This window comes from Brachionichthys hirsutus, chromosome 8, assembly GCF_040956055.1.
Source record: "Brachionichthys hirsutus isolate HB-005 chromosome 8, CSIRO-AGI_Bhir_v1, whole genome shotgun sequence".
NCBI classification, from domain to species: domain Eukaryota; kingdom Metazoa; phylum Chordata; class Actinopteri; order Lophiiformes; family Brachionichthyidae; genus Brachionichthys; species Brachionichthys hirsutus.
In genome coordinates, this window is record NC_090904.1 from 11247127 (window position 1) to 11390358 (window position 143232).

A 143232-nucleotide genomic window follows, 5' to 3' on the forward strand; every position below is an offset into this window, starting at 1 on the left:
CACAAAAACGGGAAGGCTTCATCTTTTGATGGAATGCTGCATTCAAACCGAATACAACATGACTTTTTGTAAAAAAAAAAAAAAAATCCCACACAGTGCAATTACATGCACCGGCTTCCAGATAAATTATCAAATCCAGACTTCGTATTTTCGTTTCGTATTTCTTCTACAAGAAATACGAAACCACAATTGTATTTGCTCCAATCGTAGTCGGTGAGAGGGCCTTCCTGGTGTGACATTCAAGTCAAGTGGGTAAAATAAAGTGGGTGGCGGCCAGTGAAAACTCTACAAAAAAAGATTATTTCACCTTGCCAGATTAGAATTTGTAATACATTTGGCCTACTTTTGTCCTCTCTGGAGGCAAAGTAGTCAGCTGTGTGAAATGTGATCTGGCACTCGAAGCATCTGTGTTTCTTTTCTTCTTCCTGATTTTAAAAATGGCTCTATTTTTAGTCCTCAAAATTAGTATCATTTTGAAAGTGTCATTCGATGCACTTGATGTTTCTCCATGATAGCACAGGCGTTTCTGCAACGGAGGGTTCCAGGCAGTTGATTGGCTTTTCAATTTTCTAACAAAATCACTGCTGTTTAACGAAACCCGTTTTGTGCACCTGCCAAACACTTGACAATGTGCGCACGCAATACACACATCATCTATGCAACGGACCAGCTGAATTGTTTCCTGTACTTCTATGGCTCCATTATTACCTCCATTGAGGCGGGGGTTATGTAATCACCGCCGTTTGTGTGTTTGCCTCTCTGTTAGCATGATAAGTCAAAAAGTTACAGACGGATCTTGATAACATTTTCAGAAAATGTTTGGAATGTCACCAGGAACAGATGATTTTGGTGATGATACAGAAGAGATTCTGGATCGATTTGGGATTTTCGCTAACATTGCAGTCAATGCAGCTTCAATATCTCGGTTGATTGTTGTTTATGGAATTTGACAGACATGTAGGGTGGGGGCCTCTATCTCATAACTGAATTCCATCTGGATCGGATCCAGAATGAGGTCAGGAAACAAATATACAATCTTAACATTGAAAACCCCATTTATGGATTCAGAAATCTGTTAAGTAAAAGTGAATCGGAGTTGATGTGTATTTTTTTTTTTTTTTCACAGTTGGTGTATAAAGATATACCAAGAACTATTTCTAACCTTTTGGTGATGATCCAGATCAGCATGTGGATGGTGTAAATCTAATTAGGAAGGGAATGAGCTGCTCGGTGGAGGTCTGCTCTCTGAGTGCTGTTCTCGTGTTGCTATTACTACAGCTGGATTATTTCCTTATACCCTTGTCTCAGTTAATTTACATACAAAAGGAGCGCTCCCTGGAGAAACGGCAGCAACAAGATGCTATTATTGTACTGGAGCGGCCGTAACATTAATTACTCTCTGTACCGCCGAAGCCTTTTGTTTTGCTCGTTCTGTATTATATCAGCCTCTGCATGTCGTATCACACAAACTCAAATTCATATGTATGTAACACAGTTTTAATATCTTCACCAGCCGCCCTAATTTTCACTGACAGCGGGTCACGGGAAGGCCCGGGGAGAAAGAGCCCAAGGAGAGACGAGGGCAGCGTCCCGTGTTTGTGTTCCTACTCCAGCGACGCGTGACCTCTCTGTCACACCCTGCTGATTGTTTACTGGGCTTACATGCTCGAACCTGAACAGTGATGATCCTCCCTGCCACACACAGTACTTTCACTGCCCTCCAGTGGCTCTCTAATAATGGTACGACACTGTGTCACCCACCCACACACAGCTCCCACAGAGACAGACGCCGACTCCGGCATGCCAACGCCCTAAACCGATTCCATCAGAGCTCGCTTGCACAAATGTTCCTGCAGCTGGAACGTCGGGAGCCACGGAAGAAGAACCAATGGATGCTGACTCTGGTTTATCTCGTTTGGCATCCCCAAGGCAGCACATTGAATGACTCTGAATGCAATTATGGAAGTAACCAATTACAACCCTGGTAATTTCATTATGCAATGTACAAATAAGCAGTACAACCATCCATTTATTACATGAAACCAATTTTTTTAAACTCAATTGAATGTGGGGAGAGATCTCAGCAAAGCAAAGCCAGATGTGGTTTGGAGGCTTTCCTGCAAGCCAAGCCGTGAGGAATGCACGGCTTGGTTTTCCTTCTTTTCTTTTTGTGAGCGTCTTTGTGGTGAGGAGAAGGCTCGATGGGTTGAGGAGTTCATGATTGTGATGGGTCCACATGGAGACCGGGCCGGAGGTCGCGCCCCACGCCAGGCGAGAATCTCTGCAGGCAGGCTGGAGGAGTGGAGCAGTTGTGGAAGTGATGGCGTGTAGATGTGTGTGTGGGTGGGGGGGGTTGTTGGATGGGGGGGGGGTGTCACTTTGACAGCAGGGGGCGTTATTGTGTTGCTAGACTCAACGAGAGAACACAGGAGTCCTCTATCATCTCGGGCCTCGAGGCACCACAGCCCATCAGACCTGGACGGAACTGGAAATAACTCTACATAGCAACAGAGAATTCTACCACTCTTATTTTTTTTGGAACTTGGCATGTGATTTACTCTGAGATCTTCAATTTGCCTCCAAGGTTAACCAGATTGACTGTCTCTGGACGTAAAACACACAATCCTAACTCAGATCCTCTACGTTCAACCTAATGACATCCTCTATGAATAGAAATAAATAATTTCAGGCATTGACTACATACGGCATTTTGTTTAATGAATGCCGTTGCACACACACACATTTCACCACCTTCGCCAAAGCAACATTGTCTGGTGAGACGCTCAAATCGCCAACGTAGCAATGAAAAGAGTCCCTTCCAAAGTTTCCGTCAGAGGCTGCAGCCACAGATTAAAACAATCAACATGATTTCTCCTTCCTCCTTTCCAACTTTCCCTTTCAAACGGATGAATGTGCGAGTTTTCATTGCTTCAAATGGGAAGGTTTCGTATTCTGCTTGTGCGCTTTCTTTGTTTCAGCCGCCCCCCCCCGCCCCTTGTTTCAAATGTTGCTGATTTTCTTATCATAGACTTGTTGTACGGCACTTTCTGGAAAATGTCACGGCCCTCCCCTTCTCTGATGTAAGGATTACCAGGTGTTGACCCAGAATCCATTATGTCCTCTTAGAACGTGCTTCTCTTTTCTCTACTGTGAGTGTGAATGTGTGAGTGGGTGGGTGGTGGTGGGGGGGTGGGGGGGGTTGCGCGTGGTATCACGAGGGCATCATCGGCCTCTCAAAGTCAGGAAAGGAAATGTAAACGGAAAGATAACTATTAGTAATAGTAATGCACAGCTGTTTTTTCAATGAACTAAGCTTCAGGCATCTGGTTGGCGTTGCTATGGCAACGGTTGACTGACATCTGAGAGCTGCCATTGTTGGAGGTGTTGCACTACACTGGTTGAAGCAGATCATATTCGCAGATGGCAGCACAGATAAGCGTTGCAGCTCCTTTTCAACAAGCCCACGCAGCGTTAGCTTTGGTGACGCAAAGGTGGGAAGGTTTGAATGCCGTTCGCTTGGCATTGTGTCCTAACTAGGCCCATTCTCACAATTTCAAAAGCGATCACTGGCGGCTCCCTTAAGCCAGAGCCGTGTTTGTGCTCGATTGAAAGAAGAGACCCGTCTCGCTGTCTCTCTTTATGACCAGACTTTCAAGCCTCTCAGAGAACGACTAGATCGAGCCTTCAATGCTCCCTGAACTCCGCATTCAGCATCGTCTTTATGTGGTTTGCAACGCCGCGGCGACTCTTTTGCTCCAGACAGTCTTTGGCTTTCTTTTGCTTTGTGCAAGACTCAATACTTGACAAGGCAGCATTCTGTGTTATTATAAAGTTATTAATAACTTTAATACGTTATTCAATAATACAAATCCCCTCCCTCCTTCTGCGGGTTGCTGAGGGCAGGAAACGAGAACGAATCTGACACTCTTGTATATCCTTGTTATCGTCCTCAGTCCTGACAATTTTGCAAATACTGTATAAAGAAAACCCAAATAATTGCCGGGCCGGGTCAGGTACCGGTGGCTCGGTTTGGATTGCCTCACACATAATGCCGGGGTGGTGTGAGTGTTAGAAATACCTGACCTGCACATCTTAAGATCCAAAACCCGTTCTCTAATGGAAGCGATCTTAAGTGCAAAAAAGTATTCAAAGCGTTGTGAAAAGGAAAGCACAGAGACATATGGTGGGAATAAAAAGGGGAATCGTGTAAACCCGTCTCTTGTCTGACGTGGATGTGTTGAAAGCAATCAGATTGATCTGTGTCATCAATGCATACCACATTATAACACTCTCTTAATGAAACCAACATATAAATGATCCCAGTTCACATGGAATTATCACACACACACACACAACCAATCCCAGACTCGTTAAATATCTTGAATATTTAGATTATGGTGATAGAGTTTAGCGACAGAGTGAGAGTTCCCTGTATTAAGAAGCGTTTTGGGTGTCGGCGGCGGTAGGGCTCTCTGATGTCCCGCTAGCTTCACGGCAGGCTCCCGCTGCACCGTGTGCTGTATACCGACATCTGTAAATATTAGCTGCAAGCCCTATTTGAACGTTGGCTGCTCCACTGGAAAGTGCATTAGAATGATTCGATTGTTCACGGACACATCCGTGAAGCGGCGCAAAGCTTCTAGTACGACATGAGGGAAAGGAGAAAGGAAAAGTTAGCACGAGAAAAGCCACGCGTTTCTAACTTCTTATTGGCTGCCAAGATCAGTGTGGATTGTGTGAGTTTAAGTTCACGATGTGAGAGTTGGCAGCCGTGGAATTTGATGTCGGCTCGTCTTCATGAAACAAAACATGTTATTAAATTCTATCTTTAATGTGAAACCCATCTTGGAGCCTTTAAAATTTTCCCGGGAGACTTTTCTTTTTCTTTCTGCACCTGGTGTCTGTCAAGCGGAGCCGATACAAAAGGCCAGCCGAGGCGTATCCTTTAAGAGGGTCTTGCGTTCAGATTTCCTTTCACTCTTTCTGCTCTTATAGAAAAGAGGGCCGAGGAAAGAAAACCTGCCTCACCGTCTTCCCGTTCCAGCGGTTTAGAGCGGAACTAAGGAAAGATGGACTTATTCTGTGTTGGTCGTTGTTTGCTCGGAATTGGACCGTTTGGAACTATCTCCTTGGATGAGAAAGAGATGGCGAGGAATGGAATTTGCTTTGAACAGTCACATTGATCAAAGGCAGCAGCATTGACAGGTGAAATGTTCCCCAAGTACACATTGAAAATTAACTTGTGAAAGATTCATTCTTTATTTTGGCAAAAAAAAAAAGATTTCTGAAAAGAGAAACCAGCCAAGGTCTTTCTGTATGTGGCAATAACCCAGAGTTCTTATAAAGTGAAATAAATTGCGAACAGATCTTTTCTTGTTCTGCCAATCATGTCCGTGTTCATGATATATTCAAGACCGTTCAATAATTATAATATTAATAAGCGCAATGTAGAAAACTAATAATTAGAGATGATGGCAGACTCTATGTAGATTTGAAAGTGCTACTGCCACCTGCTGTACTGGAGGTGCAATTACACTTTATTCTAGTACTGCAATGAAAAGGCAAACCGCTGTGCCTCCCAGGCATTTCAGAATCACTCCCTCAATCCAAACCTCCCCAAGACTTGAATGTGAGGTCATAACAAAGCTGATCTCTCTCTTTGACATTTCAGCTAATTGTTACGAAGATGCTATTATCGTTACCATCCTCATTAGACCACCATCATCATCACGGCCTTCGTCACCGCTCTGTTTGTCAACATAACTGACCGTTATTAGAATCGTTTTTAATTTGGTAGAAATGTAAAAGAGAATTCAAGCGATTACGTAAAATCGACATATTCAAAATATTTAAATTGCATTGATGCTCCTTGAATTCAGGTGTAGGATTTAGTATTCTGACGAGCAAAAAAGGAAACGGTAGACGATGTTCCTTCATTTCCGTCGCTGACTGGGAAGGTTCAGAGGTGATTTTAGGAAACAACAAAAAAGCTGGTTTGATGTCGTTGAGTTCTGTTTTGGGGTTTTTTGTTTTTTCCTCATCGTCCGGGATGATTTGACTGAGAGCATCATACTTCACTCTAATTTGACTTCCTAAGCGGATGTTCCCTTTCATAAAACATTACATCCTCTCTGGATATTTGTTGTGAATTATAAGTTGTTGCTTTTACAGCAGCCCTGCAGCTCTGCCATTACGGTCTTTGGGCACATTTCGTATTCCACCAACTGTTGTTCAGACATGTTGCTATTTTCTGCCTTCAACCTGGATGTGTGCATGAAGAGATTCCAGCATTCCTCACAATCCTCCCCTATTTCCCTTCCCCACTTTTTTTATGGATTCCACATTCCTGTTCCAAAACCTGGGTCGGAGAGATGGATGTTATGTAATGAGTGTAATTGTGCTAATCCTTCCGTTTTCACAGCGCTTTAATTTGCTCATGCTGTTACCTAATCTTTATTGGGCCATAATTTGTATTTTGTATATGATTACATTTCCTCTTCCAGTGGGTTGGCAATTATGGGGCTTCCACTTCCATGCTGGCTTGTGCAATACTTGTTGTTACCTTGACACGAACTTGTAAATAGCAACATGAAGGCAAGGCCTCTAATGAGAAACCATGTTAACAAGGAAAAGGGGGTTCAGATGTTCCAGATGTTTCTCCTTTTACGTTCAGTTTGCTGCTCAGCTCCGCCAACATCCACTAACATAACTTAGACGTTTAATCGACTTGTGACGTTCAATTATTTGGTGCCTGCTCGTCTAAGACTCTCAACGTCTTGCTGATTTTTCACTTACAACTCGGTGACATTCAACAGTCCTACAAATGGAATATTAGGTATGTAATTTAGTGGTTTGCGGGCTGGGTTGAGCCTCGTGACGTCTGAGGAGGCAGGCAATGCTTTTAGGTCAATACTTGTTTATTTTGAAAGCCTTCCAGGAGGGGAGGGAAGGATCTTTGTCACGATCCCAACGCATGCTTGCTGATAAGCCACTTTACATTTCTCCTTTCACCCTCCTCCATCTGATAGGAGTTTCGCAGATGGGTCTGGTCGATGTCGGCCTTACGCCGGGGGGGGGGGGGTACACAAAGATGTCTTTGAGCTTGAGACAACATGACTCCTGTAGCATATAGTTATGGTCGCTGACTGCCTCAGTAAGTACCTTTGCTGCAACATTGTGAGGGAGCAGAGCAGAGATGAGGGTGTAGTGGATGCCCTGTTAGACTCATTATCATCAGAAGCACATTTTCCCCCAGCCACGCTGGCTTCTGGACTGCTAATCTACTCCATCTGATTCTCTGACTCCTCATTTCCCTGCTGATTCTGAGAGGAAAGTCCCTCCGCCATTATCTGCAGGGTCTAATTTAGCTGTCTCTCCTCCGTTCAGTCTCTGTTCACATGCAAGCTTCTCAGGGGAGGTGGCTGAAGATTGATTCAAACACCGACATGACCCGGATGCCCGTGTACGAGCTTCAGTGAAGTCGCAGCAGCAAAATCATCTTCGATTAAGCCTCCCTCTGTCAAAAAAACAAACAATAAATGCGGCTACTTGAAATCCATCTAAGAATGCTGTTTCCTTGTTTGCTAAAAACAGAAGTCTCACAAAGTCAGCGAAAAAGCGAGGCAGGTGAGTCTCTGAGAGACACTCATCCCGCGGTGATTTACATCATAAGAGCAGTTAGCGTGACACAGTGAAACGACAGTCCCACAGTTAAGGACAGCGGAATCCAACGTCCCTCAGGCTCTCTCCAGCTCCTGCTGCCTTCGACTCATCAGCATCATGACCTGCGATGAAGTGTGTCGGGTCACAATAACCCAAAGAGACATTTCTGGGCCACAGTCAGTGCTTCGGTGTAGTCTCTCAGGTCAGCTCAGTTGCCGCAGTCCCTGTGAGTAAATAGTCTGAAGTGCAGCACAATGCAAGACATTGAAATGTCTGCACACAAGGGCAAAATAACAAGAGAGCGGTCGACGTCAGTGTTTTTACCAGGTTGATCGCTGATGGGGCAAAATGTGTTTGACTTTAAAGCTTTAGCATTGAGAAGAGCGTAGGAGCGTTCTATCCTGGGGTGATCAGGATAGCTTCAATGATCCTCAGAATTCAGAATTTGCAACGTCAGTTGACACCTCACGTCATGCTTTCACTAGAATTAAGAAATTGATAAAGACGGTGAGTCTTGAAGTCTTATGGTAGCCAACGGGCCCGATGGAAGTCCGATGGAAGTCTGGAAGCGATGATCCTAAACAGGAACAGATGCTGCTCCACGAGGTCTGAGGAGCTCACAGAGAAAGCATACCATTGTTAGACCCCTGGGGATCGAATCGCCTCATCATCACAAATAAACCTGCCTGGGCAGTGTCAAAACCCTCAGCGCCTGGAAAAACAAAGGCAAATGCAAAAACCAGCCTAAAGTAAAACCCACCTCTTGTCCAGACCAACGGAAATGTTGATGTCACGCACTCATCAGCGCACACACCTGCAGGGTGAAATAAGTTCACCTTTTAGAAAACAAAATATGCATCATAAAGGAAATATATGGATTCCAATTTTAACATTTACAATTTGCTGTCTTCGTGTAGCCGATCATTGCCTAACACCAGGTAGGGAATGTTTTTTGCGTTGCGTTTATCTGTCTGTGTGTCTGACTGTTGGCAACGTGACTCAAAACGAATTATGAAATACGATTTATAATCTGAAACTGAAACCCCTAGATATTTTTCACAATCATATATTTGCTCCAAACACTCAATTTTGCAAGAAAATGGGATTTAATATGGAAATAAATGATTTCACCTGGCAGAGTGGAAAGGGGGGATTGTTTTCCGAACAAAGGGAAGCACTTTTGAAAGTCTTTCCCATAGATATGTGGCAACTTTGGGTCCATCCTTGGCACTGGAAGCGAGGATGGACTTAAAGTTGTCAGTTTACTTCAATGTCCTATTTTTGTTGTGTAAAAATGCGCATTGAAACACTTTTGCACATCGCATTAGAGAACATCTGCTAAAAATTACCGTACTCCTTCGGGGTGTTTATCCTGAGCAGCATTCTTCAAATCGGACTGTGATCGAAAGCAAACATGATAGCACGCCTGTATAATGAACAGATGATGCATTACGGATTGTATTGTCCTTTGTTTGAGATACATGGACTCTGTTTTTAGACCTTTCTATTACTCCTTACAACATAATGCATGATACCAGCAAGAGCCAGGGTTGGATTTTGTGATTGCACACATATGAACATTATAATGTGACTGTGTCTCCTTCACAGATAAAATGCAGTCGTGTAAGAGCAATAGAATAAGACATTATGATTACCATATTTCCTTATTTTACTATTTATTACCACAATAAATGAGCCACAGTCTAAGTGCAGCGCTATCGTCGACTGATAACCAAAGCCGCCGTTGCTCTGGAGCTACATCTGTTTCTCATCGTCCTCACTTCCTCCCTCCTGACACAGGAGAGTGTTGGCATTCATGATGTAAGCTACATACTGTCTGTGTTATGGACGTTAAGGGAAAGTCTCGGATAGAAAACTGGCGAAAGGTACAAAAACTGATGGTCCGATAGATGATTTATGTGTTATCGTTATTCTTCATAGACCTTTGTGTTGCATGGATTACGGCTCCTCGTTTTGGTGAGGCTGTTATAACGTCACCATTTACTTTTTTGAACATTCCCGTCAGCCTTTGTGGGATTTATTTTTTGAAACAGATTTGTAAATATTAGCATGCTAACATACAGTGGCCAGGATGTGCAAAGCACATTTACAAAATTAGGATGCCAGCAAGGTCAATTTAGCTTAAGCATAGCCTAAAAGAGCCTTTAGCATGACTCTTAACTCTTACCCAGACAATATGGTGCAAGGGTCTGCTTGGATCCACTTGACTTCACTTTCGTCATCAGCGGTTCGGGGCTGTAGATCTGTTTTGATGTTGCTTTTATTTTATTTTTTTGACCATGTGCTATGCAAGACGCAGCATGCACATCTGTGCATGTGTGGAAAGCATAGCAGAGATGATTAATCCATGTGCAATGTATTAGCGATTTCTGTGGATCCTTGCACCGTTAGAAGATTGTAACCACCTGAACACGCCCCCCTCTGTTGGAATTACAGAAACTGGGGAGGGCCCTCTCCAGAGCCAGCGTTTGATTCGCCCATTCTAGCCAAAGTAATTGTCCCAGAAAGCAAACAAATCATGTTCCATAACTGTTATCACAGCAAGAAAGCAAAGCTGGATTGAAGTTCAAACTCATCCCAGATGTATTTTTTATTGTGTTTTTTTTTTTTGCTGTGAGTGGAACAGCTCCAGGTTTTGTGTCACAGATAACACATTCAGTTGTTGCTTGTTCTTTTTTATATTGACTGAAACACTGGAAAAGTGTGAGTTCTGCTTCAGAGTGTTTTTCTTCTACATAATAGTACTGCTGTTACATTAAATAGGGAATGCAATCAGCAGGAAACACATTTCTACAACCTCTGATGCATACAGTGAATTCCACACGACATCCTTCCAGTGCGAATCTGAATCTCGTCCTGCACATGTTTTACATTTCATGTCGAGGCTGACTAAATAGACCAGGACACTCTGACTATTTCTTATTCATACCAGTGTCACTTATCTGGAGCTCGAGTCTCATTAGACGGGTCGGGGCCTGACCGTTGGCCTCTTGTTTCCTCCATCTTTTGCACCTGACAAGCCGTTTCCAGGCTTCGGTATCGTATAATCCGCAACTGTCTGGCATACGTCTCTGCACATCTGTGTGGACAGTCGGCACACAGACACTCCATTTGATATCCAAGCAGATGTTAATGTTTCTCAAAAACCCTGATGTGATAATCAGAGGAAACACCCACATTAAGTTCTGCAATGCATTCCTAATCAGCGATCCATTTCCACCCACTCTTGGTGTTTAAATATGTCTTCCAGAGAGTTTGATTTTACGTAACCGTATGAATCCATCTGGGGGGAGATTACCGGCAGCTTTTGAATTGAGACCTCGTATTTAGCACAGGTAAACAGCTCCACAAACCCCGGGATATAAATATGTATCCACTTCCACTCAGGGACTAATGTGAGGCCGCTTGGTTGCAAATTCAGTCGCAGATTTAAAGTGGAAAAATGGTTCTAAGAAGTATTAAGAAGAATTAGCAGAATACTGCAGCCTAGTTTTCACAAACTAAATTAATTAAATCCACTGGCTCCGATTCCCTCAACGCATACAGTTCAAAGTCCTCCTCATCACATTCAATCTGCCCCCCCATACCTCACAGATCTGCTCCGCCATCACACCCCGTCTCGTTCCCGCCGCTCCTCCGACGCCAACCTCCTGTCCCTCCCCTGTAGGACCAAGCGGCGTACCTGGGGAGACGGGTCCATCTCCATCACTGCCCCCCCCACGCTCAGGAACTCACTACCCACCAACCACTCCGAGCCTGCTCTGACCTCCCCACCTTCAAGAAAGAACTCGAAACCCACCTGTTTAAAATCACTTTAATGTCCAATTTGATCTAATCTATCGTCATGTTCGTATTTTTTTGTATGTTTTGTAATTGGTTAGTCTCTTTGAAGCCACACGGCTATTTCATAGCACGACAACAACACTTGAATCATCCATTTGTCATTGCATGTCCCCATCCATCAGTTACAATTTGGCAAGGGGTTTAAATGCTTTTCCATTATTCCATCTGCTATTTAACTGGAGTCCCCAGGCTGTTACACCCTTGGCATGGATAAGTGGGTAAAGCTTTGAAATAGACTTTGCGGCGGTGGGAAAGCTTTGTTTGAACATCACTTGTGCCTCCATCTAGAAAGTCAGCGGCGTGTGAGGCGATAGGTCAGAGCGCCGGGCAAGAAAACACAGAGAGGAAGTCTCTGATGTGACTTTCATACACTGCAAAGAGCTCAGCACGAGCAGAGGAATGCTCTCCCTGGAGCAGAGATCCCATTTCCACGTTCTTGACCAAACTTCCTCGGGACAACAAGGAGCTTTGCGGAAACCCTCCGTCGGTGGTGTTTACATTCCGTCTTGTAAACTCGGCTAACTCCGTCTCAAGCTGCCCCACTCTCCTTTGAATTCCCCGTGATGATGGCACCCAACCCTAACTCCCGCTGTAGCTTTATTTATGTATGGCATAGTCGTTCCAGATGTTGGATATGATTGAGCGATGGCGCGCTGAGACATCGCTTACGACTCGGTCATGTGAGCTTTCGTCAACGACGCAGATCATTACGCTTTCGGTTTAGCTACTGTTTCGCCAGATGTCGACCTAAATCCGGCGAAAAATTGTTAATTAGAAGACGATGACTGATGCGGATAAATCGCTCCCACTCTTCCCAGCCTGCGTAGCTTACTGTCACTTTTGTGGGTAATTCAGTAAAGGGGCGATAGCTCATTTTGACTACGTACGTCTGAGCAGCCCAAAGAGGATCTAAAGGACATGCTGTGCACTCGGTAATGCATCTTTAATGCAGATAATTGAGACCAAAGAGGCGGCAGTGCTACTCAAAGGCCAAGACAGCCGAGATCTGTTCTCTTGTTACTTCAGAGGCCGTAGGGAACTCAACATAGTTCAACACAAATGTTACACAGGGTGGAAATTGGAGGAAGAATGGAACGGGGAAAGGCTTTTGAAGAGAGCAGCCTGTCTTTACCTCAATTCAATACATGAGTTTTAAGGCGAGGTTAGAAGGAGAGGCGATTTTATTCTCCTGCCATGGACTCCAGTAACACTTCAGCTAACGTCGCCGAGGACGGTTTGTATTCCTGTTTTGTTTTTGATCAGCCACACGGGTACTCCGACAACACACACAAGACCTCTGCCGAGTTTCTCCCCTTACTAAGAATCAATATTGTCAGTGAGGAGCCCACATCTAAGTGGCGGCACGAACGACATCAATAACATAACACCCAGTTCATCAATGTCACCGAAGCTATTTCTAGCAAGCCACTGTTTCTGTTGCTTTCATCAATCAGGAGCATTCGAGAGAGCATACCTGCGATATTTCTAATGGACTGCAGTGCTTCAGTCTCACGCCGGATTAAAACGTGTCCACCGCATGAAAATTATGAAACGCCACCTGAAATTCCACATTTTAATTACCCCCGAAGTCAAAAATTAGCATAAAGAAATGGATGTTTTACACATATAAAGAAGCTAGGGGCTATAAGGCACTCATCTGTTAGCCAAGAGAAATGTGCGACAGAATTAGAGAATGCTGCTTTTCTTTAATGCAGAAAATGATTGATAATTTTAGTGATAATTCATATGCAGGATTTCACCTTTTAAATGATTACTCACATTGAATTGCCAGTTGCCTTTTTGGTGATACCCCAAGCTGAAAGATGGACTTGCAACACGCAAGTCTGAGGATAGGGTACAACATTTTATTATTATTGACAAGAAGGTTGCTTCGATTTGAATCTTGTACAATCCTAGTGAAATGACGTTCTCGCGACCAGCGGGTGATGAAGCCTTCCAGCTGTGCACCTGTGACACAGAAACACACTCTGCAGACAGGAAGACACAAACAGGATACGGAGGGGGGATGAGGAAACACAGGAAACAGCTTTCTTGCGTTCCTGCAGCCGCACAGAATGAACAAACCCCACAATTTATGACAAGAAAGGAACATAATGAACAGGGGTGCACATAAAATTTGTCTGGCCCTTGGATTAGCCCCTGGAGATGGTGCTTGGTGCTCACTTTTTTTGCACCTCTTGAAGGCAACATGATTTAGGTCACTGTCAGCAACTTTTTGAATGGACTCCATGTTTTCAACATATCTCCTTGCAGACCATCTTAAATTGTTTAGCAAAAGCAAATGCTGTCCTCACCACAAAGATTCTTTAAAAATGTATATATATTTTTGGGTTCTTTTTTTTTTTTTTACCCAGTCAGATCATATTCTAGCTTCACCTCAGGATACTTTGTATTAAATTGAACAACCTCTAAATTAAACTTACACGCAGATTAATGTTTCGTGACCTTTATACCATATGGCATGTTCACAAGAATTAAAACCGAATTCCGTTCTCGTTAGCTCAAAGATGAATTGGGCTTTCCATATTGTGAGAAACCAGAGGAATATTTCACATTCGCCGTTAAGGGGGGAGTTATTTTAGGCAGTCCATTTTTGAGCACTGCATAAGCCTAATGTCTAACTTGAGACAACTTAGCACATTTATTACTGCTTGGGCTCTAATTAATCCTGCAGCCACCAAGCGCGGTAGTATTAGTGGTTGAAATATGACCTATTTTCTGCCTTCCAGTCCAGCCTCTGGGGCATTCCTTAGATAAATAGCTTTTTATAAAAAATAAAAAAAATTAAAGCTCCCTTTTTTGTGGGTGCATCTAGCCCCCCCTCCTCTCTGTGACAACCTTGATGGTCAATTATATTTAATAAACAGTTAGGGTGCAGAAATAAATCAATTTCAGGAGGGCCTAATCCTCCTTCTCAAAAAGACTGCAAAGCCACAAGTCCTGAAAAAATGTTTGAAATGGAGCTGTAATAGAAGACATATGTCACACAGCCGAGGTTCCAGGGAACCTCGGCTGTGTGACCCCCCCCCCCCCCCCCCCCCCCCCCCACCCCCCGGAGCCCGCGTATCTGCACACTGCCTACTCCTTCACCAAGAAGCTAAATGTCAGCAGAGGCAAAAAAAAAAAAAAAACACGCTGCTCTTCATCTATTCTGTATGTTTTTCTAGTGGATTTGTAGGTGATATCGTGAACCAATGTCATGACTTCATCCGGGCACTTCATCCCCCCCCCCCTTCCCCCCCCGGGGATTAGCATGTGACAGGGCAAGCATTTCAGCAGCAGATGCCCAGCTCCACACAGCTCCCGTGGTCGGGACGGTTTACAAACTCTTGGCGTGGAGGTTTTGCTGCTTTCACCAGTCTGGTAGCTCTGATCAGAGAAGCACATACACATATGTGTGTGTGTGTGTGTGTGTGTGTGTGTGTGTGTGTGTATAACACAAATTATAAAGCATCTGAAAATACCTCGTTTTACCAATCACTTCTGGGTAAACTCTAACAGCCTCTTGTCTCACCCATCCTCCACTAAAATTGCTACAAAGGCTTTCCCTTCTCAGCTCTTGCACCCGGCATTATGATTTATGTATTCGGCAGATATTTAACGAGCTCTATCCGGAGAAAAACGTCTTGGTTACGAACTGTCTCTAATCTAGGAAACCGGCATTATTTATACGTGCATCTGTTATGTGTAGTTGACTGTCCATCGCTAAGCAACAGTGGACAGCGGAGGCGGCCTTCAGTTGATGCTGGTGCCGTTCCAGCGGGTTAATGATGAGGCTCCGGCCGTTGGGACTCCACATCTTTAGTGCACATCCTCTGCGGCTTGATGCTGAAGTGGTTTTTAGCGTGCTCAGGGAGATGGATGAAGGAAATGTGTGTGTGTGTGTGTGTGTGGGGGGGGGGGTACTCGGTAGGAATCATGGGGTCATACTTTTCCTCTTCTCTTCACCGCTTGCTTCCAGAATGGATGTGACTGGATAACCGTGCTAGCATGTAATGGTCTGACATGGTGATATTTAGATTTGAGACTGCTAGTTTCCTGATAGTAACGTATTTTACGCTCTAACATTTTATGACCTATTTGTTGTCTAATTTACATCTTTTTTTTTTTTGTCCAGACACGCTTTACACATTTACTATAAATAAAGTATGACGTATCCCTGGGCGCGTGTAAATATTCCTAATGACCTTATTAAGATTCAGTCTAGTAAATCATCCAAAAAAAACCACCCTGTTTTGCATCCTACAGGTATATTTAGGGCCGTTGGGGGGGAAGAAAATGTCTTCAAATCAGGCTTTACTTGAACTAATACCATATAATGAGATCCTTTAATGTGTTTTGTGAATGATATATTTATGTCCTGAAGCTCAAGTCTTCCAGCAGTGAATCAATAAAAACTGAAATCCCAGGGTTCTTTTCTTTTCTTTTTTTTTTTCTTCATTCTGGCATCAATAACAAAGAGATCATTTGATATCTTATTTTGTTTGACTCTATCATATACAGATGTGTCCTCTATATTTTGGTCAGCTCATCTGTTATTATTAACACACACACAGGGAAAGCATTTTATTTAAACCATTTGACGATGATGATCGTGGCGAGAAAGTTTATCTGAACAGCATCAACACTGGAGGAGCTGTGGTGGAACACTCAAACCCGCGGTACATAATGTGTAATATTAGATTTGCTTTGGTGGGTTCTGTCGGGGTTTTTTTATTTTTTTTAACGAGTGCTCGATTTGATCAGATCTTTCATCAAGAATAAGAGTTTTCTCTTATTTCACGGTAAATAAACATGCTGAGTGTTGCTGAATGTTTGTCTTTTGTTTGTGCAACTTATATAATATATTCAGCATTACTGCATTCGGCAAACTAACTTTTGTTGCATATTTAATTGATTTGTGTACTTCCTGTAACCCCCAGTAATATGTGAACTCAGTGAAAGGAGCAGCTGAGTTTAAATCCACAGGACCTTTGATTTTTCCTTGTGGAGTGTGCATGTGTGTTCTTCCCGTGTTCCTCCTGGTTCTCCACCTTCCTCCCACCACCAACGTAGTGAAATAAAGGTGAATTGGTGACTCTAAATTGACCATAGGTTTGAGGGCGAGCAAAAATGGTCGTCTGTCTTTCTTTAAGGTCCTGGGATGAACTGAAGACCCCGTCTCTGGCCCCAAATCAACCAACCCTCCTGACACCCAACACAGGAAAAGACATTGGGGCGATGGTGGCGCAGTGGTTGAGAGGGTCGTCCTATGATAGAGTGGTTGGCGGTTTGATTCCCAGCTCAGGCACATGTGTGCACTGTCGTTGTGTCCTTAGGCAAGACACTGCCTCTGGGCGCATGCGCGCACGGCGACCAGCAGCGGACTACAGTTAGACTGTAGCTGCTGTAAACCAAATTGCCCTCCGAGGGACAAAATCAATAAATAGTATTTAGTATTATAGAAAATTAATGAATAGATGATGTTTCTAGAAGAAACACTCACACATCATCGCCACAATCGTTTGGTCTCGACCAGAGGTCGGAAACCTTTCTCATAACGCGTGCCACTCTAAAATATACTCAAGCCCAAAGAGCCAACACTTACTAAGTATGATAGAATACAATAGTTTTTCGCCTCTTAATATTCTCTGCGTGCCAACATAAATGCCCTCGCGTGCCAGCCATGACACGCGTGCCTTAGGTTGCCGACTCCTGTTCCAGTTCCAGTTGTGTCCATTCCTCCATCATATGCAGCCGCAGACCTTATTTATACCAGACGCATAATGATTACAGCACAAAGTGTATTTAATCTTCCTTAAAGGTGAAAGATTTGACACTAATGTTTTTTATTATCTATGTATGAGAGTTTCATTTTCTCTGTGGGTTTTAATTTTTCTAAAAGTCTTTTACTTGTTATTTACTCCACACAGCACATTTATTTTATATCATATCATTGCAGCAGCCAAACAAGATGCAACATTTGTAAACCAAGACAGCTTTAAGGTTATTTCTCAGATTCTTCTGCAAAATAAACACGTTTTTTTTTATCAGCCTTGCTCATTTGTGTGTAACAAGTAGGTCAGCGAATGGAATGCTAAATGGGATACGCTTGTTTGTACAAAGAATTAACATATTTTTGCACAAAATATTTTTAAACCAAAGCTGCAGTATGTTATTCTGAGCCCAGCCCACTCACTGTTCCTTTGTGGAGCTTTATTTTGCACCAGGATACACTTTTTTTTATTATTATTATGTGCGTGTGTGCGTTTCTGTGTGTTTGTTTTCGCACCCCTCCAAAGAATATAAGCAAAGACGCTATCTCCACCTCCATCTGACCCAGCCAGGTACAGCAAAGGCCGCTTTGGCCCAAATGGAGCCGAGGTATTTGCCTCTCAGGCATCTGAAGCAGGGTGGTGAGAGATCTACGATTAGCCTTGCAATCACGTGATGTTGATTACGTCTTCTTTGCAACAGAAAATAATAATTTAATGCAATAAGTCATTGTCATTTATCACATATATTATATTATATTATGGCTAACATGGCCTCTATGGAGAGAAATAATATAAATGCAATTGACATCAAATCCCCCGCCCGTCCTTTTATCTGTTTAAATCACATGGCAGTAAATAAAATTGGTGAAAATAACATCACTTCATTAAGTGGGCGTCTTTTCAAATGGAGGTTGCCTTTAAAACTCAGTGTCTAAAAATACTTCATTTCTGCTGCCACTTATATTGACTCAAACCCAGCCCGGCGTTCCCTTTGAGGCGAAGCAATAACTATGACCTCAGTCTGTTATTTTGGTAATGGCTAATTAGAAGGGGCTTGTTTCCGATTAGCTCCTAATGTTACTTACACAGACCAGTGCCTTGTTTCCGTGTATATCGAGTTATCCCTCAGCGAACCCCTCTCGCCGTGATGTGCTGCCGGCATAACTGGAATGACTGCTCCAATCAGTGCTTGTTTGCTTTTGTCCTTGATGACATGCACAGTAAGGACATTGTTAATTCATTAGCCTTCCTTTTAATCCCAGTATTTCTCACCTAATGTATGGTTTTGATTTCGACTAGTCACTCCCTGAAAGAGGTCTTCAGAAATAATGAAATACTATTTGAATGGATGGGTTTAATTATTCCATGAATGAGTGACTGTGGGATCACTTTATCTCATTAATTTTGAATTGAGTAAATGTGTAGTCAAATTTATTAAAACAGACAAGTAGGTTCTAGTCCCTAATTAAGACTCATCAATTGTCATTGTTTTCCCACATTAGCCTATAGGACGAGTTTATTCTATCCACTTTCTGGATTGAGAGCCATATTTGTGTTTGCCAACAACAAAATCAGAAACAACATGTTTGTGCATTACAATTATGATATTCTAATATAATTTAACTTGCTGGCATTTGTTAGAAAAGCAAAGAAATGCAGACAGTGCTCAGTAACTATAAAAATAAATTGGCCGTTTGTTGGTGATGTGTTCGAATTGCATGCCAGAGGTCGCCTCGTTACATAAATGAGACTTTACCTCACACACCCCCCAGCAAAAATATCACACTTTTCATTTTATCCCACGTATTTATTTTTTTCCTGGCTGCACCCTAAACAAGGCAAAAAGGATTCGTGCTCCGTCATGCTCATCCGCCGTGCATGAGCATCCGGGAGGAGGGAAGTGTGAACTACGCCGGTTGGTTGAGCTGTCAACACTTTTAGTCGAAGCTTTTTGGTTCTCATTATCAACAAGCTTTCAGCGTAGCGGCTTTTATCTGCGGCGTCGGTTCTGCCGTTGCCTCACTTCAGGTGTGAAGAACAGCTTCTCCAACAGGGCAGAGATTGTTCGCTGTGAAAACACAAAGCAGCACGAACACACACTGGTCGCCAGTAGTAACACATTTTGGTGGGTGGTTCTGGTGCTACATGTTCCCCCTGGCTAGTTTGTCGGCTAGCTGCTTACTCGGCTGATTTGGTTCTGAAGTTGTTGCGGAGGATGGATTTTAACGAGTGAAAACTCTCTGCTGTGACAGAAAACGCTGCTTTGAGAGCGGAGAAACGTGACCTGGAAACATTGTGATGCAACCTAATGCTGGTTCTAAAGTCATGCTTAGGGTTAAAAACATTTCTATAATACAATAGAAACCCAGGAACCATGAAAATCCATTTGCTGCTAAATATGTGTTGCTGTGGAACAAAGAGTTGGACAGATACCATCTTACATCATAGTTTAAATGAAAAAATCTTTACTGATCTGGAACCGTAACCTTTCAACTTGACGTGGTTTGTCTCATTAGTGAACTTTGTTTTCCTCCTCAATTGGCCAATATAAGAAGAATACTTGGAATGCTATTTATGGAGCCTTTTGGCAGGAGAGGTTCCTGAAAAGGAGCTGGGCTTCACAGGATTTGGAAAGAAACTTTTTCCCACAGAGGAGTCATCTGTTCCTAATATAACACGTGTCTTGGAAACCTCTGCAACTAATGCATTACGCTAGTCCATCGGAGAAAGCCTTGACACGAGATACGAGAATATCAGGCTCGATACTTTCCCAGAAAACACATCATTAAACATTATCCTCCCCTTCAAGATACGAAATGTGATGCAGTCGATCAGGTCGAGTAATTAGTTCCAGCTTTTCCACCGTTGTTTATTACCGGGCTGACCTGTAGAAGTACATTTGGAATTCATGTTCAGCTTATTTGTTGCATTTAATTCTTTTAAGACTAGATAAATAAATGTTTGAATTGTGTCTGGGGCCAGATACTATTTTATCTTATTACTAAGTAAGGGTTAACATAATTAGAGCCAATTATGGCAACATTCGCACCACAAGAAACCAACTTAATTTATGGGAGAATTAAAGCACAGTCACAAATAGCTGGCGGTCCGACAGCTGCAGATGCTGATAAATCTTGAGCGCAAAGTTGTTACAATTAAATTTGGATTTATTCATTTGTTCATTTGCTCATCTGGCGAGTTAATTAGACTTCATGTCAGCGTCTGATGCAGAGCAAACTGCGTTACCCTTGCTGTGCATTGGAAGCAGTATAGATTGTGTCCTGAGGTCATATTAATAAGGATTTACATAATGTTGTTGTTATATGCTGTAGATTTATGAAAGAATTGTGTGAAATCTTTCATTGCAACTATTAAATTAAAAGCAGGGCAGGTTTTCTTTTACCTCTGCAGGGCCGGATTTTACTTTCACATCCATTTAAATAGCAAACAAACGGAATATTCATCCTCCTGATACACTGACGGTGTTTGTCAATGGTTAATCCTCTTGAAAATGTACATCACTCAATACTATCTCAACATAGCCTGCCGGTATGGAGCCTTATCTTGTCTTATTTATGCTAAAAATGCATATAATATGAAAAATATGCTCGAATGCAGGCTTTGGTTTGCAGCTTTGAGCTAAAGAAGCAAAGAAGATAAAAAAAAATATCTTCAAATTCATGAGAAATGGTAGTACAACACGACATTGATAAATCAGACTTCCTTCAGGCTTTCCCAGTCGACAATTAGCTTTAGCTCTAACTTTAGCATCAAGCTGCTATGAAGTAATGTAGGAGATAATGCTCTGGTGCAAGAGAACTTGAAGTAAGTGTTCACATTATAATACAAATTGTATAAATAAAATGGTATATATAATTTTTGCATTACAAACACAACCTCTTAAACTAGCACTCTTCTATTTGGTGTGATTCCTTTTTTTTTTTAAACCGCTCTTTATTTCCTTTTGGATTTGTCAGTGCTTTCTTCCACATCTAGAAAAGGAGAGGAACATAATCTTACTAATGCCAACTAAGCGCTGTATTGATCGCTTGTAAATTACACTCCAGCCGGACGTGACCGCCCGCCCACTTGCGGACCATAACTACTGGCTGAACAGCACCTATGTAATAATAAAGAACGCGCATGTTCATTCTTGCAATGGTTATCATAAAAATAGCAGCGGCAGCCGTCATGGAAAAGCCAATAAAACTGGTAATAATTATAATGATTGTTTTTCTTGGGTCCAGAAAGGGAGTTCAGCCAAATGATTAAGATTTTAATTAGCTACTGGCTGTGAAAGCAAATAATAATAGTAGGTCCATCAGTCGCCTGCATGCATTGTCCATTTCTTGTGCCTGTCTGATTTGTGCAAGTTTGCTTTCTGTAGCTGCAAAATCTCATTCTCAGACAGTCCCACGTCTTCTTCCAGCGGCTTAGTCCTGTGTCTGGATGGTGTCTCTGCTATTATTAAAGTTCTTTCCTGGCATGTGCTCAATTGACCTTTTTCCGTGAAACACGCCCGCATGACTTAGTCGACCAATCATGACGCTGCACGTCAACTCTGGGCTACACGTGCATGTGTACATGTTCGCTTCCTCAGACACACAAGCCTCACGGCGCTTCGGTTCGCGTATTATACAAAGGCAAAGAAGCAATCGAGCAAAACATTGCCATCACGCAGGAGCTGACGCAGCACTGCCTGTTTCTCCCTTGAGCCGGTCCAAGCCCGGATAAATGCAGAGGGTTGCGGCAGGAACGGCATCCTGACCCCTGATGGGACGAGTCCAAAGAGGAAGACTTGTATGTGGATCGCCAGTTGCATTTACTGAGACTGCCACAATGTGCTGCTCGCAAGCCAGCCATGCTATAGCTGTGCACAATTAAGGGCCGTGTTTCAGCCAGCGCTGATGCCCACACCTGGCTTGCGCAATCATTCCCAATTGTGCGTTCGCATGTTTACGCCTGCAAGGATGTTGTGACAGTCGAACTGCTGTTCTCTGTCATAACAGACCGACAAGGCCGGAGCAGTTATTTGGTTCATGCCATCTGTTGTAACGCGGCAGACTACAGTTATTGTAGCCCCGTCGGCTCTCAGCCACAAGCCCAGCGTGTCCGTAGGGTCACCCAAGGACCTTTCAGCCTTTAAAGTTACTTGTTCAGCCGCAAAACTGCAATTCCCCTTGTGAGAGACACAATAAGTCACTGATGTTTGCACAAAAAACAAACCATGCTGTCCGTACATAAATCACTGGGGAAAGGAGACTCGGTTTTTGACAACGCTACAGAGTCCCAGAAGAATTTCAGGCGCATTGGGAAACACAGTGAGATGGATGGTGTATTCCTTTTGTACGTGCATCATGTTTTAGTGCAACGTGAAAAGGCATCGTGAAGAGCAATAACTCGTCTTTTAAACGGCATAAAAGACGAGGCTTTTTCAGATTCTTGAAAGGGATATGGGTTTCAGGTTTGCAGGCCTGCCTTTCTCAAATTTCCATGTGTGACGTGTCAGTCGGCTGTTTGCTCAGCTTAGCATAAGTACTGGATGTAAGGCAGAACATGCTAAGTAAAACTAATACTATAGCAGCTCTACAAGGCACTAATGAAGACCATCATTTTCTTTGAAAGTTGTGCATGAAAGCCATCTAAGAAGACTCTTCGAGGCCACGGAGCCTGGGCAGGGAACAGTTCGGCACATAAATGCCATAAATCTCCCGAGTACAATAAAATGGGAGGAAATGCGGGATCATAACGATCTGACAATTCTGTCATTCCACCCCATAAAAATCCAAACGCGCCGGATTTACACTTATGCCTGAGTTTAAACAATTAGAGGCCGATAATGGGTAACTGTTGTTGAACTGACAAACTTATGTGGGCTGTTTTCTCCTGTGTTTCGACTTTCAGGTAAAATGATTCAAAAGCAATGGGCTGCAGTTTTAAAATGTATTGTTTGTTTTGCGGAATAAAATTGAACCATGAACTGTTCCTGGAATCGTGGATTAACTCTTATCTTCACTAGGATGCTGCCTGCCAAGACCCAACATGGACTTGTCTAAACCGCCCCTGTTCCCACTTCACCCGGCAACACTGAAAACATTCCTAAACAGACCAGTCGAGTAGGTAGCATATGAGCTCCTTTACTGCGCCATGAAAATCCAGAATCTCCAGTCTCTCACAGCTTCATGCTTCCTCTGGCTATAACAAAGTCCATAAAAAGACAACTGCTTTTTTATCTTCGCTCCAGCGGAGGCCAACCCCCCCCCCCCCAAAACAACAACAACAACCGGCTCTCACAGCAAACAACCTTGCACACAGGTTTATTCCTCAACTAAAATAATAAATCACGGGTGGCCCAGAGGTCAGAGGCTGGTTGTCGCCGGTAAGTTGTTGCTTTTACTCTGCAGCCCTGAACACAACACTCGAGGACAAAGTGTCCTACCCTCATCCGGAGTGTGAGATTCGAGAGCAACCTTAATCTCTGGACTGTGAAATTATATATAGCCGTATGAGGCTGACGCACAACACTTATTACTTTGAGAACACTGACCAACGAAGCAGGTGTTAATCTGCCGTGTGTCAACATTTTTCCTCTCTATAAACTCCATGACTTAAACTCGCTAAGGAAAACATGTAATCACACAGTGAGCATGAAACGGGCTGAGCACATACACGGTGCAAAAAGCCCTTTGGCGTGACTGCTCAAGGAGTTTCTCCTTCCATCCCTTCTAAGGCGGCCTATAGCATCGGTGTTGGATTAGCCGCGAGCTCAGAACCTCTCACACTTTGAACCAGTAAGTCTTTCATAAGCCTTTGTTTTTAGTTCTGGATCTTTCATAAGCCTTTGTTTTTAGTTCTGGATAATGCACATGTGGAACGGTTTTATTGAGCATGGCATTGCATAAAACTGGATTTCCGACCGACGAGGCAACTCGTAGGAAAGGGAATCGAATCAAGGCAGGGTCAGAGCCGACAAAGGATGTGCCTCAGAAGAGGAGGGTTTCTTCTTCTTTCTTTCCCTCGGCACATCCGGCGTGCCGCCGCATGATGTTTAATTCACAGCTCAGGTACACTCAGTTCCATAGAACCTCCTGCTGGGAACGAAAATGCACTTTACACCTGTAACGTGGTGAGAAAGAAGCAGGTTGTCATTTTTGTCCAGATTGATTTAGCAACTTTCACCGAATCACAGGGCCCACACACACACACACACACACACACACACACAGCGAGTACAGTGGGAAAACAACAGACGGAAGAATGTTCTATTTGTTAAAAATACAAATAAAAACGTGTGACAACTATTTCTTGTTGTACACGTGCGCAGTTATTACAGGTGTTACGGTACAGAGTTCCATCACAATTTCGTTCCAAGAAATGCTGCCTTCAGGGCCTTCAGGATATTTGCCTTTCATGTATTTTCCCATTGAGAGCCCTACGCGAGACTCTGTTTAATATTTTTGTAAAAACAAAATACTTAGTGGTTAATTATATTTTTGGAATCTTATCTTCCATATAAACATCGCAGTATCGTAATAAAGATCAGCTCAAGCGTTTTCAAAACCTTTAATATCAGGCGATTTCATTTAAACGTAGACTCTTTCGTTTTTCAATTCCACAAAAAAGTTTTTCATACCCAAAAACGTCACTTGCATAAAAATGTTTCGCTGACACGAACTTAAAAAAAAAAAAACTTTTACAACTTTCGTTTACGAGACGCACCTGAACGCACCGAAAGTCTCGGTCAATTAGTCGAGTTTGGACAGCGGAGGCTCTCGTAGTGAGTTTGTGAGCGCTCCACCGATGACCAGCTAAAAACGCCCCGCTGCTCCGACTCAGATCTGCGGGGGTGGGGAGAGTCGACAAATTCGGATTTGGACTTTGGACTTTAAAAAACAATGGGATTCGAGCTGGATCGCTTCAAGGGCACCGTGGACCCGGATTTCAAATGCAACTTGTGCAACAAAGTCCTGGAGGACCCGCTGACGACTCCGTGCGGTCACGTCTTCTGCTCCGGCTGCGTGTTGCCCTGGGTCGTCCAGCGGAGCAGCTGCCCCGTCAAGTGTCAGCGGATCTCCGCCAAAGAGCTGAACCACGTCCTGCCGCTCAAGAACCTCATCCTGAAGCTGGACATCAAATGTGACAACCACGCGAGGGGCTGCGACGCGGTGGTGAAGCTGCAGCATCTGGCCGCGCACGCGGAGACGTGCGTCCACTCCCCGGCGCAGTGCCGTAATAAAGGATGCGGCCAAGTGCTCAGCGCGAAGGACGTGGACGCGCACATGCAGGAGACGTGCGACTTCAGAGCCGCGGGGACGTGCGAGAGCGGCTGCGGGTTGACGCTCACCCGCAAAGAGCAGACGTCCCAGAGCCACTGCTGCGTAAGAGCCCTGAAGGCGCACAACGGCGCGCTGCGCTGCCAGCTGATCGGCCTGGACAGAGAGTTCAAGAAGCAGAGCATCAAAGCCAACAGGAGGGAGAAGTCGCTGCTGGGGCAGCTCAGCGCCGTGCACGGAGAGCTGCAGAGCACGGCGCTGAAGTATCAGAAGAAATTCACCGAGTACAGCGAGAGGATCGAGTCCCTCACCAAGAGCGTGGCGTTCTCCTGCAAGGTAAACAAACAACAACAACAACAACAACGACCAATGTTTGCTGTGCAGTAAACACAAAGTGTGAGAAAGCATCACATGACCTTCAATAAATGTTTCTGGTTGAATGTTTCAGGATATCTTTGTCCTCCTCTGATAGCCTGCTGTCCAAAATGTCCTCCGACTCATTTATGTCTTCGTATCTTTACATTTTTACAAACATGCATGTTGCCTGTTTTCAACCCCCCCCCCCCACACGAAAATGGAAGTCAAACTTTCAAACGACTCCACACGAGCTTTCAGAAGTTTCTTCCATGCCTGCTTTGAGGCATCGATGTCAGCTGTGCCTCTGGCCAGTTGGTAGTCCATTGGAGGGGGGGGGGGTCAAATATTTACTGCAGTTCCGTACACAAGGGCCCAGGTTCCAGTTAAATTGCCTCCTTGCATGCCTGTTTGAGTCTCTCTGTCATCGGATGTCCGCCCTTTGCCTGAGAGAATCATAACAAATCAGAATCGGGGATGGGGGGGGGGGTCGAGTTACAGACATCAAAGTCGTATGAGTGTTAGTCGGTGGGTATCAGCATCCTGACGTCCGAGTGGAAGGCCTTTAAGTTCCGTTCGTTTTGTGAATACCGCACACGGTTAATAATGGTGTTTAAATTTGTGGGCGTTCACATGTCCTCACTGACGACCCCCCCCCCCTAAAAAGTGAAGAGATCCCTTTAAGGTGCCAATTCAAATTAATTACCCATAATCAATTAAGCTCATGAGGGATGTTCATAAGTCTGTTAATGGACTCTTCTTATTGCTCTTTGGGGCTTGTCCCATCAGGCGGTCGCCATAGCAACCTTCTAGTCGATTGCATGCTTGGTGCCGTTCCTGCCGAAACCCTCTGCGTTGATCCGGGCTTGGGGCCGGCTCAAGGAAAAGACGCTACCCGTGCTACCGCTGAGGCTGCATTAAGTGGCTTAACGGATTGACTTGTAGCTTATTGGTTGCGCTGCTTCCTGGATCCGCACAGAGGGGGCGTGGTCAGATTGTCATCAGGATTTGTTAAAAAACAGGAGCTTCTGACTCAGCTGAAATGTGAAAACTTTAAGCCCCGAGCTGCGTCCTGTCACAACTCTTCTTTTGATGACATCCCTCAAAGACTTCCGCCCCTCCGCTCATTCTGTTGGTCGCTCAATGGTTTCGCTCGGTTTGTCGGCGGGTTCTACTCCCAGCAAATGGCGTTCCGCTCGGCTGGGAGATTGCGCGACGGATCCGCCTATACAAGGAAACGACGAAATTGCTGGTATACGGGAGCTCGGTTGGTCTTCGGCACGGCTGGTTCTCGTAGGTCACGGGGCAGTGGGATTTCTGTCCCGAGACGAGCTACCCGCTCGGTTATTTCCGGTTTCATCGGGGTAGTAAAGTCCTTTCAACATTTGTAAAAGGTGTAAAAAAGAGCAGGTCGAAGGGGAAAGACCTACATTCTGAGGTGGGAAGCTTTTATTATTTATTTTTCCTTTCATCGGGTCCTTTTTCTCGGGGGACTGGATTATTTGGAGGGAAAACCTCAACGCAAACATGGCAACTTGAAACATGGCATCAAAAAGACAGATTTGATGTGAAACTCTGAGCTGAACTGCCTTTCTTTTATTCCATTGGTGCATTTCCTTCAGATTTAGTGTGACGTCTTGCCTTTTGAGCCTGTCTCACAGTTCAGGGCTTAAAGAAGTCCATCTAATGACATTCACGATGGCTCTGCTGAGTTGGCGCCATGCAAGACAGCCGGGAAGTCAGACCCGGAACTAAATGAGGGGGGGGTGTCCATTAATCACCGTATTTCACAATTCAGAATCTCTTTGGTGAGACGCATTTTTCATCCTGGAGTAACAAAGAGGGAATATATTCCCACAAAGACAAATAACCCGCTCAGGTTTATTTTTGAGTCTCTGTTACTCCTCGTCTGAGGCTCCCCCTCAGCCAGATGGAGGATTTTAATTTCATCTTTTAATAACCGGGCAGCGATGGGAGGGAGATCAGAGCGACCTTGCGTGGTGGAATAACTGACTGGACTTCCAATAATAGTCCTAACACTATTTAAACGTCTTCAGTGAGCCAGCAAGAGCAATAAAACAAAGCGAAAGCTCACGAGCTCGGCCTGGTTGACTTCAGGGCTGCTTGAATTACCGTCACACTTTCCACTCCGAGTTCTTCCGTTGGGTAGAAGATGACAGTGGTTTATTTTTTTTGCCCCACTTGACTGCGATGAAGAGCATCTACGAAAATCACCAGTCAGTCGTCAAACAGATTGACCCTCCTTGAATTCGATCGGAGCAATTGCGGGCGTGGCCTGTTTTTGAAGATCTCGAACCTCGAGGCTTGTCCTGGCTGAATAAAAGTGGAATAAAGACAAATGATTCCGGGGCGCCGGGTTCCTGCCTCTCGGGCGGAACTCTTTTTTTTTTTTTTTTGTGCGTTACGAGTGGATGCAGCGCACTGCGAGGCAGATGGAAGGGGAAGCGGCTTGATTGAGGACAGACTCGGAAAGTGTGACTGGCGCTGAGGTGAAGGCTCGCTGAGCGTTTGCCAAGTCGCCGGCCTGGCTTCCTGTTTGCTCTCTCTTTTTCTCCTCTGAGGAACTCTTCACTCCTTCTTCCACTAAGGTTAAACTTGTTTATGCGACAGCGCTCCTCCGTGTGTTCCTCCAAGGTGATGTCAGAGCAATTGTGTGTTTGGAGTTTTACTCGTGAGGCATTGCTCACCAAGCCCCAGGCTCACGTCGTGATTTAGAATGCACCGGTGCCCCTGCCTCCTGAAGAGATTCGTTTTAAGATTCTGTGGAACGCCAGCGTTGCTAGAGCGTTAGCAGATGTAGGATGAATTCCGCTTAATTGCTGTGAGTTCATCCAATTTGTTTCAGAGCCTCTGGCGGAGTATTGTAACCTGGGCTGATGGAACAGTGTGTATACTTTGCTCCTATTGGTCAAATTCAGCTGGGCTTTCTTCGGCCAGCCATGGGCACTTTAAGTCGGACGCGTCTGAAGCCAGAGTGACGCGGCGCATTCCTGAAGGGTCTTTTTTTTTAGCCTATATGGCAATCAGGACACTGGACACGCCAATCATTGCTGCTTTATATTTAGTCTCCGTGTGTCGCAGGAAGGCCGGAGTGGCAGCTCGAATTATGTTACCTCGTAACTCTCCTTTAAGTCCTGCTTAAAAAAACATTTTAAGAGCTGACTCGGCGAGTTTCCCGGAGGATTTCATGTCATGTTGCCGCCAAGCAGGGGGTCCTCTGGTGTATTAATTTACTTCGGACAACAGTTTTACGGGAGGGCAGGGCTCTGGGCGCCTCGGGTCTTTTGGACCGCTGGTTTCGGGATGAGAAGATTGAATGAAAATGTTAATTTGCATTCAATTTTATTTTTTTTAAACAATTTAAATTCTAGGCCATTTGTAGACAGTTTCATCCCGAAGTCTAAAAACAACCTTGTCTTGTTCTTTATTTAGTTTAATGAGACAAAATAATTTGGTTCCCACCAACCACTTTGACTATAAACTACTGGAAGGCAGCAGCTGACCTGCCGCTAATGAGATTCATAGCTATTTTGTTTGATAAGATCAAAAATATACGCCTTAAAAGTGTAATCATGAGTTTCCTGACGGGGCTATCCACCACCTATCTGTCATTTGCTACGGCTGGTGCGCTAACGCTATCCATCTGATGATTTAGGGCGCTTATTTAAAGGAGCCTGCCAACCTTTTAGACCTCTCGTAGAATCGAGGGACTGAGACAAACATGGCAGCAAAGCTGTCAGACCTTTGTTAGCTATGAATTCTAATTCTGTGTGTCGAGTGTGAATTGACTTGAAATCAATTAACGGTTCAGCAACAGGACATTTCTGAATGCGTGCCGATTGTGCGTGTTTGAGCTTCTAATGAGGCAGATTGTTTGTAGACAGTTTCTTTTTCTGCCTAGAGCAGCAAGCTTAATCCCTCTGTCGCTCACCTGGAGTTAGCGTTGGATTACTGTGAGTAACACCCTCCCCATCTCTTTGTTCGCCTGTCTCTCCTCTGTCTGTCTTTAGGAAGGCGAGACTAAAAGCGTGACCGTCGTCCTTCTTCGTGAGGGCGGATCTCTTGGTTTTAACATCGTAGGAGGAAAGCCATACGCGGTAGGTTTAAAGTCCGGAGGAGGTTTCACCGCCCCCCACCCCCATCCCTTCCCCGGTGGTCATCCAAGTGTCATATGGCGGCCCAGGAATGAATAGCGCATAGCTTTTGGCAGCATGTGCCGTCTATGCGGCGATTGACGCAACTTGGAGTTGTGCTTCCTGCGGGTAGATGGACCGCATCTATCGGCGAGTTTTATTGTGTTTGTTTATTGGTCTGGTTTCGCGGATTTGGCATTACAGGTTAAGACAAAAGACTATCATTACTTTTATGGGAGTTAAATCTGGGATTATGGCTTCGCCCGCAGTTGTTTTGCCTCTAATTGAGGGAGTTTGGCGGTGAGGTAAACACAGAGAAGAGGGAAAGGGTCTCTTATCCCAGCCTGAACTTTTCACAGCTACCATGTTTTGCGCCTTAATGCTCTGATGTGAGAATCATTAATGATGCAATGCAACACACTCCAGCTTAAGTGAAGGGTGGGAAATATCCCGACGCTGGTCAGACCTCCACCTTTCAGTGCATGGAGTTTATTTCCTGCAGCAAATGTCCCATTGAAATGCGGCTCCCTGGATAACGTGTCTTCAGCTCTGTAGCCGACGCTTTTATTTTTACCCGCCCATGGTGACATGGCTCGCTTTCATTGCAAAATGCAATACAATGCATTAAAATGAAAATAGCTTGTTTGTAATGCTACCCCCCCCCCCCCCATAGCCCTTTGGCACGTGTCTTTCATGTGACTGTTGTTCTGGCATAGCTTACACAATGCAATCAGCCGTCTCCAGAAGCCCTAGTTTGTCTACAAATCTCAAGATGGGGTCAGATGTAAAGCAGCGATGCCCCCGAAAGAGGAAGCGGACCAGAAAGTATTAATTAGATGGTGATGTCTGAGGTTCCCTTAAGCATCTCATTAAAGTCTAGTTGTGTCGCAGGGATCAGCAGGCCTGTGGAACATGTTTCTTGTGGTTTTAAAGATGGCGCTAACAGAGATGCTTTTACACTTTCAAAGCCGGCTTTGGCTGCGGGCGGGGGGTCACGGCGAGGAGTTGTAGCTCCATCCTGCCTCGCGTCCGCAAACGTGTCAACATTTTAAGGCCTTTCGTAAGCCGGCGTCGACCCTCCAGGCCAGGGAAGCGTCCGACGGTGCAGCTGACCCCTAAAGTCCACACTCAGGCAAGGGTGAAAGGGGGCTTCGCCAAATGTTGCATATATTTCACACACGCCCCCTGTCTTCACGGGTAGCTGATCTTTTGGATCATTTTGGTTTCATGCTAATGAGCTCAATGTAGAAAGACCTGCTCGGCCTTTCTCTCAAATGTTTGATGTTTTGACCAAACGGGATTCAGTCAACCTCCGTTTTATTAGGGTGGCAGTTGATGTTTCATAGGAGGGATAGTCCAAAGAACAATGGCGTTCCTAGCCGGGGGGAAAAAACTGAATTGGGTGGTGCGGGTAAACGATGAGTGTCTGCACAGTGTTTCCAGGGCTTTAAGCAGTTCTCCAAGTTTTATTGAGCGATTTATTGAACGTTTCCAACTCTGCTTTTGTTTAGATGTCAGCAATAAATTTTACAAGGTTTGAAAGATTTTTGTCAGAAATCTCGACGCGGCCCTTTCTCCTTGACAATCTGAACAATGTGGGTTTTCTTTTGTGTGTGTGTGTGTGTGTGTGTGTGTGTGTTAATCTCCAGACAATAACTGGAATTTATCCCACAGGACGACATCGACAGCTCCTCAAACGAAGGGATCTTTGTGTCCAAGATTGTGGAGAAAGGTCCTGCAGACAATGAAGGAGGCCTTCAAATTCATGACAGAATAACAGAGGTATGTGGGGTTTTAATGCAGAGGAGATGGGGGGGGGGGGGGGCATACTGTAGACGGAGGAAACTGATTATGCAACAGCTGCAGTCTGCCCCATAAAAATCACTACAGCAAGATGGCGTCAAACAATCACTCAGGGTTGCAAATTGAGCTCTGGGTGGAAGCAGAAATTGTGACGCGCGGAACGAGCATTTATGTTTTGGCTCTTTATTTCATTTCGTGGAAGTAAATCCTTCAGGCAGCTGAGGATTCAACGTGTATTTATTTATCAAACACTCGGGCGAAGGCTTTAAGTTGAGCATCACTGCAGGCTTTTTGCTTCCCAGATGACAAATCCCAAATGACGGAGCGGGGGCCGCACGGCATCCTCTTCTCGCCTTTTAAACGGAATCTTGTGTGGAAAGCGCAGCTCACCCTGAGGTCAACGTGAGGGATGCGTTGAAGTTGGCACGACAAAGGTTGCCTTCATAGGCGAGTTGTCGACCAGAGTCTCGCACAAAGGCCGCATTGAACGGGGAAACTTGCGCGGAGTACGAGTGTGTGTGGCCGCATGCCGCAAAATGACAAATATGGCTTGTCGGAGTTGCATTGGCGCATTTTGACCAGAACATTTCTCACGTTGATCACTCTATCCTGTTCAGTCACTGTTCAAGTCCTCTGGGACAGACCTTTTAAAAAGATTTTAGTGCTAAACCCCTTTAAATAGTGCAGCTGATTTAGAGAAAGCGCAGAGCAACTTGAGATTTGTATTGAGATCCCCCCCCCCCCTGGGAAAAAGGCAGGTAGACTCAGGGATGCACTCGGATGATGCATCATTAACCCGTATGAGCGAGGTTCGGCTTTCGTGTGTCTGTGCACGCATCTGCCGTGTCTGTTTTTACGAGGTTTTGTTGTGCGTGCGTTTGTCTGGGCGCGTGAGAAGGCGAGGGAATCGTGTTAATGGGCCAGATGTTGCTGTATTCGGTTACTTGAGAAAGTGTCTTTTGTGTGTAAAGATATGTTTTGCTTCAGGATAATGCGGCATGTGTGTGTGTGTTTGACTTGCTTTTGAGGCTGTTGTGGGTGAAGTCAAGCAAAGCTCTTCGGCGAGGAGCCGAAGGAGGTGGTGGCGTAAAGATCCCCGTTTAAGTGACCTTTTCTTTTCAACGGGCGAGGGGATGACGGGACGAAAAGCAACCGAATAAACCATTCAGCCGTCACGAAATGAGTTCAGAGCCGCTCTTCCAGATTGGTGCTTTTCATCGAATGGGGAAACCTGATAGCGGAGGTGGTTCGAATTTCAAACGTTCCCTCTTTGTTAGCTGGTTAAAGCAAAAAATAAAAAAGTTGCATGATTTTTTTTTTTCAATCCACAGTATAAATAAAATAAAATAAAGCAATGTCATATTGTTCGGAGCGTGATGTGATTTGTTTCTACTTTGAATCCAGTGGTGAATCAAAGGAATTTAAGCCCTCTGTGCCCGTAGGCAGTTTCATGCTGTTGTTTTGAACTGGGAGAGTTGGGAAAACAACATTTCGTAACTCTGTCCCACTTAGCAACCCGCCGTGCAGGATGCAATGCATTAGGAAAGCAGTAGTCTCTTCTCACATCGCACAAAAACTCATTGTCCGTGATCTTTGTAGAGAAAGTGCAATTTTAAGTTGCCCATATAAAGAAATGTTGAGGGCTTGCAGACTGACCTCCAGCTGTCTGCTGGGATTACTTTAATCATTCATTCAATATTTTTATTGAATTCAGATTCCACCTCATCTCACAGCCTTCCCACGTCCTTCGAGCTGAAGACATGTTCTTCCTTTTAAAAACAAATCTGCGAACTCTTTGGCAAGTTGGAGGATTAAATGCTGGCGTTTTTACTTTAACTTTCTTTACTTTGATAAACCAGTTTTCTCTTGAATTTGTTTATTCGGTGGCGTTTAGTGGTTTATCTGCAGTAGAAAAGCCAAGGAGGCAAGGCCTTGTGGTACAAATCAACCAAAACAAGAGGCTTAAAGAGACTAATGGTTCCACTGAGGCTGATGGGTTGGTTGTTTTTTTCCAATATTTCACTTTTACATATATATCAGACTAATATGACACCTCTTTAATGTGAAAATATTAAGCAGAGCTTTAAAGATTAAACTCGTAAACCACTTTGATTTACTGGTAGCATTGGCACCCTTATTTTCAATTACAGAGGAAAATGTTAGCCTTTTCTTCCCTTTTTTTGGTCTAACACGTGTAACGAGCCTTCGGTGGTCATTCTCTGTCGTTCTCGCTGCATAGCGTACAGCCGCTGCGGAGATTAATTGTTCTGTCGAGTAGTGAAAAGCAAGTCCACCGGAGGCGAAGCCCACGGCCACGGAGCTGTTTTCTCTTCCCGTGTTTGAGGTGCTACATGGCAGTAGCATGTACATGACGATCCACGGCTCGTCCTTCTATAACAGGCTCTTAGCGGGGGAGTGTGATAGCAGATGGCTGTCTTCTAACTGAGCTACAGGCTGGTAGGAATCGGTACATGAATGCCTCCTTGTTCAGGCAGACATTTCTTCTCATAAAAAAGCTCGAGATGTGTTTGCTTTCGCCAGCGCCGGTCAGGATGTGCCTGTTTTTGCTGCCAGGGTTTCATAAATAAGTGGTGAGTCGGTGACGCGGTGGATCAGCGCGATATGAAAGGCTCTGCTCTGTCGGGTTTTCATTTGTTTGTGTACTTGGCGTGTTATTTTGAAGGTGTTTTACAAGTTTGCGTTAAAAAAAAAAAGCACTCCCAGCATCTCCGTCTGCACGGCCAAATGTCCCTTCCGCTTACCAGCAGCGTCCTTGCTCGTGTAATACGACGATGGCAATGTCACGATCCCAGAATGGCCGAGCCCGAGCACGCGGAGCAGCCACGAGTGTTTTCTGTGTGGGCCAGCCAGAGTGTGAAAATGGGAAGAGAATTTAGACTCCCGGGTCGCTGTTGTAAACATTCTCAGGTCGCAGAGGGCGAAAACAAAGTGACTTAAAATAAGATGGCATTTGGGACAAGCCAGACCCGATGTGGCGAGCAAGGCAAGGAGGTTGGGGAGGCTGTGGATGTCATGGATTTAATATAGTCTATCGCAGCTTGTCATGGGCAAGAGGCGGGGTACACCCCGAATGTGTCGCCAGTGTATCGCCGGGCCACATAGACAGACAACCATTCATGCACACACTCACACACACACACGGCCTACTACTACGGACTATTTGGAGTAATCGCATCACCTAAATTGCATGTTTTGGGAGGAACCCGGAGAAAACTCACGCAGACACGGGGAGGACGCACAAGCTCTGCAAACTCTTTCAACCCGGTACCTTCTTACTGTGAGGCGACAGCGCTAACCACTACGCCACCATGCCGCCCTGCAGGGAGTTTCATTTTGTCAAAATGAGCCCACCCACATCAGCTGCACAGTCTTTTCTGCAACCTCTTGGCCTTGACCATGTAGCGAAAAAAAAAAAAAAAAAAAATAAGCAATCAATGAAGGACAGATTTTTCCCTCTCAAATTTCCCATCTATATTTTAGATATGGAACCGCGGCACACCCTCAGGCGGTACATCTGCAGCCGGTTACTTGTCACTGGCTGAATGAGTTGCGAGGTTACCCACAGTGAGCCACTAAACACCTCCAGCCTCCCCACAGTCACTTGAGTTTCACGTCACAAGGCCAGAGACGACTTGAAACCCTGCCAGATAGCGCTAAGCAGTGGCCGACAGATGTGTGACGTGAGCCGTGTTTGAGGCCGTTCTGACGCACGCATGTCAATGAGCCTTGACTCCTTTTCGGCATGTTGGGCGTCCATCCAAGGCAAAGAGGGAGCGTCGTATCTGAATAATTCTGGGAGAAACTGGAAGCAAAATTCTGCCTGTAGCAAATACGCTGCATAAGGGTTTTTTTAATCTTTTTCCTTTTTTTGTCGTCGGGTTTTATAAAACCCTGAAAGACTATAATCACATCAAGCTTGTGATGTACAAAGCTGCTCCACTGTAATTTGAACTGAGCTCTCAATGAAATTGAATAATTGATTATTCCATTGATGCTTTTTGGAGAGTGTGTAATATAATCCTCTCCAGCCAAATCTGACAGCAGGTTTCATGTCTGAAGGTGAAGCGTGGCATCACTGTGTGTGTGTGTGTGTGTGGGGGGGGGCAGGTTACACTAAATAATGTGATCGGCTAGACTCCACTGTCACTAATATGTTGTTGCAGCATATGGAATCCTCAGAATTTCCCAGAGACATTATTTCTGACCTAGAGGGGTATGAGGGACAGACATGGAGGCTATTTCCCTAAGGGGATCACATGTTGGTTGGCATTCTGCGCCAAGAAGCAGGCCTTTGTCAAGCTTCTTATTGGATTTGGCCCTTGTGTAGGCAGTGTAGATAGGAAAGATGAATGTGGCCCCGCTATGCTTGTCCTGTTTGGCCCTAAACAGAAGGAATCCACCCCAGGCTAAGCAGGCCAATCCCAGCAGTGAGCCACATTCCTGTGCCCCGCGGTCCAGGAACAGGACATTAAATCAAATCTAACTTTAAAGAGTCCATAATCAGCTTCTGGTGTTAGCCGCAACCCTACGCAGAGCTGGGCTTTAAGAAGTCAGGACAAGCATACCTTTGTTTTCCACTGCTCTGTATGGCTGAAAGAAAGGGGAAAAAAAGCTTATTTAAAATCGTCTCTGTGTAGAAACGGTGTGAGGTGAGCTTAGGCCTGGCTGCAGCTCGAAAGCTGCTTTTATCTCTGTCCCTCCCCAAACACAGAATATTGCACTTTCCACTCGGTTTATACGGCCGGAGTCCTCAAAGGCAGGCCGGCGCCTGATGATTTCTGTGGAGACACACAGTCTGGGCCTACTGTAAATGTGTTTGCTCTCCTCCAACGTGGTCTCGCCCGGCTCCTCGTTCACTTGAGTCAGTGGGTTAATTTATGGCTCCTTAAAAGGTTTAAAGGCGGGCACGAATAGACAGGTGTAATTGCGGCTAATTTTTATGCCAATCAATCACAGGCCTTGTATAAATGAATCCGTGACAGTCAGATCAAGTTGCCCTTCCAGGTCCTTCTTAAGTCAGCCCCCTGACCTTCTAACACAGATTGCCCATGACTCCTAATTAACTACCCTCATTTAAACCCTAATAGGCTGATTAACAGACCCTTATTTGTGCTGTAATGGCCCATCGTTTCCTCTCAGGGCCGCTCGGAAATGCATCCCAAATGCAGCATCTTAATCCTCGCTTTTTTTTTCTCTCTCTCTCCCACTCGTCCTTCCATGTGATTGGGTTCCTGAAGTCTATTTCTGAACGAGGTGCTTTTGCTTTCCCAAACAAGCATGTGGCAAGATAACACCGCTCATGACATATAAGACAGTGTCGTCTGCGTCTAGCATGATGTTTTAAATATACTGTATGTTGAGCAACATTATAACCACAGCCAAGCACCTCAGTCCCCCTATATTGTGATTTTGCAATACAGTATACCATTTTGCTGTATGTGCATTAAAAAAAACCCAATATATTTCTTATATTTCTGCCATTATGCCCACATGCCAAGAATAAAGTGAGGCTGAGAGCCTTAACTGCGTTTCAATATGGGCATCAATGCTCTCAATACTTAACGTGATCACCGGCAGAATATCCCAACCGACCCAGCCATGAAATCATCAGCTTCATGAAAGTGTTGACCAGATCTATGCTCCATTGTATTAATCACGGATTAACACTGCTATATTTCAGACGTAGTAAAACTTTCAGCGAGGACCTTTCTTCCAACTTTGTCCCTCAAGGAAGAAGAAAGAGAGTCTGTAGAAATGACTCAAGAGAGTAAAGTATTTCTCCACTGTAATATTGCCAAATAAAATATGTCTTCTTAATACATAATGGTACCTAGAGCTGATAGATAGATAAATGCACAATAGCAAACATAAAATCCAAAGAGCGAATGGTGATTGCGCGATTGCTCCACGCAGGAAAATCAATTAAGTGGTGGCCAAGCCACGTCATTGGACTGTAACATAAATCCAAACGTGATGACGTGAAAGCAGCTTTTGATTGTAGATTTTTTTCTCGTTATTCTTAGAAATTAAGTTGGACAGCGACCGCAGTCTTTTGGCATGGCGACTGGATTCTGGTGAATCTGTTTTATGACCAGTTTTCTTTCCAGTTTTATTACACAGATTCAATCTGTCACATTTTGCCGATAAACATTACGACAATCGTGTTTGTTTCTGCCGAAAGAGCCTCAGGCTGACAGTGATTCAGACGAGGTTTGCGCCGTGTTGAACGATCCGACATTGGTCCCTCAGCATATTATGAGCCATAGAGATTTTCATCATCAATCAAAATGCCAGAGTATTCCTCTCACACGGCGCCATTACAGTCGCTCCCAGTGACATGATGGAGTGGACTTCATTTTATTTCCCACAGGGCTGCATTACTTTACTCTGAATTTGTTGTTAATCATATAGAACAAATATACTTTTTTTTTTTTTTGCACGATTAGAAGGGAAACAAAAAATGTCAACAAAACTAAGACATTATAATGATTTTATTTTATATTCTGATCTGAACTTCTAAATTGTTAATTAATCGTTAATCATTATTGACTAAATCCTTATTGCTAGCATTAGCGATTATAGTTTTATATAGCAGCTCTTTCGTCCGCTTATGTTGTGAATCACTGGAAGTAGTGTAAATACTGTGGTTTTGTCTGCACCTGTTCTCTCTGTCTCTCTATCACTCTCTCTCCCTCTCTCTGTTCTTGACTCTCCTCCTACCTGTCCTTGTCTCTCTCTCTCCCTCTCTGTCATTGTCTCTGTCTTTCTACATCTGTCTCTGTCTCATCCTCAATCCAACCACACAGATGGCCGTCCACCATGAATCTTAGGTTCTGTTCAAGGTTTCTGCCTGTTAAAGGGAAAATTTTCCTTGACTCCGTCGCCGAAGTGCTTTCTCTTGTGGGACAAGTTGGGTTCAATCTTTCCCTGCAACACTGCAATGCTTCCGTGCATCGAGGTGATTTACATTCTAACATAAGGGGGGGGTACTTCAGGTTGATGCTGTCGCTGTACAGCAGGGGATGACGGCCACGTGGCGCATGATGAATGTGGCATGTTGAGCTATGCAGTGCTTTCAGCAGCACATTACATTCAGTCTCAATTTAATGCAAATTAGTCCAGCTCAGATAGTCTGGGCCACAAAGTTCAGAAATAAATTGCCCATGCAAAAGTAAATAAAGATTTAGCCACGGGCTGCTATTTCCTTGACTTTTCAGATTTGAGAGGGACTGTGACGGCTATGAGAGCCACATAATTAACAATCCTGAGTAAGCAGCATTTTATAATTTAATTATATAATTTTTTTATTATTTCTATAATATCTTCTTTTTTTTGTATAGAGTGGATCGATGCTTCTTCTGGTCCGAGGATAATTTCAATCTATATTTTAAAAATGTGCAATCCATCGTATTCTCATTAATGGAACATCGGAGAGTTTTGGCATTCGTTTCAGTCTACAAAAGGAAAAAGCAACGTCACTTTTCCGAACAGGCAGCGTTCCTTTATATCTGAAATGCCAGAGTGTCTGACCTTCAGAGCAGAGTCTGGATATCTTCTGAAGGGAGTCTAATTAGTCTGTATACGTACAATGCGGCGCTGCAGCTACGGCTCAAACTGCTGCCAGCAGATGTTGGGTGTCATTTTGTTATGCTCCATTAGCACATAACAGATGCAAAACACACAGGGTTGACATCACCTTATATAATTGTCCCTGCTGTACATGACAGCTGTTCAGAAATGTCTAAGCAAATTGAAATTCATCAGCATAAATTTCCCTAAAAGACATATTGCACATATGGCTTAACAACATATTATAGTAGTCCTGCAGTGCCCAAAAAAATAAAAATCATGTAGTTACCTGCTGTTTCAAAAGTTTCTAAGTTTGGCGTGAATGTGCAGTGAAGGCTGTTCACTCCTATCAGTGTGCACCAGTCCTTGGGTTGACGCCACAGATTGCGGTTCCTCTGGGAGAAACTGGTCATGGATAAAAAGAGGACGCTCGGCATCCCTTACGGATATATTTTCTTCACCCTGCCGACTAATCCCGAAGACATCCCATTTTAGACTCCCTTGCGCTTCGATTCTCTCCCAAGCCTCCCATGAGCAGGCGTTGAGCTCCATTCACTAGCCAACTAGCGGAACCGGTGGCCGCTGTTGTGCCTTTTCTCATGCAAATGTGTGCAAATAGAAAAAAAAGAAAAAATACTTTGTGGTTCTCCATCTCGGTTTCATTGCTTTGCTCTGGCCTTTCTCATTTCCCCCTGAGAGAGATGTTCCCTTTCAAGTACTACCTCTCCATCTCATCCAAGACTTCCTCTTCTCTTTTGACAAACAGCCCGATGGGTTGTCCAGATCCAGCTCATTGGCCAAACTCTTCAGCTATCAGGCATAAGGAGTAAAATACAAGATGTTCAGCAGGCACCTCCCTCAGACATCCCTTGCTCATTCCTCTTTTTTTTGGTCTTCACTCAGAGGATGATTTATTCTGTGGTGGGGAGTAAAACATGCTCTCTACGAGTACTCCCTTTTTTTTGACAATATACAGGTGCTCTCCGTTTAAAATATGTACTACTGTCTTCTCATTCCGACTGCATATATATGATGATATATGTCCTATATCACTGAGTATGCCTCAACATATCACTCGACAAGAATTTGATATGCTGTACACACGAACTTGCGCGTCCATTGAATAGCTTCATCAGAAGCATGAGCTTCAAGGAACTTGCCTCTCCCATTTGTCATCTAGTAAAAAGGTGCATCTTGCACCTGGGGTTGAATATGCCCACGAATTCTGACATGCGATTGTAATTAGGTAGAGAAAAGAACCAGCAGAATAAGAAGTCCAGTATCTTTAGCGTTGATCCCTATGCGAAGGTCAAACCCATGCAAGAACTGGTATCAAGTACTTCTCTGGAGGTGACCTGTTGTACTTTCTTGCTCTGGATCTTTTTTTTTTTTTAACTCATTGCAGGTGAGGGCCAAAAAAGTGGGTGCAGTGATCCTCCTACTTTGCGGCTTTGTTTAAATGTGTTCTAAAGTGTAAAATTTAGAGCTTACACCCGGAAAATTTTTATAAATCCAGTTTCTACGTCGAGGAAATGCCTATTTCACAGGTGGGTATGGAACGTAACGCCCCTGTGAAGTAGGAGGGATCACTGATCCAGGTATCAGGTCATTTTACCCAGTGGAAGACCTCAACACGAGTAAAGAAGAGCAGGTACCACATCGTACAAAAGCTGATTAAGATACCTTTAACTCGAAGCCCATCAAGAATATGTTGAACTCAAACAGAAAGGCACTCTTGCAGACGCGTATTGGAGGTCATTTTGTCTGCTTCGCATTTCTCTCTACGTCCCTTTCATTCCAGCAGAGCCCGTGGCGTGATTGATACGTGCAGGTGGTAAAAGATATCTCCAAAGTAAGAGCTCCTAGCTAACTTGAAAGAGAATATTTTCCCACCTTCCCATCTTATGAAAACAGGAGTCTCAAAGCCGAGAGTCAGAGTAGGCCAGGAAAAGAAAAGAAGTGTAATTTAACATCTAATGTCTCCAACGTCATGCCTATCCCGACTGGACAAAAGGCCTTTGTAAGTCCATTTTAGACTTTCTTTCTTTTTTTAACACTCCATGCACCATAATCCCAGTTGCCTTGGGCTTTAAATACAAGGAAATTAAGCCTTTTGTCACTGCAGTTTCCACACTGCCTTCTCCTGTGACAGTCTATCCTGAAAATAAATGGAAGTAGTCTGCCAATTCCAAGAAGCAAGATGGAAAATAATCGAAGTGAGCCCAGTTTGGTAGAGTTGAGTTTAGAGGTGCTCTGGTGCATCGGAGCAGAGTCCACAAAGGCTGAAAAGAATTCTGACAGGGTCTTCAGGAATATTGAAAAAGCCCGAGCCCGAGCCTTCAATTTAATATAATCTGTTGAATGTTTTTTATGGTTACTGTTGACTTCTGTCCCGTCTACTTTTGCAAAAGACAAGGTCACCAACATCTTTTCCTATAACCTAGATTTAAATCGGATATCTTTTTCTCTTTTGCTTTCATATCTTCTTAGCCCTATTCTCTGCCAGGACATGCTCTCTTGGTGATAAAAGAACAAAAACAACAACATGGAAAATAGGAGCGCTCAAGAACACATCCACCTGAAATGGGATTCGTGCAGTCGAATGTGTCCCTTTGGCTTTGAAATCCTTTTGAAACGAAGTCCTTTATATTTTCCCCATCAGTAGCAAGACATAAGATAAGAATTTCCTTATTTCCTTCCCGGCATCGTCGAAGGAGATTACCTGCAGTCTTTCTTAGAGAGAAAAAGATGCTGCAAACACACAAGGCCGCTTTGGACGGCGTGGCTCCTCTGCTCACCGTGCTATATCAGGCCAACAGCTGCTGTCTCTCAGCCAAAGGTATGCTGAGTGCCGAGGCTTGGCGTCCACTCGCACCAGATCTTACACAAGGCCCTTTATTTTTGGGCTTATTACTCCGAGATGTGCGTGTTTTTCGTTTCTATCTTGTGTTTTATTAGTTGAAGAAATCCAAGCGTTTATTCATGTCTGGCGAGAAACCTCGAATAGCTGGAGGAAGCTAGGCTGTTTGCTTTGCTGCGTGGCTCCTCTCTTATCCTGGAGTCTAAGCTTTAAACAAGGCATCGCAGGTAAAAGGGTGCAGGTTTTGACTTCCATGATTCAAATTCCTTGAACTGGTGCCAACAACATGTCCTCCTATCTTTTCCATGGCGCATCAACAAGGCTTTTATCTGATCTGAATGCTACAGCTGCAGCTCACTTGCTCCAGCTACTTGCTGAGTACGATGAATTCTCTTATTATTTTTATTGTTGGTGTACAATGCCGGGTAATTGTGCAATCTCGGAGAAGTCAGGGCCCTATAAAAAGAGTCCGCAGATTCCTGCTTCAGACCAGCCTTAAAATTATTTGTCTTCCTCCTCTGCTCCTCGAGCTGAGCCTCATGGGAAACATCGGATCTCTCATCTCATCCAGCTGGAATGTCAAAATGCTTTCCTTCCCCTCTGACTCCTTCTCCTTTCTCAGCTGTCTTTTTGAGAGCGTCTGTCTCCTGAAGGAGAGGCGTCTTCTCTTAAATGGTGGCATTAATTAAAGCTATTCGTCTCCTCCTTCTGCTCCTCTTTCTTCTCCATAATGAATGTCTTCGTTTTCTCCTTCCACACCGCTGCTCATTTTCTAGAAGACTCTTTTTCAGGCCCTTATTCTCCAAGAGGGGAAAACCTGTCCTGTCCATTGATCCGTTAGCTGTCCAACTTCAGAGCAGCCTTAAAGGTGCTCAATTCCTTCTTCTGCATTTCAATCTCTTCAAGCAGGGAGCTTCTCTCCTGCTTGAGTTGGAGGGACATGATCCAGGCAGCTTTTCTTTTTCTTTTGCAAAATGACTTCAGCAATCTGCTACAGATTCCTCTCCAGATGTTCATTGGCTTCATATATACTCTCCAGATGGACTTCAAGAATAGAGCAGTAGGAGGTCTGCTGCTCAAGGTTAGTCTGAACATTGCACGGCATCTCACTTTGGGTTGCCGGCTATTATATCCTTGACTTCCTCTGAGAACACTTCCTGAGCCTGAAGTCTGAGGCAGCTTTCCGATCAAATTCTCCACCAGCTCCTTTTCGCAGTTTCACGTGGTTCTGTTTCACCGTTGTTGAACCGTGTGGTTCGCTACTACTGGTACTACCTAAAAAAGTAGCAGAAACATTGGCATCAATGGTGGCAAAGGCCCGCGAGGACCACCAGCAAGGATTTGAAACTCTTCTCCTTTTTGTTTGACTAGATATATGACCAGAGTTTCTGTCAACATTGTTTTGGATGTTAGCACTTTCTAATGCTATTAGATTTAACGTTGGCAATAATATTTTAGAGCACTGAGAGGCAGTGAAAATGGGAACCACATGTCTGTCCACTTTCTGTAGGCCCAGGTATAGGTTTTAAGAAAAATGAAAGGTTCCCTGTCTCATCTGGACCTCCTCTCATTCCCTTGCCTCCAAATAGTCAAGTTACGCCTGCAGACAGACCGCAGCACTTAATAGACACACTATCCTATCCCGGGAAAAGCTTTTGCCTACTGCAAGAAACACTTTCACTTCCAGAACTTGCAGAATTCAAACGATGATTTAGGAAATGTTTATGACGCTGACTAGCCCCAAATGTTACATTTTAGGTCGAGGTTAGATCGGGGGAAGTGGTTCCAGACTGTTGATGCGTGTCACAGCGGAGTCGGAGCCTTGTGATTATTTGGGTGTAAAGGTCCAAATAAACCCTGTTTGGGTCATGACCTTACTGATCTGAACCAAATGTGATGTGCTTTGAAACCTTTTTTTGAAACACTTGATTGAAGAGTGGCTAAATGTGAGTGACAGCAAGATGTTGTTGTTGTTTTTTTACCCACCGGGACTATCTTCCCTACCATTTCTCCATAGAAATCTGCAACACTAACATTAGTCCTCACTGGTCTACCTTACTAATAGTTATTAGCATTTGTCAGGGAGTCTTCAAGCTAACATAAAAATCCTTATTTGAACAAAATAATTTTTACGACTAGAAAAATGTGTCTACTGGACATATGCTTTTCTCATACACCACTTTCCATTTGTGAGTGTTAAATAAGTGGAATTGGTTTTCATCGCACCCGCTGTCGTGTAAAAGCTGTGGACATCAGCCTGTGCGTTACACGTCTATTCCAGTGGGCAAACATTGTTTCATTGTCTTGGGACTTCATTGAAGGGTGAGCGGTTCATCAAGTGGGGAAAGTCAACACTTCCAAACATGTTTAAACCGAAAGGACTCCATCAAGCGTGCTCCAGCTATCTCCCTGGTTTTCTATTTCTGAACGATTTAGATGGCCCTTGAAATGTAGTCAATATTTATGTAAGCATATACACGAGAGGTAGTTCAGCGGACCTGTGATCAAACGTGCCTTTCATCTATGACCTTCCTCTGACGCGACTCGCTGAAATGTCAAACCAGGCTCGGGTACTCGGATGTCAGGCTGGGTGTTTGTCTTTGAATTGAGCGCAAAGCTTCATACAAGGGGGTCCACCCTTTTTCTTTTACATCCCCACCGGTGGCTTACGTAGCCGATTGCCCCCAACGATTCGCTTTTGCTCAGACACATTGTGACAGAAGCTGACAGAAGCTCAGTACAGCACAGCTATCGTCAGCATCAAGCTCTTCTATAGTTTCTTAAAAGGTTAGTGTTCACAAATCAATTATTTCCTTTTTAATACATACGTTTTTTTTCTACAGATCTGTTTTGTGTTTTATTCTTTGAAAGTGTATAAAAATATAAAAATCATCATTTATGTGCTGTGTATATATATATGAGTACAGTACTTTCTAATAATTTTAAAAGGTTAAAAAACAGTTTACAATTGTTAAAATTAGAGTTTATACCCAGAGATTTTCATTTTTCGGCGAACAGCACGGTGTGACTAACTGTCAGATCTTACAAAAAAAATTCGCATTCCTGTTTAAACTGTTTCTCCATTAGAACTGGAACTTGTCTCTCTGATATTTTTACGCTTGCGTGTCTTGAAGAAAAACACAAAATTAACGTCATTCATAAATGGATACTGCGGTCATCAGCTTCATCCTGTTTGAGCCTCACTTGGCTGTGTTGCGTGTTCCATGAATAAAATTGCATGATGCAGAAACTCTAGGAGGTCAGACTGGAGACTCCAACAGCAGTGAGAGGTGGTGAAATAACTCAACTGGTTTACCTTGTCCAAGAGGAATTCTGTGCCATCGTGCTGAAACGACAAGGAGCAGCCCCCCCCCCCCCACAAACTTTTAAAACCCTCACGCTCACTCTTTCTCTCTCTCTCTGTATTCAATGTCTCTTTCAATGTTTTCACAGATGGTTCTCTCATCTTGTGCTCACATTTGTCCTCTCTTTCCCCAAACCTCTGATTAATCGAGTATGACTCTCCGGGCGGGGGGAAATGCAACTCTGTGGTTTTGATGCTTCATTTCTTCGTCAGTGTGTCTAAATATGGAATGTTTTGAGCTAAATATTAAGTCTGGACTTGGGAGGAAAGTGAATGTCATCTCTGTAATGTCCGTGATGAACAGCATTAACTGGGATTTTACATTCAGTCTTGCAAAGTGTCCCTATCTTTGCCCTATTATGCAAATAGGATTGCAACGTTGAAGTTAAAAAGTAGACCTTGGTAATGGAGTGCAGCGTAGTGTGGATGTGTCTGTGGGCAAACGCCGCACGAGCTCTCCATAAAGCCCACCGCCTCACATATTGTGGGAAAAGAAAGTCAACTAGCTTGTGAGAGGCTCCAGTGCTGAAGAGAGAGGCTCATTTGGGGAGAAATAACACTCGGCTGCATATCATTTCCATCACTTAAGCAGGGCTTGGGGTAATCTTCAACTCGAACCACCTGGTTGTGGTGTCACCATAGTTTCCTTGTTGTCACATCTCCCGAGGAAGCCTTTCACAGCCGACTGAGCTGTTTGTGCAGAGAGTAAAAGTTAACTCGGAAAGTATAACTGCACTTCCCTCGACTCAAGAACCATCCACTCGGAGCCAAAGGACACTTGCACCCACAGCCACGTGATTCCCTTGAGTCAATTATCCTGTTCACTCAACAGACCTGTTTGTACTTCCGCAGAAATGTCTTGAATTTGTGCCTTTCATTCCAGAAGCTAATGTTTAAATTGTAAACAAGCAGGTCTTGAGGACACAAAAAAAACTCGGGATTGGATAGAATATCGAGTATCTGGAGTGATCGAGCGTTCAAGACAAAAGTCAGGCCCTCCTCGGATAAATTCTAAATTGTGGCAATTTGCTCATGAAAACACAATCTCTCTCTCTCTCTCTCTCTCTCCACTCTGACACGTTCCATATTTAACTTGCACCGTTTAGCTGTAAACCGTGAACCCGTCGTAAAAGCTCAAGATGCTTCAGCGCCGAGTAGAAAGCCTTTCCCTGTCAACGTTAATTACTGCCATTGTCCATATCGTAACCCAAAGGAAATATGGAAATAGTGTGGCCTGGCGCAATTGCAAAATGTATCATTTTAAATATTTGTTTATATAAAAATATAAAGAATCATGGGTATTTGTCAGTAACAAACTCAACAGGGGTTGGATTGCAGATCGGACAGGAAATGGAGAAAAGGGGCTTGTCAAAAATGGCGCTTCTTTCCATCCAAACATTGCAGAGTCTTGGGAAACTTACCAACAATGTTGTGCAGGAAGATTAAGTGAGATACCTTACTGTAAATGGGTTCCACTGCAGACCCGAGATCCCATATGGACCATATAAAAAAGAAGGCTACAGAACCTTATTGGGCAAAGAAAAGAGGGGAGTTGGATAAAAACAGGATCTCCCTTTTCCTGCTGATCAACTCTAAAGCTGTGGTGTCCAAAGGCTGGCTTGCAGGACCCCCCCCCACCTCCCCCGTCTGCTGTGTTGCTGTAAGGGGCTGGTCCCTCGAGTTCTGCCTATCTAAGCATATCCAGTCTGGTCTAGTTTTTGACCCACTACTCTCTTTCAGCTCGGAGGTTTTCTCCTTTGAGCTGGATGTGTGGTCCGATGTCCTCATGGTAGCAGACTGACAGCACAGGGACCACCAAAGTGAAGGGAATGTCTACTGGCCTCGCTTAGCAGGGCCATGTCCATTAATAAGATCTATATCCTGAATATTTAAAGCCATCTACTGAGGTTTTCTTTTTCCAGTCACCTAAATGTACTTACTCCGTTTACACTTGGATTTATTCATGTGGCCTGGGCAGACCTCCGCCGATCAGCTCGTTCCCCTCCCAATTGGATTTACAACGTCCACACGGTGATCTGGATAAACATCAAAAGGTTCTAAATTGTTCTTGTTATCTTTATCCACCAACCATGAAAGGTAAAAGTGAATCAGATTTGCTGTGTAATTTTTAACAGATTTTAGAATCCGTGAATGGGGTTTTCAATGTTAAATTAAATATTGTCTCCTGATCTCGTTCTGGATCCGATCCAGAAGACATTTCTCATGATGGTGCATACCAGACCCCTTTATGACTGATTTTTGGTGAGTGAATTAAATGCATATTTTAGAATATATGTTTATTTTATTTGTCTTTTTTTAAGCCTCCATTATAAGTCAATCCGGATGAACATCCGGATTTCTTTTGTACCTAGACAGGGATTTGGATCGCTCTCGAAATGTGATGGGATGTAAGTTAGACCAAGACCCAGCTTCAGATTCTTTTTTTCTTCAAGATTCATCCATTCATTTTCGAGAAATCGCGACAGTAATCCGAAAGCTGGACGAAATTTGGTGGTGAGATTACAGGTCCCCACCCTACCAATACCCAGTACCGCTATTGATACCCGACTAGCAACTAATGAAACTTTTCCAGCTGAGGTAAACAATATTTTTGTGCACAAAAGTAATTCTTGAGTCAAGCTGTTGCTAAGAAATATGCAAAAATGTGTTCCTGTCAGCCAATCAGAGACATTCTTTCTGTATTGCCCACCCAATGGCAATGCGGTTTGTCATCACAAGTACTGATGATACATGTTGTGTCTTGACAAGACTCCAGGTAATCATATCTTGCTCAGTGTTATGACTTGCATGGTGTACAGTCTATAGGTGATAGGAGCCATCTTGGCACCAGTGGGAAGGAATTCTCTGTGCATTCGGCTTTGTTGGGCGGGTTTCCACAAAACGAAGAGACAAAGCAGGACTGCTTCTCGTCTGGAAGGTACCAGCTTGGATGTTGCACCAGATGAAGTTCGGTTTCTCGCATCAGATGTCTCAAAGAATAACGCCCTGAGTTAAACATGTAAATTGACACACCTGAAACCCAATTTGAATCAGTTCTGGTCATTATTGAGCCACGGTTCACACAAGAAGACTTAATCTGGATTCCTGCATCTCCATAAATGGAAGAAGTGCCTAAGTAATGGAATATCATGTGTAACCCTGAACCTGTGGACTTCTGGACTTTACTTCCATGATGCCCACGGTTGTACTTATTCCTGATTATTAGCTCTTCATGTTAGCGGTGAGCTTGGATGCGTTACTTTCATGCTGTATGACAGATTTGGATCCATGTTCATTTTCCTACAGGTCACAGACTGAATCATTCAACCCCCCCACAGCTCTGGACAGAACCAGATTGGGAGGCGTGCATGTCACAAAACACATCATTAATCTGCATGCGTGGAGCAAGACTAACGCTACCAGCGGAGAGTCCTGTTCCCACTTTGTCTATTCCTTGATGTGTCCGTTGCTTCTCTTTATAGTTTTGAGTAATGAGCCAGAGACTAATGCTTTGTTCTGTTGCCTGTCCAAAGTAGATACAGCTATAAATGCTCTTATTTTCAATGCAAGGTCAGTAGATTTTAAGTTCATGCGAACAGGGTATGATATTCTGCTTTCTAGAACAAAGAAACACCTTGGCATGATAAAAAAAAAAAGGAATTTCACTTTAAGAGAGATCCCTTTTCAGAACTGCATCCCATTTTTAACATCAAATGTTCTTTACTGTTGTTTTTCCTTACCACCTCTTGGAGCATATCAGCGTCTCAAGGGCTGCACCCAAGACGACGTTGTTGGAATAATTTCACTTTTTAGATTGATGGTTTGCCGGCCTAACAATTTAATCAAATTCAATTTGATATCAACTCTTTTTCTTTACAATTGTTCACGTTACAGAAGAGAATAATTATAGATAATTGGGACTGTGCTGAGCCACTGACTGTCTCACCGTCTACGCGTCTCCAAATCGAGCCGTCATTTCCGAGCTCGTATTAATCACAGCGATGACACAGGCTTGCTTACATGACACCATATCGGTCTCTGATTTTTTTAATCCTTTTTTTTGTCTACAGAAGAAGATAATGCTATTCCGCACATTCCTGTGCAAAGCCTCTATTCTCTCAGGATGACCTTGGAATTATCTCTCCATCAGAGCGTTGAGCGTTGAGCGTTGGAGGGAGTGTTTTGGTGGGACAGGCAGGGGGTTGGGGTTGCATTCTCATGCACACACTTAGATAACTGGTCTAGCTTGTTGGCATGGCTAGGAAACCCCACAGGTTTCTCTGTATTGTTCTGCCAGAGATTATTCTATAGATGTGAGGCATGGAATCATCTTTTTGTTCATATGTCCACATGTGATCTTGGGTTTTTCATCTTTAGTGAGGGCTAGCTTTGACTTTCAACCTTGTGCATTCAGGAAGTATTTTTTTTTAAGTGAAGTCATCTTGGCTTGTTCCCACGACCAGGATTCTCTATTTCTTTTTCTTTTTTTTTCCCGACCCAAGCCTTGGATTTAAAGCGTAATTTACATGCAGCTTCACCGTGTAATCGGGAATTAATTTGATTGTTATTAAAGCAAACATTTCATCTTTCTCGAGGTTTTATAAGCAGTCTCCTATCATGGTGCAACATCGATTTTAAAAACGGGGACTCCTGTGGAGGACTATCTCTCTTTCATGTTGCTCCGGGCTTCCCAGGAAGCTTGAGAAACATGGTAGCGGTTGCCAAGGTTGTTTCCGCAGTAATCAGCGCTCGGCTCCGACCCTCTAGGACAGAGGTCTGACGGCTACTGCGTGTACTACTGCAGTTTGGTTCTGCTGGTTGCTGCGGCTCTGTGCATTCGCGCACATGCTTGACTGGATAGGGAGCAGTCTTGGCATCCCTGCTCCGGCCTCTCGACTTCAGGCATCCACTTTCATACTCAAAATGTCAGCTTCACTTTATTAAGTCGTTTCGGGCCCCGTAGGATCCAAGAATCCAAGAACAGCACTAAATCTGTTTGCTCGTCCGCGATACCGGCCAAGAAAGCATTGAGCGCCGTTGCTGGAATAATGGTTCTTGTCACAATAATAGAGTCATTTTTGTCGGTCAAAGTTGGGAAGACTGGCTTTGGGTTCGACTTGAGCTGGAATTTGTTTTCTATCTATTTCCTCTTTTGCAGCGATGCCTCTTAACCACCCAACATTATTGGCAGGTCAACATTTCTCCCAGATTGTGTTTAATATGAATGCTGGAACAGTGAAAACATTAGCTCTGCAATTAATTGTTGTTGCTATAAATAAATAAATAAATTTTTCCATCTCCGCAGAAATGAGATCTGTTTGTTTATTTGTCCGACTATTTGCAGGATTGCACCAAAACTAAAAGAGTTTCGGCAAAATTTGGGCATGTGGAAGAACTCAATCATTTCAGGAGTGGATCTGAATTAAGGAATTTACTCACTTTATGATCATTACAAGATGATGCTTTTTCTACATTGTCCGTCACACTCCTCAACAAATTACATGAATATATAAAAAAATATTTAGTAGATCAGCTTAAAGGAGTTGTTCCATGATTTTATTCCATCTATTGGACTCAAAAAGTTAGAGAATCACATTAAAATTTTCTTTATTTTTTCTAGAGATGAGCAACAAGTCAAGTCTTTAGATTTTGTTAAGAATCTGCCCAGTGGGAAAGGAAATTCTTCTGGAACAGCTGTTCTCTCTACAACAAAGGTTCTGTCTGGATCTGAGTTCAAGATGTATGTTTTCACTGTGAAAGAATGTGTTGCATATGGATCGGAATGCATCTCGTTGCAAAGTCCCCCTTTTGGGGGGGTGAGGGGGGGGGGGGGGTTCTCAGCCTTGGCAAAGCTTTCCAGTCTCCTAATGCTCTTCTCTTTTTTCTTTTCTTTTAATTATTTAAAATGTATGTTATATATACTATGAAAGACAGACCTCGACATTGTGCTGGGGACAATTTGCTGTATGTGTCTAACTTTCCAGACATGGGTTGGAGGGAAATTCTCGAAAATTGAAAAAATATATATATATTTTTTGCAAATCCTCATTTCCTAATCGGTAAGATTCACCACTTTTCTGTTTGAGGCTCACCGGGAACGGTTTCAGGCACTATTCTGTTGTTGTTTCGCTCCACAGCTGCAGCTCAATGACTCAATTACTTTACACGACCACCAATAGTATGTCATCTAAAAAATGCTCTTATCGTTATGTTATTTTGGGGCTAGCAGTAGCCTAATGTGAACCTAATGGGGGGGAAGAGAGCATATTGCACATGTCCTTTGCTGCCTGCATGGATTAGTCCGGTAGCTGGTCAGATTTACTCTTGGAGGTTGGCGTCCAACTGAAGCGCCCGTAGACTTTTCACATAACTCTCTCTTATTGCCCGTAAAGCCTGGTCGCCAAACGCTACCGGGCTAATTGCAGCATGTGCTTGTCTACAGCGGAGGTCACAGGGTGTTATAACCCAGCTAATCAACCTCAACTGCTCTCTAATTACCAACACATGCTGCCGCGTTAGCGAAGGTTGGTGTGCCGGACTGGTGAAGGTTCTCCGCCGTTGGTTGGTTTGTGTTTCTCTGCGTGAACTTAACTCAAAAAACTTATGGAGGATCTTGATGACATTTTCTGGAAATGTTGGGAATCTTACTTGGAACAGTTGATACGATTTTGGCAGAACAGATCCTGGATTCTGGATCACTTTGACATTTTTGTTAACATTGCAGTCAATGGAGCTACAACATTTGCTCCTCAATATCTCGGTTGATTATTGACTGATGTTTATGGAATTTTAAACAATCATGTAGGGTGGGGGTCTATCTCACCACTGAATTTAATCTGGATCAGATCAAAATATTTAATTTTAACATTGAAAACCCCATTTACAGATTAAAAAATCAGTTAAAAACTCTGATTTACTTTTACTTTTCATGGTTGCCGTATAAAGAACCTCTTGGTGCTGATCCAGATCACCATGTGGACAGTGTAAATCCAATTGCGAGGGGAGCGAGCTGCTTGGTGGAGGTCTGCGCTGTCTTGTGCTTTTCTAGTATAGTTTAAATCCTGCGAGATCTGCCTTAGGCGAGACTCGTTTTCCGCTCCGCTCCGTGGAACAGCGGAGCTAAGAAGAGGCTGGCTGCCATTCAGAATTATGCAGCGACGGGACTCTCACTATCCTGGGACTACTGCACGTTTGTCCAAACCAAGAACGTCTCAGCAGTTGGGAGCTCTCTGGGGTAGGGATCTGCCAGGTTGCTGCTTCGCTACCAGCAGAAAGTCTTAGGAGTTGGAGTTAACCCAGCTCTCACTTTCCAAACAAAACTCAAGAGAGGATTTACACTGCTGCTAATGCAAGAGGGCTTTAGCACAAACTCTGTGTTGGTCGACCTTCCGTAAACCGCGGAGTCCCCAGACTCCTGCTCGACTGCTCCAGTAAAGCAGCTCCTAATAGTTTCAGGAATGGATCAGATGTGGACCCAAGAAATCCCCCTGTTCCGCCGCAGGAGGCTGTAAATCTGCATAAAGCCGGCCCAGTCAGAACCCGGGACGCTCGCTAAGGTCCAGGCGCTGTCGTGGCATTCCAGTCCACACAAGATTGAGCCGCTCTTACTTCATTAGCGTAGCGGATGCAGCCGCCGCAGCCCTATCTGAGGCCGTCTGTCTTCTCAGGAGTGTTTGATTCGGACCAGGTCGGATTTAGCTGACGCAGCAGGCGGCCATGTTGAACTTTGGCGGTGCAAGCTGGGGGGGGGGGGGGGGGGGCTGGGAGGCTGGGAGGCTGGGAGGCTGGGAGGCTGAAGGAGTTTAAAGCTTGCCTCAGCATCCAGCTGAAGCTGAACTCATCACCTCGGTGCGACTCAGGATTGAGCGAAGGAACAGATGATGATGATGATGATGAGGATGTGGGTGTGGGGGTGTACGTGTGGGATTGGACTCAGGAGCGGTGTATTTACAGTCATTAATATCGCCGCTCTGGGCTGTGCGGTCACATTGTTGAAGTTTAAAAAAACTCAGCGTCATAGTTTAAGGGGAGCCCAGTTTAGTGGCTCTGGTAATGACCGAAACCACTTTTAATGTTTTAAAAAAGTGTCCCCTCAAATTATCCTCATAAAGACCAACCAGATTTAAGGGGTTTTAAAGCTGCTGCTGTTTCCTCGATTGACTCCGTTCGTCTCCTGCCAAAAGTGAAGATCGCTTTAAGTCCCCGAAGTGATGTTTCAGACATTAAAACACACAGACACACACAAAAAAAACAACCTTTGAATCAACATTTTTGGCTTCTCTTTACAGATTGTAGTATTTCTTTATTTTTTTTTCTGAGTGCCTCTTGCTGATTTAAAGTTGGCAGGCCTCACTTGACCGGGTGGTTTGCTTGCCAGGGAAATGCCACCAACAATCACAGCTGATCAAGCTGCACCCACACATTCCTGAAAATCAGACTAGCACGGTGTTACAGCAACACGAGTGCAGACGAGTCGGTGAACCGGGCATCGGTTACAGAAAGGTTGCAACACTGCTACTCGTCCTGTCACTGGTTTTATCAGTTACCTCTTTCTAATCCCCCACGTCACAAAGTCTCCGGCTGATTTGCATGCTCGCGGGGCCCGGAATTGATACGCGCCCCCACCTAGGAAGGGGGAGCTGTACTTTAATTTGCCGTGAGAAAACCAATCTGTTTCATTGCCACGCTCGGATGGTACCAAGTGTCAAAAGCAATCAGCGTTGGTGGAATCTAACGGTGGCGACGAGCGCATCGCCGTGCAACTTCATCTCCAGCCTTCAGGCATGCCCTCGCGTGAATTCGTGCACACAACCACTTGCGTAAACTTGCTCTGAGTGCATAAAGACATGAGTATATAACCGATATATCCACGATGCAGTGTGACGGCTCGTAAACAGTCGATATTAATAGCCGGCGTCTTCAGATGGGCTCGTTCGCATGGAGAGCAAGCAGGAGGCATTGTGGGTAGTTTGCCTCCTGAAACACTTGGCATGCTGTCTCTACCGCCCAGCTATATGTATCCTTCCACCTTGGAGGCGGAGGGTGAGAGAGGCTCTGTCTGAACGTTTCAACGACTTTTTTAAATTGTTGCGTGCAGAAAAAAGACGGCGCCGATCGCAGCTCAGGTTCTACCCGTCTTGTTTATGTGGTAGTTGTGAGTGGCGCTGCTGCTGGCAAACTGCACGTGACACGGGAATTAATTATGAAAAGTCGGCCCTTTTTTTTGGCATTTTTTATAGGCATGCTGTTTTCCAACTTCGTGTGCACCTCTTAGCCCAACTTAAATCCTGCGTGTGCATGTGTGTGTGTGTGAGTGTGTGTGTGTGCGGTTTACTCTTAAAGGTCCACATTCATCCAGTGAGGCCCGGTGGCGGCCCGCAGCTCGCCAAACGTACAACAGGGCGCCTGTTGTGTGATCGGTCTGGAGCTGCGTCAGCTGCTTCGCAAGAGATGTACCAAAATAAAAGTCCATCAAGAATCCAGTTTCTGTGCGCAACGTTTAGTCCCTTCTGAGCTTGGATTCTCGCGGTACTGAGTCGGGCATTGGCGATTTTGAATGGCTCGTATAAAAACTGAATTGCGGAGCTCGTATTGAAGGGCTTTTTTCCAGCCGTTAAGATGCTTTGCTACTGCTGCACTTTCAGCTTGTCCCGTCGGGGGGGTCGCCACAGCAAATCGACCTTCTCCGCTTCACCCTGTCCTTCGCATCCTCCTCCCCAACACCAGCACCTTTCTTACTCCTCTTCTTCGTCTCACAACTCGTCCCTGCTACTAAGCCTCGGGACAAATGAGAAGCGGCCATGATTGCTTAGATTAAGACGGCATCTCATTTAAAATGGTTTGTGCATGTTTTGAAGTCTACAAAATTCTCTTGATATTTTCAAAAAGCTTTCTTGCCTCTCCCTTTTATTAACTTCGACAAGACACCCACCCCCACCCCCGGTTTGTTGTCACCGCTTGCCATGTTGTCGGAACAAAAACCAGCGGTAATCTGAATAAATCTATTTACACGCCTGGGGAACATCAAAGATCTGGTGGAAACTGGAAAGTGAGATATTTTTAATCGGGTTGCGTTAACACTGACCCAACTCAGATTTAAGCGCCGGTGTGACAATCCCTGCAGCTGCCTTGAAGATGCACGGCATAATTGTGCTTTTTTAGGACACTGGGACACTTAAAACCTCACACTGTGATGAACACCTTCATAAAATGTGCGCTATTAATGAGCGGAAAGTAAATCAAAAGTTGAGCGAGTACCGACAGGATTATCCATCCTGATAGATTCAATTTGGAATCTCCCAGCCGGGACATAAGTTTCAAGTAACGCGGGACATTATTCATCATCAGTTTTGCTCTGCCTCACAAAACTGGAAAATACACGCCGCCGTGTCAGTCTGCTGAAGCTCCATCTTATTTTGGTCAGACTGGGACATAAAAGGACTGAAGTCTGAGGCGAGGAAAAGAAAACAGAAGCGGGGGGGTTCTCATGGACAAAGGAGAGGGGGAAATAAATCTAAGCACGGTCGCACTCCTGTCCATCTTTAAGTACGAGAAAGCCCTGCACCGTTTTATTGACTCAAAACAACAGAAGAATTCATCCTCTGGCTGCAAACACAGTTCCCTGTGCAAACTTATTTTAAGAACTTTCTTTGAGTCAAGCGAGTCTTCTTCCTTATACTAGCGGAGTCATCCGACTTCCTCTCTTTATGTGACTCTGCATTGTGCATGAGGGAATTATCTGTCCCCTCTCGCAAAAAAAAAAAAAAAAAGACATTCAAAGCAGCATTCCGTGGGAAGGGACTGAAGAAAAGCAACTCGAGGAGACGCCGTTGCATCGCACAGCACATCACATGTTCCGCAAACGTATGCATTATTCCAAAATAATAATAATAATAATGTAGCCTCAGCCTTTAATCAGATTTAGATCAGATGATACGAATCCGGTCGGCTCGTCGTGCACAGCGCCCTTTGAATTTACGGCTCCTCCAGTTTTCCGTTGTTGTTGCTGTTTTTGCCCCCCCCAGGTCCCACTAGGGATGGATCTGTATTATATCTCCCCACATCCGCAGCTCGCTGCTGTAGCACAGCTCTTAATAATGTCAGAATGGGATATCGTGTTGATGCGTTGAGCAGGCCCTGTCAGAGAGAGAGAGAGAGAGAGAGAGACGGCACTGGGAAAAGAGGAGGAGAGGGAAAGATAAAAGGGATGAGAAGTAGAAAATGAACATTTAGTAAAGACAGTGATCCAGACTTGACTGGGTTTGATGTGGCAGGAATATGGAAGATGGATGTTTTGGGAATGTCGACACTTTTGTACAAGTAGATTATTTTAAGAGTGTGTGGTGTTACTTCTGCCTCCTCCTCACTCTTTTCTTTCTCCTCCTCTTTCTCTCTCTCTCTCTCTCTCTCTCTCTCTGAGCCAGATAACTGGCCTGACAACATGTGCACAGCTGCACCCACAGCTGTGTGTCGGCCCACAGCAGTCCACGCGTTTTATCAGCCTGATTGGTCTCGTCTGGCCTCATTACTTCATTCCATCCCTGTCCAGCACAGAGATGGGATGTGGGAGGGAGGGTGCATGGTATCCATGGACAGGGGTGGCTCATCGTTGGAAATGGGCTCCTCCCGGGGGGCCGACTACTCCTGGATTGTAAGGCTTTTAGCTAAAAGCAAGCATGGTTCTATTTGTGTTTGCTGGCTGGGCCCCACTGGTGGGTGTCTTTGGCGTCGGTGCAGTCGAGGCCTTCCAGAAGGCGGGGCTTGAAAGTTGTTCAACGCAACCATTTCTTTACTTGGAGGTCTCTTCTGTTCGGCCCAGACTAGACTATATTTCCGATTTGATTTAGATTTGCCAAGTAGTGAGAAGCTGAAACGGTTGTTGGTAGATGCAAAAGACTCTGAAGAGGGGAGGGTGGGATCGTGAAAAGTTTCCTCGAAGTAAGTTATCCGACAATTAGCTTTGGTCGTGGTTCTAAAGCTCGGTTTTAATGGTTCCTGACCCAGCGAAGCAAATGAATGCATCACGATACCGGGACAAATTAGAGCTCGTAGCAGCTCCACGAGGACAAGGAGAGGGAGCGGTGAACGGCCGAGAAACGGTGCGAGAGTCGCACAAACGGGAAACGACTTCACTTTGGCTCCTGAGATTCTGTCGCAGGTTTCTCTTATCCTCCGTCACACGAGGCTTTCATCCTTTCTGCAGCAGTCTAAGCGTACCTTACGCCCACTGAGTTTTTTTATTTTCCATTTCATTTTTCTCGCACCACTTGTAGTCAAGCTCAGGCCCCCCCGCAGTGAAGTGCCAGCAGCTTGTAAGCTGGCGCGCCGGAATTCGCTGTCATTCCGAAGTTGCCTCGGAGCGAGGAAAACGAAAGCGGTGGCAAATGAGATCAAGACTCGATCTCGCACGCACGCTCGGTAGCGTGTCACGACGATGGCTGAGTGACAAGCGGTGTTTTAAGCCTCGCTGCGTCGTATAGCCGGTGTTAATTCTCCGCACATGTCCCAAGCGGTGTCCCTCAGGGAGCCGCAGCTGCGGAATTGCGATCCAGATGCGGATAATGGGCTCTGAACTGAGGTGACCCTCGTGTGGCACAAAGATCCGCATCGGGATCGCGTGCCCAATCCTGTGTTTCCTGTGAAAGCTGGCAGGAGCAGCAACGATGACGCGCCACCCGGGTCAACGTGCGTGCATCAAACCGCCGTAACCGATTGGGTGTTGAAGGGCAATTGCTCTTGCTCTAAATCTCTCATCCTAGGGAAGGACATTAAAGTGCAACCCCCACCCCCACCCCCCCCCCCCCCCCCCACCTCAGAGGAACCGGTTTCCTGCCATGCATCCACGCTGAAATCAGATCCCATCGTCGCTCAGGCCTTGTTGTTTTTGGCATGAAGCAAACACAGACAGTCACACAGAACCGAGGCTCCCGACCATTTCCACTCACTCACTCCTTCTGCTTTTGTGCTTTTGTACATTTTTTACAAGATGGCGAGCCTTTCATCGAGTTTTCCAGAGTTCATACGATTTAGTGCAACGACACACGACGAGAGAGTCGCTGCGACCGTTTCCATAAACCCGCGATAAGGACAGGCGTGCGTTTCCCTGCAGTCGTTCCAGGGCTGTAATTTGAGCCCGTTCAGCCAGCACATATTTTAATGACATTTAAACATCTCCAGATGTTAATTTGGAAAAAAAAAAAACGGTTAAAACAAATGCCTCATGAGGCTTTTTTTTTAAAATATATATATATTTTTCTCTCCCCCAAAAAGACCAATGCATCGTGTTTTTTCGGATAAGTATTACCGTAAAAAAAATCTCACTCTTCCTCTTTTCTCTTTTTTTTGGCACTTTAAAAAAAAACTCTCAACAGGCTCATCTTTGCCAAACGTGGCCACATTCCTCTTTGACTTCCTCCGGTGTTCCAGCTTTATCGCCGCTTCGGTTTTCCTGCGGTTTGCGGGAACTGCGTTATAGCGTGCGTTTGAACGGCGGCCGTGCGCGCGCTGGTCGGTCCGTTCATTGTCGTCTGCGGTTCGCTTGCCTTCGGCCGCTGCCGTGGCCTGCTGGAGTTTAACTGCGAGCCCTTGAGTTAGTGCAGTCTGTTGAAAAGGTGCTCTGTTTCGGGGGGGGGGGGGACTACGTCTGCTTTTCACAGATGGGTACACAATGTCTCGCATTGACGTATTCTGCCTGTCTGCTTGTGTTTGTGCGGTTGTGTGTGAGCACATATTCGGTGTTGCAGGGCAGGCTTTGGGTGGGGGGGGGGGGGGGGGTGTTGCAACAACAACAAACTGGGCTCATCAGTGCCATTAAACAGTCCCATGTTTTAGGAAGAGAACAAACCGAGCTGGCTCCACATGCAAGTCAGCCAAGGAGGCGCCGCTTCCCGCAAGAACGTTCAATCCAGGATCGAAGCCATTGATTGAAGCTTAGTTATCTCACGCCGACAACTCCCCCCCCCCCCCCCCTTCTTGCTGCCCCTCTTACCTACAGCAGAGCTCAGATGGAACCCATGTGCCAGTCAGGCGGGCATGTCGAGTCAGTGAATCGAAAAATGGCCCTCATGCTTGGATTTCCATCTATGCAATGTTTTTCCACGGAGGTGCTGATGTGCTCCGGAGAGACGGGAGGGGGTGCAGGAAGGGAGGAGTGGAGCCCCCCCCCCCAGCCAGCTGATGGAGTTATCAAACAATTACAGCTGTTGGAATATGTTCCACGTAGACGTACCTCGCAATGCTCTTTTAGCCCCGCCCCCTCCCGTCACGTGTCCGCTCCCCCTTCTCATTTAGGCAAAGATCTCTCTCCCTCTTTTTTTTCTTTCTCTCATTCCCCCTCTCTGCATTTTTTAGATGTGTGTCCGCTCTAATTTGATTCCGGGCCCAGTGGACTTTACAACTTGATCTTAGCGCATCACAATTTGTTGTCGTCGTAAAATGTTGTCGTTAACCTGCCTTTCCTCTCAATTATAAAGGTGTGACACGTGGAGGGAGGAGGGGTTAAATTAGGTGAGTCAAGATGTGATGGTGGGAATGAGGCAGGTCTGTCTCTCACACACACACACACACACACACACACACACCAGGCCAAATTAAAAGCCTTTGTAGCTGCTTTCACATTCAACTAAGAGCTTCCTTTCTCAGCCACGGAGAAACAGCTGTGGAGACTCCGCGCTGTCTGTTCTCCTCGGTTGTTGTCAAGTAGGTTTGTGGCTTGTCTCCCATTGGAGCCCCCCCCCCCCCCCCCCCTCACACACACACACCCCCACTCCCACTTCCAGCACACACACACACACACACACCCGTCCCACACAAACAGGCATTCGATTAGAGACTGAGAGAGAGAACGGCTCAGATAACACAAGCCACAATCACATCCAAATGTTTACACAGGAAGCGGCATCCCTTTTTCATCGTTCCCTTATCAATCCTGCATAATAAGATGCAATTAAAGGGAAGAAGAAAAAGAAACGTGGCACAGTGTGGACAAAAAAAAAAAACTTTCAAGAATAGGAAGTGAATAATGGCTTGTAAACAGATCCTCCCCAGCCCCTTTGCTTTGATGGTAAAAAGATGATGCCTACTACCTTAAAAAAAAAAGAACCAGCACGAGCCCGTCCACAATTATGCTGTGTTTGCTCATTTGAATGCCGGTCAGCGTTTCCACATCAGAATATCTGATAAGACATCTCGCTGTCATCATTACCGTCGCCTGCACACCGCACAATCACATCGCAGAGTCCTTGGTCGTAATCCGTTCATGACTTCTCTTTCCTCTCCAAGTTTTTTTTGTTTAGTTTAGTTTTGTGCCATGAACACAAAGAAAAATTGGCGAGCCAACCGCCGTCTGTTTATATATGCAGTGGAAATGTAGCTGGTGGTCTAGGAGAGTTATGATGTATACAGCAATGTGCTCAGATTTTGATTTGTGTGTGTGTGTGTGTGGGGGGGGGGGGGGGGTGCGCTCTCAAACAGCCTCAAACCACAGTTACTCACGGCAAGACGCGAGAGTTAAACATCACTAATGTCCGAAAACACAAATTAAGGGATCGCCTTATACAGTAAAGCACTTTCACTTGAACTCATCACCTGAAAAGACATCCTTTAGTCTCAACATTTTTACAAGCATCTAAGCCAGTTTATAACTGGGTGGGCCAGCAGCCCCCCCCCCCCCCCCCCCCCCCCCCTCCGTGAGAGGTTAGAAGGAATGATAATGCGGTCAGCGATGGCTTCCTCAAGTTGCTCGATGACTGGCTGCGAAGGCGAGGGCCGAGGCGTCGCGTCTGCCTCCGGCCTAAATTTAAACCTGTGGACAGACGAGTCTAGCCAGCGGGCCAGGCTCATTCCAGCTGCTGATTGTCCACGGCGTGGAAAGAGAGAGGGAGGCGGGGGGGGGGGGGCTTGGGCCTTTTAAGTCTGTCCTCCTACTCCTCTAGCACCCTCGTCTGTTTTCACCCTCACTCCTGCTTTGAGATTATATTTTATAAATTGTACTCTGCGGCCTCCAGACTCCCCAGAAGTGTGTGTGTGTGTGGGGGGGGGGGCTATATATATTAGAGTACTTGAGAGCATTGTTGAGGTGATTTGTATGATGCATCCATAGCGTCCACTTAGCATCTAATCCTCGCGAGACGGTCTTTGGCTCCGTTTTAACCAGTTATCCGCATCGTTTTCCGACAGATTCATCAGGCTTCTTTCAGCATGACACAATGGTGATTCAAAAACAGTTTGCGTTCCCTTTTATGAACACCTGGGAGGTTGTTTCCTGGAAGAAGAAGAAGAAAAAACCTCCTTCCGGCACAATGGGAGGGATGCATTTTATGGTGTCAGCTGCAGTGCAATCGGTTTGCTTGGAATTCCAGTGTATGAAATATGAGACGGCAGGGAATGTTGAAAGGAATTACCGGGAACAGACAAAGGACGTGTCAGGAAAAAAAGCAGACTGGATGTTGCACATTAACATTTTGATCCCAACATTGCTCAGTCGTGAGCGAATATTTATTTGGCAGCTCTGTTTTGTATTGTGGCTCTAATTCTCTCAAACGCAGGCAATGTTGTACTTGTTTGAGGTGGTGATGATGATGATGATGATAGTGCTGTCTTGTTCATGGAAAATGTTGGATGAGCTCATCCTTTCCTTATCTCTCGTCGGAATGCTCTGGCGCCTCAAATCGTCTTAATAGATGGGAGACGTTGGATCGTCTCGGTCCCGGATTGGACGGAGTTCAAATGCGTCTGCAGACGTTCACAGAACGACACTTAAGATGTTTGCATTTATCTCCTTTATTGCTGCACGGAGGGCTATGAATGTTCCCACACTCTCAAAAGCAGCAGATGGGGCAGCGTCACATGGTTTGCGCCTCCCAGGGAGGAGCTCAGACAACGAAGTGGCATCAACCGGGGAGCTCAATGGACCTCACGCACCGGGACAGCTGAGACGGACAAGATGGGTTTCAATTCTGGCCGTATCCACCCTTCTTTTCCTCTTCTTTCTATTCCATGCTTTCATCCCTCTGTCTTTCCATCCTTTTCTCTTCTCCTTCCTGTAATCACGGCCCTTTGAAGTGGTCCAATGAGGCGGATTAGAGTGGGGTCTTTGACCTGGGGTAAAAAAAGGGACGAGCAATTAGACCGGGAATTAAGAGGAAGCCCCGCCCCTCTCTGTCTCATCCATGAGGCGTCGGCCTGTTGCACTGAAATCATGTACAATAATACCTCGAAATACATACGAGCATTCCAAGAAACAAGCTAAAGTTTGAGAACATGCCGCGAAAACTCCACGATACGAGGCCTCCCTCCAAATGCTATCGCTAGGTGGCAGGGGCCTCACGACCGCAGCTTCCGCTAATTTACTCGCTCAGTTCACGTGTTCGGCGCGTTCCCAAAGCATTTCCCATGTTTTGTTTTCACCTTAACTTGTGCTTTTATTTGTATATCTTCATCTTGGGGAAGAAGAGAGCAAGTGATAAGGGTAGTAGTGAAAATAATAAAGCGTATTATGTCGATAGAAATCGAGCAAAAAGTCATTGGAAAAACACGCGCGTGGCGTTGGAGCGAGCGATCTAGCTCGTCGGTATGATGGTGGTACCTCCACCATTTTCCACATTAAAAGAGATAACTGTTATCTCAAAGTTAAGGTGTTCTCTTCATGATGAGATGAAGAAGTCGCTGCTTTTGTGGGTAATAGGAAAACGGATGGCTGGAGATTCCATAAGCGAGTCTATCATTTGTGAGGAAGCCGTTGCTATCTATCTGGGATTTGAAACGAGAGGCAGCAAGTCGTCTGTCTCTCGTTTGTGTCATAATAAAACCCCATTTTCACTTACTTTCATTATTTATGATGTTTTGTTTTTATTTACTAATGCATTGTTGGTTTTCATCATTTATTTACATTCCTTTGTGTTTCTGTGCGGGGTGGAACCAATCAAAGGGTTTTATGTTAATTCTTATGGGGATAATTGCAGCGTCAGATGAGCATTTTTAACATACGAGCTAGTTTAAGGGACGAATTAGACTCGTATGTTGAGGTATTACTGTACGGCAATATGAATTAGGTCCTTAGCAGTGGTGGTATTAGTAGAAGTGAATTAATATCTTGTTATTAGTTCTAGCAGTAGCATTAGCAATGCAGGATAAGTAGATGTTTGTGCATTCTAACTGGTTGAAAGACTTCTACATATCAGCCCAACCAGCTGAGACCAAGCCAGACCTGGTTATTAATCAGAGGGAGCGCCCACGTAGCCAAATAATGGCCGTCCGGTCGGCCTGTGAGGAAGATGAGTGAACCCGATCCCACAGGCTGACAACTGACAAGAACGCCCTGCTGAAGAAATCCGCTTTACATTCTCCATCTCTGTTTCCTCTTTTGTCTCTGCAGGTAAGAGAGATTTCCTGTGCCTTAAAAGCCTTTGTGATCTACCTTGTAAAGTTAAGCGTCACGCTTTCAGGTTCCCTCCTCCTTCCTGACATCTTTTCGGTATGCGTGCGTTTGTGCATGCATGTGTGTGTGTTGGTGTGCGATATCCCCCCAGGCTAGCTGCTGTTGTGACAGACTTTTGACTTGCGCTGCGTTAGAAGAGCGCGTGTAAACTGTAACGTGGGGAGCTCCCACTTCTTAGCCTGTGTCATGCTAATAATGCTGCACGTCAGTCAAATCTGCCCAATGATTAGAGGCACAAGCCGATCCTATCGCGCCTCCTCCTCCTATTGTGCAGACTCCACAAAAGAGAGCAATTTACTGGTGGCAGTTTAGCACCAGGAGGAGAGTGTTGGCTGTGTGAGAATAGAGACTTAATCTGTATTGACTCCCTGATTTGCATAATCCTTGAACCAGCGCTGAAGCGTAACTTCCAGTCTGGAGTCTGTGACTATTACAAGTTAATAGCACAGATGAGGGACATTTACTGATCCTATCATTGCGGAAAAGAACGTCTGTGGAAAAACATCCCGGCTGGCGAGGTTGAAGGAAAGGCCAGGGAAGTGTGACGTTACAGCAGCATGTGGTGCAACTCAGAAAGCTGAAGATTTAAATAGCAGCTGAACTTAAAGGAGAAGATGATCGGCTGAAGGACGTCTCCTCTGCTGTTGCTGTGTCATGGCATTGCTTATTGCCTGCTGGTAGACACACTTATGGAAAAAGTGACTAATTTTACTTTACGTTGTGTTATTGTCTCTAAATCAAATGAAGCAGGCGTTATCTAAATGTCTTCATTGTAACTTGGTCGCATTCTGGATCTGTCCAGACGGGACAGGAAGCTGTTTTCAATTAAGCTGTGCCCGGTGTGTGTGTGTGTGTGTGTGTGTGTTTTCTTCTTCTTTTTTTTGCAGTGGTCCACCAGGACCTCTCCATCAGAGCACACTTTCACACACTACCCCCCGTAAAAACCATAACTCTTGCTTACATAACCCACCTGCCTTAGCCGCCAGACCTCACCACATCCTGGGTGCAGCAGGGACTGGAGGAGGGGTGGGTGACGAGGGGGTCGTAAAAGATAAGCGTGTTTACTCTAACATTGCAGGGAAGTTGTAGACATCCTTATCATTAACATTGGGGGGGGGGGGGGGGGAGCCAACAATGGAATGAAATGGCAGTAATGTTATACCCTCAGGACAGAATTCAAGCTAGAGTCTTTCCCAATTTGGCGGACTGTTTTAGCACAGCACAGTAGCCCGGTTGTTCCAGACGCAAGGGTGACGTTAGCGGTGTATCGCGGTCGCAACGATAAATCCTGATGGTGCCGCCGACCTTGAGCAGAGACGGAAATTACTGCTTTACCATAACATGCCTTCCCTTTCAAAGTCAAGTTCCAAATGCGGTCAAGTTGCTCTGTGGAGAGCGTCTTAAGTATTTAACATTTCACCGCTGATCTCACCACATTTCAAACTTGGGGGCTTTTTCGTCAAGACCGAAGTCTATCCTCGTATTACCTGTGACGACTTCGCTGGTTTGACCGTTAGGTCTGCCTCTCTTGAGAAGAAACAGCCGCGTCACCGAGAGACCACGTCAATAGAGTATTCTGGTTCCTCGGTTAAATAGAACATTTGAACTCGGTTCTCTGGAGGGCCAGCCAACCCAACTGTTGGATTTAGAGGCAAGAACTGTTGTGCAGTCCTCGCATTCAACCTCATTTCCCTTCCAAAACCTTGCTCCACTTCTGCCAGACCACACATCCTTAAACGTTGATAGTTCTGCTGGCTTGCTCATATTCTCCTTGACACAAAACCGCACAGTCACGACCTCAGATAGGGATCACATTCAGCCTCACTTGGCTGCTAACTGCCCTCAATTGCATTTAAGGGCTTACGACCGAGAAGCGCTTGAGGTACCCCTCAGTATTTCTAAACAGTTTCTGATCGCATTTGCGCAATGAAACGATCTGAAATTAATATCTTGCTGGAAGGTCAACGGAACCGTGACCGTCGAGGAGTCCGAATTTGCTGCGTTGTTCTAAACTTGTGCTGTTTATATGAGTTGGTGTTGGCTGGTCTTCCATTAAAGTACACAGTGGATTGGGTTGAGCAAGGAGGTTACCAAGGGCTGCAGCAGTCGCCATTAAACATCATGTGGGCAGCTGGGAACGGGCACAGCCTCGCCCTGTGAGGACTAATAAATCCAGGCCTGTGTTTATTGCCAAAAATAGGCTGAGATCCTGGCAGGCGTTACAGTACATTTTTATTATTTACCTTAAATCTTTGGTTATGATGTACGAGTTCATTTTCGGATGAGAGAGAAAACTCTTCCTTTCCTCCCCCCCTCCCCCCCCCCCCCCTCCCCCCCGACCCAGAATCATCCAATGAAAGATGGCAAAACTGATGGGAATAACTTTATAATTATTCTATTTGTGCCATTATAGCAAATTGCTGCCCTTGTAATTGGCATAAGCAGGAGTGTGTTCGTAACAAGCTGCGGCTTGAGGCTCAACGCCACTCGCCAAAGAAGCCTGGAGGCCATGCTGGGGGAGAGCGATGCACCAAGAGCGGAGATGTGCGGGCGGTGATTAGAGGGGGTTGGTGTGCCCTGGGATTCAGACAGAGGTGATAATGAGTGTTGTCCTAGCCGGCTTGTCTCCCCCCCAACACCTTCCTTGTTATCAGTGTCATCTGCCGCCCTGTTTGTGCTTCATCTACGTTACCGCCGTCTTCCTTTCTCGTCTGGGTCGTCTCTGTGAAGAAGCGCGTGTTCTTCATCAAACACACTATACTTCTGCGCATTGTATTCTTGATCAGTCTCTCTCACTCTCCCTTCGAATCCCTTCAATCAGTCCAGAGAGAAGCGAAGACGCAGTCGGGGGGGGGGGATTATTTGCTGATTGGTTGGCGACATTCACAGGGGGTCAGATGAACAGAGATTTCAGCTCGGGCTCATGATGAGCAAAGCGGGACAAAGCTCATTGTGGTGAATGATGGCGGGTGCCTTGGCATCTACGGATCTGGAGGGCATCAATTTGAAATGACAGCAAGTCGTAACCGTCTGGCAACACGCTGACAGTTCTGGCTCAGAAGCCATTTTATCCCCCCCTCAAAACAGCCTAATCCAGCTTCAAGAGTCAGTGAAGCATCTCTAGTTAAATCATTTTGCAGATGAATGGGGGGGGGGGGGGGGGGGCGCTCTCTGACGTTTATCTGGGAGATGATCGCTTGAAAATGAGCCAGGCTGTTGTAAATAAGAGTTCTTGGATCTAACAAGCGTTCCAACAAAGCAAGCAGTGTAGCCTGCCTTTAATTTAACCCCCTTGGACTGCAGCTCAGCTGGATGGGAGGGGGGGGGGGCACTGTTCAATGGATACAAATCCTCTTTTAGTACATGGTGTAAACCACCCGCCCTCTTACCATCCCCTCTCCAGAGGGTGCATTCCTCTTACTCATGGCGGGGATCGGTCAGAGAATCCTTCACCGTGTTTAAAAGCCTTCGAATCGAGCTTTGGCTCGGATGGGGAATTACTCCCAGAGAAGAGTGTGTTTTGCTCTCCGAGGGGGTGGGGGGTGCCGTCTTTGAGAGAACACAAGTAGTGACAAAGAGAAAGTTGCTGCAGAAAAAGAGGCATACAAACTTTACCCCAGTCTTTCTTTAAAAGTTGCCGGCAGAATAAGAAATAAAAGTTACTCTTGAAAACTTGCGCTCGTTATGATTTGATTTGGGGTTTTTCGTGAACTTGAATATCTTAAAGATTTGGGAATCTTCCATTTAGCTCTCGCTTGAGGTTTGGCGAGCCGGGTTTGAAGAATGTGTTTGCGTTTAACGGAGAGTTTGCGCAAATCTGAAATTACAATAGTGTGTCTGTTTGCTGCAAAGCATGTTCGGTGTGTTTACGTGTGTGTGTGCTGCACAATCTATGGGCTGCTTGTTAGTACAATGTCGGGCTTGTCCATCAGTATCATCCCTCCCAGCTCCACAGGTGATTCCCAAGCTGCAGCTGGGAAGCATATTTCAACTCTCTCTCTCTCTCACTGTTTACCTCCTCACCCCTCATTTTTCATCCAACTATCCCTTCTCCACCCCCACTTTTATTAACTATTTGAAAGTAGACGCGATTATAAAGCATCTCTGGATTCCGCAGAGTCTCTGCACTTTTATAGAAGTCCCGATTGAATGTGTGCAATGTGTTAAGAAGACTTTCCTCATCACCTTTTTGGCAAGGCTTTTGTTCCAACCTGGATTTATTTCAATTGGCGTGTGATGATGATGAATATATTTATTAGATAGAATGTTAGAGTACAAGTACAGTCACACAGTAGCATGTATTACAGTACAAACAAAGTCAAACATCCTGTCTAAGAGGAGCATTTCAAAAAAGCCCTTGCAGTCTTGTTTCCGTTGAAAGTCCTTAGTACATAAATCATCGACATTTAACAATACAATTTTCACAATACAAATAAAAATAAAACCAATATTAAATCGTTGCAAGGCCAAGAAGGCTTTATGGGGGGGGGGGGGGGTGACAGGTGAGAAAGAGGTACAGGGGGGGTTGACTGGAGGCCGGATGAGTCTAATCCAGATCCTCCTTATCAGTGCTGACCCTCTAGGAGGCCTCCTGGGGCTCCTTTTTTTTGGAGGAGGGAATTTAATTTATTCTCCTTTCTGATCAGACTTCAAAGACAGCGCTGGGAGTGGCAGTCAGCCTTTCTTTCATTACCAGGGGCTTTGCGTTAATCTGCAAAGGGCGCACCTGAAGCCCCTTTCCTCACCGGATCACACAAACCCAGACCCTTCCCATCTTTTCCTCCCACTGAGAAGGGATAAATGCTCTGTGATCTGTGCATAAAAGAGGCTTAATCTTCCACTGTCGGGTCGTGTGCTCCTACGCCAGCGCCACCTTGAAGCCTGGGTGAATTTTCCGAGCTCGTTAATTTGTGAATCATAGCCGGGTTTTGCATAAAGGACTGGCGAGGATCACAGTCCTGAGTTGGAGCAGTCGTTCGTCGCAACCTCCTCACCTCAGCATCGGGGGCACGTCTGACATATGGCAGCACACTTAGTCGAGGATTAACGATAATGCTACGCTCACCTGTGAGATTTTTTTAAACGTTTTGGGCTGTTGGACAAGTGAAACTTCCCCGTGTGCTCAAGAAATCATCATCGTCATCTCCAAAGACGAAGCAGTTCATTGATTCGTTAAGTAGTTCTTAGTGGCGGCCTCAACAGGAGAACCTTGTGGGCCTTTTTTTTTTCCCCCCTAACAATGGACAAGACTTTTACAACACTCAGGTTTCAGAGAAATGTTCGACAAAAGAGCTCCTTTATCATTTACACAGAAGTTGCAACTTGTAACTCAAAAGTTAAAGAGTAATCCGCAATCAGGTGCTATAGGAGCTCCGTCAAACAGTGATACCCCCCCTCCCCCTCAGATCATGGTTTGTATGCTGCAAAAAAAAAAGGTGGCGCTAATTGGATAGCGTTGTGGGGTTTGTTAGGGGGGGGGGGGGGCTTTGTTATGTGAGCAGAAAAACATCAGCGCGAACGGCGAGAGTGCGAAAAGTCGGTGCACTTTTTAGGTGTTGCTGGAAAATATGCTGCACACAGTAACATCCTTATTTCCTTCAAGGGATGTTTTCTTTTTTTATTTAGCTGGAGGAGAACTTGAGTATATTTCAGCTATAAGCCCCCCCCCCCCTCCCCCCGTGGATCTTTCTTGAAGGCACATTGGGTCACAGGCGTACAAGAGCAGGAGATAAAACTTGGCTATTTATTTTTTTCCAGTAGGCTCAACCTAACATTGAAGTGAATTCTCACTAACATAATCTTCGCTGCTCTGGCTCTCACCAGCATTAGAGTTGATTTGCCGAGGGCCTCTGGAACAGAGGCTGTAACGAGAAGTGTTTGGATTCAGAGTGCACCACTGGTGTGAACTGCCATCCCTGCCCTGGGCCTGTTCTCTGTATAATTCCCTCTCTTGGAATCTCTGATAGATAAAGATCGATGTGAGGGCTGGAATTGTGCCCCCCTCCCCTCCCTGCTCCAACCTCTTGCTGCAGTTCTCCTCTTCCTCCTCCTCCTCCTCATCTCTTTCTTCTCCTTCTCTCTCTTTAAATCTCTGTTCATCTTCTCACGACTAGCGGTAATTACGGCAGCTCCTCAGTCTCGCCACCAGAATGAGCTGTTTACATTGGGCCACTTCCCTCTGGCTGCTTCCCCCCCACTCCCCCCCCCCCCCTTGGGTCTAGCAGTCACAAAAAAGGCTCGGCTCGTTTCAGGCTCCCCACCCAGTCAGGCGTGCTCCGCCCCAAAACATTTAGCTCCATCTGTCATGTTCATCATACAACCGTCCTTTTTCCTCTCTGATTTCTGGTGGTGGCTCGCGTCACTTCGGATTTTCAGCTCAGCTGAGGGAAAACGATTCAGCAGTGTAAAGAAGCAGGTCTCTGATCTGACGGTTTTTACACATGCTGCTGGTTTTCTCTGCGTTTCTGGGCCGGAGGGCTGAAGCAGAATGAAAGCACAAATTCCCCAGTGCCACTGCCCAAACCGAGGAGGTACGTTTGTTTACGTGCAGGCAGCCAAAGAGTGCTGTTTGCAGCAAAAGCGTCTGCACAGACTCCAGCCTATGATGCATTGCGTGGGGCGGAGCCCGGAGTCAGGCCCCCCCCCCACACACACAATTCCCTGGCCCTTTCAACCCAGGTGCTTCCTGTCTGCCTCCTGGAAACGTACGAATGTGCCCATGATGACCCAGATCAACCATGAGCCTTGTGCTGCTGTTGCGCCTGCAAAATGCCCAGTAAAATGGGTCCAGTAAGAGGACTCTAAACGTCCAGCTGTTTTATTTATGTATATATAAAATATATTTCTGTCTCACATTGTTTGCCAGAAGGAGCTGGAGTTGCCCTGCATTAATAATCCAGAGACAAAACATTATATTTGGCAGATGTTTTAGCAAATAAGAAGGGATTTACCCGTTTTAGTGCCGTCTGTCCGGGTCTGCAACGCATTTATTTATGCATTTAATATGTCGCTGGAGCTGGTGTCTGTTTAAAGGTCACAGGTCAGCCTGCTGGAGGAACACGGAGGCTGCGTTTTGTACCTCAATAGAGCCTCAGTTCTGTGATGACCATTCTTGACTCCAGTCCAGTTGGCATTGCCCGAATGTCTGTTGAACTCTAGAGGGACAGAGCGACCCCTGGTGGTGTTTGTGTGCACCTACACCTTCAGAGCCATTCGTCTCTTCAAAAAGCAGCAATTGTCAAAACTGATGAGTCCAAGTGAAAGGATAATGTCACCGGTGGTTGTTGTGAATGTTTAGTTTGGCTCCGGACCACAGCTAAATTCATTCCCTTCATCTTACAGGCTGACTCATTCTTCCCCCCCACCTGCCATGCTTATGTTTTATGTCTGACACCAAAGCATTTAACCAACGGGCTCTGATTTATGGCTCCTCTCAAAGGTGTAATTTGAGGTTTCTTGTGGATGCGGCGGGGGGAAAAAAACTAAACAAAGCGTCTCTTTCGCAGTCAAATCATCGGAGACCCAACCAGCCAGTCTCCTTCTGACACCCAAAGTGCCAGTCAGGGTTTTCAACCTGCAACACATCGATCCTTCGTCTCCTCCTCCTCCTTAGTCATCAGATAAGTCTGTGTGAACGGGGGTAACGCCCTGACGGGGACGCGGCAGTACATTAGACGCTCGTAAAAAAAAAAAAGAAAAAGAAAAAAGAACTCCTGCCGCCAATTTCCAGGTATTTCACCGGCCTCCACCCTGAGGAGATCTCCTTGCCAATGGGTGGTGCTGATTTCTAGCTACCACTGTCTGCCCCGTCCGACGCCAGGAGTCTGTGTCGGCTGATAAGACAGAGACTGGCTGGGAAGAGACGGAGACTCGCGGTTGACACTAAGAGGCTTGCTTCAGGGTGAAGTTCTGCATGAGGAACTTTATTCCCACCCATTAGTCAAGTTTTAACAACGAAACGCATGAATGCATTTTGATACAGGCTCGTCAACGAGTTCAGCAGCAATTGCTAAATTATAAAGACTAATGTTTGGAAGGTTTAAAATGAACTTTGTTGTTCATTTTTGTGAACAGGACATGAGAGTGGCTGGTGTTTGGGAGGACGATGCAAAGGACAGGGGGAAGTGGAGAAGGTTGATTTGCTGTGGCGACCCCTGAAGGGAAAGTCTGCTGCAGAAAACATTAACATTTAAGACCCAAAATGTCCACCTGAACCAGTTAAGGGGATTTGCCTTTGGTTCCGTGCCGGGTTTAGATAGGAAGCAAAAAAGAGATGGACTTGAAGCCAGCTGTTGAAACAGAAGATAGTGAACGAGCCGCTGAGGAAGTGAAAGGGATTTAGTGTGCGGGCTCTGCAGAGATGCAGAGATGGAAGTTTTCATTTCCTCAGGATAGCTCTGGCTGTTTGAACAGGTGGGACATCCTGGGGGGGGGGGGCTGTAAAAGCGCAGGCCTCTCTCATGTCATCCAGTCTGTGCTCTCTCTTGGGCGTCGCATTCTTCAGTCCACGCTACAGCTGAGCCTCGAGCGAGGAAGCAGCATTTCTTGATTCTCAACCCAGACTCGTGTTTTTCCAGTCGCTCTTTTTCTGCTCTGAGAGAGACATGGAAATGCTTGTTAATGGGAGGGGAGGGTGCGGAGTGAGAATAAGAACATGCTAATTACAGAGGGAGCGGAGGAGGGAGAGCGGTGTGCTCTGTTATACGTTTTCCCCACAGGCGTAGATCCATCCAGACTGAGTCATGCTAGACTGGAGCCATGGCTCCAGCTCCCTAAGCTCCTCTCTCTCACTTATTCCTCCTACCTCCCCTCCCACTGCCGACACACAACCAGCCGGGCTCCTGAAATATCAGCGCTCGCTTGTCGGAGGGCTGCTTGATGGTAGACAGAAGTGGAGACGGAGGAGCGCTGAAACGCCATGAAGGAGAGGAGAGGTGGGCGGTTTGAGGTCACGCCGAGACTGATGGGCTGCTGTAGAATCTAGCAGGCAAACGCCAGTGCGAACCCCCTCCCTGACCACAGCACCACTGTCCGAGGTTTAGCCTCTTGTTGGAGCGTCTGCTCCCAGCCACATGTCCGATCTCGCCGCCGCTTCGTGTCATGAATTTTCTTCACCTCTCTCCTTTCCCGAGTGAACGTCTATTGAAGTCTTTGCACGCTCTCTCTGCTTCCCGTTTGAGTGAAACGGGAGCAGAACAGGCAGCTCTGGGCATTTTTCATCTCCGTTTGCTGCTCAGCTTCAGCGTTCTCTCGCAGACTTCTTGAACATCCACCAGTAGGTGGCGATATGACTCTTCAGAAGCTCCCTGCAAGCTCCTTTTCAAATCAGCAAGTGCCCCTCTTTTTTGTTATTTGATCCCACACCCCTTCAGCAAGACAATGTTTCATGGGGTTAATAAAGAAGCAGAGGATCTCAGACATTCTGAAATCCTTGATTTTTGTTTTTCCTTCTGGACTGCTTGTCTGCTTCTAATGAGCTCGGATGAATATGTATGTGAGAGGGGATTGCATGCAACCCCTGAAGCTTTAGCAGAGAGGATGAGAAATGAAAATGGCTTGCCCACTCATCAAATGGCTGAAAAAGACGAGGCCAGCTGTGTTTGTGGAGAAATTTGGCGTTTGGATCGCTTGCTCAGATAAATATAAAGTGACCTCGCTGGACTTGGAGGCATCTGATGAGATCCTCGTGAGGGCTGCCATGGATTTTCACTAGAGACCGGATGATTAGCCATGTGGCGGGTTATGAAAGAATACCGACTCCCCCGGGCGGGATGCCCATTACTCCTTTCTGATCTTGCGCTGACCTTGTGGACACAACCTCTGAGGTGGGACACCGCCTCCTTCCCGTCCTCCTCAGCTCGCATGACCTCTCTGTCGGAGGAGAGAAGATCCAGTACTCACAACTCTCTGCAAGTTGTTCAGTCTGGATGTGCAGCTGAAACCTTTCCTTCCTCTCTCTCTCTCTCTCTGCAATGGGTTTCAGTTGTTATGTATTTTTTAGCAGGGGTAGAGCTATTTGTTGTTTTCCCTTTGATGAGGGAATATGCGTGCCAGACGGCGCGCGCGCGTGCGTGTGTGTGTGTGTGTGTCAGATATTCTACAATGCAAATCTCTGTGCTGCATGTATTGGCAGAGGACGGCAGCTCGGGGCAGATTTGTGATGTAATCGGGAGCTAATCTCTGCCCTGTTGCTTGCTGATCAGCCCCAGAGGGCAGGTAATTCAGGCGTGCATGCAAACTGTACCTGCCAAACACACACACACACACACACACAAATACAACCATATATCTGCAGCTCTGCCATCCTCCAGCCCTTTCGACTCCCATCTGAACCAATAATCTAATTACCAAAGCGATCACACGAGCAAGAACGAACCTCGTGCTCATTTATGCATGTTATGTTGGACGGACAGGGAGGAAATCACGTTGCCTCAGGTTGCACAACGCGACTGTCTGAACGGCCACCAGCACCGGGGGGGGGGGGGGCTCACGGCCCGAGCCCATTGTCCGCCCAATGAAAGTCTGTCCTCTGTCTCATTTTAGGCATAAAGACTTTGAACAGTATCTGAATGACGTGAGAGGACAGCACGACCTCGAGTGTCCACAGTGTCTCACTCGTCCTTCCCTTTTGTGTAGTGGCTTATTTTCACAAGAGAAATCTTTAACAATGGGACCATCTCCCCTCGATGAGCAACAACAACCCTTTTTTTTTATTAGATGCAGGTTGCCATGACAACCATCGGAAACCAATTTTTTTTGCCTCTGCGACATGGGGTCCTGTGTTTACTGCCAGGCTGGCAATCTCTTGATTTCACCCAACAAGGAAATACGTTTTTTTTTAAGTCTTAAATTGTACTGAATAATCGTACCGGTATTCTCGTCCAATGGGCTTTGTCTTCGTATTCAGCTTTGACCTCTGGGTTTTTTCCGTGTTATTCAGTGGTCTCTGTCTGTGCGAGCCACCATCCGACCATCCGTGACCGCGACTGGCAGAGAACACGCCTCCTTACCTCGACAGCTCAACTGCAAAAAAAATAAAAAATAAAAATCTATCTTCTTTTCCTTTGGCTGAGGAGCGTTCACTGGCTCAGAAACGGTCTGAGTGATGGCGTGTTCGCTGAGAGCAGGAGATAAGGAAGCAGTCGGCGGTGGATGGAAGAAGGATTCGGATGGTGAGAAGCTCTGACAGAGACAGATGGGCTGAAAAATCCCCACGAGTGGGAGCTTCAGTGGAAATGAAATCTTCTAGCGTCGGGAGGAACATTTTATAAATAGATGCGACCTGAGCAACAGTCGCCCTCCTCAGTTGCATTTCATTTCCAAAAGCATAATGGAGCTGACATCCAGCTGCTACATCAAGGGCATTTGGGAAACGAGGCTGGTCTGAGTTGACTTTCAGGTTTGCCAGTGTTCCTGGATGGGGGGGGGGGGGGGGGGGGGGGGGGGACTTATTCCCTTTTGGTGATGATCCAGATCGCCATGTGGGTGGTGTCAATCCAATTACAAGGGGATGAGCTGCTTGGCGGAGGACAACTAGAGTCACCTGCCCCCCCCCGTCACTCAGCTATCCCACGACAATGCCCGACTGTCTCACCCACTTGACCTTCTTCTTTGTCTCCTTATTGAATCGGCGCACAATTCGGTCCCAGAGTAATTGAAAACAGGTGATTAAAAGAAAACGTCAGGGATGCGCATCGCTGAAGCTCCAGTAAGATAAGAGACCCTGAAACAGGATATCGGTGTGAGACGTCCTCAGTGTCAGGACGAGAAGGTCCCCTTTGTAAGCTTTTGGATTTTAGAAACGATTGAAGCTGTTGAGCCAACCTTAAAATTAAATTGTGTTCCATGCAGTCTGCCGCAGACGCAAAATGTTTTTTACCACATTTTATCCATTCGACGACCTTCTTTATCCGTTTATCCCGTGACGGTTCACAACTTGCAAATCCTTATTTACAATTTTTCTTTTAAATGTCGAAACATTTTCCTAATCCAGGATATTTAAAAAACTTTATTTCAATTACTTGTTTCGCAAAAGCGTAAACAATCAATGTTTTTATTTAGAAAACATGAAAATCATGAAAATCATTCTAATGCTACAACTAAATGTTTATCTCATTGCCGCAATGATAATTATTCTCGTGATTATTTTGTAGCTCTCTGTAATTCAACGTTCCATTGACAATCAAATTAGCGGCGTGAAATTGCTGGGTTTGGCCAATCAACTGATGAACTGTATTTAATGTGCTATTAGCAACAACCGCTGCATCAGAAGCTGAAGTTTCGTCTGTCATAAAAGTTGTTCTATGTATTCTCTCTAATGGGGCTAAGGGGCGGTAACTCATTGATGGGGGGGGGGGGGATATCTGCCATCATTATTTTACACGTCTGTCATAAAATAAACGAGCAGCTAAAGATGATGCCTCAGTATATATATGCACCAGGAGAAAGCAGACCAAGGTGGGTAATTGGGTTTTTTGCCCTTATGAATGCCTGCTCTGTTCTCATTACTACCCTTGATTACCTTAATCCTCCATCTGAACCCAGACCCTGTCACGCACCGCGGGATCTGAAAAGTCAAAGGTCACCCCCCCCCCCCGGCTTGCTCCGAAAACCACCGTCTCCTCATTAAACTCCCTCCCTATCGCTTCTTTTATACTGTCGATCCATGTTCCTTCCATCCACATGTGTTTTTGTCTCTTTCCCCTCATCTTCTCGGCTTCTCCGAGGAGAAGGAAGGGAGGTGCTTCTCCATCTGTGTTTGCACCTGGTTCCTCAAGCGTCACCGGAGGGACCATTATTCTCTGTTGGGGTATATTTTGCAGGGTTACTTCCTTTTGAAAATGCAGATTGCAGAGAGAGATGAAAATTACAGGCGAGAATTCCCTAAACGCATGCTTTTATTCTTCCTCCAAATTTCATTTGGTGGGGACATTGCTGTTAAGACGGGAGGCGGAGCTAGAAGTGGCAGAGATGAAGATGCTGAGGTTCTCCTTCGGAGTGACCAGGTTGGGATAGGATTAGAAATGAGACAATAAGAGGGACAGTGAAGGTCAGAGAGGACAGACTTTGATGGTTTGGACATGTCCACAGGAGAGACGGGGACTATATCGGTAGAAGGATGCTGAGGATGGAACTGCCAGGGAACAGGGCTAGAGGTCAACCCAGGAGAAGATACATGGACGTAGTGAGGGAGGAAACTTTCAACCAGCGCCCTCACATTGGCATCGGCGTGTTCTTTTTTTTTTGGTCGTGGTTGCTAAGTGTGTCACCGTAATCATCATGTCTTTCATTTTGCTAAAAAGAGAGAGAGGTTCTTTTATGATCCCCGGAGATATTTAGTGAAAGAGGTTTTTATGCAGTTTGAAGATAAACAGGAAAATTCTGGTATAAACATCTTTTTTTCTAGCTGCCATTCATCCTTCAATTTTATTCCACGACTCTCCTCAGGCTTTTGCATGTCATTTTGCCGCTTGCTGAATAAGACATTAGCACTTTAAATATTCCTATTGGCACAAATGTTTCTCTACATCTATTGACATGTGTCATAAATGCGCGTTGCCATTTGGGCTAATGGGATTAGCATCTCCTTTGTTAAAAGCCCCACTCTTTTGGGTAATTGTTTGCAAAGTAGCGGAGGATGAGGGGCCCCCCGTTGTACATGCTTGGATTCCCTGGGAGGTGCTAATTAAATTTATTTTGGGCAAACCTGATTTGTATTGTCATGAGCAGATGTGTTGCAGGTAAGTGGAGTTAATCAGTGAAATCCAATTCATTACCGATTCCACGATCGGTGATCCTGCAACATTTTAAGTGTCGCAGGGATGCACGTTTAAAATGAAATAAAAAATCATTTGAAGAGGATGTTACATTCAGTGATGTTTATCGAATTTTATAAAGGTTTACAAAGGAGCAAAATGCATTATGGGAATTGAACACAAACATGCTACCTTTGAACTCTAACCGCTGGGCTGTACGGATCAGATAAAGGATATAGAGGGAAGGCCAGATAACCTCATTTCATTTCAGAGGTTTCTTGGTTATAACCAGACTAGATGCAGAAGCTTGGCCATGTGTTGTCGTGGTAACAATCTGACAAAGTGAGGTTTGGCATAACCTTGCAGCCTGAAGAAGAGCAGACGTCTCGCTTTGAAATCTCCAACTGGTTCAGCAAAAAAAACAAAAACCAAAGGGGGGGCTCCGAGTCGGTTCCCACTCGCCCGTAAGACCTCTGAGGTCATCGCCTCGTCCTGAGTAATGGCCGGGGGGGCGTTCCAGAGAGATTTACTGCCTGCTCAAGACATCTAGTTAGTATCGAAGGCAATTTCATAAAATTCTAGTGGAGTGCTAAAGACGTGAATGTGTGCAGAAGGAATAATCCGCCTGCAGGGTTGTGGGCTCCTTTATCACGGCTGGACGTGGCCAGTTCAGCCCAGTTATCAGAGACTGTTGGGAACATTTGAGCGATGTCAACCAGCATGTCGGTCACTCGCCTCTCGGTGACCGTGATCCTTTAGACGTAACTGGAAACAGCCGGACGGTGCTTTAGCAATCGGGTTAACTGAGAACGTCCCACATGAGGAATTAATGTGGAGAAATGATTATTTAATCCCCTGCTCCTCGGGGTCACGAGTTCGACTCGGGTTCGTCCCCACTTAAACTTGTGAATGCTGTTTGCTTTTACTTAAATAACTCTTCGGGTTTTTCTTCTTTCTTAAAGTCGGCACACTTCAGGTTCCGCATACAGAAATGGTGACTGTCTTTTTTGTTTCATCGTGTTGCACCACAACAGACGGCTGAAGTTGTTGCTTTTTTTTATTTGCAGGGCCCCCAAAATTCAAGATGATTTTATTCATCCCAGAGCAACATTTATGTGCATGTGAGGAAGCTTGTTGATGAAATTAAACTGCTTCAGGCTGAATTGCAAATATGACTTTCATCAAGGTATTTGTAGGAATGGAGCACTATCATAGCGTTTTAGCACGACGCTCTGGTTAGCCTTGCCTCGTAGCTCGTATACAATCGCGCTGAAGTGATGCTAATGGCATTATTAGTTGTTTGAGTCTCAAACTAAACTGTTTTCGGTGGCAGTCGTTCCTGTTGGCTTGGCTCCCTGTTGGCACTGAATCGGGCCCAAAGAGTAAATAGGAGTACAAAGCTGACAGCTGTCTGATGAATTATGCACAGGCCCAGTGTTTCAAAGGCGGATGCTCACAGGCGCACACTGGAGGAGGAACTGGAGGACTCGTTAAACTCCTCCACCCGTTTCGCTCCTCCTTGGGTTCTGCATTTGCGTCTGTCATCTTCACGCCTCCTTCATCATTCCTCGCACCTCCCAGAACGCAGCTCGCCCTTTTGATCAGGACGACCTTCTCCTCTCGCATCCCTTTGCTGATGCGAGAGGAGGATATTTTAGGGGTCTGAGCTGTACCCAAAATTAACAGGGTGGAGGGCCTTCTAGTCCTTTGCTATGATGGGATGAACCCTTTTGTCAGCTGCTGGTAAACGCTTGAGAAGTTTGTTCCCCCCCGTTGTAGAAGTAGCGCCAGATGGCCTTTGTAGTTATGATCACTAATGCTTTATAAAGCTCCTGCGCGTTATTTATATATTTCTTGTAAGACATTTATTTGTCAAAGCCCCCCCCCCCCCCCCCCCCCCGGAGTGTTACTGGTTTTATCTGACTCCAGCGGGACACCTCTCCAGTTATTTGCTCGATAATGAAACAAGTTCTCCACAGATTTATGGTTTGTATTTGTGGAATGTTAAGGGACATTTAAATAAATCAAAGCTGCAGAGTTCAGGATGGATAAAAGTATTTTCCCAGTGGATCCAACGTCCCCCAAAAAATAAAAACACACCCTATATGTCCCAGGAAAGGCAGTTAATCGTGTATAAAATGAATGAGGGGCCCTTTAAGCAGATTGTCGCCCACTTGTGCTTCCCAACCAAAATGATTCCAGGGATGTAAATTCTATACGATAGTTACCTGCATGCTCCCAAACCTGGGAGGAAAGACGTCATTTTTTTCCGTTTGACCTCAAGTTAATGATGTGAAGCAATATTAATCCAACCTGAGACGTTCTGGATTTACAATATGAGGCCCGTTCAGTTTCCCCGCCGCCCTATCGTTCCTCATCTTCCGTCCCCTCTTCCTGCTGTCTGGACGGCGCATTAGTCAGGTGAGGAAAACGGGACGTAGTTCTTTTTCCTTATGTGATCGCCATGAGCCATCGGTGTCCCGTTTCGTCCCGTTTCCACCGTTTCACCTCACACCCTGCTAAAGCTATAGGTTGTTGCTTTTGTCTTTCTTTCTTTTAAACCATCAGTTCTTCCCTCTGAGCGCTGACTTGTGGATTCTGGTGATTGTAGGGATTCATGGTGTTTCTCCACGGCTCAGGTTGAATATATATATATATATAAGATAACTGGATCCTGGCTCCGGGTTCAGATTGGTTTTATTTATCAGTTTTAGATTTCCAACAGCAGCTGGAGATACCCAAAAGTTAGGATTTGCAGGTTTTTTGTCAGAGCTGTTGACGAAACTAGAAGTAGGCACTTATTAGTCTTTTTAGTCTTTTTCTTTTTTAATCTGATCAACCAAAGAGTGAAATCTTCAGTAACTTGCAGCCTAATATTTATATGTATGAGCTGTATTTTTTATATATTTTTAAAGCGATTTTTGTTAGTAATGGGAGACAACCTTTCTGGAAGGGCAGACGATGGGACCCAGAAATGAAGCTTGCTCTTCAGCCTTTCTGAAAACGAACAAGCCAACCGAGCATAGATCAAACAAAAAAGGACGCAAGCGCCACATCGCTAATTGGGAGGAGATGCAGCGACCTCCAGCCCTCATGCTGGTTTTTATCATAGCAGGCCACATGAAGTGATTAGCACTCGGTCTGGCTCCTGCTGAGATAGGAACCTGTGACCACGTGTCACCGGCTAGACCTTGAATAAAGCTTAGAAGGGTGTCTGTCCACACCACACCGTGAAAAGAGAGGTTTTTATTCCAGAGGGCACGAAATGTAATCAGCAAAAAAAACGAGATTAAACCTGCGACAGACATCCGTCCTCTGCTCGCGGTTTAGCAGCTCCTCTCCGCTTGGCGTTGCACCGACGTCGTGGCGTTTGGCGCTGCAAGCCCGTTTACATCACAGCTCCGTCTCTGTTTTGATTTTGTGAATGGGATAATCTTGGTTGTGAAAGAAAGATTAGTTGAGCCAAGAGACACCAGAATAAACTCTCCACTGATCCCCCGCCCCGGGCACAATGGCGCACCGAATGTGAGCGTAGGATTATTTTTCATGCTACGCTGAATGTAACTTTGAGCCGAGCGCCCAGACAAGCAAAGCCTGCGGTAATCGTGAGTGATTGTTCGGTTCGCCCTGATATCAGCCCGAGGCGACTTCCTGTCACATCCGGACTTAAGGATCCACATTTACAAGCTATATTATTATGTTATTAGTTGGTTTTTTTATTCTCTCCTTTTCTGTACAGGTAACGTTGGTGAGAATTTCTTTGAAGTAAGCCTCTTGGTTCAATGTTCTTGGATAAGAATACAAAGACGCAGATTAAATGGGAAATCTCTCTCAGCCATATTCCTATCCAAGGGTTTTTATGTAAATTAGAAATCAGTGAAGCTAAATAGAAATGGAAAGTCAGATTTTTCCTTTTTATTATTATTTTTTGGGTAAAACAGCTTTTCTTCAGGTGAGTGTTTGTTTCAAATACATAAATTCTGTCATTAAACTTGACATAAAAAAAAAATTAAACTTGGAAAATCTTTCAGAAAGTCCTTCATACACTGTCACGTAAATTTACAATGAGCTCTCCACGTTAATAGTGCTGCTTTCACTTTGCTTGTTTTTCCTGGTGGACTTTTATTCCTCCTTCGGGCTTCACTTTTTGTTTTTGTGGCATTTGATCAACTTTACATAAAATTTGCTTGACATTTGGAAACCTGTGAGCCTCATTAATCATGTGGCTGTTGCAGGAAAAGCGCTGGTCTGTGGAAGTGCTGATAGATGGGGATCAGTGGACACTGTCTGGAAAGAGGAAATACCGCTAACACCAGCAGTCAGGGGTTTCTCCCACAGGACTGCCACCCCCCCCCAAATCCTGCCGTGAAATCTATCCGGCTATGTGCCTCTCCGCTGTGGGCTTAATTGAAACAATCCGTTCAATTTCACGGTGAGAGTGGGATCAAATTTTCACTGGGAGAAATTCAGATTTGGACCGTCCATCTAAAATGCTGCTGGGTAAAGTTTGAAAGGTGGCCTAAAAGTTGATCGGGGGTATTTGCTTTGCCCGCCTTGAATTTGAAAAGAAATGCACACTCGGCATCCCTTCTTTGCGGAGTTGGCTTACCAGAAGTTTGGGGAAACTTCTCACGTTTTGGGCTAAAATAAAAGTCCGGAACAAATTAGCGTCTTGGAAACACCGTAAGAAAAAAACGTCTTGGTCTTTTCACCAAACTAAAAGCTTCCTCTGATGATTTTCAGACTTTGCCTAGCACATCAGCTGGTGTTGGCCCCTCCTCATGAATAATCGGCTAGTGGCTGCTTAATAAACATAAGGAGGGTGTGTGTGTGTGGGAAGGGGGGGGGGGGTATATAGCCGGGATCAGGAGCCGGCCTTTCGTGAAGCTCGGCAGCACGCTGCAAGAGTGCCGGAGAGGAGAGGCAGCGTGGGAGGCGAGGAGGGGAATGTGAGTGTGAGAGAAAGAAGGAGGGAGGAGGTTGTGCCGAAAGATAGAGCCACGAGCTGGAGGGGAGTCACTCCTGTCAGCCAAAGTCATTGTGTGGCTGTGGAAGAGAGAAAAAAAGAAGGGCAGGGAGCGGACGGAGGGAGTCATTTGAGACGGAGAGGAAGATATCTGCTGCTCCTCCTGTCTGAGGGAGATCCTGGATGGTGTGATCTCCTCCACCATGGGATGCAGCCTCTGTACCCTGCAGAAGCCCGAGGAGCGTTATCAACTACTCTACCAAGTCTGCCAGGTATCCAGAGCTTTTCAGATTCTTCTTCCTGTACTTTTGTGCTGTTTCTTTGTGTGTGTATTCATGGAGTCTTCTGACTCTCGTGTCTCCTGGGACTCCGACTCCAGTGGGAGGAGGAAGGAGAGGAGCTGCCGCCGCCGCCGGCTGGGAGCCCCTGCAAGCTGAGCAGCCTGAACTCCGGTCGCGAGGGGTCAGCGAGAGGTGGCGCGCTGTTCTTAAAGGAGGGGGGGGGGGGGGGGGGGGTGATGAAGAGGCGACAGCTTCCTCAATGTGTGCTGCCGGTTGCTGCCCAGCTCTTTATTGTCGACTGAATGCTGACTCTGAGCTTTTCGCCTCTCACCCCCCCCCCCCCCGTTTGACTTTCACTAAAGTTTATATTTAACACGCCGGTGCTTGTTTTGCACGTTTTCTTTCCACCAAAGAAAACAGAGCAGGCGTGTTGTCAGTGCAGCATTAACTCTAAGGGGGGCTTCTATCACTTTTTTCCGTTTTTTTTGTGACTTATAAAAAGCGTTTGCGTGCGACCCCAGTGGGAGCTAAACCTATTTCTGATTTCTTGCTGACTTCTTTTTATTTATTTATTTCCTGTTTTTTAACTAGGAAAAAGTTACACCAATCTTTAACGTGAGATTTGGATGTCTGCATTATTTTGGATGTAGAAAACCAGCCAGCTTTAAGCTTATGAATTAATGTCAGAGCACCGAATCGTCTTCTACCTTCTCTGCCCTCAGATGAACTCATGAAATCCAAACTCTTCCAGCTGTTGTCAAACATTTGATCTCTGACTGGATATTTCATTTTGAATTTTAGGACGTTTGAATATCACGTATTTCCCCTGTAGAACCCACTGGTGTTACTTCATTAGCTCTGGTGCCGTCACGGTGGAACCGGCGTCGATTCTTTGGTTGAGACAACATTTTACTCCTCTGTGGTTTTCTCGGTCCAACAGCCAGTTCAGACGGTTTCACGTTTCTTTGAGACTCAGATCTTCCTCTTCTTTTTTTTTTGTTGCACCTTCTTTTCATCCATAATGGACCCCAACCAGGTGCTATCCTCCTATCGCACCAAATGACATCTCCGTTTACAGCACAGGGGCGCCGGGTGGCCGGTGGCTGGTTTCAATGAATATAATGATCAAACTCTCCGGGGATCGTGCTCATTATTTCTCTTTTCCTTTTTTAAATAACTCCTCCCGTCAGAGGGAGATGGTTTGGCTTTGATCAGATCTGTTCATGGTGGGTAAAGAAAAAAAAAAAAAAGTATCTTTGGCTGGTGTTGTGTTGTGGCTTAATGAATGGATTATGGGAACCGATGTGGTCAGAAAACCCTCCAGTCCTCCGCTTCCACCATTAATATCAAAAACATGGCGTGTGTGGACTTTTGTTCTTCTCTCTCTTGGGTCGCAGAGTCATCCAGCCTGTCGGCTATTCCGGATTGGCAGGGCGTTAGCCTTCTGCTGTTAGCCTGGCAGCAGCCAATCAGCTGTCCCGTGCGACAGTAGGGCTATTGGATCCGGTTTCGTGGGACCAAACCTTCTGCTTCACCAGGTTAAAAAACGGTGATGCTCATGGAAGACATTTCCGATTCTGCCAAATTCTTACCGGGAACGCTTCCTTTGAAAACTTTGAGAGAGCTTCTTTTTCTTTTTTTAAAGGTCTGCAACTTGTCTATGTGCTTAATTTTATGTGTGTTTTTTGTATCTTTTTTTTAAATGACAGGGGCGGTTACCATAGTGATCAATCTGACTGCACACGGTACAGCCCTCTGACCTGTAATGATTACATAAGAAGGTGAATTCGTAACCTGCAGCGACTTGCCGTTGGTTAATGATGGCTGAGTTCAGGCTGACGGGGCGGCCGCCTGGCCTTTTCTACTTTCTTTTGATTTTACACGCTGCATTTAAAGCAATAGGTCTCAGCAGATACTTTTTAAAGACATGTCAACCATCGTAGCACGATCACAGCCGTTTTCTGTAAAGTTGCTTCTATTTGAGGATTTTGCAACTTGTTCTGACCAAGATGGCTTTGCCATCAATCAGGATTTGTGTATAAGTATATCCTCTGGCTGCGGTCACATCAGCGCCATTACTGGGTGGAGTAGGTGGAGGTGAAGGGCGGCCTTCATTTTCTGAACTGCAGGTCAGACATTGAGGTCTATTAGCAAACATGGCATTTTTGAACCAGCATTTTCGCTTCTCCTGATCATTAATGGCCTGAGCTCGGCCCAACCTTTTAAACTTGACCCTCCTGAAGGCAGCCAAAGCCTTTCGGTCCTTTCTTCAAAGCTGACGGTAAGCGCCACGTGGAGTCGTAAGCTCGGCTGCTTTTGTCAGGGACTTCAAGCTGGAGGGCTTGGAAACTCTGTTTGACAGTCCTGCAGCTCTAAATCTCAGCATCTTAATTAGAGCTTCGGCACAAGTCGGCTATTGAGGCTCTGATTCTCTCTGAACCGATCTGCACTACTGTTTGTCCACTAAGTCCTTCGCTTTATTAGGTCTCTTTTTTTATCTGTATCCCTCTGTCCTGTGGAGGAAAAGCGCTTTAAAACACGAACCGGTTGATCTGCTGAGCAATTGAAGTTTACAAATGAGCCTGCTGGAGTTCCGACGCCTAATTAGCCATATTTTCTGATTGAAGGTGGCGACGGTGTCAGCCCGAGAAGCCGAGTTGTCACGGTGCCAGATGGTCTCAGTGTGACATCTTCCAGACCAGACAGATAGAAAAATGAGATGGGAATGTTCTCACGAGACAGTCCCTCATCTTTTCCATCCCCTGCCCACCCCTTTTTCAACTCTCTGAGGGCCCCCCCCCCCCCCCCGATATCAAAGCAGCCGACAGAAAGGTGAAGCCAGCGAAAATGGGCCCCGTTCGGCACCGGTTCCCATTCCTGTAATGAGCCCTGACACAGGCGGCGTACGGAGACAAAGCAGGGATCACCAGCTCAGAAAGCGCAGCCGCCGGAGCCTGACACTGTGTGTGTTTCTAATAACGGCTGAGATCAGGCCGGATGCGTCGCCACATCTGTTAAACACTGGAGCAGGTGGCGGCGGGCTACCACGGGGGAACGCTAGCGGGAGCCCATGTACTTACCGTCAGTCCAAAGAGAATAGCAACGAGGGCTCGATGCTCCAGCGGAGACGGAACGGCATCCTGACAACGCAAGCACGACACAAGTGGGGCGAGCTTAAGGAGCTTATCGAAAGGCAACATAGAAATGTTAGCCTTTCAGGAGGCAGCTTGGCACATAAGGGAGCCTGCTAATTAAGATGAGATGCTATTTATTTTAGCTTCGTGCGTTATCCCTCGGATTATAACGCAGGTGGATCCGGCCATCCTTTTATCCGGGGCCTGATTGATTTTTTTTTTTTTTTTTTCATTGTATCACACGTAAATTTATAAAAGAGAAGCTTTTTGTGTGGAGTTTTCAATATTTTTATGTTTCAATTTGAGCTACTTCAAGTGTGGAGTGGGCTTTCTAATTATTATTTTTTTCAGTGCGCTGCCATGGCAACATGTCTGCCTATTCCGAGGTTAGTTTAAGTAAGACATCTTATAAACGACATGTTATTTATTTTTGTGTGTGAGGAGGTCTTTTGAAATTCATTCCCAACCTGTGCTAATCTGACTTGAGTTCGCATTCAGGGCGAGGTTACAGTGGAAGGTAATCCTAATACAAACAGTTTTTCCAACAGCTGCTAATGAGCTGCTTTAAATTCCGAGTTGAGACAAGAAAATATATCGCAATATGAAAAAAAAAAACAGTTTAAACCTCAGCGACAACAATCTCAATCCACCCTGGAGTTAAAGATGTTAATTTGTGGTGCAAAGATGAGTCCGTCTGCTCCTTTTACAGTGTGCTGCGCTTAATTTGAATCAATTAGCCGTGTTTCTACAAGAGCAGCGGGACATAAGATGATTGCCATAGTAGGTGCATGATTAAGAGCTTTCTCATTATGAAATTAGCATATGTGCACCATAATAGTGCCTCATTTGCATGTGTGTGTGTGTGTGTGTGTGTGTGAGACGCATCATGAATAAAACATGCGTAGCCCATGTGGCCCGTGAGCAGCTCCATCTCGCGGGGCACATTTGAAGGAGCGTGATTAACAGTTATTATCAGGTGACGGAACGGAGCCCCGTGGAGGCCGCTGGCTCGGAAGGAGCTGCTCCTCCTTCGTGGAGGAGACTCGCTGTAGAATTTGTAAAGTTTGCGTGTTTATTTTATGATGCTTTCCCTTTCTTCCAGCGGGAGTACAGTTCTGTTTGATCACCGCCGGAGCAAACTTTACTTTGTCGACTTGAACAAACGGATCCGGCCGTGGCGGTTCATTGTGCCGTCGGCACTAAAAGGGAATGAGTGTGTTTGTGTGTTTGTGTGAGCTGCTGGAGACGTGCTAATGAAGCACGACACAGGATGAAGTTATCGTCCTGAACTCCGCTTCTAGTTTTACTTTGTTTTAATGCCTATCCTGAGTTGTTATTATATATTCATACGAGTTATTGGACAGTTTAAATAGTCTCTTAAAATAAGTTAAAACACTCAAGGAATTTTTATTTGATTACAAATTTGTGCAGTTTAGCACCAAATCTGAGTGACTGTTCTATACTCGGCGTGAACGTTCTTGCCGGTGGGCTGTTCATAAATCCTGCATAAAAACAATAAAGCCTTGATTGTATAATATTTACAAAGTGTATGTTAAAACACAATGGATGAAGCGGGTAAAGGTTAAATGGCTTAGAGATCTAAGGTCGCACCTTCAGCTTGGATCGGTGAGAGGTTGCCGGATGCTGGCTGGAAGTGATCGATACGTCGTCGTACGCTCAAATCGGATTAAGTGCAAGGAAACGGTGGTGTCTTTCTCAGACGTATGAATTTGGCTTTGTTCTGTAATCCTCTGAAAGCTCGCTCGCCGCGGTAATTTTGGCGATTTATTTTAATTTTGTCTGGTTTATCGACCATGTATTTATTATGTTACCTGCAACAGTGAGATGGAAAAACCAGCAGTAGCAGCTAGTAGCAGTTAACAGTTAGCTTAAAGGGGAGGCAGCTTGAGGTTGAAGAGCTCCTAAATGATTTTTTTATTTAACCAGCTGTGTAAATCCCTCACCAAGCACAGACACCGCAGATTTGTGAGTTAGACTGAATTAGTATTCCCTTTAGTTCCTTGCTGTCCTCTTGCCATTTGAAAGGATATTTAACGGAGACTCATCTGGGAGGATTCACCAGAGGTGGAACATTTCATCATTGTCAACAAGGCCTGGCTCCAAGGGCCCAAAGACATCTGTAGATTCACATTGCGGTTGGTTCCTTGCCGGATTGGCTTCATGTGAATTTGGGTTTCCTGCAGCTGTGTTAAAGCACAGAGTGAGCCGAGCCTAACCGGAGAGCTCGGTGGTGGCCAAGCGTTGCGTTTTGTGTCAGGGGAGTGTTGTGTGTGCCCCCCCCCCCCCCCCCCCCCCCCAGAGGGGACACTGAGTCAGAGGTGAACACGGTGAATGAAGGTCATGGGACTCCCCCCAATGGCTGCTGGGAGGAGCCCCCCCCCCCGCCCCATCATTGAGCGCACTGAGGCAGAATGCTCCGGGCTCAACTAGATGGGGACTAAAAGGCTTTGTCTCGGGTTCACTGCCTTCAAGTATCCCTGGGATTCCCGGTTTGACTGTCCTCGCCTGCATGTGGCGAAAAGGACAGCACAAAGGCGCTTGTATTCCTCAGCTGATGTACAACATCATAACTCGCTCTGGGAAGCAAAGGCTCCTGAGGACATCACGTCTTGCGCAATTTCAGAAAGGCTACCAGCTCCAGCGGCAATAACAAATGGTATCACAGATGTCACGTCATCGCCATTGTTTTAGTCAACTTTCAGCTCACAGCCGGTTTGTCCTTTGCATGAAGTCGGTCGTGATCTTCATTCTGTGTGTGCTTTTTTTTTTGTGTCTGACTTTTTACATTAATATTCTCTGATACGACTTGCTTTTGCGAATGTCAAATTATTCAGCGCACACTGCAAATAGATGAGCTATTAATTTTTGGTGTCGAAGAAGTAGAAGTTTTAAATTTGCAGCGATGATCCAATTATCCTTCAGGCTTGGGATTAGCATGAATCTTTTGCGGTTATTAGTAGGCACAGAGCTTCTAAGTTCCGCATTAAGTTCTGCACTTTTCCGTCCGGCTCTAAGAACATAAAAGTCCATTGCCTTTTGATTTTATATGTACTCCTTTATGGAAATATATACTCAGCATTTACATTGTCTAGGTCATAGTCAGATTTATATATATATATAGATAGATATATATAATCTGTGTGAATAGTTCATTCCCTGGAGGAAATTTAATATTTCTGCTACTCGTGTGCAGCACAAGTGAGTTAAGTCTGCAAACTATGCCATGAATTTGAATGAGATAGCTGTGGCCCGAGGCGGGCGTACAAACCAGGCGTGTGTTTATCAGGAAATTAATCTTCAAACACAGACTTACAGGCATGTTAGATGTCAGGAGGAGTGAGAAGGGATGCTAAAGATTTATGTCGAGCCGAATGACCTTCAGCACGGTACGCTTCTGACTGACGCGTTCTAGCACCCAGATTTTGAGCAGGCCTGCCTGCATTTCAGAGGCGGGAGGAGACGGCGTGTAACGAGCGAAACCACCAACTGTGATGCCTTCAAAGCTTTCGGCACATCCTTGAATCATATACACCAACAAATTGCTACAAATGATGTAGTGATTGAAGGTGGAAATTTCTAACAAGCGTTGTCTTATAGCCGAGTCGATTCCACATCGGAGCAGGTCATCGGATTTGTTCTCTTTAATACCTGAGGAAGCAGACCCAGTTGAAATTGGGGTATAACAAAATCATTTTGTTTTTGGACCCTTTCAATAATATCTCTCTTATCTCCACAAAGGAGGTTCTGTTTCTGCTGCTCTTTACCAAAACGCTGTGGAATTAGCAGAGGACAAACTGATTTGTTGTATCTTCAAAATCTCTGGGTCTAGAATAGATCCAGAATAAACCGCCATTACTGAAAGTGTGCGTTTTGTAAATAACGTCGAAACTAATAATGACATCAGCGTAAATTCAATTGCTAAAGGTTTATTTTCATGGTTAAGGAATCTAAAAACATAGATAAAATAAATGTAGGGCCATAATTAGTGGTGTAAATCACAATATCGGGAGGCCGGGGTGCTCGGCGGAGGTCTGCGCTCTGAGTGCTTATCAAGTTCAACTTGGTTTCTGATTGGATCCGGTGACATTCCCTCCAAGGCAGGATCAGCGCTCATCATTCATCAGGGAACAGAGGCCCTAAGTGGCTCGACCAAACTTAATTAGCCTCTTCTCTTTGACACGCTCCATCCTTTTGTTCAAATCAATCTTCTCAGGTTAATGCGTGGCACCCACTCCGCCTTCTTTGACGGCAGGTCAAATTTATCCTCTGCTGAGGACTTACTTAGCTAAATGAGGGCTCCTCCGTGCCGCCTCAGCCAATGGCCTTGATTAATTAACGAGAGGCTCTTCCTAATTAAGGTCGTATTCCACTTGTTCCAACTATGACCCTGCATAACGAGCCGAGGCAGTAATGAGTCATTTGTCAAACAGAATGTCCTTTTTAAGTTTTTATGGACACGATGCTTCACGCAATGCCTTCATTATCAGAGGCGATAATTAAATCCCTTTGATGTAGTGACTATCCTATTCAATATTCAGTGAATATAAAAAGCGTGCAGCTGCTGCTGCGTCCTCCCGAGTTTTTTATCAACCGGCCACTGAAAACCCACCTGGAATCCTTAAATGGCATGTGCTTTTCCAAAATCTCTCTGCTTCCAGGTCAATGGCAAGGACCTCTCTAAGGCGACGCATGACCAGGCAGTCGAGGCCTTCCGTACTGCCAAGGAGCCCATCATGGTCCAGGTCCTGCGCCGAACTCCGCATCCCAAACTAGTCAGCCCGGCTGCCGACTCCCAGGTCACCGACATCAGCACCCAGACGGACATCACCCTCCGGGACATCATGGCTCTTGAAAATCTGCCTCCTTCTCCACATCCCATGACAGCGCTTGAAGAGTATCTACTCCCAGAGGAGTAAGTACCAGCTCATTTCACAATGAATTCAAGAGAAAGACCTTGAGCGAGAGTCGGTATCTGAAGAAAAACGCCTACCACCATGTCTTTGCTCTCAATGCCCGTTTAGTGCTTGACCCCGTAGCAAATGGTTTTAAAGTGGAACTGAACCAAATTCTAGACTCCCACCCATCGTATATATACCCTTAAAATCAGTGACTTGAGAAATCAAGGCAGGAGAAGTCAAGGAATGGATTTCCCTGAGATCTGAAAGAAGCACTTTGTGGGTGTAGTGGTAACAAAAGCTTCTAACGTTTCCATGAAGAGCTCTTTAACTTAGAGGATGCAGGAATTTGTTTAGTGTCTGAGACGTCACTTCACTCTCAGGCGTAACCATTCCTTTAACCCTAAAGGCCGTACCTTCTCCAGACCACGCTGCCATGATCATACAGTTTGAAGGGAGCCTGACTGCATGTGTGCATTCTCCGCCGGGGCAGACGCATTAAATATATTTGCTCAGTTCATTTGGATTTGCACATTCCCAATTGCCATTTATTATGTATGTGTGAGTGAGATGGACCCCGGAGCTCTGAGTCTGGCTGCATCTTTACGAAGGCAGCAGTTGCCCTTTTAATGAATAATTTTGATTTCTTTAATTGGTTTACGAATCAATTAAACACACAGCATGTGAATTTGGAATTAGCCTGCGGGCGTAGCTTCAGTGTATCTGATTTCTACATAGTTATTTTTACGTCTAATTTAATTCTCTGAATCTGGGGTAAAATGTAATCCAGATTGACTGGTCTGTGTGGGGTAAATTTACATTCTACTCTTTGTGTTTTCTCAGACATGCTCCTGGTCATGCATACTTTGACCCCAACGACTTCCTGGAGGGCATCCAACAAGACCTAGAGCGTGAGGAGATGGAATATGAGGTAAACATGAGCTAACCCACTTCTTTTCCTTTCAATGAAGATCTACATTCAGACAGCAATGCATTATCTCTACACAAGCAGACCCGAGGTCGCCTTTGAGTCTCCAGTCCAATGGCCCTGCTAGCAACCTCTAATCCTTATATATCAAAGTTATTGATGGAGCACTCTCCCTACGTACAGACTCTTGACTTGGAAGCCAGACGGGAATCGAGTTGCTGGCTTGTTCCAGCAGATGCACAATGGTGACATCATTACTTATTAGTGACAAGGCCTAATAAGTCTTCCTTGGCTCCTACGCAGTGGAGATGAGACCCGGGGGATAATTAGATAGAACGGTTGATAGGTCTGTAGTGATGAATCTGAAGATGCACACTAACAATGCTTGGAAGACGCCATGATGAAACCATGATCCAGCCTCTGTTGCATTCAGTGACCCTGAGAACCCAACTCAGTGAGGTTAGTTGTAGCTAAAGTTAATTTAGGAGAAACTGGGTAGAGCATCCGCTCTTTCGTAAGGAAGCCGTTCAGTGGCACCAACAACATAAAATGGTTTTTTAATTTAATAAATAATTACCCATGGTCTTGCACATATGGTCTACATGGAAAATAAAACATCCATTTAATTGCAGAACAGCTAAAGTCCTTTCTATCCCTCTAGTTCTAGCTATCTTAAATTAGAGTAAAAAGATTATATCTGCTAGACTTTCCAAATGCTGTGAGGCCGAATGGATCATATTATGAGCGTTAGCTGACAAAGCTAATGTTTATTAAACTATGTAATTGTTAATGCAAGCTCGCTTTCGTGATTAGATATTCCCCACACATTCCGAACCCCATGAATATAAATCAATAAATATGAAGCAGATGTAAAAAAAAAAAAAAAAAAGAGAGAGAGAGAATGTAAAATTGAAATTTATACTCGTAGAAATGTGTTGAGATTTGGTGCATTCCGAACACACATGGCTGAAAGACCTGGCACAACGAAATAAGAAGCCACCGTAACCAGCCAAGAAACGGCCTGGCTCATATCCCCGGGAGAAGGACTCAACGTTTTTCCCAAGGCGTTCTAGCACCATCCCTTTAAGAGCTTTTTTTTTTGCGTTAGTTGCAGCTTTACTTTTAAGGGATTAACCCTTGCCCTCAAAGCACAACAATGCACATAGCCATATCTCTATCTGTGAGATTACAGGTGTTGACATGTGAAAAACGGGACTCGGCCCATCTGCCGTCTATCGCACCATCTCTCATTCTGTCATTGGTCCTCTATGAAAACCAGCAGCTTCCCTGTGTCCAGCTGAGAGTCATTACAGTGATGGATGGGTCACTCCTGCACCCTGATCCCAGTTTATAGTCACTATAATCAGTCTGTGAAGGGAAAATGAGCAAATGCACATTATTTACTCAGTCTTAAAGAACATTAATAGATGTATGGGATATTAATTTGTGGATGTGTCTCACCAGGAAGTTGATTTGTACCGGGCCAACATCCAAGACAAGCTTGGCCTGACAATCTGTTACCGGACGGATGATGAGGATGAGGCTGGGATCTACATTAGTGAGGTATGTGGCGAAGGGTAGCTCTCAAATCTGTTTCAGCAGTTGATGCTAAGACTGTAGCCGTGACGATGGCCACTTTATCTCTCTGTTTTGATTTCATTCTCCTTTCCTCAGATTGATCCAAACAGCATCGCTTCAAAGGATGGCAGAATTAGAGAAGGAGACAAAATCATTCAGGTAAGATTTAAAAAAAGTATTGTAGGTATATTATATTAGCATCATTATTCTAAGGTATTTTAATAACCCCCCCCCCCCCCCTGTCCCTCAAGATAAATGGTATTGAGATCCAGAACCGGGAAGATGCTGTGGCATTGCTGACCAGTGAGGGGAACCAGAATATCTCTCTGCTCGTAGCCAGACCAGAGATCCAGGTAATAATGTGGTGTGAGCTCAAAGCTGGATGATAAAAAAGTGTTATGTGGAAATGTCTGGAACTACACGTGTAACCATTGAAATGTTCTTGCAACAAAAACAAACTAAACCCCCCCCCCCCCCCCCCCGACTGTGTCTCAGCTGGATGAGGGCTGGATGGATGATGACAGGAACGACTTCCTGGATGACCTTCACATGGACATGCTGGAACAGCAGCACCATCAGGCCATGCAGTTCACTGCCAGCATGCTGCAGCAGGTACCCGCACTGTCAGGAGGCAAAATAGCATAATCAATCTGCACCAACACACGTGTTCATCTGTAGATTATTTTGCCTGAGGTAACAGCTGTTTAGTTGATTTCAGGATGGAAAATACAGGCTTGGCTGTTTTATGAAATATGTATTGTCTTTTTTTTCAGAAGAAGCACGAGGAGGACGGAGGCACCACAGACACTGCCACGCTGCTCTCCAACCATCATGAAAAGGACAGTGGAGTCGGTCGCACAGATGAGAGCACGCGAAACGACGAGAGCTCGGAGCAAGAGAACCTTGGCGATGACCAGACCACCGCCTCCAACACTCTTGGCAGCTGCAGGAAGCTGACCTACAGCCAGGACACCCTGGGCAGCACCGACCTGCCCTTCAGCGGCGAGTCATTCGTCTCTGCAGACTATGCAGACACCGACTTCCTGGGCATTACGGCCGATGAGTGCGAGCGATTCCGAGAACTCCTGGAGCTCAAGTGTCAAATGAGAAACGGTGGAGCCCAGAGTCTGTACTGCCAGGGTGGGGGTGCAGAAGGTCAGGACCAAGATGGGGTGGACAAAGAGTTAGAGCTGCTTAATGAGGAGCTGCGCACCATTGAGCTGGAGTGCCTGAACATTGTCCGCGCTCACAAGATGCAGCTCCTGAGGGAGCAGTGCCGCGAGTCCTGGATGCTGCACAACAGTGGCTTCCGCAATTACAACACCAGCATTGATGCGCGTCGCCACGAGCTGCCAGACATCACGGAGCTGCCGGAGAAGTCAGACAAAGACAGCTCCAGTGCCTACAACACTGGCGAGAGCTGCCGCAGCACCCCTCTGACCTTGGAGCTGTCTCCAGACAACTCCCTCCGTCGTGGAGCGGAAAGTCAGGGTCCGACTGCAGCGGCTGGTTCCGCTGGTTCCGCCGGTTCCACCGGTTCTAATGGCAAGACGCTCAAACCTCTGCTGTCCCCTGTTCAGGACGGCTGCAGTGCCAATCATAGCAGAGGCTCCTCCAAAGATCTGTCTGGAGCCCTGCCGGTGGAGAGCAAGGAGAGGAAGCTGGGAGAGTCCAGCAAGTCTGGACGGAGCTGTTCCCAGCCACATTCGCCTTACAAGCATGCCCACATCCCCGCTCACGCCCAGCACTACCAGAGCTACATGCAGCTGATCCAGCAGAAATCCGCCGTGGAGTACGCCCAGAGCCAGATGAGTCTGGTCAGCATGTGCCGGGACCCCATCTCCCCCAACGACTTGGACCCGAAGATGGAGTGGAAGGTCAAGATCCGCAGCGACGGCACCCGTTACATCACCAAGCGGCCCGTCCGGGACAAGTTGCTGAGGGAGCGGGCCCTGCGCATTCACGAGGAGCGCAGCGGTATGACCACAGACGACGACGCTTTAAGCGAGCTGAAGATGGGCCGCTACTGGAGCAAAGAGGAGAGGAAGCAGCACGCCGTTCGCGCCAAAGAGCAGAGGCAGCGCCGCGAGTTCATGAAGCAGAGCCGGGCCGATTGTCTGAAGGAGCAACTGTCCAGCGCAGAGGATAAAAAGGAGCCCAACATCATTGAGCTCGGCCACAAAAAGATGATGAAGAAGAGGAATAAGAAAATATTTGACAACTGGATGACTATCCAAGAACTTCTGACCCATGGTGCCAAGTCACCGGACGGCACCAGGGTTTACAACTCACTGCTGTCCGTGACCACGGTCTAAGCCGAGTTCAGGCGGCGGCGGCGGGCCAGAGAGAGGAGGACGGACTGGGGTGTGATGGGCTGTATATAGGACACTTGGTAGAGATTCCTGCCTTGTTCAATGTGGCTATTTCTTTCTTGTACATAGGAAACAGCGAAAGCCTTTTCTGGACAAACATTTTTCCACCACTGTGATGAGGAGAAAGTCAATTTAGAGGACTTGACACCAATCGGACAGGATTTTGGAAACTTTCTTCAATTCACTTTCTACCTTTGTGTTTTGCTTTTTTATATATATTTTTTTGGAAATAAAAACATGATATTTGACTTTTTTGGAAGGTTTAGAAAGTTTGTAAAACCGTGTGCCATACATAAACAGCCAGCATTTACACTATTTTACTTTATTTTGTATGTAATATATATATATATATATATATATATATATATCTCCCCTATCAGTATTTTACTTCTATGCATACTTAATGCTTTTATGGAAACGTTCCTATTTTTCCTGCAAGGTAGAACGCATAATAATTTTTGTAAATTAAATAAAGAAATATTTCGTAACAAATCCACTTCATTAGTTGAAGTTTCTCTCTAATGGTGCCCTTTGTTACACGAAAACATCAGAAAGTTGTTTCTCACGTCACAATTTAAATGTCCTGCACACCTTGTAGTCGATTTTTGCTTTCTTAGGGTTCCTTGTACTGAATCTTAAATCCTTAGCTAGCCACACACAATTTGATGTCTTGTATAATGAGAGAGATAATAAATTATTGTTTTATATATGATGAGCTTTTAAATGTGGGTGAAACTTGTCGTTTGTATTTGGAGGTCAACGAGTCGCAAACGGTGCCGAGCTTTGAGGCTGATCCTGCACCCTGTCATGTTAAATGCTTCAAGATTGATCATAAAAACAATTATGCACAAAGGACATTATTTGTGTCCCGTGCGCCCGTAAATAGTCAGCGCTGCAGGTTTTTACATGCCTTCCTGTTTTTTTACTGACTGAGTTCAGGTACATGTGGCTTGCGTGGAATCATCAGCAGATTAGAATGGTTAAGGTTTAACTGCTTCTTTCCTGAAAAGCTGCAATAAAACTAAAAGCTGTTTCACGCCAGAGCCCCAGCAGGGCAACCGCATGTCAGGCTAGCGCGAACATGAAACGGTCCGATCGGCAGAAATCCATTCCGTCCAGATGTGACAGTGGGGGTAAAGGAGGCCCTACGCATGCTTGTTAGCATGATGCTCGAGCCCTCACATGATTGAAGGCGATATTTGTTAAGGAGAACCTTGCATCCTTACTCCCATGCGATTCTCCAACTAGCAGCACGATGCCTCATTACTGAGGAGGCGGTTCAGATCCCGCCGCTGACGCATTTACCTTCCCGGTTGTGCGTTTCCTAACAACAACCGGCGTTGCATTAATATGCAGCGCAAAATGTCTTTCTTCCATGAAGGTGTAGTTCCGCTTAAAGCGAACACTAATCAATATGTTTCCAACGCCTTACAGGAAGCTGCTACCTTTAGCGGCCTTTAGCCCCCCCGCGTTAAACGACCGGTTTTAACCAGCCAGTGGAGCATTTAAAAACATCCAGATGAATGTTTTGTTTCGCTGCTGAATGCATAAATAGGGATGTTATCCATACTTGTTTTATATGCGATAAATTACATTTAGTAGCTTGTGTGAAGTAAAAAAAAAAACTAAACTTATTGAAGCCAAATCTCTTTTCCACCAAAGGGCTGTAATTCTTTCCCCGAGTGCTTCCGTGCATTCATCCCTTGTCTGCTTGACTCTGCGTCACTTAACAGGGATGATTATGATAATGAGAGGAGCCCGGGGTGCAATCTCAGCCTCTTCCTCTGTCTGCTGGGGTTTAATTGATTACGCCTCACCAACCCAAGTCCTGTGATTTATGTCTCGGGTACAAGTCTTTGTATGCGCTCTTATAATGGGAGATAACAATATGGGCATGCAAGACAAACAGAAAGCTCCAGCAATCAACTCTGGCATGTTTCCCTCCGGTGCAAATGTTGGGAGATTAGTCGATCACATATTTGGCTCTCCTTGCCATGTGCACTTCTATTATCTTTGAGATGAAACTGTTTGCCCCCCCACCACACACACACACACACACACATCTTTAACAGTCCTATGTTTGTTCTGAAGGGCCGGACTCATCAGTTTAAATGTCACTGTGGAGAACAGGTCCACATTCCAGTGTGCCCCCGTTAGCTGATAGGGAGGCGGCTCCTCTGCTGCATGGGAGCGCTGCTGATTATGATGCTCCACCGAGACAGAGATGCACCGAATAGCGTGTACCTGCTCACATTAGCCATTATCGTCCCTCACTTGGCCGCATGTACAAGCGCGCCATCATATTCACAAATTCACATTTTGGCAGACGACAGCTGGGGCTCAATTTAGAGAACCGTTTGTAGCAACTCCTTGTTAAAAAAAAAAATTAAATCTTTTTTTTCATCATCTGAATAAAAATAAAACAGTGAAGTGAATGGTTGATTAGCATAATGGCCTTTTATAAGATGGAACGACACGGAAATATTTAAGACGATAAGATGCAAAACCAGATGGGGAAAAAGTATCAGATGACATTCAGTGACTTGAGAGAAACGCAAAACACGGTTAGAGTTAAAGATCCAATCCTCTTTACCTCTGAAACAAGTGTGTGGCGGTGCCGTGATGATCAATAATCGGGAACTTGGACTCCTGAAGCTCATGTCTTGGACTCATGTCTTTGCACTTTGACTAGAAATAGTGCGCTTTGACTTTTCATCTCTCAACCAAGAGTCTTCCTCAGGTTTATCTCACCGTGTTGATGATACCGGAAAAACATGTCTGGATTGGGTTAAGCCTCCGCGGATCAATCATCCATTGATTTATCATATAGTCAAAGGAGACTCTGCAACCTATAAAGATCTTTATCGTCCACATGGGACATTAGTGGTAATAAATGGATCAAAAAAGCGGATTGACACATTTTGGCAGGAAATATTTTTGCCTTAAATATATATATCATGTTGTTTTTGTCTCTTCTTCCGTTTCTCCACTATTTGAATTGTAAAACGCAACATGCTGAATGTCTCTAACTTGGTATTTGGCCCCTGTGTGGTTTTGTTGGCTTCTGAAGGCCCCCCTTTACTCGTGTTGTGTTTATGGCCCGGCGGAGCCGTAACTCACGGCGGTCCGTCCTCCCACAACTCATCCCTCTGTGCTCAACCATTCACAGCGTAGCTTCCTGGGTCAGCTCGCACGGATCTCTCAGGCTCCCTTCCTGCAGATTTATTGACTGACACCTAATTTATCCATTATGCACATTCCAAATTATAGGCTTCAGTCAGCAGGACGGCGGCGACGGAGCCAGAAAGGAGAGAATGAGTGAAAGCAAGAGAAAGACAAGCTGTCGTTCTGTCACATCCTCCCACTGCATCCGAGGGATTTACCTCGACCTTGTGCACCGAGCATCCGAGACCGTGTTCAGATACACGCTGCAGAATGAGGCGTGTATTCACGCTGAAATCATCCGAGGCCCTTTGGAAATTTTGTTTTAGAAAAGGGGTAGCCGACAGAGAGAGGATTCCCGTCAGAATGCAGTATTTGGGAACGTCAAATTTAAATTGGCAGTCTGCTACATTTTTGCTGGAGATTGCTGGTGATGTAATTCAAGCCTTAATTGCCTCATATATTAGAATTAAATGCCCAAAGGTATTGCACAAGGTGTTCTACACAACGTGTTGTGAGCCTCCATTATAAGCAAATGGGAAAATCCAGAGGTTTTTGTATCCAGACGGGAATCTGGATCACTCTCAAAATGTAATGGGATCTAAGTTAGACCGAGACTCATCTTCAGTTGTTGTTTTTTCTCATCAAGATCCATCCGGCAGTTTCTCCATAATCCTGCTAAACGCAACGATAATATCCGCAATCCGGATCCGATCCAGATGAAATTCAGTGGTAGGATAAAGATTCCCACCCTACATGACTGTGACAAATTCCATAAACATCAGTCAATAATCGACCGAGATATTGAGGAGCAAATTTGGACGCTCCATCGACTGCAATGTTAAAAAAAGTTATTTAAAAGTGATCCAGGATCTCTTCTGGATCATCAGCAAAATGTATTCATCTGTTCCTGGTAACATTCCCAACATTTCCTGAAACTTTAATCAAGATCCTTCTGTAACTTTTTGAGTTTGCTAACAGGCAAACAAACCAACGCCGGTGATTTCATTACCTCCGCCTCGGCCGAGGTAATGAAAGCATTAAGCAAGGCCTCTGCTGCAGTCCACGAATGGTGAGCTCTGTGTGACCCAAAGGCATTGTGGGTATTCGTGGTCCCAGTAAATGAGTTTGGTGTAGACTTCTTTTTGAGCGTTACAATTGAATAAAATCCCTGGTGAGTATGAGGTAAGGCTAAAGTTTAAATGTCAACTTTTTAATACCTTCACTACCGTGATTGTTCATTTATAATGTATGTGCCACAACATGTTAGCGGTAATTCCCATGAAGCACTGCTCTCCGGACCTGACGGGCTCTGTGGGCGACTCTTATTTCTCGCAGTCTTGATTTACAATCCAACAAGCAGCTCTAAACTTGACAGAGGCTGTATTGTCGCGGGGAACAGACAGAATTTTCGGGGCCTCTCCCAGCAGCGCCCCGTGGCGTGGCGTGGCGTGGAGTGGCGTGTTACTCGCCGGCTACAATTCAACTCTATGTTCCTCCCGCTGAAAGTCAAATCAATACGACTTAAGTGTCCATCGCAAAGGAGTCTATTTCATTAAGTTGGTTTTTTGCGGTACTCAGATAAATAAGCACTCCATGCATGTGGTGTAGAGAGTTCAAGTCGTCGGCCCCGCTGGGTTTCTTGTTTATTTATGTCTTTGCTGCCAGACGCACTCGAACCGCAGACCTGAAGAATTACAATATGTCAACGTTTGCTCCGACAGGTAGCGGCAGCTCCGACAGAAACGCTCCCCTGGGCCTTCCTGATGTGGCCCAACAATCCATTATCATCATCATAAAGCATCCAAACAAGCCACCTCCTCAGCTGCAGGATGTGCACATATACAACCCTCTCAACAAGGTATCGCACACACACACACACACACACACACACACACACACAATTGCTGTAATTGCACCTTTATTAGTCCCCCATTCACACTTTTTACAACCTGGAGCAAAGAGCAGATCGCATCTCTGGAAATGGCCTCTAAAAGCATGGAGCTGCTATAAACAGGCCCCTTTGAGTGCCATTAGACGGAGTGGCTGGGGGGGCGAGGGGGGGGCGGTGCTGCCAACATGGTGCGCAAAGTCAATTAGCGTACTTCATTAGAGTGTAGTAAACCCGCAGAAAGACCATAACATGATGAATACTGGAAATGTTTCTGATTTTAGATGGATCATTTACCGTGGAATTTCAATTTTGTCACAACTTAATCATCAGAAATGTAGAAAATATTACGAAAGTTTGAATATTCGGATACATTTAATTTCATAGTTTGTCCGTTTCATCAGGTTCATCAGCCGCCGCCACCACCCCTTTGACCCATTTCACTTCACTCAGTATAGTCTCTCCTGATTGAAATACCCAACAGGATGAATTTCCGCTTAAAATTTAATTCAGGTTAAAATTATAATAGAAATTAAATACACTAATGAGCCCGCCTCACCTCAGTCGACTGAGAAGACGTTCCCTTTTGACATGTGACTTCCCCGGCCGCCCTCGCAGCCGACAGTTTATTCCCAGTAAATGTCACCACTTTATGTATTTCATGCCGTTTTAGAAAAGGACTTGAAGCGATCTGGAAAAAGGGGATCTGATGGGCACCGACGCAGATAGCCCGGCTGAATCAAAGCCCCTTTTTCCACTGAGCGTCTCTGTTTCTGTGGGATGATGCCGTTCTTGACAGACAAGTTGATAATTCAAATAGCAGCCACTTGAGGCTGCTGCCTGCTGAGTGTGCTGCTGCCCCCCCCCCCCACGCGCACACACATACACACTGAGATACATAAAAATCCATTCCTCAAACCCACTGGAGCCTGGATCCCCCCCCCTGCTGTCTATCTCAGTGGAAGAAAACTATTTCTCACCGTACCCACTTTACAGAGCAATGTTTGTGAAGTCTGTCTGGAGGCTCTCTGCGGTGGAGCCTCCCGCTTGATTCCATTTTTAGGCCCGTTTAGGATCGTTGAAGTGGGTCTGAGTAAATGTTCCTTTCTGAGCTCCATCCCACCCACTGGCGGCGTTTGCCATCTTGTCAGGGCAGCTCGGAAATTTTGACCCGTCCGCATGCCAAACGAGAAAAAGCGCTCAGAGAGCAGACCTGTGATTTACACCAAATATTATTCTTCTACATCTAGTTTATATTTTCTTTATATTTCTTAACTATGAAAGCAAACCGTTAGAAATTGGATTCACGTTGATGTCGTTATTAGTGTAGAAGTTATTCACACTTTCATTAATGGCGGTCATGATGTCTGTGTGAGCATCTTTCAGTCTGAGGACTGTCACAGTCTGCATCCTGATTCCAGGGGGGGGGGGGGGGGGGGGCGAGCACGTTTATGGGCTGGCTTGGAAACTAAACAGCGCCCTCTATCGGCGCACACATAGATTGCACCACTTGACTCGGCTCATGCAGCGCAGGCTGGTGTTTTGCTCCTTCGGGAGACGGCAGTGGCGCTGCTTGCCGTGCCGTTGCCTCACAGCAGGGAGGTACCCGGTCCGAATCCTATCCGTGCAGTTTGCATGAATGTATTTGTAGGTGGGAGGAATTATTGATTACTCCAAATTGTCCGTAGGGTGTGTGTGAGCGAATGGTTGTCTGTCTGTGTGGCCCCATGATGTGCTGGCGACGCATTCGGGGTGTACCCCGCATGTTCCCAGTAGCACTTTGTCGTCGAACCTTTATCCAAACCCGAACAGCTTCCGGCAGTGTTCCCGAGGAATCTTAGCCCATTCCTCAAAGGCCCAGGAACAACTTCAATTCACAAAAAAACAAAACCAGCCGGCATAGAAATGTTAACATTTATTGCTGTTTCTGAATACCGCACTGAAAGCGAAAGCATTCAGAGTATACACAGAAATGATACAATAATATATGGTTTCACGAAGGCAGTGAACACATACTGTATTACAATCTACAAAAATCTACTTTACAGAAATTTAAAATTCTAAATATCAAAAAGGTACAGCTGCAGAAACAGGTGTAAGAACTGGAACCAGGAACGAGGACCAGAGACATCGGTGACATCACAATACAAAGAAAGCGGAAGCCATTTTTGTAGTTACAGCTGGTTTTGGAAACTACAACTGGCAAAGGAAACCAACAAACATAAAAAATAAAACACAATTCATTTAATTGAAATGATCATAAATTATGTAGGTTTTATGAATCCCAAATATAACAGTGTACAGAAGACTCCTCGACAAGGTAGCGTGTGGTAGTATTATTCAGTGGGCTTGGTAGTGCATCGGCGCAAAGCATCTGGTTAAAGGAATACAAGGAAACATTGGGGGGGAAACTAACATCCTCAAGGAGGATCTTTTATGCTGACGGTTCAAAAAGAACATTTCTACATGAGCTTCAGTCAGAAACAGAAACGGTGGCGGCAGCTCGTATCATTCCATGAAGAGGGGCTGGTGTGGCTCTGTTCTGGTATAAAAAAGGTACAAAATGTAGACTACCAATCGTGTTAAAATGTCCAAATGGTTAGAGCGAGCGCCAGAAGAGTAGAACCGGACCTCGTCAGCAACCGAACAAACCCAGCGCCAAAAAGAAGAGGGCAAACAAATACAGCCAAGAAACTCAATGCAGCTGAAATTAGGCCTTTGGAAGGGAAACTTAAAAAACAGAGGATAAGAAGATCAATAAAATATTCCAGTTAAAAAGAGAGAGAAAAAAAAAAAACTTCAAACCAAAATGCGTATGTATACCCACAACAATGCCAGGTAGCCTTTTGGATGAGTGTCCAAAAACAAAAGGGGAAGAGGCGTTCATCTTTGTGTACGAGTTTCAGTTATCCTCCTTCCCAGAGTCAAGCTGGTTTATGGTCACACGTGGCTGCGGGTCGGGCCTTCAGTCTAGTCCTGTTCCATGGGCTCCTCAGCGGTCCCAGTGTTCGAAGTGGCACTATCCATGGCGCCCTCTGTAGGAGGATCGGCTGTACTGCTAGAAGGAGCGAGCGCTACGTCCTCCCCGGTCGCTTCCTTGGCTTCCTCTATGCTACAGCTGCTACTGCTGCTGACTGGGTCGCTGCTGCTCTCCTCTCCGTCCCCGCTGGACTCGGGGCTCTCCAGGACGACCGCGGGGGCCTGCTGCTCCGTCTGATCCATGTCGACGCCCTCCTCCTGGGAGCCGCACGGCACCTCCCTCTCGGCCTCCGGGCTCGACTCGACACTATCGGGCTGGGTGCTGCTCGTGGGTTCTGTGGTGGGAAAGAGGGAAAGTCAGCCTTCAAACCGTTTTGTCATTGAACGGCACCTGCGACACCATTATGCCGAACCGGCTAGCTGATCAGGCTGGAATTCTGAATTTCATAAACATTTTATCACCTCAAATATCTAAAACAGAATTCTTACATAGAGTTATTTGGACTCTTTTGTATTTCAGTTTGACATCAACATCATTGTTGAATGTGCCACGAATTAATCACAGAAAACATCCATCTGCACCTCCTGTTGTAACTGATGGATGTTCAAGGGAAGTGACAAAAGGCTCCTCTTAAAGGTTAATACAAGCTGAACATAAATGATTCTCCTGAGGGCACAGAAATAAAATAATTCAGGCCCACCTTTGTAAAGCAGAGTAAAAAAAGAAGAGAATGTCGTCTGAGCAGCCCAAAATAAAGTCTCACATGAACAGACTACAAATTAACATAATAAATGACACCACCTTGGTCTTCATCGGTAGATGCAGCAGCGGCGGCTTCATTCTCCTTGCTGTACCCGACCTTCTCCTCCTCTTCCTCCTGGACCATGGCTTCAGCCTCTTTGGACAGGCAAGTGGTACGTGAAGACCTCATTGGGTCCAACTCCTGCTCCTCCTCTTCTTCCTCCTCATCTTCGTCTTCCTCGTCGTCCTTGCTGAACTTGAGTCTCTTCACCTCCTGGTGTTCGGCTTCCATGTCTTCTTCGGCGTCTGGGTGTTTGTTCTTCACCGAGCTCCCCGGGGAATCTTCCGACGCCGAAACCTCGCTGACGGAAGAAACGGGAGATCTGACGTGATTCCTTTGGGTTTGAAGTTTGCACTGGGAGAAATACTTTTTTATGTTTTTACATACCTGGCGTCTTTGTCGTCACCGTGCTCTATGTTGAGGTCTTTGTTGTCTGAGAACTCTGGCAGGCCGTTAGCGGCTAGTGAGGTGGCCAGAGACGTCTTTGGTCGATTCAGCGGCCGAGGAGTTCCGGGACCATTAACTTTCCTAATAAAAAGCCAAAAAGAGAATGAAAAAACAGCTTTAAAAAAAACAATAATTCTAATATTAACTTGTATAATCTGTGGATGTAATTGGTTGTCGACACAACCTCTCTGTAAAAGCAGCCGTGTTCCCTGGAAGCATCACTCCGTTCATTCGATTGATGGAACTGCATCCATTTTTCCTGCACAATCAAGTTCAGAGAAATCAAAACGCTTAATTCAGTGGATAATACAATTACTAAAAAAGTCCCTATCAACACTTACTCTGAGGTTGGATGATGACAGCTTACGACCATTACATTCTGGAGGGAAGCAAAAAATCCAAAATAAGTGGAAAAGCATGAGCAGATCAAGTTATGGAATACCAGTGATACTTCTTAGGATGTACCTTCTCCACTCCCCGAAGAAACTTCTCCGTTCCCGTGTAGTTCCTCTTGGGCTCTGTGAGCAGCTCACACAAGCGCTGAATCGTAAATGGAATTCTAAAAGAGGAAGTAGTTACCGCATGAACTCACAATCTCAGAGTGCCAAGAGTTCGGCCGCTGCAACATTGTGCATGTTGTAAAGAGAAAAGCGTTGTGTGTAGATTAAACTGGTCCGAAAAGAGAACGTCACAAACAGGATCAGAATTAAGACGCATTTAAATAATATTACGAAAGGATAGGGATAGTCGTATACACCGATAAATATCTTGAATTTACATTTCTGTACGCTCATCTGCAGGAAAAGTCAAACACATTTTGGCCACCTCTACTTTGAACTGAGTCTGATCAAATCCCATTTAGAATGCGGGGTGGGCAGGTAAGTGAATAAATAAGCTAAGAACATTTTCAGAGAGAGAAAAAACACAGGTCAAATTAAAAGTCAGTTCCCATTTGTGTGAATGAAAGACAGCAGCCCCCCCCCGAGAGTACTTCATAGTCAGCTCAGATATGTAATCCTATGGTGCATCGCATTTTACATTGTGGACACAAAGAGCGAGACGCCAGCCAAACTGAATCTGGACGATGAATCCATTTAGTCATCTTGCAGCTAAAGCCACCATTCGATCCCGAGCACGTACCCGTTGTATCCATTCACAATCTTCAAGATTCTCTCCTTCATATCGTCAAAGGGAATCGACTCTACATTTGGATTCGCAGAACCTCTTTGTTCCGGTGCCGAGGCTTGAAAGTCATCCATTACTTTTTCCAATTTAAACAGGAAGTAGTTCTTGAATTGAGACCACTGGACCCTAGAGACGAATATAAGTATAATAAGGCTCAACACGTTTGGCATGATACATTAGAACAGAAGAGACAACGGAGGAGGTAAAGTTGTTCAAAAAGCATAAAATCGTTTGATGCTACACAGGCTATGATGTCATCTTTGCTTTTATAACCTATATGTTTGTACTGTGTACACAATTTAAGTTTAAAATATGATTCTTTACCGAAATGCTAAAATGTGTATTGTAAGAAGAAATTAAAGGGTGATTAACCCAGCCTACAATCTTCACTTACATGGTCTCTCCAGTCGTCGCGATGTGGCATAGAAATTGTTCCAACAGAGGACATGCCTCCTTCTTTGCTTTCTTATCAAAATCTAAGGAGACAAAATACAACAAAGAAAATTCACACTGATCGTCTGGGAGATGTACAGGCTGTCGTTTCACCTAGCCTAGCAGAAGCTAGTTTTGTTGAGCATTATTTAGCATGGATGTTTAATTACTTGCAGTGATTGACAACTGTAGCCAACTAAATTAGAATCGTTATCTGGTCCCCGATCGCACTTGTGTCATTACCGCTGTTTACCGTATTTACATTACATAACGTTGTGCTAGCTCGTATGCTAGCTACACAGCTAGGTCGCTTCTTGGCCATAGCCAATTTAGTTTAGCGGTCCGGATAGCATGCTAAATTAGCCAAAAGACCGTAGCCAGCAAATAGTCGTCTACCAATAAACAACCGGTGACATTGGCCCGTCGACAAGTTCTCATATTATCGGGGGAAATAAACGTTGATGCGGACATACAAACGAACTCAGACATCACGTTTTAGTGACTGTTCTTGACTGGCAACTCAAGAGACAGCTAACCATTTCCGTGAAACCGCTTGTAGCGAGCGTTAGCGAGACCTGCGTAGCAGCTAGTTAGCTAGCGAGCTAGCTAGCGACATTAGCATGTAATGTGTAACCCATTATAATTTTATTATATAACAAATAGGGAAACACGCACGAAGCACACGGTCTCTACGAACGGGGAAAACTATCGAATTAAACTGGAGAGACCTCTGAGCGCCCCTTGCAGCGAGTCAATTTCCATCACGTCGTCGCCCTCCGTCAGCCTCGTAGATGTAGAAAGCAGACTGGCGGCTAGCTGCTGCTAAGCTGCTATCGCCGAGGCAAAGAGGAGGGAGCATTTTAATATGGCGCGTGAGTGAGGTCACTCGGGAAGAGCGGCAGATCCAGACACAGTGCCAGCGTGATTACCTTAAATATAAAAGACGTGGAATAAATAGCGTTATATAATAAACTACAAATATAAAATTATTTCATGCATATTAAACTGTGCAGGTAATATTAGAGATAAGAGATTTCTAACAAGCGTCAATTTATAGCATGTGACACAAATTATGAACGTACATTTTTTATAATCTTGCAAAATTAGAGCCATTTGAAAGTTGAATATTACTGTGAATTTAATCTATTATGTATTTAATGAAATATATAAATTGTGTGTGTGGGGGTGGGGGGGAATGTTTCGTACCAAAAACAAATTTATCTCTGGCATGAATCAATCTGATTGGCTGTTGAGCCAAGTAGCAAATTGATGCACAAGAAGATTACAGGAAAATCCATAATCCCATTTTTGTGTAACAGTCAGCCAGACAAATAAACCAGTGCTGCCAAAAAACACGACCTTCTTGGCAGAGATGGAAACCTGCGGAATGCTTAGGGACACCTGCTCGGAAATATTTCAGAGAAAAATAAATTTACAAATGTCTGCAATCATTTATTTAAATTTTCCACAGCATCGGGATGACCATGCCGCACCTAAAGCCTATCCCATCGTCACTGCATCATTAATATACCGTACGCGTTTGAGAAGAATGCATTTCATTTGTGCCGCTTTTGGTAGGCACCGTGTTTAATGCATTGAGAATCAGTACATTCCAATGTTTTATTTAGGGGGCTGCACAGCCGTTTTTAGTTTCCAGTTTGAATGTGTATTTAGATCATTACACCACATGGACGGTAATGCTGCTAAAACATGACCCCCCCCCCCTCCCAATTTTCACATTACTGAGAAAACACTCTTGAAACAGTAAATGCTTTAAAATGCCGCCATGCTCTGTACAAACAGCCATCCAGAACTCACATCATTATGAAAGTGCATTTTAACATTTGTTATGTATCACCCCCCCCCCCCACCCCCCGGTTCTGTATTTAATACTGTCAGACACATTTTGGCAATAGCAGAACAGATTCACATTCAAGTCTTTTGCTGGCAGAGCATTCACACGAGTTTCGAGGAGTGGTTTATGATTCGACGACGACATCCAAGTCCAAGCTGTCCAAAGTCCACAGTTGAAATGTTTTTTTCAGTGTAAACCATCTTGATGGATGGTGGGGAACAAAAGCACGCACTTTCGTTAAAGGCTCCGTTGGCACACAAAAAACAACAACTTCATTTTACACTTGAGATGAGGAATTTACGACTTTCTTCTCAACAGAAAAATAACTTTTTGTACTTTTTTTGCACCGTACCTTCCCGACATTCCCGTACACGGCCGGGGCATTCTTACCCCCCATCCCATCAGTAGGTGATCGTCATGACCTCAGAACATAAGGCCAACAGCAAAATGGTCCTCTGTGCCCCCCCCCCCCCAGTCTTTAGTGTGGATTGACGTGTAGCACCACGTTCTCCTCAAACATCTTCCTCATGGTCTTTTCTATCTGCTTGAGGAAGACTTGAGGGATCCGACCACACAGGGTGTTGACCGTGTCCAGGAACTTGGTTTGGATGGGGTAGAACAGCGACTGGAACAAGCTGTCCTCAAAGCGAAACTGCAAGGACAGAAACAGTTTCCGGCGTCGGTTTTAATCGCAAAAGCTAGTCCAGTTTGATCACTCTTTTAATAGAACTTATGACAGAGTAAACAACATTTAAAATTGTGTGGGGGGGGGGTTGTGGTTATCATCAGAAGCTTATCTCACCAGAGCAGAGGGGAAGGGGGGGGGGTACTGCTGGAGAAAACAAATTCTAAATTTAAAACTGACCCAGGTTGGAAAGTGTAAGAGAGAGAGAATATTCAATTAAATATTTAAATATTTTTTTTATTTCTATAGCACCAGATCAGAACAGAAAGTTATCTCAAGGCACTTTACAGGAGCAGGGACAGACAGACCTCTGCGGCACCACGGACACAAGGACAGACAGACTGAGACAGAAAGAGGGACAAAAATCACTTGTTCTGGGCTTAAAAGTCTGAAACCGCCTCGGCTTTCCAGCCGTCGTTGATCTGAGCGGACGCACCTGCGTTCTTAAACATCCCACAGGACACTTACATCATGTATGGCATCATAGACCGCTCTGAATGCCGGCTGCTTGTCGTCGTGATACACGCCACGGTTGCCATGCAGAATGGACACGCCCTCATCTTCAGCTCCTTTACAGTTGCTGCCATACATACAGTGATCCGGCCTGTAGTTCCACTGGCAAGGAAAGATGAAGAGACACTCTGTGGGGGGGGGGGGGGGGGGCACAGACAGAAGATTTCTGCATAGCATACCAAACGGCGTTTCTCACGTATATATATATATATATATAATATGATGGGTGGAGAACTTGAAATACTGTACAGTAATACAAATCCCTCCTAATTTCACACAATGCCGATTCAAGCGCATCACCAGCCGGATAAATCTGCGCTTCAGGATCGAGCTTATGCAATGATGTCACTTTCCCAGAGGGGGGGGGGGGGGGGGGGAGCAAAATATCCTGCAGCGTGGCTGCTTCTCCTTTCTTTAGCTTTCAGCTGTTTGGTCTGAATTCTTTTCGAAGCTATTTGTGCAGTCAGTCACACAACAGCTGTTTCCCATTTTAGATGCATTTGTCTCTGTGTGTGTGTGTGTGTGTGTTTGTTCAAGGTGAACATGAACGCCGCCGCTCAGTGGGCGTGACAAAGTAACTTTCGCCTGCAGAGACGAAGCATTCAGAGTTCAGACCCTCTTGTACCAGATTTTGTGTTTGCTGGACTTCCAGCATAAACAGCATGGCTGACGATGCATTTCATTTCAACCATCAAAGACGGGATCGAATAAAGTATAGGAGAACCAATGAGCACGTCAACAGGTTCGTGTAATTACTGTCACTGCCAGTAGGGGGAGATACACATTATTCAATAATAAATCATTGATTTTTGATAAAATGTTCTTTCCAGAATGAGGTCAGGAAGAAATATTAAATTTTAAAAATCAGTTAACTTTAACTTTTCATGGTTGGTGTATAAAGATACCAAGAACAATTTAGAACCTTTTGATGATGATCCAGATCGCCATGTGGACGGTGTAAATCCAATTCTGAGGGGAACGAGCTGCTTGGTGGAGGTCTGGGCTCTCTCCGAGTGCTTTTGTAGCTTGACTATTTTTCCATGCAGCAAAGTTTTTAAATGACTATTTGAGCCACTTTGCCCATCGCGTCCAAGAACTCGATGCCCACATCTGGTCGCTGCAGCTGGAGCTCATCCTACCGTTGCCTGCAGCCACCGTCTCGTGTGTTTACAGAGCTGGATTCCTAATGCATTTGTTTATCAAGACTGGAATAAGACAGGAAATAGCTGTGTTGACAGTGTCCCGACATATTTTCCCAAAATGCATTTACGTTACACTTTAATATACGTTCAAAACAAGTCTCTTCCTGCTGGGGATAACTATTCCATTATCCGCTTAATGTCACGCTCACAGCAGATGACCAATACCTGGGTTGTAGTGGAATATGATGTTGAGGAGGTCCTGGTCTCCCCAGGTGATGTGGTTCTTGTACTTCTGATAGAGCGGATGCAGAAGATCCTCCCAGGACAGACTGCTGGGGATCATGCTGTTCTGAAATACCAGCAGCAGTTTACTTTAAACAGCTCGAGAGCAAAAAAAAACAACACATCATCAAAGGAGCGGGGCACATTTACATTTTACATTTCCATATGCAATCTGTTTGCATGAAAACTTGGGATTGCTGCTGAATTGAGTTCTGGAGGGCAGAAGCCTGTGATGCCAGCGTGGCAATCACAAAGCTTCAATCCCGAAACACTCGGAGCTCTCAGCGTGCGAGTAAAAAACACTCAAAGGAAAACCCACAACCAACTCCACCTAGCTTCAGAGTTTAGCTTCACAGCGCGGCCTCACTTTGAACATGGTCCCGCGGATCCTCGTGAGATTCATCAGCATGACGCCGGAGTTGACCCCCGTGACTCCGTAGAAGGGATGGCGTGCGAAGCGGCTGTACCAGCCGATCTTGGGCACCTCGTGCTCCGGCGCCATCGCTGCCAGCTGGGTGCTGTTGAAGGACTTGAGGAGACGCCAGATGTCATCAACGGGCCGCAAAAACAGAACGTCGGTGTCCACGTAGAGGAGCGAGTCCACGTCTTTAAGGATGACCTGGGAAGGAGAAAAGGAAAAGAAAAAGGAAGATTCAACATCAAATAAACCCAGCGGTTTTAGAGTATTTAACTAGAAAGACAATCAGAGATTGCAGACCCTCGCCTCCAATAGACTATTGGATCTTGTGAGACAGTAAACAGGGCTTCCGGATCAGAGGGACCAAACCTGCTCTAGCTTGCTGCTCCGGAACGTACTACAAGACACCTTCTGGACTCTTTTTCCCATCATGCCATTTGTGTCCCTCCCTCTTAAAGTGGCAGTTTACAGCAGAGGCACAATTCCAGATGTAAAAATAATTCTAGAATCTGGATCCAGATCCGGATCAACGCCATTCTCGGGGAGGACCGAGCCACGGACAGAACCTTGCTTGTGTAAAATTTTCAAGTCGATTGGGTTACTAGTTTTTGAGTTATGCGCTCGGACAGACAAGCAAACAGACAAACATACAAACAAACGGACCCAATTGCAATACCCTCGCCTCCCCTTCGGCGAGGGTAATCAGACAAGAATCTCTGTGAAGCAAAAACCGATGTTCCTACAGAACGCCACCGTGCTCACAGAGACAGCGAGAGTAATGTGCGACGCCTTCGCTTTATTCGTTCAGCCTCTTATCGGGATGACACGGGATAATTAGCTCTAATCGCAGATACAAGGGAGGCTGACAGGAACGCCATTAGTTTTGCAGAGACGCTTGGGTCGTATAATTAGCAAACACCGTGCTAATTAGGTCAAAGGTTGACCTGATGATGGCCGTCTGTGTCAGATGTACAGGCGACCCTTAGTTCATGCAGTGGTGCTTGAGGAAAAGTCACTGTCGTCAGGGGGATTGAAATTCATTAATTCATTTAGCCGAGATCATACAGATTCAGAGTTACTCATGAACTCTCGATGATAAAACCACGATTCCAAATGCTATGAGCAGGTTTACAGTTAATGAGCATCATAGATTTATCCTAAGACTAATGAAGGCTTTGCATCATAATAAAATACATATTTATTTTTCCTAATCACACCTTTGTCTTCCTGAAGCGTCACGGTCCGTCCCACCGAACTAGAATCTTTGATAGCGTTGATAACCTACGGAAGATTTATTGTTTGCAATGACGTGGAAATAAAATTCAGGATCGAGGAGCCCCTCAGAATTCCCATATCTTCAAAACATGGAAGCTACGGGCTCCTGTGGGAAAAGAAAATGCAGACTTCCGCTGTCTGCTGGGAATAATGAGAGGAGTTAAAGATGAGATGATTACCTCCTGCATCCGCTGATGAATTGTGCCGTCAGCGCTCAGGCAGGAGAATTACCGGGGCGAGTTCTGCCGAGATAAGTTTCGACCAGACTTCAGAGCTGAGAGACTTTGAGAGTTTAATTGACTTCCAAGGACAAAAGGAGGCCGAAGTGCATCGCGTATTACTTTCTGGGTCTACCTGCAGCAGAAACAAGCGCTCTAAGAACGCTCTTAACTCGCGCTGGGTTGGCTAATAAAGAACGAAAGAGGCCGGCGTGTATTAAAGAAAGCAGTTATTCTCATTATTATAGCGCATCTCTATACTCCTCACCCTCTATAGATGCGCTATAACGGCTCAGCATCCTCATCCACTGAATGAATGCGCTCCGTTTCATGCCGGGCAACTTGTATGTGTGCAAATGTAACCCCTAAACCTTATATTATGCGTTTGTAATAACTATTCAACCAATATCTGCTCACGCCAACACGCACATTTGTTGAAGCTGTAGCCTCAATAACTGAATAATTGCTTCGGTTCACGTTTTTTTATTCCAAGCTCTTGTCTTTGAATCCGGGGTTCTCGGTCTCTGCGTGTCGAAGCGGTCGCTTTTCTTGGAGGTCGCCGGATCCAATTCTTCCTCCTCAGTTGGCCTTTTCCCCCCTTTGCAAAGAAGCTCTCCAAATAATCCATCTCCGCGTAACTTTAGCCGACAGGAAATTGTTTTGTCGCCCTGCTGGACGAGCAAAACAAACCCCGAAATCGAACACCTCAACCAAAAAGGACATTGATGGAGGAAGCTCAGAAGTGTTGAAGATGGTGATTAAGCAAGGCGGGACAAGGGTAAATGACATTGGTGGGGGGGTTGCTCTGTTGCCATAGTAGCGGAGTCTTGCACGAACAGAATGGAAGCAAGTCGGGCTGAGGCTGATAGACCGGTGTAAAACAAACCTCTTTAAGAAGGAGGTGGAGTGGATTTTCATTTTTAACTGCTTTAACATCGATACGAGGAAAGAGCCCTGCACAAATCCGATCATCGTAGAGTCAGAAAGAGCTCTGCGAGGTTCTCTGGTGAAGGATTGACCAGAGTGGGAAAGTATTGATGTCTGACCTGTGGCATGTTCATTACATGGTGAGTGAGTGGACTATTATTTCAATGAACACCGGCAGAAAGGGGGGAGATCAATAGACAAGCGCAGCGTTCACTCGATGAGATCACCGACGTCAGTCTCCGGGGGGGGGGGTGACATCATCAATAATCAATCTGGTAATTAATAAGAGTCACGGGTTAAAAGACAAAGAAATTCATGGCTTAAAGCATCTTCACCCCGGCGCGGCGAGGATGCGAGAGGAGATAAGTGCTGCCGCCTTACGGGGAGGAAGAGCCTCTGAGCGGCGCACGGCTTGAAGAGCTTCTTCCACTCGTCGGCGTTCCCCACAGAGAAGGTGATGGGATAGATGCTGTACCGGAACTTGGACGAGACGGACCGGGGCCACTGGTTCAGCTGGAAGCAAAGACAGGCACCGGTCACACAAGATCCTGGAGGAGACTAGAAACAACCATCAGCCCGAAAGCTAATCCTCCTCTCAGCACAGACGGATAAACCCGAAAAACGTGTTGCAAAAACAACGAGGTCGCATCTCAGCAGCACGGCTGGCTTTAAATAAAAGCCGTGATCCGACACGTCGAGTCTCTGTCATCATCGGCTGACATGTTCCAACAGTTTGGCCCTGAAAACGGCGAGAGTGCTGCGAGCGACCGGCGGGATTCTGCTATCGAGGACGAGAAGCCGAAGCAGAGACGGTGCGTCCACGCACACACACACTCGCACACACTCACACACACTCACACACACACTCACACGCCACGTCTTAAAGCTGCGGGCGGACGTCACACGCCGGCTATGTGAACCCAACATGTGACTAGCAGTTGGGGATTTTCAACACATGGTAATGATCCATCCTGCATGTGAAGACGACGCTCACAGATTTCAAGCCCTTTTAATGCGCTTTAGGCGACGCTGAAAGACGATTGGTTGAAGTGAAGTTAGGGACCGCCCCACGAGGCAATGGATTTAAAACAAAAACAACAACAAAACTTTTGTCTCATCTTTACAAAACAATGGCGATTTTGGGAGCCGGAAATTGCAAACTTTTGAAGCCAGGCTGCAAAGCAAAATATATTTATCTCACTGTACTGTCGCCATGGAGACGTATTCATAGCTAAATAATCGACATGTCGGACTGCTTGCACTGCAAGCTGCTGAGCTCATTAACGCTCCTGAAACGTAGAACTACTGCACCGCTGATCTAATCTTATTCTGTCGTGCTGCCAACTAGTGGCCTGGCATGCACACTGCAGCATTTCCGCTTGTTTTATTATTAATCTTTTTGAAGAGGCATTTACATTGCCGTGTGAACGCACAAAGGAAAACCTTTTCATTTCAGTAAAGCTGCTGTCGTGCGCAGTAAATGGCCTCTCAGTCACATTATCAGAGGACGTAATCCGGATCATGCGTCACCTCATTCAAGGTGACTTTGAAGCGATACGTGGCGCTACAGCAAAAGCAGAACGGCTCGGTCATATATTACGCCCCAGCCTCGAGATAAAGGGGTTATGTGTCCGTGTACTAGAAAAGAGGCGGCGTTAAAACGGCTCCGATCTTGATATCATGCATCACCGAGAGCGTAGGAATGTGTAACACGCTCGGGATTAAATTAGAAGCCAGAGGACTCCCTGAGAAAATAGAACAAAAAGAGTGTAGGAGAAGGTCTCTGTGGCTTTCAGCAAAAACCGGCATCGGCCCAGCCGGAGGATTCTTACCCTTTCTACAAACTGTGGAGCCAAATGGTCCTCGGAAAAAATGTGTAACTTGATCTTCTTGAAGCTGAACAGGAGGGCTGATTTAACCATGGTGAGAGTCTCCTCCAGTCGATTCCCACAGGCCACCACCGCCAGGTCCATGGCCCCCCCCGGCCGTGAGCGCTTATTCAGATTTCGAGCCAAAATACTGAAAAAAAAAAGAAAAAAACATGCATAAATGACGGATGAAAGGTGTTCGAGCAAATAGCGTGCAAGATGAGCAGTTTTTCTTTACCGTACAAAGTTTTCACATTTAAATGAGCCGATGCAGAGGAGGAAAGGTGTGGAGTCAGATTGTACCGGAATGAACGACGGCATTTTTGTTTCTTATGAATAAAAATGGTGTCATTTGGAAGCAGAGAAGAAGTTCACATCTGTTAGAGTTATTGTTGTATTTTCATTGTTTCATTGTAGAGTTTTTTAAGATGGAGGTGACCACGAGTGTTTCTCTAGGTAGAGATCCCTTTGTCTCTAGGGGGTAGGGATCTATGCAAAAATACCTGGGACAACCTACTTTCACCGTGTGAATAAAAAGGCCGCGAGGTCTCGGGGGAGAGGTCTTTTGGTCGCAGCCGCTGGGCGAGCAGGGTCCCTCCTTACCGGTAAAGTATCGAAGTTTGTCTGCCTGATTCATTTTGTGTGCGTTTAATTATTTCTTACACAGTGTGTCGGGGAATAACCCCTACAACATCTCTTAAAATCTGTGTTTCTGCATTAGAATGAATTCAGGGTGAGAAGCTTTCCACAGCAGCTCCATGGAACCTGAAAGGTTCACCCCAACAGGCACTTTTCAACGAGTCAAATCTCAATCCAAATTCCCACAAGATGTCTACCACTGGAAGGCTGCCATCAAGGTTCTGTTCAAGGCTGGATCCGGAACTGGAACTTTAAAGGAAGTGGAAGGAAAGCACAAAATCCATCCGTCCCCGATTTGGATTAATCTCAAATTCCACAATTTCTTCCCTGGCACATGTCACATTCCTCCCACCCAGTTTAATGGCAAACCACAAAGTAGATTACATCTAATCTGCAAAAAGGTGTTTTCAAAAAGCCCATGAAAAAAAGAAAAGAAGCCCAGACTCTGCCCTCTCTCCCCCCCCACCCCAGATCCTCACTAGATTTATGTTTATTCCTTGTATGCCCAAAATACTTCCAGGAAGTTTTGTCAGACTTCGCCCGATAGTTTATGACTAATCAATGGAAAAAGGACTATGGGGGCTTTATCTTCTTATAAACGGTAAAAGGATGTCATTGGGTTCCTCCACTGCCGAGACGTTGTGCAACAAACCCGGCGCCGGCTGAAACATTAACTCCTTGATACGGCGGGAATTCATTTTGGACATTACGAGAATCAAGACAGAGAAATCGAGCTCTACCTCCATGTTGTCATTCTAAAGACATGACCTCTGTGCCCTTTGTACAAGTCGGATTCCGTGCACAGCGCAGCCGTTTATTCCTTTTTCTTAAATGCTCAAAAGGCAACGGGTTAACTTTATCTGACATTAACAACGCTCGCTCTCTGCAGGGTAATGCTGCTGCAGACTTTAAACACAGTCAGCAGCAAAAGAGGCAGCCTGAAGGCTGACATCCTCTCACCGTCTACCTCACTCTGCACGGGGTCGGTTGTAATAAAGACACGCTCGACATGCGCGTGTTTTGTCGTAGCCACGGGAAATGAAAAGTGGCACACGGAAAGAACACGGATCCAGCTGCACGGCGCGTTGCATTATTTGAGGGAGCGATGAAAGGAACTAAAAGCACCCGAAGGAAGCAAAGAGTCCACCGTGAAACGGACGGGACGAGAGGAAGACGGGGAATTTGGACAGGCGGTTTTGTAGGCAGGTCTCGGAGCGTGACACTTTGTGTTCTGGATGGATGAGGTTATAATGATGAACCTCAAGATTAGGATAAATCTGTCTGCCCCGCTTCAAAGGCCCGATGATCCGTCAGGGTTGTTGAACACCCCATCGCCATTTTCTCCGTGTCTCCTGCACGAGTGCGATTAATGTTTCCTTTTAGTCGTGCGATGTAAAAGTGCCCTTGAAATGATTTCTGAGCGAAGAAAAAACAAAAATACAATAAAAAAAAAAAAAAGGAGAGAAATTCCTTTGTTGCATAAAAGCACGGGCTTGCGCACATGAGGTTTGGTGTCATGGCACCGTCCCCCCCCCCCCCCCCCTCCCACATCTGGAAGCAGTCAGAAAGCACAGAAGAGGTACAAAAGGACGGAATTAATTGCTGGCTGCAGAGTGAGCGTAAGAGGGGGCCCCCCCTCTGACAACGCTTTTAAATCACATAAGAGAGAAAAGCAGGACTCGCAAAGATAAAGTGGCAGAAGAATGTTGGCGTGCAGAGAGAAGAGCGAAACCAAAGGAGACGGGGAACGGCGCACCTTAAGCAGCAGATAACGGAGCCATTTAGTGGACTTGAATGCAACGTGGTCTTCGTTTCGTCCCCGGTTCGCATCAAAGCTGTGCAAAATGAACACGTTCCCCACAAATCCCATTCTGCTGCAGCGTCGTAAGCGCTTAAAAACCAGTCCGGCGCAAAGTGCAAGGTGTGAAGTGTAGACTGCAGAAACAGGAAGTAACAGAGATGGAAGACGATCACTAAACTGTAGAGATTTGTGCTTCCTGTTGCATCATATGAATTGGAGTTTGGTTTTCCCAGTCAAGAAATCATTAACTATTACAGGACTTGTTCCATTTTATGGCGCAGCGGGGCTGCTCAGTCGTGCCAGACGGTGGTTCTACGGCTAAGCATGATGCGGCGAGGCGGACTCCTTCACTAAGTCGATGCATTTCAACATGAAGCATTAACCTCCAGGGGGGGGGGGGACCTCCCCTCTCTCTATTTTTGGCCACAGGAAGTCGTGTGATGTGTCAGAAGGAAATGATCTGATTAGGAAAAGCAGGGATGTTTATCCGTTGGGCACGCGGCGCAGGGAATCGGTCCCCTGCTGAGATTCAAGTCACATTATCAGAGGTCGGAATCCGAATCACGCGTCACCTCATTCAAGGTGACTTTTACAAACCAACGTCATCGTCCCAGATGCTCGGCGGCTTTCCTTCGAACCGTAACAGCCGGTCTTGAGTATTTTCCAAACTGTTCATGGTTTTTTTTTGGCTTTCTTACAGCCCCCCCCCCCCCCCCCCCAGTGACCCTTCCACCCCATCGTCCTTATCAGCAGCAAGCACACTTGGAGGAGGGCGAACGCAAAGGTCCTTTCTCAGCGTAACGCCTTGACGGGTTTTTATCTACACAACAGTGTCTCCCTCCAGTCTGGATTTGGAGCAGAATACATATTACTGGAGGGGGGGGGGGGGGCGTCGTGACCATTGTGGCAGTGGCTGGCGTTCAGTCCGGGAGGAAACACACAAGGGATGCGCGAGGCTGGAATTAGAAATCTGGAAGACACAATAAAAACGTGGCCCCAACAGGAACAGCAAACTGACGAACTGCCCCTTTAATCTGAGGGTTGGGGTGACTTCATCAGATCGTGTGTCCGGATGCAGCTTCTCTCATCCGCCTGGGAGGAAATCACACCTGACAGGCTTTTCATTGACACATGGATGCTTTGGCAGACTCAGAGTTTCCATTCCCCCCCCCCCCCCCCTTTTAATTTCCAGGGACATCGCACCATCTTTGCAGCGCAGCTATTTAACAGGCAAACCATCCAGCGCTCATTTACACTCATGATTGATGATTAACATTCTTTCAAGGTGACCTTAAATCATTTTAAATCAGATTAGAGTCGAAGTAAAGGGCTAAAAAAAATACCTCAATAAAAAGGCCAAGCGGTGATTTATCATCGCGTCGTTTGACGTATAATCTACATAATCACATTAGAGTCAGATATTTGAGTAAAATGAAAAGAGAGAGAGAGAGAGAGAGAGAGAGAGAGAGAGAGAGAGAGAGAGAGAGAGAGAGAGAGAGAGAGAGAGAGAGAGAGAGAGAGAGAGAGAGAGAGAGAGAGAGAGAGAGAGAGAGAGAGAGAGAGAGAGAGAGAGAGAGAGAGAGAGAGCAGATGCGCTTAGGGATGCTCAAGGTCTCTCTTGACAGGTAAGGTTTGGTTTTATTTTATTCTAAGGATCCAGCGTCCTTCAGCACCACGTAAGCCGTTTTAGGGGGGGGCAAGGGGGGGCTGATTCAAAGCTGACTCCTTTTAACTTCCTGTCCAAAGGAAACACGGGATTCTGCAACTCCGGGTAATTAAAGATTATTATTTTATTTTTTAAAGAAGCATGGAGGATCAAGGATGCTAAATGGATCGCCAGAGGAGAAACCAAACTAACTAACCTCGCTCTCTCTCCTCTCCTGGCCGCTTTCCCCCCCCTCCCTCTCCGGAGCAGCTCCTCCGTGCGCACGCCGACTCCAGCCGGTGGCTTCCGCGCAAACTTCGCGGCAACATCCCGTTTGAGCTCCGTGCGCGACGGGGAGGAGGAAGAAGAAGAAGAAGAAGAGTTGCCGTCTTCCTCCTCGTCCTCCTCAACTCCTTTCAGCGGCGGATCGTCCGCGGCGTTGCCCCCCCAAAAGTACAAAAGTAGAAAAACTCCGAAGCAGGCGGCGATCGCGGCTACTCTGCCGCGGACCCGCATGGTGAGACGAGCGGCGCGCTGCTGGTGGGAGAGCCCGGCGGGACGCGGCTCATGTCGGCGCGGGGTGGAGAGCGGCCCGTGCGGGCATTTTGTCACCGCTCTCCGCTCGCACTTTTCTGCAGATGATGATGATGATGATGAGTGGAGAAGAGCTCCTCATCATCCGTGGAGGATCAAACGAGCGGAGGCGTGGCCTCTCCGACATTACCGTAATAAAGGCGGTATCGCCGCAGAACGCACCCCCCCCGCCCCCTTCGTCGACGCGCTAATGTTTATGGTTTGTAGCTTTCTTATATGTAAAGTTTTTAATAATAATTTATTATTGAGAAATAGAAACAAATATTTGAGAACGTTTTAGAGAATTGTGGACCGAGTCTTTGTCAACGTGATTACTGATAAAATTGCACTGAAACGTGATTTGTAATTTTATTTTAATTATCCTTCGTGTATGGCAGCTGTGTTCCCCGCATTGCGCTGGCGACGCGTCCAGGGTGTTCTATCAGAAATAGAAAGTGCAGCGTGATCACTTTTCTTACTTCACCCTTACACTGTCCATTACGGTAAAACATGGCCGCCGCCTCCCGTGTCTGCTCGTGAAAGCGTGTTCCTTCGGTGAGTGTGTTTAAAGTGATTTAAATGACACATTTTCACCGCATCTGTTGGAATCAGCGTCGTTCTATGTTGCGGTTGCGCTTTCTTTCAGCTGCCGCTGTGCTGCGCCGCGTTAACCGGAGCACGAGGACCCGCAGGCATGCGCTAGCTTTACGAGCTAGTAACGCGTTAACGCTAAAACGAAGCTCCCTTTGAAAAACCCTTGAAGTCAGTTTAACAAGCCGCGCGTCGAGATTCGCCGCATTATTATCGGTCACAGTTTGAGGATTTATAGTTTATAGAGTCTTTGGCTAAATTCGGGAAGGGTTTCGGAATAATAAAATAACTAAATTACGCGGAAAATGCAAACCGGAAGTATTTCTCCCCTCCACGTGAAGCCCTCATCTTCCTTAAGCTTCTATATTAGCATTAGCGTATATTTGTAATGCATCTTGACAGATCCCGAACGTGATTATGGATCATTACAGTTTGTTAAATCGTGCAAACGTAGACACGGATTTTTAAACGGTAATTTGAAAGGAGATGAGAAGAAAGGAGTTAAACTAAAAAAAAAAATTATTATTATGATTTTATGTCCCATTGTTGTGCCAAAGCTTTTGTTGACAGTTGTCAGTGTGACACGTGGAAGCGTGGGCGACGAAAACACTATTTAATTGAGTCAACCACAAGGGGGCGTGCTGTAATAAGCGAGGCCTTCCTGCCATCCTGTCAGTGATCGATGCTCCCTGCCTTTGATGCTGCAGGTGTGGATTACAGTGTCCAGAATGATAACTCCTGCCTTCGACTTGAGCCAAGATCCCGACTACCTGATCCTGAACCTCCGCGTTCCTTACACCAGGACATCGGAGTTCGACCTTTACATCGATGGAACGGATTTCAAGTTCTTCGCCAAGCCCTACTTTCTCAGGTGAGTTACCTGGGGGGGCGTGGAGATATTTGTGTGTACGCATTTAAATTGTTGAAAAGAAATGGAGAGCTGATGCTGTGTTGAAATTCATCCAGAAAGCAGCGATAACTCTTTCGCTTTCAGCTATAATGTACATTTATGAGTATTTGTATTTGTGTGTGTGTAGAGCAGAGGAGATGTATGGCTTAGTAAATGCTACGAGTTGGATATTTATGTGGGGGGGCAAGAAGCTGCTGAGGTGTCTGATCCTTTTAGTTCCCACCATCTATCCTCGCTGTGGTTCGTTGTATCGGTATGAAAATGTAATTTATTCGTCCTTGTGATTAGTAGCTGTTGCCGTGCGGACCTGCTTGTGTTCCTCTCAGATTGTGTCTTCCTGGAAGAATAGTGGAGGATGGCAGAGAGAGGGCCGCGTTCGACCTCGATAAAGGTAGGGCGGATTCTTTCTTTTTTGTCTTGGTTGTGCGTCGACGATGAAAACGCAGACGAATGAATGCGCCATGCGACATTTGAACGGCAGCGTACGTTTTTGCTCGCGCTCCTCCCGGAGGAATAAATGCATTTCATAAACTTACGCTGTCATTTCTGCCGTTGTCTTCATTTAAGGTCAAACGCATGTGAGGTTTAAAAATAAAACCACTCGCTGCTTTGAGGAGCTATTTCTACTGTCATTCTGAAAACACCAGGACTCGGAAACGATAAAAAAAAAAACGGTTTCAAAGTTCTAAAAGTGTTTTTGTCCTCTGCTGCTTTTGTGAGAATATTATCGACCTTTCTCTGAAACAAGAGAAAAACTGTTTTACAGCACAAAACGGAAACTCAGAGGCGATGCTGCGTTTTAAATGGGCACCGTTTATAATTCCAGAATAATATTAACAAGACGCCAACGGTGAATGGAGAGAAGCAGGAATACTCCAGGAGAGGGCGACCCATCAAGCACTAGTGCTCGTTCACGTAAAGAGTCTTAATGGGGATGGGGGGGGGGGGGGGCATAAAGAGGCTCTTTGCAACCTGCAAACCAAATTACAGGACTGTACATTACGCGACTTCATTAAATGCATTAGTGCTGGGCTAATATTGCCCCCCCCCCCCAGCCACTCGAGCGTGGGATGTTTCTCGTGCTCCTGCTCTTATGATGCGTGACGCAGTTGCGTGGGGGTTTGGTGTGGGGGTTTCACACGTGCATCAGGGAAAGCTTTTTTTTTTTTTTTTTTTCTCACCTTCGTGCAAATGAGAATTGAGCTTCCTGCGTTGTACGTGGAGCACAGCTGGCGGTGAAGGGTTCTACATCCGTCCGTCCGCGTGAGAAGCTCCACACGCGTCAAGACATGCATCCTTCTCCATCGCCACGTCCCTCGTGGCGTAAAACCGTGGTCGCTTCGCACGCCATCTATCCGTGAACGAGTCACTGACACCATTCTAGTCGCAGTCAGCCGGCTGATCCTCGGGGCGTCGATCAGCTGGAGCAAACCATCCTGCAGGTCTCATCCTGTTCAACGGGCTGGTGGACCCGTCTTTAACGTCGTAATGATTGCAGCCTGCCAGAAAGGCCTCTGTTCCGCGGTGGCGGGGGAACTCGTGTGAGACTTCCTTTAAATACACGCCGACCAAATGAAATGTTCTCATGGCTATTTGGGTGGCGTTCGCCAGGGTGTGCGTATACGCACGCTCCTTCCTGCCACGGCCATCGGTTTGACTTCCTGTTGCACATAATCGTCTCTAATGGAGGCGTCTGCCTTATGGTCTCTGACACTTCATTCCCCGCCTGCCAGCGCGGCCCCCCCGGTAAATGCGCTGCGTCCAAATAAGCCCCCAACATCTGCTAATAAAGCGCCGCTAATGGCTGCCCTAGTTTAGACATATAACGGGCGATCATTAAGAGTCCTCTTCCGAGCTCTCCCTTTCTGCACCCGAGCAGAAAGTCGTCTCCTCTTGTAAAGCGCATCGAAGCTTTAACACTCAAATTTGATCTGTTGTGTGGCCAAATCGGTCGGATTCATCAGTCAGTAGAACCTTTTTTTTTTTTTTTACCCGCACATTTGAAGGAGCTCTTTGGTTTGAAGTGTTTCACGCATTTAACTGGCCACAATGGGCAAAACAAAAATCTGTGTTTTCTCGCCGCAGGCCTCTTCACCCTTCGGGTCGCCAAAGAAACGGCCGGCGAGCACTTTGAAGGACTTCAGATGCTGACGAGTCTGCTCGCCCCGAAGGGCTCCCGGTCGGCCAAGCCGTTAGTGGAGGAGCTAAACGCAGGTGGGACGGACCTCTGCGTCGGATGCACGCCTGTAGAGCTGGAACCAATCGGGTAAACGGCAGACTCCAGCTCACATCGTAATGTTTCAGAAGGATGCAGTGCAAGCACAGGAGATGATGACGAGGAAGACGAGGAAGACTTCGATTGGCAGGTCGAGCAGGAAGCGTACGAAGAGGGCTCCGAGGCGGCGCTCCGAGCCGTGCAGATGTACGGCTTTGGCAATCGGAGGTCTGGAGTGTTCGCCAGGTTACAGGTGAGGCTGCTGGTCTGGGATTGTTCCCTCACCTGGGAAACAGACCGAGCTGAAGAACGGCGCCTCCTCGGGCCCTTTGGGCTGTCCCGACAGGAGGAGCTGAGCGACGTGACGGATGTCAGGAACCCAGAGGGAACGGCGGCGGCGGAGAGGAGACTGACGCGACTGGAAGCAGAAGCGGAAGCCTTTTCTCCCGACCATTACCTGTAGGTCGAACCCTCTGCCTCCGCAAAGCATGGCTCCCGCACCGTCCGTGGCGTTCGTTTTCCGATGGCGTCTGTGTCATCGCAGGGCCGATTTGTTTGAGGACGATGCGATAGAGGGGCTGCTGAAGTTTACTCCATGGTGGGATGAACCGACTCCATCTGCAGAGCAGGAGGGAGAATCTGGTGAGTTTAAGTTCCAGCAGGAGAAGGACCGTTCGGTCAAAATGGCTGTTGTATTCGTTTATCAGTGTAGAAATGTCTGTGACGATCATCTCATCCGTAACGTAGCTGATCTGCTGACGAGTGGCGTCCATCGCCTGGATAAAAGCGTTCTTTCGAGGGGCAAATTTGAAAATGAGGCGTAAGGTTAAAAAGAATTGGGATCGTCCTCCCTTTGTAGTCTTTATCTGAGTTATTTTTGCTGGAATTCGTCTTATTATCAAAAGAAGATGCTTATCTGGATGACTTGATAACAAATCAGCGCGTCCGTCCGTTCTAATTTCATTAACCAAAAAGACTTGTTGCATCCTTTTTCACAGGAACGTTTCGCACCGAAATGTAACCAAGTAGTAACCGGAGGCTACCAGGAGGTGGCGCACACTTTCAAAAATGATAATATATTCCTGTTTAGCATATGGAACAAATGAAATTCCAGTTGCTCCACAGTCGTACTATTCAGGAATGTGCCGATTCAAGCAGGATCGGGTGGGAAGGACGCCGATATGTTAATCCCCAAGTCCCCCTTACAGAGGAAGGTCGGCGGCAGAGCGGCCCTCCCTGCCGGAGTGCCTCGGGGCTCCTCGGCAGGACGGACACTTGCCATTATTGGGAGGTCGAACTGGGACCCTCCCTAATTGGGACATCTCCGGTGAACCTAAACGACAAACCTCCGTCGCCTCAACCTTTTTATTTCTGTTTCATTTTCTTCTCCCAAATTCCGGCGTTTTGTTTACGGAATCCGCTGCCATCCGTTTCGAATCGACGGCTCATTTACTTCCTCCGAGACCGGCTGCATGTCGGGCGGATCCTCCCAGGTTCATTTCTCCTTCCATCGCGCAGGATTGATGGCTTTTGAAGCCTCGGCACTGCAAGAGTCTATTTAATTCTGCCACGCAGCTCCTCTAAAAGCCTTCTAATTCCAGCGCTTCCACGGTTTAAGCGGGCCTGTGGCTCGCGCGTATTAAACCGATAGCATTATCGCAGGAGGGAGTTCCGCCTGTCGCGTTTGCACCGGCCCGGTCGCTGATTGAGCAGCCATCAGTCAGGAAAGCAGCGGCCGTTAGTTTAGCCTCCTAAGAGCGTTGCGTTTCCCTGGAGCCCCTCGGCCTCGCTCTGCATTTTGAGACTAGAACTGGCTCAGTCTTGGAGCCCCGGCAGAGATAAATGAGCCAAATGAAACTTAATGGCTTGATTGACAGCTTGAATAGCATTCGCCTCGGGTAGCATTGAAGAACGGCGGCCAGTCACGAGGTTTAAGCGGCGCGCCGTCAAACCTTGAGAGGGCGGCCATGATTTTAAAGTCGGAGCTCAAACCTCCGTGTGAGGATTGAGCTTTCTTCCCGCTTCCCACCTGACAGATCCGTGTGGACACAAGTGCTAATGAAGCAGAAGCCGCCCCCCCCCCCCCCCGATGCTCTCCGGGGTCGGGGCCAGCACTCTGACAGGCCACAGCTGTCCGCTGGAGGCCCGTGTTGTCGTAGCGCTCCAGCTAAGTGGTCCTGACAGCTCGCTCTCTTTCTACCTGTCGCACTTTATTATGGCTCGGTTCAGAAATCTGACCTTTGTCCAAGTCGGGCGGAACTAATGCGCAACCCAAGTTTGCAAATTTGAGCAGACTATCATTGATTTCCAATTTTTTTTACATGATCGCAGTGTCATATTCCCCCCTCCAAGGTCACATGTCAACCGTTCCAGAATCGTTCCTCAGCCTCTCCGTGGGGTTTTCCCAGAGAACGCATTCAGTCCACGCCCGATGGCCATCGGGCCATCTGGCCCCGTAGAGAGCAGCGACGAGCCGGGCCGGTGTTCCAACTGGAGGAATTGGGTTAGAAATTAATTTGCAATCAGCGGAAGCCCTCAAACGCCGCGTGCTAATGCCCATTAGAAGCGATCGACTCCATCACGGGGACGAATGAATGGAGTTGTTGGGCTGAATCAATCGGCTCTGCTCGCCTCGCCTCGCCGCTTTGGCTGCGGAACTGATAGAAAACCCATCGGCGTCGCGGCGCTGCCGGGCGTCTGGCGGCCGTGTTAATATTTGGAGTTTCCATTTAGCGATTGTGAACGCCGGTTTTTAATTGCAGCGCCACGGTGTGTCGTCCAGCATCTGTCTTCACAGCAGATGGCTCTCGCCTCCCGTGACGGTGGTCGTACTTTAACAGTCACATGTTGTGTACGCTTGATATGTCTTTTGTTCAAATGTTTTCATTCGTGTGTGTGTGTGTGTGTGTGTGTGTGTTGCTATTGCGTGTGACTGCACGAGCTGACTTCGCGCCTTCTCCCCGCTTCTGTGTTTGAAGGCGAGTGTTCACAGACGTGGACACACAATCTCACACGTGTCTGCGCGTCCGTCCCGGCGTGGGCCTCGGGTAGCGTCTGCAGGGAGCTTAAACCGGAACGTAATCCGACAGGAATCTCCTCCGCGGCGGAGCCGAGCTCCCACCGCAGCCAGGGAGGTCATTTAGAAGCGCTGCAAGCGTGTGCTTGGATATATTGTGTGTGTGTGCATGCGTGCGTGCGTTATGGCGTGTTCCTGCAGAAGTTCGGCGTGCCTCTAAATACCGAGGGATTCGGCGAGCAGCCTCGTTACCTGGCAACAGGTCCGAGTGAAGCAGAGGTTCATTTTCTAATGCAACTATCAGTGAATTTCCGTGTTCCTTCGCAGCGTTTTCCTTCACCGAGGACGAGAAGGAGCAGCTGAGGAAGTTCACCAGCCGCTCCTATCTGCTCGACAAGACGCGTCGTCGCCACGCGCTGCTCGGCCTCGTGGACGTCCTGCTGGCGTACTCCTACGGCGTCCGCTCTACTGAGGGAGAGCACAACGTGAGTGGAGCGAGCGCACGTGTGATGAGGCAGCTCCTCTGAGCGGCACTTAGCCTCGGGTGACAAAGCCCTCTATCCTTAAATCCTTTAGACCCCCCCCCCCCGCCCCCTTCCATTTCATTCAGGGCCTTAAAAGATTACCAGCAGATCTGAGAGCTCATTCCAGGCCTCTTTGTGTCACTCCTGCTAAGGTAGCTGTAGAAAGCCAAGGTGAGCCGTTCCTAGAATGTGTGAATGAAATACTAGAGATACTGATCTGGCAGAATGTAGCTTCAAAGCCCAGCGAGGAAAACCAAAGTCCCTTACGTGTTCATTTTGATTTCCGTGTAGGACAATGATCCCCTTCTTCCCTGCAGGTCGAGTCATCGTGGACGATCAGGAAACTCAGCGGGACTCTCTGCTGGCTGGAGGTGAGTCCGATGTCGCACGGAGGAATACGATTTATCTAACGTACGTGTTCAGCGGTTTAGTTATCAGGGAATACAAAGCGAAGTTTGGTGAAAACGAATGCACATTTATCGCTATGTAAAGACGCGTAGCTGGTAAAAGCGTTCAGCCTCTCCAGTTGCACCGACGGATCGCGTGTCTGATCACCGCTGATTCCAGTAAACCGGCGGCAGCCTGTTGGATCCATCCCGTCCGAGGAGGAGACGTCTAAATCGTATTATTGTTGACATAAATGTTTTATTGGGTCCCCTGTTCGGCGCTGAGGCCAGAGCCAGAGCAGTATCGTGGTCTGGATCGCGAGTCCTGTGGGCCACAGGGTGTCGTTCAACAGCGAGAAAGCAAAGGCGCTTTTATTTTCATAGCACCTCAGACACGAGGCGGTTCTCAGCGTTTTACGGCTTCATGGAATGAAAGAAGTAGAAGCGCCTGAGAGAAAACGAGGCATTAGAATACAGTAAAATTGCAAATGGACGGCGATAAAAACAGAATGCCGAAATAAATAGATTTTAGATTAGGAGAGGGGAATAAAAGTAGATGAGGAGCACTTTGGATTCACGGGGGGGAGCTGCGGTAAACGGTCGTGTTTTAAGACCTGATTGAAACGAGCTGGCGGTTCGGCTAACATGTGTGACGGAATCAGCAAACTACATTCTCACATACACACACACACACACACACGCCGCACATTAAATAGAGATATTTGCTATCAATAGGTTCCTAAATTGTTCTTATCTTTATACACCAACCTTGAAAAGTAAAAGTGAATCAGAGTTGATGTGTGTTTTTAACTGATTTTTGAATCTATAAATGGAGTTTTAGATGTTAAAATGTAATATTTTTTACTGACTCCATTCTGGATCCGATCCGGATGAAACTCGGTGGTGAGATAGAGCCAATCTAAATCCAAAACTGCATTGCCAATTGATGTCTAAATTGGGTTTGAAATTGAATTCTGCCTCTCATCAACGACCAAAACGGTCAAACGGAAGGAAAGCACTGTTCTGTCCTGATGAAAGAAGAGACCTTGAATCTTTCATTTTGGTAGGTTCGGTGCTTGCATAGTCATAGTACATAATATTCTGTGAGTCTGGCACTCGGCATATGGCTGGCACTGAATGAGTTAAGAATGAACAGGTTGGCGCTGAAGGCACACGGGCATGTACCTTTGAGCCCTTCAAACAGAAACGGGTAATTTCTAACCGCTGTTAATCTCATGTGCTTCAGCTTTTATCCTGAGATTCCCGCCCCGCCTGGAAGTCGCTCTTCCTGCTGAACAAACCTATCTCCGCCGTGCAGGCAGCCCAAACGCGTCGGCGTGTTTTTTTAAATGGCGGCATCGGGCCTGCCGTCCTGCGCAGCAGTTGATGAAGAGTACATCAACCTGGGCAGGCGACGCTGTTGAATAGATCCCTCATCGATGATCGGTGTTCTTCTTTTATTCGGTATTGGTCGTACACTTTTAACAGAACGGCCGCACGTGCATTTCTTCGCTAATTATAAGCGAGCCAACGAGGCGCTTGGCTGCCGAATTGAAGACCACGCTATTTTCCCAGCTGCGGCGATGTTGGAGTAAAGAGCAGTTTTCACAGCTCATCAGTCAGCGAAGCCTCCAGCTCCCATTGACAGGCCGACTCCCTCAACCTCCGTCTCCCCATTCCTCCACTTCCTCTCACCTCGTGCGTCGCAGTAGATTCCCTTTCTGCCCGTCTGCGTCGCAGCGATGCTTCCTCCCTCCATTCTCCCTCCATTCTCCCTCCCTTTTGTCGCTGTCTATCTCGCTCACCTCGTTTATGCAGTATGCAGAACATCCCCCCCCCTCCAACACCACCTTATCCCACTGCCTTCCTGTGTCCCTCCTCCTTCCTCCATCTGCTGTATGTTTACTTGTCCTCAGTCGAGTACCCCCCCAGCCTGCAGCAGAAAACCTTATTTACACTCCTACTAAACAAGCCCCAGGGGAGAGCATGATCTCTGATGACATGCACCTTAACCAGCCTCGGAAAATAGGAGAGAGAAATGAGAAATGTAAAGTATTAGCCTTTGTCTCCTGGTCGTGTGTTCATTAGCGCCGAGGAAATTTGAGGTCTAAGGCGGCTTTTAAAGAGAAGCAGCAATTATCAAACCAGGACTGCAGAGGTGTTTAAAAGTTGTGAGCCCTTTTTTAGCCAGCTCTATAAACGAGGAACTTGTTAGGAGTAATTAGCACTTGAGCGACTGCAAATCGCACCAATAGGAGCCACATTTCAGTCTGGGGGGGGGAAAAAAAAAGAAAAATAGCCGAGTTGAAAAGGTGCCGGCTTCCATTTCCGTCTCTGACTGAATAAAATCGTGCTTTCTCGAGATGGCGTTCTGATTTTCTTGCACGTGATGTTTTTGCAGACATACGGCCGCTTGCAGGATGTCCTGGTGTCTTTCGGACGGAGGGTTTTGTGCTACCCGCTCTACAGACACTTCGCCTTGGTCTCCGCAGCTGTTCGCGACACAACGAAGATTTTGCAGTCAGGTGAGTTTCCATCTCACCGTTAGCTCCTCCTTGTTCACACTTTAGAGACCGTTCCAACATTCCGTTCCACAAGCTGCATGTAGTGTGACGCGTCAGAGAACGCTTCTCGATCAACGAAGGAACCTAAAGATAGGCCTTTACCTTCCCTGCTACGCTGCAATTTATCTCAGCCGCAATAGAGTTGGGTTGTGTTACATCCTTTTGCTCCTGGAATGTCGGAATGCCGTCTAAAAAAGTCCCAAACGCTTGGCTCTATGCAACTATTGGATTTAGTTTCTAAAAGAAAGATGACCTCGTGTTGAGTCTTCATTAAAGCAGTATTTTGGAGTGTTTGCATGAAGAGGGTCATTATAAGTATCGCTAAAGCAGATTTTAGGTTGCATTTCTCCAGCAGAAGCGGAATCTCGATGGATGGTTTGACAAAAGTTGTTCATGAGGGGGGGGGGGGGTAATCCCCCTGCAGGCAGAGGCTGTGTAAACACACTCTGGATGTGAAAGGCAACGATTATCCTGCTTGTGATGATTTTAACGCCATTAAATGACAACAAATGAAGGCTTTTAAGGTCCAGATTAGTATATCTACGCCTCGATAAGCGGAAGACGAGTCGACTGGGCGAGCCGGGGAGTCGCTCATTCTGATCACCTCATTTCTCGTACTCGCTTGTTCTGCCATGATGAGATTTCTCATGTTCTTCCCGAGCCTGGGAATCATTCCAGCGCTTACGTCACACTTTGGTTCTATTGGCTCACAAATAGGGGTGTGGCTTGTTTCGTTGTATTAAGGCAAAAACGAATTCTTCACTCTGGACTCGTAGCCTTTATTAGTTACATTAAGGAAGTGTGATCAATGGTGCTTTGCCTTAATGAACTGTAACAGTGCAGTAATTTGGTCCGGTGTGTGTTTCCTCCCGGCATTGATTAATTTGTCAGCATAAAGCAAATGGAAATACACTCTCGCTGTGCGACGCACTTCATTTCAGTGGCTGTGAAAGCAAACAGTCGTAGGAACTAGTAAAACAAACTCATTAATAGCAGTGCGTAGGTTAAGGGCTCTGAAGGAATGTTATTCAGGGGTAAATATTTGAATAGGCCTCTGACAGCATGCTGATTATTCTCAAGGAGCGCCTCCACCTGTCTCCTAAGTGGATGTGACTTGCTTCTTCCTTACCTCGGCAGGTAAGGAAGAGCAGTGCAGGGGGTTCTGGGTTAGACGGAGTGGAGGAGGACAAGCAGGCGCTAGTCTTCCTCTTACTTCTGCTGTCTGAAAGTACTTCTTAGCGAGAATGGATGAGATAATAATCTGTTATTCATCCGAGTTCTCACATTTCCACAAGTAAAATTAGGAAGAGCCTGGAAACGCTGCAAGTTAGCAAGTAATAAGGTAGTCTGTAGTCATTAAACTACATAGAATATACAGCAAGATGCTCTTTGCATCTCAGTTTTGCAGATGACATACTTCTATATTTGTCGATGCTGCAGCAGTCCCAAATGCAAATCTGCTCATTCGGCAGTCCTGAAAGAACGACTGTTTTCCAGTGAGACTCGACTCGCTAGTTTCACTCGCGTCTCGCAGGAGATAAGAGTATCAGTGTTGAACTGCAGAAGACGGCAACCTTTCCTCTGATTCTCCATCATAGAACTAAACTTTCCTGTGGAAAATGGAAGTCGGGTCCGCGAAGCAAGCGTATTTAATTGTTTTGCCTTACGTGATCCGAGTCCTTCATTTGAATGGCAAAGTTCCCTGCGTGCACCCCCCGTGATTAAATGAGAACCACATGTTTGTGTAAGGTTTCCATCGCTGTTTATTTGCTTTGGGTAGGAACATCTCAGGACAATGCCTACCAGCTCCGTAGCGGTGGAAGGGAACATTTTCCCTCGGCTGCATTGTAATCTCATGTGTATTCCGATCGGAGTGGGGAAGTGTTGACTGTAATTGAATTAAAGTTAAAGTGTCAGAATAATCCTGAAAGCTGCCATATGCTGGCTAGAATGATGTCAAAGCATCGTGTCAGCCATAAACCTGCATCTTATGCGCTGTCATAAGCAATTTAGTGGATGAATATGCCCTATAGTTCCACACTTTGGCTTGCAGATGATGATTTGAATAATATAAATGAGTAGGATGTTTTGTTTTTTCCCTTACTTATACTGCGCCTCGAGTTCTGATGAATTCCCCAGGGAGGAACGCAGCCTCTGATTGGTCCACTGTTGAAATGTATTTAACGAGTTCATAAGGCCACCTCCAAAGTGAATCGTTTACTACGTGCATAATCACTATTTCATCTGTAATCACCACTTTGTTGTTGTCAAATCTTAAGACATGGGGCTTGTGGATAAACCAGTGTTGACGGATGGATGGATGTGGATAGATCCGCAGGAATGGAGCATAAATGAGACTCAGGAACAGGTTTCCCCCCCGAAAATGGAACAAAAAGTGTCCAAGCAAACATTCAATGCTGCTTTATTAATCTTGGATCTATTCCAAAGCACCATCCTGGATTACAAAGCTTTCTGATCCGATCGCACCAGATCTGACGTGAAGCCTTTCCGACTTTGCTTTCCACCAGTTGGGGGGGGGGGGGGGGGGGGACAGACGAGCCTTTTCTTGGTCGAGAGACGATGCTGGGTTTCCTAAGTGCCACGCTGCAGCCTACACTGTACATTTACTGCCAGATGGACGATTTACCGCTCCGCTTTCCCTCGGCTTGTTTTTCTCCTGCTCCGTTCTCGCTCCATTCGCTTGCTCAACCTCACACTCCCCGCTCCTCTTACAGTATAATTATATCCTTCAGATTGTTTTTACATTGGCCAAGGTAGGAAAAAAAAAAAACACTGACATAATTGCACGAAACCCTGGGAACCCTATTTGCATATTTTACATATTTCTATATCTGTGCGGAGCGCAGCGGCTCGCCGAGGCGCGGTTTTCAGACGCCCCACCTTCCACTTCTACCCTCGGCGTCACATTTCCATCAGGAGGAATCGAATTGAATTTTGTTTAGGGTGTGAAGAGCAGAACGCAATTTCACACAGGGGTGACTGCAACACGACGGAGTTACCGCTCGGTTCTGTGTTTCGTTGCCCTTACAACGTCGAGTCGCCAGCGGGAGTCGAAATCATGAGCCGAAATCAAGAGCAGGAATATCGGCATTCACAAAGAAAGAAGAGCCGGCTGGACCTTTTTGGAAAGTCATTTCTTGAAGCTTCTTTGTTCTGATGGTCATTTCGGCGCTCTGTGTTTGGTGCAGAAACCTCTCCGGTTCATCCCCTCCCTCGACTGAATCACCGATGTCAGGAAAAATGTAAATAAAAATCAGTGCTTGGTGTTTTTACAGCTCTAAAGGCAACACAGATTCCGATTCGGACTAGAATGCTGCTGCGCTGCAGCTGAATGGGCGCGCTTGAATAGCCGTCGAGTGGAAAAGCATCTAAAATATTCTGTGCTATTTTTACAGATCAAGGCAAACACATTTCTGACGGAAAGCCTGAACAAAGCCACTCTCAAAAATCGACGGAACAAATGCTAAAAATAGCTCCCGTCCTCATCTCTTTTAGTCTCGGATGAGCCGCTTCTCAATCAGGAACTCTTCTGAAGCCGTATGGATCGAATTACCGTACAGCTCGTTGCCATTATCCTCCGATCCTGTAGTTTGGCTTTTATGTACGAGACAATGAGATGCATGCATGTTCCAGCCGGCAGCTGGAGAGCGTTGTCGTTTCTTTTATTCCGTAAGCGAGTAACACTGCCCCCCCCCCTCCCCCATGCCCAGGGAAAACCTGCGTCCTCAAATGCCTGCTGGACATTCACAAAGTCTTCAGAGGGAACGACCCGGCCTACATCCTGAATGATCTGTACATCTCAGACTACTGCGTCTGGATCCAGAGTGTCAAGTTAGTTCAATCACACACACACACACACACACACACTTCTAAAGCCACGCACACGCGTCGAGAGGCCCTCATCTAACCACTCAGCGCCCGGGATGCGTCAGCGCTTTAGAGGAGAGGGCACCGAATGTGTCATTTGTCACGGCAGGGTCGAACCAGGAAAGAGGTGCACTTTTGCTTTTAGCTTCCGTCGGTGAGCGAGCTGCACTCGACGGATTCGCTCTGCAGGAACCTTTAAGCAGAGCACATGTCATGTCCTCGGGCACATCGCGTCATCCGTGGGCGTAACCTCCAACGGAACTTGCAAAAGCTGCACTTTTTCCCTCCGAGCGATAGAAGTTTGACGACTCCGTCCGCCCTGTGCGATAATTTACAATTACTTAACACATTTCAAATGTGAGCCGACGAGCGCATTACTCAGTAATGAGCTCTGTTTTACTCTTGGCCAGGGTTCAGCCAAGTGGTGTGCTCATCTGGAAAAAGCCCAGTTGAGAAATGTGTGCCTGATGTTGTAGGCTCGGTGCCCAGATGCAGACACGATAAAAGGTCTGCAGGGGATTTAGTGCCCCCCCCCCTCCCCACCACCACCCTCGTTTCTCATTTCTGCAGTTTTCCAGAAGTCTTGAATTCATGATCTTTAAAAAATGCTTCAGATGCTGGGATCCCAGGGGGGGGGGGGGGGGAGCGAAAATCAAAACCTCCGTTTAGGGTTAGCGAGCTCTTTCTGTGGTACCATAGAAGAAGAAGGAAGGCGATTTTAGTCTTGCTGGGGCCGATATCCTCTCATCGGATGACGACGAGCTTCCAAACCTTCAGTTTGAAGACGTTTTCCTCTTCCTCTTAGCTGCTATACATTTTGAATTCTCTGTTTTGGGCCACACGCATGCATAAAATGTGGCCAAAGCTTCGCCACCTTGATCCTGCCGTTCCGCCTCGCCGCCTCCCCCCCCCCACCGCCGCCGAGGTGGAACGAAACCGATTCCTGTTACAGTAACGCTGCGTTTAAGCAGAACGGCGGAGCGGAATAAAGGCGCACCAGCCCTCGGCTCCTGAAGCGCTCTCAGCGCGCTGGAAAATTGAATCGGTCTCTTATCAGCGGAGGGTTGTCGGAGCACTTCCTGCCTTCCCCGTATCTCCGTTAAGCCCATCCAGTGCATGCTGGCTCCCGCTGCGCCCTGCATCGATCGTTAAACGGGAGAAGGCCACGCTCTCGGAGCCCTGGCCTGTGCTCGGATCGTTACATTTACCTTTTTCATCTGTCTTCCAGTAAAATTAGTCAAATGTGGTCTTTTATCTTCTAATAAAAACGGACATGTCGTAAAATAAAGATATCGAAGCGAGGCGCGACCACGCACCGCGTTTTCGTCGCGGGTCTTCTGGCTCACACTCGAGAAGCTCCGGAAATTCTTCGCCTGTGGTTTTCTGGACTTGTGTCCTCGTGATGAGACCCAGATGGGAAGAGGCGCCGGGTCCCGTCCTGTTCTGTCAGGCTCCGGCCGACCGCTCTGTCCTGTCCTGTCCTGCACGCAGTTTGCCGTGCGTTGCCTGTTGTGTCCTTGTGGGACGGGTCTGATGACGGATGGCGGACGCATCGTTTCGTTCCGTGCGAGTTATTCCCCGCTCCGGATTCGTCACCTTCCACTAAGTGACTCGTTTGGATCCGGATGCAATCTCTTCCCCAGTGCCGCCTCCGTATGCTGTCAGCCTAACGAGTCAAAAGCGATCAGTGATCGTCATGGAGACGATGATTCATTTACATTTTGCTACCTGGAGGGTTGGTTAATTCAATCTCTTTGCTGTCCCGCTTTTGACTCCCGGCGTTCGTCTCGCCGCCGAGACGGCGGTCCTGGATTTACAACCCTGTAAAGACGTCGCTGTGATTAAGCCCCGGGGCGTGCATTCCACCTCGCTCGCTCTCTCTCTCTCTCTCTCTCTCTCTCTCACGGATTGAGAGCAGAACTTTGTGCGCTGAAATCAAGAGTGCAACCTTAAAAGCTAATTGCTCTTCACATCGCCTCAACGATGTGACGTGTCGCCGCCGTGGTCGCTGTTCTAGAATCTCACACGCAGCTCCTTTGTGGTGTTTAAACCTCGTACCCCTCCAACGCTAATTACCTCAGAGCTGTTAGCAGAGCATATTAGTTCAAATGGAGCAGCGGCTACTGCAGTTCATTGGTTCCAGGCTGCATTTATGAAGGTCTTCGGATGCCAACGCCCCCTCTCCCCCCCCGCAGAGACGCTGGACTGCAAATAAAAAGCAAGTTGCTTCACTTTCTCTCTGCCGTCTCTCCTTTTAAGTCTGGAGCGAGGCCAGTTCAGGGCAGCCGGCGTGGACAAAGCTCGTAAGCCTGGTATTGTGTTGAATTAGCTCAGAGAAATCAGACGGGATAAAACTTCTTCTCGGCGCCGTTTCGCATGCTGCAACCAGCCCACCCTTATTAATTGGGTCAATTAGATTCTTGAAGGGGGGGGGGGGGTCTGCATAAAAAAAAAATATTCCTCCAGGGTTCGTCTGGGAAGAGGAGAAGTAAGGCGAGATTCATGTTTCCATTGGTGCAGAAGAAAATCTGGTTCATTGTTGCTTTTTAATTTTTTTGGCTTCTCTGGAGCAATTTGTGATTTGTCTAATTGAAATCTGACAAAGACAAAGGGTTTCTGGAGGAACTACGCTTCAAAGCCGAAATGCTGAACGGAAAGACCAAAACCACAGCGATTGGTAGAAAAGTCTTTCTGTAGAGAGCTCGTCTTTCTTTGGAAGAAAGCTGGAAATATGGCAGCTTCCTGTTGTCCCATCTCTACCATTCCGCTGATGTAACAACCAGATGCATGCTGGGAGGGAATCTCACAAGGAAACCAGGCAGCATCATCAAGCGGTCACGGCGCTAGCCTGTCTGATGTTAGCCTCGGCGCCGAGGGAGATCCTTGAGGCCCCCTCAACACGGATAAGTAGTACAGATTTCCTCTCGGCATGAGGCCGCTTGAGTACAGAGGCTCATCTTATTACAAACAGTTATTTATCTGTTGCTGCAGCTTCAGAGCTCTGAGTGTAAAGCAAGATCCTGATGAAGCACAAGATAAACTGCTGAATAGGGTGGAGACAGAATAAAAATAAAAATATTTTATATCTGAGGACCAGATAAAAAAAAAAAGAGACCGGACAATGCTTTACCTCTAAGAAAAAAATAATCTGTCTCAACCCAAAGCCTGGTTGACGATACAGTATGTTGATTAAAAAAATTAAATCTCATTTTTCCATTTATGCATTTTCCCAGTAACATTTTCCAGCTCATCCAGTGGGATCCCGAGGCGTTGCCATGCCAAATGAGATGTGTAATCCCTCCGGGGAGTTCTGGGTCTATCCCAGGGTCTTTTTTTTCCCCAGTGGGACTGCTTGGAAAATGGCCAAGGGGAGGAGCCCCGGAGGCATCCTCATCAAATTCCTGAAGCGCCTCAACTGCCTCCGTTTGACATGAAGGAGCAGCCGACCAACGGCTCAGTTACACGACAAACGCTAATATGTTTGATCTTAGCGTTTTCCTCGCATAATCGAACAGCCAACATCCGTGGGTCGCTGTTCAGACATCTGCCGCTCTCGTTTCTTTGAACGCACACGTGTTCTATCTTCCCGTTTCCCATTGAGGGGCTTCGGCAGAGGGAAGCATCTTTGTATCGCCAGAGGTTTTCCAACCTTGAAAAATCCCCCCCTCCTCAGTTTAATGAAGGCAAGCCACAACAGCGGTGTAGTAATGACTGGATTGTCTACATTATCCCCCCCCCCTCTTGGAAAGAGCCTTTGTATTCACCGCAGGCTGAGCTTCTCCCACCACAGAGCAAGGGAGGGGAGAGAAAACAAACGTGACTCCCCAATGCTAACTCAATAATGACTTCCCACGGGGGGGGGGAGAACACAGACCAGCCTTTGAAGTGGCTGTGCTGCAAGAGGCTCCTCCGGCCCAGCATGGCTGCAGGAAGCTTCCTCATGCAATCTTTAAGCAGAGCCGAACTCGTAATTGGGACTGGCAATAATTAATTCCTCACACCGTTCGTGGTTCTCAGACCAAAGCCCATCCCCCCCCCCCCCCCCCCCCCCCGGGAAGATGGACATCTTTAACCCTCTGAGGTGGAATCTTTTTTAGATATCTGCTTCAAGTATTGCTGGAATCTGTAGAAGTACCTTCGCTCCACCAGCATTTCACTTCCTCAGCATACAGGAGGGGGGGGGGATACGATCCGATCTGTTTACACAGTCCCTCCTGAGGTCCTGAATGAACCCGCTTCCTCCACGCTGCTTCCATAAACACGCCGCTCCCCACAATGGGAGGTTCATTAGGAGGGTACGGTAATGAGGGGCCACTGCTCAGCAGTGGGTTAATTGGGCCAGAGAGGGCACCGGGAGCCAAGTGTGAAAAGGTGAATGGCAGCGTAGTAGCCCCTCCCCCCCCCCACACACACACACACTTTATCCCATGCTGCATGGAGGGAGTCTGAATCGCAGTGACCCGTAGAGGTCACCTTGTAATCACCATGGCAATGGGGGCGGCCCCAACCGCACCGGGGGACAAATAGCTACCACTTATGTTTTGGGCAGCATGGCGGGCATTCCCAGTGTGAATAATGTGCACACAGGGGGGGTGGGGGTGGGGGGCTCCCAACAATCCGATGGCTTGACACAAATCGGGCCTCGTTGGGGGATATTCGTCCGTAATGAAGCACCTTTCTGCGGGGTCGTCCGGGTTTCTCTATCCGGCAGGATAGCCTGACGATGTGCTCGGTTTCATTCCATCGGTTCCCTCCGCGCCCCGATTGTCGCATTAAAACGGCAGAAGGCAGAGAGCAGAGCTATTCTGATCCTTCTATTCTTTACAGTAGAAAAGAACGTGTAGGAGTTTCTCCTGCCTGCGCTCATCCTCGTCTTCACCTTCATCTCATCAATCTCTGCTTCCTCGCCGTTCGCGGCTTCAGCCTCTCAGAATGACGAAGTGAAAGTGTGTGTGTGTTTTGACGAGGAGGGGTCAGCCTCCCTCCGTAATCCCTCTCGGTCTCTTGTCACCTCTCGCGGGAGAGATTTGGGGGGGGGGCTCGGTCCTCCTCTTCATCACTGATGAAGCCGTCGCTTTTATTTTACTCTTGGCATAATCCTCCCCGAGATTTGCGAAGGGAAGTGAAACAAGTTTTTTGCTCTCCTGACTTTGCAGGACGAGGAAGATGACGGCCTTGGCTGCGACATTACAAAAAGCTTCCCTTCTGAAAAACGACTTGGAGCTGGAGCTGGAGGAGCTGGAGGAGGCGGCGAGAATGGTGGCGGAGGAGGAAGAGGAGCAGGGAGCGTCGAAAAGCGGTTTGGCATCCCGCACTGATGGTAGCAGCGCTTCCAGTGACGGCAGCGGCGCCTCGTCGGATGAAAGCGATGAATCCGAGACTGAAGGGCAAGGCTGCACCAGCTCCAACGAGGGAGGAGGAGGAGGAGGAGGAGGAGGAGGAGGAGGAGGGATGTCTAAGGACAGCCCCCTACAGCCCCAACCAAGCTCTGCTGCATCTCCCATCCCCCAGAAGCCCACAAACACCCTCCCCTCCGCCTCGGAAGGCTCCAAACAGCTGATCCAGGAGCTCGGGGAACGGATGGCAGAGGAGCTGAAAGTCTCCGAAGACTCCGGCGACAACGCGGAGAGAAGCCGTTCACAACCCAGCAGCGCTGCGGGAACAACTGGAGGAACATCTGGAGGAACATCTGGAGGAAGCAGCGGCGGGAGTCCTCGACTAAACCCTCCGCTCCTCGTCCAATCCCAGGAAGACCTTTCATGAGGCTGACTTTGATCTGTTGTGGAATGCGAACGGACACTTTTTGAACCCTTACCTCCCACGTAAGTGATGTGAGGAGAAACCTTTTTAATATTTGTATCTAGCGTTATTCCGTTTCTGCTACTTTTGTTTGTCGTGTCCAAATCAAGACTCAATAAATCCTTTACTTCATATCGAGGTTTGTAAGAATTCAACGCAGCTCTTCTCTGCTGATCCGCCCCACAAATAGACTTTTAATCTCTGAACGTGCAAAGTGTGATTTTTTATTTTTATATATGAATTATTCGAGTTCATATTTATCTGAGAAAAATTCAACAAGGTTTTTGGAGGAGAATTCTATTTCTCACTCACTGATATCTTCATAATGTAGAACTTCTACTAATTCCATATTTACATGAACAAGTTCTGTATTTACAAAACAGGAAGGTCGTTCCAGAGCAGAACAACTTCCAGGGACTTGCTTCCGAACTCTTCCTAAAGACCCGGCATTGATTGAAGTGGAAAACGCTCCAGCCGGCGCTAAACGGAGCCGCGGCGCTCGCGGGAGTGATTGATTCATCTGGCATGAATGGAGGAGCGCCGTCAACACGGCTCAATATCATCGGCCCCGTCTAGCAGGCGAGAGAAAACAAACAAGGAAGCACATGTCAGGCAGATAGATGAGGCGGGGGGGGGGGGGGGGGGGGGATAAGAGCACCAGGGGGCCCGAGGCAGCCGCCTGATGAAGGCGTAGGGAGCCGGCAGAGACGAACCCGCACGCCGGAGACGGAACAGAAGCGCCCCCCCCCCCTTCATATAATACGATTCGATTTGTGCCCCTTGAGTGGGAAGAGAAAGACGAGCTACAGAAAATACACAAACAAGAATTTGTTGTTTTGTCATCAAAGGTCACGAGCGACCACGGCGTTGCCTCTGGGCTTTTGTCGAGGTGAATCTCATCCGGCGTGGATGACGGTACCCCGGGAGCCGCCGGCGATGATGGCTCCTCGGCGCGGCGGCGTCTCGCACTGTTGTGTTACAAAGACAGATGGCGTTAAGCGCCTCCCGAGACGAGACGATCTCGCTGCAACACCCCTGTTGGGAGCGGGCTGAGATGAGTTACGCCGTGAAAGTCGACCCATTTATACCCACATCTCTCCCGGAGACGCGTGCCCCCCCCCCCCCCCCCCCCCGCGGGCAGTGGTTCGCTCCACCCACTGGGGTTTCACATTGATTAAATGACACTGGGCTCTGAGGCCGTTTTTCATTTTAAAGTGGCCTCCATATTCCTCCATTAGGGCAGCCGTCTTGAGGCCTGGCTGGGGGGCTGGGAGGTAGGGGGGGGCTCAGCCGAGCTCCGCACTCCGGTCGGTCCTACAATTAATCCCCTCCGCCGATAGGACATTTTTCAAGAGCCCTCTTTAATAAAGGTACCTGATCAATTATACAAGCAGTAATTAATGCTCTATTTTTTGACTCAGTTTTGATGTATCAGCCCCTTACTCTGGTTGTAAGCGCGACCTTTGACCCTCACGGTCCTGAGGCAGTGGAGTAATGCGTTAAAGGTTCACGAGGGCCACTGCGGTAATTAGCCTATTAGCATTAGCGTGACCAAGCCCACCAAAGGCTGTAAATGTTTTTGCAGTCAAACTGCTGGATGATGTTGCACATTTTTTTTCTTGAAATATTGAAATATTATTAAAAGGTTCTGCATTCTTGTGATTCCACACAGTGGCTGGAAACGCCAGACCAGTAGCTCGCCGCGTGGATTTTCATAATCAACACCTCAGAATGTTACCAGATGTTCTGGACGCACATGGCTCACAGACTAAATTGGGGGTTTTTGATAGTTGGCATGGCGACACTAACCGCTGCATTAAAGGATGGTTTTCTGGACCACGCTGTCAAAGACGTGCATTTTTTATCCGGCCTCTGGGAATGCTGTGGTAAACGAGAGACCAAACCACGGCGAAAGTTTGCTTGTTTTATGCAAGAACAGTTAAACATCCTGTAAAAGCAGATCTATGAAACATCATTTACACTTAAAACGAGCTGCTGCGGTAACAGGCTTCCCGTTTCTGCCTGTGGCTTCATATTTAATGAGCTGCCCCCCCCCCCCAACAAGGCAAAGCAGCAGCTGGGAACTTTCGATCCCACCTGCCCTCTTAAATAAATGAGCTCCACAACAGAGCAATTACAGGGACACTGTTTTAAACAGAAGGCTAAAAATGATCCCACGGATGCGATAACTCCGTCCTCTCCTTTGTGTTTGTTTTCAAACGGGAAAGGGACGCTGTCGCCCCCGGCCCTTCTCCTTGACACCTCGGCCTCTGGTCGATTGCAATAGAAAACTCAATCTCCTTTCCCTTTCCTGAGAGGCAAAGTGATTCTGGTGCTTGAAAAGATTAAAAGCCCTCAAGTCGAAATGAATCAGCCGCTCTCCAGAGATCCTTTTTGTGCATCGTCTTTGTCCTGCGTCTGTGTCTCCTCTTTTTTTTCTGGCCATCACGCTGCGTCGTGTCGCTCCGGGCTTGGCCCGGGAAGAGGGATGAGGAGTAGCTCCGGCGCTTGCAGGAAGAAGAGAGCCAGCTGG

At 46.2% G+C, this 143232-nt stretch overlaps 4 protein-coding genes across 4 annotated transcripts; 2 read left to right on the plus strand and 2 right to left on the minus strand.

Moving 5' to 3' along the window:
* Nucleotides 1–24856: 24856 nt before the first annotated feature.
* Nucleotides 24857–96776, plus strand: pdzrn3b (PDZ domain containing RING finger 3b). The gene is made up of 10 exons (XM_068742060.1): nt 24857–25912; nt 29962–30048; nt 31759–31866; nt 90952–91205; nt 92032–92119; nt 93581–93679; nt 93791–93853; nt 93946–94047; nt 94190–94306; nt 94468–96776. The coding sequence occupies exons 1-10, from the start codon at nt 25199–25201 to the stop codon at nt 96007–96009; spliced, it is 3174 nt and encodes a 1057-aa protein (XP_068598161.1). The 5' UTR covers nt 24857–25198; the 3' UTR covers nt 96010–96776.
* Nucleotides 96777–103019: 6243 nt separating this feature from the next.
* ppp4r2b (protein phosphatase 4, regulatory subunit 2b) lies at nt 103020–107780 on the minus strand. Its single transcript, XM_068742425.1, has 9 exons — nt 107694–107780; nt 106928–107009; nt 106489–106659; nt 105814–105907; nt 105690–105727; nt 105533–105607; nt 105289–105429; nt 104901–105202; nt 103020–104433 (listed from the first exon to the last, which is right to left on the minus strand). The coding sequence occupies exons 1-9, from the start codon at nt 107725–107727 to the stop codon at nt 104090–104092; spliced, it is 1281 nt and encodes a 426-aa protein (XP_068598526.1). The 5' UTR covers nt 107728–107780; the 3' UTR covers nt 103020–104089.
* A 1518-nt stretch (nt 107781–109298) lies between these two features.
* On the minus strand, nt 109299–120749 carry gxylt2 (glucoside xylosyltransferase 2). Its single transcript, XM_068742727.1, has 8 exons — nt 120451–120749; nt 117556–117564; nt 116113–116299; nt 114662–114793; nt 111810–112061; nt 111386–111509; nt 109974–110146; nt 109299–109472 (listed from the first exon to the last, which is right to left on the minus strand). The coding sequence occupies exons 1-8, from the start codon at nt 120747–120749 to the stop codon at nt 109299–109301; spliced, it is 1350 nt and encodes a 449-aa protein (XP_068598828.1).
* Nucleotides 120750–122125: 1376 nt separating this feature from the next.
* shq1 (SHQ1, H/ACA ribonucleoprotein assembly factor) lies at nt 122126–140832 on the plus strand. The gene is made up of 11 exons (XM_068742673.1): nt 122126–122268; nt 122634–122698; nt 124393–124521; nt 124612–124775; nt 124869–124981; nt 125067–125164; nt 127866–128023; nt 128380–128433; nt 130850–130973; nt 134744–134864; nt 140057–140832. Exons 1-11 carry the CDS (start codon nt 122126–122128, stop codon nt 140661–140663), a joined length of 1776 nt encoding a protein of 591 aa, XP_068598774.1. The 3' UTR covers nt 140664–140832.
* Nucleotides 140833–143232: the final 2400 nt, after the last annotated feature.

Bases quoted from the DNA above. Each gene is read 5' to 3' on its own strand.
- ppp4r2b (XM_068742425.1), bottom strand. From the start codon at position 107,727: ATGGAAATTGACTCGCTGCAAGGGGCGCTCAGAG. The intron at 105,908-106,488 runs GTACGTGCTCGG...TTCCTCTTTTAG, and splicing joins ATTGTGAATGGATACAACGG to AATTCCATTTACGATTCAGC. The intron at 105,728-105,813 runs GTACATCCTAAG...GCTTCCCTCCAG, and splicing joins TTCTTCGGGGAGTGGAGAAG to AATGTAATGGTCGTAAGCTG.
- pdzrn3b (XM_068742060.1), top strand. From the start codon at position 25,199: ATGGGATTCGAGCTGGATCGCTTCAAGGGCACCGTGGACCCGGATTTC. The intron at 92,120-93,580 runs GTAAACATGAGC...GTGTCTCACCAG, and splicing joins GTGAGGAGATGGAATATGAG to GAAGTTGATTTGTACCGGGC. The intron at 93,854-93,945 runs GTAAGATTTAAA...CTGTCCCTCAAG, and splicing joins AAGGAGACAAAATCATTCAG to ATAAATGGTATTGAGATCCA.
- shq1 (XM_068742673.1), top strand. From the start codon at position 122,126: ATGATAACTCCTGCCTTCGACTTGAGCCAAGATCCCGACTACCTGATC. The intron at 125,165-127,865 runs GTGAGTTTAAGT...GTTCCTTCGCAG, and splicing joins AGAGCAGGAGGGAGAATCTG to CGTTTTCCTTCACCGAGGAC. The intron at 134,865-140,056 runs GTTAGTTCAATC...CTGACTTTGCAG, and splicing joins GTCTGGATCCAGAGTGTCAA to GACGAGGAAGATGACGGCCT.
- gxylt2 (XM_068742727.1), bottom strand. From the start codon at position 120,749: ATGCGGGTCCGCGGCAGAGTAGCCGCGATCGCCGCCTGCTTCGGAGTT. The intron at 112,062-114,661 runs GTAAGGCGGCAG...TCTCCTTCCCAG, and splicing joins CTCAGAGGCTCTTCCTCCCC to GTCATCCTTAAAGACGTGGA. The intron at 110,147-111,385 runs GTATTGGTCATC...CCCCCCCCACAG, and splicing joins CATATTCCACTACAACCCAG to AGTGTCTCTTCATCTTTCCT.